General features: G+C 41.7%; 7 protein-coding genes across 14 annotated transcripts in view; 1 reads left to right on the top strand and 6 right to left on the bottom strand.

Annotated features, from left to right (window-relative positions):
- Positions 1-16,269, bottom strand: part of itpr3 (inositol 1,4,5-trisphosphate receptor, type 3) — a 69,470-nt gene extending 53,201 nt beyond the window's left edge. Inside the window, exons 1-2 of the mRNA XM_085444166.1 lie at positions 16,101-16,269; positions 15,681-16,020 (exon numbers count right to left, since the gene is read on the bottom strand). Of these exons, the coding sequence (XP_085300292.1) occupies positions 15,681-15,772 (92 nt within the window). The 5' untranslated portion in view covers positions 15,773-16,020; positions 16,101-16,269. The remainder of the gene's footprint in view (positions 1-15,680; positions 16,021-16,100) is intronic.
- Positions 16,270-22,799: 6,530 nt separating this feature from the next.
- Positions 22,800-55,747, bottom strand: LOC146685208 (ADP-ribosylation factor-like protein 8A). Of its 3 annotated transcripts, none has more exons than XM_085444550.1 (7): positions 55,625-55,747; positions 54,218-54,298; positions 53,386-53,459; positions 52,416-52,509; positions 52,006-52,073; positions 51,610-51,680; positions 22,800-22,984 (listed from the first exon to the last, which is right to left on the bottom strand). In XM_085444550.1, exons 1-7 carry the CDS (start codon positions 55,745-55,747, stop codon positions 22,941-22,943), a joined length of 555 nt encoding a protein of 184 aa, XP_085300676.1. In that variant the 3' UTR covers positions 22,800-22,940. The 3 variants fall into 3 exon arrangements, with proteins under 3 accessions (XP_085300676.1, XP_085300674.1, XP_085300675.1); XM_085444548.1 differs by lacking the exon at positions 22,800-22,984 and adding an exon at positions 27,507-28,361; XM_085444549.1 differs by lacking the exon at positions 22,800-22,984 and adding an exon at positions 45,217-50,098.
- LOC146685209 (G protein-coupled receptor 37-like 1) lies at positions 28,122-36,930 on the top strand. The gene is made up of 4 exons (XM_085444544.1): positions 28,122-29,540; positions 31,721-32,029; positions 32,561-32,929; positions 33,152-36,930. Exons 1-4 carry the CDS (start codon positions 28,836-28,838, stop codon positions 33,323-33,325), a joined length of 1,557 nt encoding a protein of 518 aa, XP_085300670.1. The 5' UTR covers positions 28,122-28,835; the 3' UTR covers positions 33,326-36,930.
- A 2,742-nt stretch (positions 55,748-58,489) lies between the features above and the next one.
- On the bottom strand, positions 58,490-75,864 carry LOC146685207 (tyrosine-protein phosphatase non-receptor type 7-like). Of its 3 annotated transcripts, XM_085444546.1 has the most exons (12): positions 71,491-71,833; positions 69,175-69,450; positions 67,501-67,667; positions 67,137-67,317; positions 66,321-66,405; positions 66,150-66,229; positions 63,632-63,769; positions 62,698-62,898; positions 61,876-62,072; positions 59,908-60,021; positions 59,738-59,822; positions 58,490-58,844 (listed from the first exon to the last, which is right to left on the bottom strand). In XM_085444546.1, the coding sequence occupies exons 3-12, from the start codon at positions 67,605-67,607 to the stop codon at positions 58,737-58,739; spliced, it is 1,296 nt and encodes a 431-aa protein (XP_085300672.1). In that variant the 5' UTR covers positions 67,608-67,667; positions 69,175-69,450; positions 71,491-71,833; the 3' UTR covers positions 58,490-58,736. The 3 variants fall into 3 exon arrangements, with proteins under 3 accessions (XP_085300672.1, XP_085300673.1, XP_085300671.1); XM_085444547.1 differs by lacking the exons at positions 69,175-69,450; positions 71,491-71,833 and adding an exon at positions 75,664-75,864; XM_085444545.1 differs by lacking the exon at positions 69,175-69,450.
- Positions 75,865-90,091: 14,227 nt separating this feature from the next.
- Positions 90,092-91,251, bottom strand: LOC146685206 (uncharacterized). Its single transcript, XM_085442990.1, has 3 exons — positions 90,725-91,251; positions 90,372-90,626; positions 90,092-90,307 (listed from the first exon to the last, which is right to left on the bottom strand). The coding sequence occupies exons 1-3, from the start codon at positions 91,211-91,213 to the stop codon at positions 90,092-90,094; spliced, it is 960 nt and encodes a 319-aa protein (XP_085299116.1). The 5' UTR covers positions 91,214-91,251.
- A 25,068-nt stretch (positions 91,252-116,319) lies between these two features.
- LOC146685205 (uncharacterized) lies at positions 116,320-120,052 on the bottom strand. Of its 3 annotated transcripts, XM_085444554.1 has the most exons (4): positions 119,149-120,050; positions 118,639-119,010; positions 118,492-118,525; positions 116,618-116,731 (listed from the first exon to the last, which is right to left on the bottom strand). In XM_085444554.1, exons 1-4 carry the CDS (start codon positions 119,566-119,568, stop codon positions 116,691-116,693), a joined length of 867 nt encoding a protein of 288 aa, XP_085300680.1. In that variant the 5' UTR covers positions 119,569-120,050; the 3' UTR covers positions 116,618-116,690. The 3 variants fall into 3 exon arrangements, with proteins under 3 accessions (XP_085300678.1, XP_085300680.1, XP_085300679.1); XM_085444552.1 differs by lacking the exon at positions 118,492-118,525 and having other exon boundaries at positions 116,320-116,731; positions 119,149-120,049; XM_085444553.1 differs by having other exon boundaries at positions 116,664-118,525; positions 119,149-120,052.
- Positions 120,053-132,111: 12,059 nt separating this feature from the next.
- LOC146685204 (microfibril-associated glycoprotein 4-like) lies at positions 132,112-136,723 on the bottom strand. 2 transcript variants are annotated; one of them, XM_085444169.1, is made up of 7 exons: positions 136,644-136,723; positions 136,285-136,355; positions 134,891-135,049; positions 134,772-134,810; positions 134,506-134,602; positions 133,130-133,297; positions 132,112-132,878 (listed from the first exon to the last, which is right to left on the bottom strand). In XM_085444169.1, exons 2-7 carry the CDS (start codon positions 136,312-136,314, stop codon positions 132,625-132,627), a joined length of 747 nt encoding a protein of 248 aa, XP_085300295.1. In that variant the 5' UTR covers positions 136,315-136,355; positions 136,644-136,723; the 3' UTR covers positions 132,112-132,624. The 2 variants fall into 2 exon arrangements, with proteins under 2 accessions (XP_085300295.1, XP_085300294.1); XM_085444168.1 differs by having other exon boundaries at positions 136,630-136,712.
- Positions 136,724-143,474: the final 6,751 nt, after the last annotated feature.

The following is a 143,474-nucleotide window of genomic DNA, read 5'->3' as shown; positions in this document are numbered from 1 at the left end:
TAATGAGCATAAACGCACCACAATGTTAACATGCGAAGACCAAAGTGCAGGGCAACAATGTCAGCGCGTGCTGCCCATTAGTCTAGCGACATTTAACACTGTGTCTGTGTGTATTTGCTGCCAAAACAGGCCTGACTTATCGAGGCATCAACTCCACTAGATCCCTAAGGTGTGCTGTGTTACCTGTCACCAACATGTTAGCAACAGATCCTTTGAATCCTGTAAGTTGGGAGGTGGGGCATCCATGGACTGGACTTGTTTGTCCAGCGCATTCCACAGATGCTTATTTGGACTGAAATCTGTAGAATATGGAGGACAAGTCAACACCTGAAATGCAGATTTTTCTTCCTCAAAGCATTCTGGAACCATGTTTGTTTTGTTGCAGTACGCATTGTCCCACTGAAAAACGCCACACCCACCAGGGAAGGCAAAAGGATGTGCGTGGTCTACAATACATTGGTAGAAGCTGTGTGTCAAAGTGACATCCACATGAATGGCAGGACCCAAAGTTTCCCAGCACCCAACACGTGGTAATGCACACACTTGACCATCCACGTGATGAAAAATAAAACATGATTCATCAGACCAGGCCACTTTCTTCCACTGGGCGATCAGGGCGATCGTGGCTCAAAGAGTTGGCAGTTCGTCTTGTAACCGGAAGGTTGCCGGTTCGAGCCCCGGCTCCGACAGTCTCGGTTGTTGTGTCCTTGGGCAAGACACTTCACCTGCCCCCTACTGGTGTTGGCCAGAGGGTGCGATATGGCAGCCTCGCTTCTGTCAGTCTGCCCCAGGGCAGCTGTGGCTACAACTGTAGCTGCCTCCACCAGTGAGTGAGAGTGAATGAACAGTGGAATTGTAAAGTGCCTTGAAAAGTGAGTGAATCGGTTTGGCTGAGATTAAAGTTACAGTTTTTACACAGCTGAATAAATGTTAAAAGTGTGAGATGCTCGAGAATATACTCCGGTGTGCTGTTATATTTTAGATAGCAAGGAGCAGACGGCTGAGTTTATTAAACTCCACTGAAACAATCTGCAAACTTCATTAAAATTTAATAAACTCATCTTGTCTTTAGTTAGCACGTACCTTAAACACTTAAAGCTGTAAGCTAATGATAGTTATATAAGAGCAGATGCTGCTGGTGCAATAAGCTGTACGTTGTACGTCCAATGGATGCATGATCTGATTAGTCGACTAATCGCAAAAATAATCGGTGACTAGTCGACTATCAAAATAATCGTTTGTGGCAGCCCTAGTCAGCACGGGCACCCCGACTGGTCTGTAGCTATACAGCCCCCTGCACAACAGAGTGTGCTGCACTGTGTATTCAGACACCGTTCTATCAGAACCAACATTAACTTCTTGAGTATTTGAGCTACTATAGGCCCACACGGGCCTGTCTTTGCTCCCCATGTGCATCAGTGAGCCTTGGTCATCCGTGACCTTGTCACTGGTTCAACACTATTTCTTCCCACTGCAGACTGGGAACACCCCACAAGGGCTGCAGGTGTGTAGCTGCTCTGACCCAGTTACAAAATATTGACTTACTCCCTAATATATCTCCACCGTTAAGTTTTATAATACATGAAATTACTTTGACTCATTTACTCTGGCAGTGAATTTCAGTAAGAGCAGTACTCACAACCAAATCCAAGATGGATGTCATGGTGTCGTGACATCCATCTTGCATACGTACCAAAACAAAAAACCCTCTGCAACATATTTCAACCTTCCTTGAAGTTTCAGCAGATTACAAAACCTCACTAAGTAAGGTGATGGAGCTCTAACTTTCCATAACCAAATACAGCTTCATCCGTTGGGTCTGTCTTCTCTGTTTTTGGTGATTTTTGTGTTAAATATGACTATTTAAGGATCTGCCGCTGACAGCTGACTATGCAGAGCATGACTCCACGTGTGCGTGTGCTCATTAGAGTAAATCCCTGTTATTATTGCTGCTTAGGAAACACCAGGAGACAGACGTACAAAGACCTCTGGCAGTCTGACACACACACATGCACATGCAAATACACACTTGTATTTCCAAAACTTCATTTCAGCTTATAAAATATAATTATCTTCACCTTCAATTATAAATTCTTAACAATGAAATCTTTGAATTTACTTTATGAAAATTGCTTCATTTAATCTGTGTAAACAGATTTATGTGACTACAAAACACACACACAGACACACACACACATTCATGCACTGAGGCTGTGCACAGCGGGATTACTTTTGCACTTTAACTACTTTCAGCAGGATACCAGTGTGTCACACATCCTATTGTAGGGGCTTGACTCCTTTGTGGAGATTAAAAGCAATTCCCGTTAATGTAATCACTCCATTTAAGAATGAATACCTGGTTTAAGGTTCATTTTAAGTTAAGTCTCCAGGAAATGTCCCCTGCAGTGATGGAAACATGTCTACACGTGTAACACACTGACTCACTGATTCTCCATCTGCTTGTCTTTGATCTGAAGGAAAATCTTGAAAAGGTGATCTCACCTTTATCATGACTGTATAAAATGACACACTCATCATTGTTGTGCATTATTATACTGAGTGTATAAAAGAAGCTTGTTTTGAAGCTCTCTCATAGCGACCATCATTATCTGAATAATATTTTGCATTGTGGTGCAAACTAAACCACAACCTGTAGACAAATCAGGTGTCCGCAAAATGGCTGTGAAAAGCTCCAACGTCCACGTATTTGTGGCTCATCAGTCACAAAGCTGCTTTTATAAGCTCACTTCAAACAAACAATCAAACTGAGGAAGGATGGATGGTGTGCAGAGGCTACTGTCATGTTCGTTCATTCATTTGTTTACTCGGCTGAATGCCAGTGGGTAGGTACACAAATCAGGTTTAGTTCACTCTAGCAAAAGTTTATTCACCCTTACCTGACAAAGCCAGAGGTGAAGCAGAAAGAAACAAAAACTTTTCTTAGTTTTTCTTAGTAAATTCGGTTTTCCTGCTTCTGTCTTTCCTTCCTCTGTTTTATCATTGTCCTCTTCCTTTGCATTTTGCATTTTTCCTTCCTTTCCTTTGTCTTTTCTTTCCACCTCTCTTTCTGCTGGCATTTTCCAATCCTCTCTTCTTGTCTTTCTTTAAAAAAAACTGTCCCTAGTTTTGAAAAAGTCCTCCCTTGCCTCCCTTTTTGTTTTCTTTTCTCCCTTTTTTCCTTCTGCCGCATCTACTTGCTGTGATTTCCAGACATCCTCTTTATGTTTCTTTCTACTCTTGAGGTGGGATTTTCTTCCCCCCCAGTGATACCAGCGTAGCTACAAAAACAGCCAATCAGTCCCTTTGTCTTTTTTTTCTTTTGCCCGCCTGTCCTGTTTGGTTGTTTTGTCATCATAATTGTTGTCTAAAGGCCGAGAAAGATGCCCAGCGGATGTACTTTACCAAGTGCACCATCCCGGCCTTGCCTTACTGGTCCATTTGATTGACCTTTGTTTTTATTGTTTATTTTATTTTATTTTCAGTTGTTACATACGGGACAGACATGACTGGGGGAAGGGAAATGGTGAAAAAGAGGGAGGGAAAGAAAAGCAGCAGGGAAGAGGAACGGTGAGTCCCTTTGTCTGCCTGTCAGGTGTGTGCATGTCTTTCAGGACGTTTGTGCTCTTGATTGCTCCATTCACACAAACTCAGGTGTGTTGACTTAGCCACTGAAATGCTCTGCACCCCTACAAGTGACCACATTTTAAGAATCAACGATTTCAGGACTGACATACAAAGGCCTTCACACAGTCTATCTAAATAAACCCAGCACACATCCTGGTGCTTGAACCACCACAACTGCATCTCTATTCTGAGCTCTTATTAATGACCAAGGCCCTCTGCCAATCTAATGCTGAGTACTGCATTTCTCCTGTTTGTGTCAATCTTATTTCATCAGTCACACTCACAGCCATAGGTCAGAGTAGGAACAGAAATTGAGGGCTTTAATTTCAAGCTCAGCTCCTTTTTTAACCAAAATAAAAGAAAAAAACAGCATCCATATGCCTGTTTTCACCAGCCCATATGTCAAACTCCATCAAAATATGAAACATGAAAAAAGCAAAAAAAACAAAGAAAACAAAACAAAAACTCCACGAAAACAATTCACTGACCTAAATACCGCTCACTATCATAATACTTCATAAAACTGAATTCATTTCAGGCTTCCTTCCATCCCAGAGATTTCCCCTTGACTGGCTTTGGAACACCAGCAGAACTGGAGGCAGCGGCCGGATGGAGCTCTGGGTGGTTCTGCTTCGACTGCACCCAGTCAGGCGTGGAGATGCTTTGATCGATAGATAAAAGTCCTTTTTAACTTTGCTTCTTTGACATGGAGAAAATTTTAATTGCAGTAGTTTTAACAGTATTTATGCCAAGGCAATAGTTGTTTTTTGTTTCGTTTTTCTGTCCCTCCTTCTTCTGCTGCAGGAGGAGAGACATTTAAATATGGATCCAGGTGTTTGAATAAACACAGATGTTTTCCATGTTTCCCTCCCAGAAAACAGCAAATGAACTGGCAGGCCACAGATTTCAATGATGCTGAGTGACAACTCAAATCTCCTTGGTTCAGTTTTTGAACCAAAGAGACCAGATCCTTTTCCAAAGTGACTTTAGTAAACTCAGCTGCAGACAGAAGAGTAAAGTGCAGCAAGTGAACACAAAACACAGTAATTGTCAGGGTTCATGGGTCACTGATCCATGGTTTTCAATTTGTTTATGTGAACTGTTTATTTTCCATATGTTCACATTTCCTTTATACCAGCCTTCACCAAGCTGTGAGTCCTGGGTTTGGGTCCTATCTTCTCCACATCCATCCATCCATCCATCCATCTTCTTCCGTTTATTTGAGGCTGGGTCGCAGGAGCAGCAGCCTAAGCAGAGAAGCCCAGACCTCCCTCTCCCCAGCCACCTCCTCCAGCTTGTCCAGGGGAACACCAAGGCATTCCCAAGCAAGTCGAGAGATATAATCACTCTGTCCCGGGACCTCTTCTCAATGGGACATGCTCAGAAGACCTCACCCAGGAGGCGCCCAGGAGGCATCCTTGTCAAATGCCCGAAACAGCTCAACTGGCTCCTTTCGATGCGGAGGAGCAGCGGCTCGACTCTGGCATCCAGGAGGTGAAACTGCTGAGTAGTCCAAAGTGCTGAATCTCAAGTGGCATCATTTGTGGTGTCATTAGCACCCTGAAAGTCACCTAGCCATCATGGGACTTATTAGAGCAATATAACAGTCAACATGTGGATGAATGCTAAGTGGTCTATGGCAGCCTTTCTCAAAGTGTGGTAGGCGTACCACTAGTGATACTTGGGCTCTCTCTGGTGGTACGCGGGAAATCTCCAATTTTTATTTATTTTTTTTAAGATTAAATAATATACCATTGTGGAGGTATGCAAACACGACGCAAGAGTTCCCGAGGCTCTTCTGGGAGCCAAACAGAAAAGTCTCCCCGAGCGTGAATCCTCTATGAAGAGCAGCCTTTCCTTATCGCCAGTGGTCGTGGCAGCGGGGAGTTGGTGAGGCCAGCTCGCAATGGCAACTGGCGGATGGAGACGTGAGTGAAGAGGAATCCAACAATCAGACAGATTGTTGGGTTTTCTCTCTATTTTCGAAGGGTCTTTAACTTCCAATATAAAGGGCCTTAAGGTGACTGTTGCTGTGATTTGGCGATATGTAAATAAAATGGGATTCAATTCAAAATCATCTTTTATTCCATTTTTTTTTTATTTTTGCTGGAACCCATAACTGAAATTAAAATGTAACTACGATGAAACTGCAGTTTTTGCTTCTGTAAAAGGTAAGAACGGGTATTTTACCAAAAAATGGTCTAAAACACTCAAAAACCGCCTGAAGCATCTCTGCATATGTCCTTCAACTATTCTTGTAGTAGGGAGTGTCCCTGTAATTTTCATTGTTGTTTTGCATACCAGAAAAATTCTAGTTTTTTCATGATGTTTCAGCTCATTGTTCTCATTACTCACCACCTGCTTTGAATTAGTGTGCAGGGAGGAGAGCCGGAGATGTTTCAACATTTACGTAGCGTTCCCCTGTGACCATCACATGATCGCAGGCTGACACGTTGCTCTCACAATGTTTATTTAGTAGATCTTTTTTCTGGGAAGGAGACAACTAACTAATCTCTCTGAGAAAGCGAAGATGGCATGTGTCTGCAGTGTGTTGTTAGTAGTTGTACTTTACTACCTCAGCAGCTCAGTGCTTCTGTTTGAATCCTGTTTGTGTTGATCCAGCTGAATTTGACTGTAGGGAAACCAGTAGGTTCATCCACTCATACTTCACTCACTGTCTCACCTGGCAGGAACTCCCTATTCAAATGTCTCAAAGTAAAGAGTGAACAGAAGCCACACACATGCCAAAACATCAAAATGTGGCCCTTAAGGTATATAAAACAAAGAAATCAACAACTGTGCCACATTTGGCTTATGAGTGGCATGAAAGGAGATTAGATTAGGCCTTTGTGCTCTTCAAGAGTGTGTTGTCATTTTCATGCAAATACTTGCAGAAAACAAAACAGCACCATCCCCATCTCGGTTCATGGGGAAAATAATCCTGCTTTTGATTGATTCCCTTAGTATATGTATATGACAACAGCTTCATAATGGGACCTCAGTAATGAATGGTTGGCACCATGGTGACTACATCCACCTTAGTGGATGGGAACCAGGTGGCCCTTTATTTTATCATAAAGATGGGTATAAAGTTGGTGCTCACTGAAGCCCACTCAAGTTGTTCCACACACTGGAACAAAACAGATTGGTGACATAAAGTTGATATCAGAAATACAGAAACAAATGGAGTGTAGAGAAAAAAACTGCTGCCACAAATTGCTCAGAAACTGGTTCTGTAAAGTGCAACTGTTATTGTAATAAGGGATTTTGTATTACATGCTCATATTTCTCTATTTGGTTATTTTTTGTATTTTGTTTTGTTTTATTGTCCCATGTCTGGTTTTGTTCTGGTCAATTTCTATCATTTTCCTTCTATGCTTTCCAGGCCACGTCTCCCCGGAGAGAGATTTTAATCTTAAAGGAGTTCTTGTTTAAGTGATAGTTCAATAAAATGTGAAAACAACTGTGTGTTAAACCCTCCATCAAACGGATAAATGTTCAACTCTGACCGTGTTTTTGTTCTCTTTCACTGCAAGACTTTGAGGTAGGTCAGGTTCCTTTTGTTTGATTAAAGGGTGGAGGAAGTGCAGAAATATTTACTTTTCTCTTGTCTAAGATGCTAGCATGGGCAAACTACTGAGCAGTTAGCATGTCGACATTAGTGTGTAATGCTTATCCAAACCACAGACGTTTGGGGACTTGACATCATTGATACTGTTTTGATATGAAGGTTACATAGAATGAAAATATGGATAATTGTTGTGGTTACATTTTTACAGATGTATATTTTATAGTGTGGGACTATACTAAAAATGCTTTATTTGGGCCCAGGAGATTTCTTTGTTACAGTACTATAAGTGGACACTAGGATAAGGGGCAATAAAGGGAATTTCACATTATTGTGGAAAATTAGAGTGTCAGTAAAATTCAAACTTTTTGAATTTATACTAGAGTCACCTTCATTGGTGATAAAATAAAGTCCCAACACTCTCATCTTCCACCTGCACAAATCTGAACATTTGTTGACTTTGGTTGTTTTATAATGCAATAAACTAAATATGTTGGGGGTCTTGAATACAGATAGTTGAAGGCATTTTTTCATAAATGTTTTCCATTGTGTATAAGTCTGAATATGGTGACTTGCATGAAATGTCTGGAATTCCTGATGTGGACATTTTAAAATCGGAGTTAATGAAGCCTTCTGGTAAATGGACTGATTCTTATACAGTGGGGCAAAAAAGTATTTAGTCAGCCACCGATTGTGCAAGTTCCCCCACTTAAAATGATGACAGAGGTCAGTAATTTGCACCAGAGGTACACTTCAACTGTGAGAGACAGAATGTGAAAAAAAAATCCATGAATCCACATGGTAGGATTTGTAAAGAATTTATTCGTAAATCAGGGTGGAAAATAAGTATTTGGTCATTAACAAAAATACAACTCAATACTTTGTAACATAACCTTTGTTGGCAATAACAGAGGTCAAACGTTTACTATAGGTCTTTACCAGGTTTGCACACACAGTAGCTGGTATTTTGGCCCATTCCTCCATGCAGATCTTCTCGAGAGCAGTGATGTTTTGGGGCTGTCGCCGAGCAACACGGACTTTCAACTCCCGCCACAGATTTTCTATGGGGTTGAGGTCTGGAGACTGGCTAGGCCACTCCAGGACTTTCAAATGCTTCTTACGGAGCCACTCCTTTGTTGCCCGGGCGGTGTGTTTTGGATCATTGTCATGTTGGAAGACCCAGCCTCGTTTCATCTTCAAAGTTCTCACTGATGGAAGGAGGTTTTGGCTCAAAATCTCACGATACATGGCCCCATTCATTCTGTCCTTAACACGGATCAGTCGTCCTGTCCCCTTGGCAGAAAAACAGCCCCATAGCATGATGTTTCCACCCCCATGCTTCACAGTAGGTATGGTGTTCTTGGGATGCAACTCAGTATTCTTCTTCCTCCAAACACGACGAGTTGAGTTTATACCAAAAAGTTCTACTTTGGTTTCATCTGACCACATGACATTCTCCCAATCCTCTGCTGTATCATCCATGTGCTCTCTGGCAAACTTCAGACGGGCCTGGACATGCACTGGCTTCAGCAGCGGAACACGTCTGGCACTGCGGGATTTGATTCCCTGCCGTTGTAGTGTGTTACTGATGGTGACCTTTGTTACTTTGGTCCCAGCTCTCTGCAGGTCATTCACCAGGTCCCCCCGTGTGGTTCTGGGATCTTTGCTCACCGTTCTCATGATCATTTTGACCCCACGGGATGAGATCTTGCGTGGAGCCCCAGATCGAGGGAGATTATCAGTGGTCTTGTATGTCTTCCATTTTCTGATGATTGCTCCCACAGTTGATTTTTTCACACCAAGCTGCTTGCCTATTGTAGATTCACTCTTCCCAGTCTGGTGCAGGTCTACAATACTTTTCCTGGTGTCCTTCGAAAGCTCTTTGGTCTTGGCCATGGCGGAGTTTGGAGTCTGACTGTTTGAGGCTGTGGACAGGTGTCTTTTATACAGATGATGAGTTCAAACAGGTGCCATTCATACAGGTAACGAGTGGGGGACAGAAAAGCGTCTTACAGAAGACGTTACAGGTCTGTGAGAGCCAGAGATTTTCCTTGTTTGAGGTGACCAAATACTTATTTTCCACCCTGATTTACGAATAAATTCTTTACAAATCCTACCATGTGAATTCATGGATTTTTTTTTCACATTCTGTCTCTCACAGTTGAAGTGTACCTCTGGTGCAAATTACTGACCTCTGTCATCATTTTAAGTGGGGGAACTTGCACAATCGGTGGCTGACTAAATACTTTTTTGCCCCACTGTATAGCGCCTTTCTACTCTCCCGAAGTACGCAAAGCACTCTACACAACATGCCACATTCACCCAGTCACACCAACACTTCCCTCTAAGCTTTTAGCTTCCTAGCTAACATTCATACTGGATGAATCGGAGAGCAACTTAGGGTTTGTATCTTGTCCAAGGATACTTGGCATGCAGACTGGAGGAGCCAGGGATCAAACCACTAACCTTTTGATCAGTAGATGACCTCCTCTTCTAGGGGTGCAACAATACATGTATCAGTATTGAACCGTTCGATACAGTGTTTTTGGTTCGGTACGCATATGTATTGAACAATACAACATTTTCAATTTATTTTATCAACTTTTCTTCTGACGATGCTGTCTGTGTTGAGCGCTCAGTGGATCTGCGCTCGACTACTCCGCATTTGCCGCGTTATGGCATTAGAGTCATTTTAACGAGATTAACGCTGACAGCACTAGTGGGAACACAACGAATATGACTGCACATTTACTCCGACAGCATCCTAGTGCAAAGACAAGTGGAAGCAGACAAAAACAACAAGCACGCATGCTACAAACTTTAACCGAGTCATTTAGACAGCCGTTAGGACAGGATTCTCCTTATGGGGACCTGATATGTTTAATATGCTGCAGAGAATATAGCCCAGAAGAAGCGTATAGTATAGCTTTTACTTTGGAAAGAGACATTTCTCTGTAACAAACTCTCTTTTCCAAAGATGAGTGATTTCTCGATCAGATAGATTTGTTTATTTTTATTATATTGTTGTTTCAGCAACATTAAATTTATAAACTGTACTTTTGAGTTATAATATATATTTATAATTTTAATAAATGACAAATTAAAAAGGCATGAACGTTCTTTTTGTATCGAAAAAATATCGAACTGTGACACCAAAGTATGGAACCGAACCGTGAATGTTGTGTATCGTTGCACCCCTATACTCTACCCCCCTGAGCTACAGCCACCCCCCTGCTAGCTATTAAAATGATAGAATGTGAATTTGGACTTGTATGAAAGGAAAGGTGCAGAGTTTACTAGAGTCCCCGGGTTCATGCTTAGACTATATGGACCATATGTGTTGGTTGGTGAAGTCCCATTCTGAAGTCTCAGTGTTGACTGCTGTTGTGTTGACTATTTCAAGCCAGAAATGACCATATTTGAATGAGAGAATAGACTGCTGCCAGCCCATAATGTTAACACTGAAACTGTAGAGTACTAATAAAATTTAAGAATTTTGCTCACCTAAACTGAATTTGCAGACAAACTGTACTTCACAGCAGGCCATGTTTATTTCCAGAGAACTCTACCTGAATGCTTCAAATGCTTCAAAAGGCACCAGCAACACAAATATGTTATCTGACTCTCTCCTGGAAAGGTAAAGCCATCAGATAATAAGCAGTTACAACTGCCTGTGCTGAAAAACCTGTCAGTTAAAAAAAGCCTGTACAGTTGAGGGATATAGATACAGATAACACCAAAACAGTATGTTGTACCAGGTTATAAACGTTCTTTTTAACACTGTAAAGCTGGACGTTTTCATCTGGGACTATATGGGGATTTTCTTTTTTACACCCTGCCTCAACTACCATTGAAGAAAGTGAAGTTTTTTCTGTTGCACTTCCTACTTGGCTTCCTTTCAGCCCTGAAGATTAGAGGTAGACCCCTTACAATGTTCAAACTACCTGCCTAATTTTGTCTAGCTCCCCTTGCGAATGGGTGGGCAAAACATGACTCTTGCCTGTGACGTCACCATAATTATTAAAGGTTGACCTATAGTTTTTATTGTATTTGTTCAGATCAGTGTGGCAGTCAATGAATAAAGCTGTAAAGGTCAAGACTGAGTCAAATTCAAAGGAGTGCGTGTAAGACCATGGTACAGGAAACACACGCAAACGCTGGTACATATATCTTTGTGAGGACTCTGTGACATAACACATTCTCAAGACCATAACGCAACAGTGAAAGCCTCCCTATTGTTACTGAATACTGATTCTAATCTTAACCTGAAAAACAAATCTGAACCTAAAGAAAGTTTTGACCAGACACAAAGTCCTCATAAAGCGAACATTAACAACAGCAGGGACAAATGCACAAACTGGCAATGGAAATCTCTCTTGGACATGCCGAGTACCACTTCCTTTTCCTGCCAAGCAATCAGACAGCGCTGCCACTACCCTATGCAGCATGTTTGTGTTAAAGGTTGTGCTGGAGATAGTGAAACATCAGCAATTCCAGAAGACTCTGGACAATATTAGGAAAAAGATGATATGTTGCACTTGTTCTAGTTTCTTTACTTCAATCTTCTGTAATTTTTGAATTTTATTGAAATAACACATGTAAGAGAAAGTTAGTAAAAATCAGAAACCACTAAAACATAAAGTAATGTTTTCTCGGTTGCACTCCTCTTCTGATCTCGTCGATAACAAATGTAACATACAAGCAGAAAAGCTGGAAGGTGTGTAATGAGTGCATTAACTCTGAAGCAGCCTTCATGCACGACCATTCGACCTACAAAGGGCTTTAGTGGACTCTAGCTGATTTCTGAAACCCTTTTGGCAAAGACAAGATGCTTGACACACTTCACAGTCAATACTCTGTGATATGCTGCAGAAACATTTTGGTTCATAACAGGAACGCACTGATTGTTGAAATCGCTTATTGAAATATATGGTTAATGTCATTTGGGGGTTTATTTGTTTTTCTGATTAATTTCACTCATTTTCAGTACGGTGAAAAAAGTTTTTGTAGATTCAAGAACTGAGAAGAACTGTTTGACAGTGATTAAAATAGTATTTTTGCACCAACGAGGAAATTCCCACAGAGCTATTAGCTGGAAAGTGGACAGGTGGAGGACCAAAGAAGTGGCAGGACTGAAGATCTATCTATAGCTGATCACACAGGAGGTGAGGGTAGGGATGTCACCGAGCCTGATACTTAGGGTAGCTCTCAACACAATAAAAACACAGTGGTGCGTGTCTGCTTCTGGCCCTAGAGTTGATCCAGTTCTACCTACTGTTTGCCGAAGCCTCTTCAAGTGGTCTCGGGCGAAGGCTGGCTGTCAGGAAGCCATTCTTAAGGAAGCAAACCAAGGCTGAGGTATGCCAGTTACTGTGACAACAACTAAACTGAACATCGGTAACAACACCTTTTAAGGACTCGTGAATCTAAATTTTAATTTTTTCAAATTGTCATCGATATGTATGGAGGACGTCAACAGGAAAGTACAACCACCATCCGCAACCATCTGTAAAACAATGTAGGCTCTGCTATGGTTTGGGGCTACGTGTCAACCAGTGGTGTTGGAGATCTTTTTCAAAACTGATGGAATTATGAACTTACTAAATAGTAGGTTGCTCAAGACTTCTGCAAAATACTATAGCTGCATCTCTTCTTCATAATAGCATGTATTTATTTATTTCAGTCTGTCCAAAAGCCTAAAACCGCCGCCCCTCAAGGGGCCTCACACCAGGACAACTAACTCTTGCAGCTGAATAATGACTTCTAGCAAATGTCTAGTCATCAACTTGCTTGCTAAAGCAACAGAAAGACAGACTTGTCAGGTCAGGCAGAGATACTGAAGGTGGTCCTGCTGGAGTGTCCCACAGGTCCAATGGTGGCTGCTGAATTTTTACGCATTTCTAGAGCATCATTAGGACTTAAATGAGCCAGCATTACTGTTGCATCAAATTTGATCAAGTATGTGAGTTAAAGTTTTAAAACAGGTTTGGCGACATCAGTAACAAATTTACTCTTGTAAGAACATTATTAACCATCTGACTTTTGAGTAGGTGGGATCTCACGGTGCCCTGGTGATAGGGATCTTAACGGGGTCTCTCATCCAGACTGTTTTGTTCATGTGTCGCCTTACAGATGTAAGGTATCACTGAGTGACCGTGGGGATTTCCTTCCCCCTGAAATAAGGTGAAAAAGGGTCCAGTTTGATACATTTAGATTCAGTGATGTGATTATGGCACTTTATAATAAAGTGTACTGTTACTGCTGTAGTGGTGATGCTAACGCTACACAAGTCCCAGAGCAGGAGGGCTGCTTTCATATTAACCTCCATCAAAGCAGACATTAAGGCCACTGATGCTGGCCATTAGAAAGTTTCTAAAAACTTCTAAACTGGCTTCACTATTCAGACCTGAAAGCAATGTCCATCCATAACATACACTCAGTGGGTGCACAATGCACCACTGTTGACCTGCACCACCTGCTTTCAGTGGGTGTCACTCATTCTCACACTGCCCAAATCAATCTAAAACCAAAAGCTTCAAAGCCTTCATTTAAAAAATATGTTCAACAAGTTCTCGCAGCACAGGACAAAGTCTGGTATGTTTTCACAAAAACACACTTTGTTTGCAGGGAAAAGCACACACACAGAAGCTTCTCCACAAAAACAAAAAATGCGCATATGTCACCTTCCTTCTTTCAAAACACTGACGAGCCTGTACACTTCTTCACCTCAGAGTCAATCTATCGTCTCTGGAGTTCTGGATAAAGCAGTTCATTGCACGGACTATTTTTCCATCACCTGTGAAACTTTGCAAATGCAAATATTGTCTTTGCTCTTTTTTCTTTAACTGCAGGCTTTCTGCATTAAAGCAGCTGCTCCTGATGCACGTAGACCTATAATAACTCCTCTGTTTCAGGCTTTTTTAATGTCTCTTTATGGATATTATTCACAATCAGTGGTGGGCAGTATATCATATATATCAGTCATATTTTAACCATAATATGACAAATAGTTCCACTACAGCGAAGAGACAAACAAGAGGTTAAATTCATGATAGTCAGAAGCATTGATGTGGATCTGAAGAGGAAACCGGCGCTGACAGCATACTCACAGTTTAATCACACTATTTAATAATCCACAACTAATTCACTTCAACAGGGCAAATATCAAAAACACAATACTTTGTGAAACATACATGTACTAGCAATGACTGCATATTTACACAATGACATCATAGTGTTGTCTTGATACATGCTCAGTCTTCCAGGTCAGCGTTTCTATATAACAGCCCTTACTGCAAACAGTAAACTGTTATTACTATATTAGACAAGGTTGAACTACACATCCTAAAAGCCAGGTACACACAACTAAGAAACAGTGTATCAGATATCAGTCCAGTCCTCTCTTAAAAAGCTGTAATGGTTATGGTGACAAGTGGCCAACAAGCTATATTATTTAATTCCATTGAATTGTGTTGCATGGTGCTCTGTGTTTTTACATGCATCAGCAGCAGTGCACCTGTTGCTATCAGGAGAGTTAGTTTGGACTTATTTCATGTCTGGTATTGCATCCTTTTTTTAAAAAAAACATAAGTGCCAAATTATGGTCAGGCGAGTGAGCACTGAAATGCTCCACTCACAATACAACCCTCTCTGTTTGGTTTAAAGCTTGTAAGGAGGCTACTGCTGCTGTCAGCTCCGGTTATATTATCAGACTGAACTGAGATGAGACTAGTGCACATAAATCCGCTCAAAAGAAAAGAAAAAGAAAGAAAGAATATTTCTTCATTATTTTAACAATATTCGATCGTGGCTCAAAGAGTTGGGTGTTCGTCTTGTAATCGGAAGGTTGCCGGTTCGAGCCCCGGCTCGGACAATCTCGGTCGTTGTGTCCTTGGGCAAGACACTTCACCTACTGCCCGATGGCGCGATATGGCAGCCTCGCTTCTGTCAACCTGCTCCAGGGCAGCTGTGGCTACAACTGTAGCTGCCTCCACCAGTGTGTGAATTAATAGTGGAATTGTAAAGCGCTTTAAGAGTCTCAAAAAGCGCATATAAATGCAATCCATTGTTATTTATCTTTTTCCTGTTTTGGGTTGTTGTGCCAGTAAATATAAACCCTTTAATTTTATTTTACTTCCATGTGTTTGTTTGTTATGTTTTATTTTACAAAGTTAAGAAAACAAGATTAAAGTGGAGTCTGATGTTGTTTGATGGAAGAATGCTTCCCAGTCTCTTCCTCACAGGGACGGATAGTCAACAACTAATCATTCAACACTGTGTCGACTCAGCGCTGAGCACTGACACCTGAAGCCACGTGTCGATCTACAGAACCCAGTTTAAACTCCTCATCTTCAGGTTTTAATGAAGCTGGGGGCTTCGCTCAGGCTGTTAACGGATGTGTGCACACAGAAGTACAACGGAGGTGTTCACAGTCATTTCCACAGCGCACAAGTGCACACAGAGCACATGACAGTGACGGTACACTCACCCCAGCGTGCTGATGAAGCCGTTCACCGTGCCCTCGGCATACAGGGATACAATGTCCCCGATGTGGAGGAAGCTGGATGCAGAGTCAGACATTCTGCAGCTGATTTATTTCAACAGCGAGAGGAACCCGCAGGTAGAGCCGAGAGAGAGGAACTTTCTCCCCCCTCCTGTCCTCTCCTCTCCGTGTGTGGAAGTTCAGAAGCAGCGAAGAAAGTCAAAGTTTCCTCCTCGCATGCAGCGGCTGGAGTCCTGAGAGTTCAGGAGAACCTCTTTACATTCACCCCGCTTCAGTCCTGCCGCCTTCAAGGACTCACCGGCGGCTGCTGCTGCATGACAGCGAACTGTGGAAGAAAAACACTCTGAAGGAGCTCGCAAACTTTTTACAACAGGAGCGCAACGGGGGCCCACCGCTGATCCGTACCTGAGTCTGCTGAGAGGCCGTGCGGAGCACCGGAGGAAACATCTGTGTGGAGATCTTGCCGCAGGTTAAAGTGTTCACACAGAGGCGCAGACACGCAACGCGACCTGCTCCGTCCCTCCCTCTCAGTGTGTGTGTGTGGTGGTGGGGGTGTGCACGCTCGCGCGCTCACGCCGAAGACTCGGGTACTAAAAACCAGGAAGTGAGTTAAGGCGTTGATAAGACTGACAGACGGCTTCAAGAAAAAAAAAATGCACACACACACACACACACACACACACACACACACACACACACACACACACACACACACACACACACACACACACACACGGGTGTAGTGAACGCAACGCGAGCTCGGAGGCCGGTGTGACGCGTGCACTGGCAGCCCGCAGGACGTGTCCGTGCGCTCCCGAGTTTAGTGACATGTAGCCAGAAACGGTTCAAATCAAAAATCGGTCAGAATATTTGATCATAAATACAGCGAGGAAAAAAGATACAGATAAACTGGACCTCTTGTGTAACTCGGTGCAGCCACTGCATGTAAAAAGGCTGCACAGAGTTCAGATGTTATTTTGCAATCAATAAAATGTTTATATTTAAACTGTAAATGCAAGTAAAATTCAGAATCTTATCTAACATATCTAGTATAGTACAGGCTCACATTTGAACAAATAAGTAAAGCTTTATAATACATTTAGAATTCACCCGCCACTTCATTAGGTACATCAGTTCAACCTTTTATGAACACAAAATTTGCAGAAGAGCACAGTGCATTAGATCTCGACGCAGATGGGCTACAACAGAAGACCACACCATCTGCCACTCCTGTCAGCTAAGAACAGGAAACTGAGGCTACACTTCACAGGGGCCTGAACTGACAAAAGGCCTATACTTTTAGTCTCTTAGCAACAAATGAGCCTCATTTAAATAGCACAGCCTACATGACCATTGTTGACGACTAGGTTGGTCTTGATGGCTGCTTCCAGCAGGATAAAGCACCGTGTCACGAAGCTCAGATCATCTCAAACTGGAGACAGACACTATCTCTACTTTTAAGATTAGGCTTCAAACTTTCCTTTTTGCTAAAGCATATAGTTAGGGCTGGACCAGGTGACCCTGAATCCTCCCTTAGTTATGCTGCAATAAGCATAGGCTGCTGGAGGATTCCCATGATGCACTGGGTGTTTCTTCTTCAGTCACCTTTCTCACTCACTATGTGCTTATACATCTCTCTGCATTTAATCATACTTGTTATTATTCATCTCTGGGTCTCTAACACAGCCTGGTTCTGACGGAGGTTTCTTCCTGTTAAAAGGGAGTTTTTCCTTCCCACTGTCTGTATGTATTATCGTAGGGTTTACCTTACATTATAAAGCGCCTTTAGGGGACTGTTATTGTGATTTGGTGCTGTATAAATCATATAATGTAAAGTAGCATGGGGTGGGTCTTAGATGTGTTTAGCATTAACCGCTTTTCCCAGGCTTGAGCATCAACAGGAAAGAATCTGAGGATACAAAAATGGCACGATTCACATTTTGTTCCACAATATAATTTTTACAAATTCAGTTATGTTTTATGTTTTTTAAAGTGTAAAAGAAGTTACTATATTAAAAAAAATGTTGGCAATAAACAAACGTCATCACCAGCAACCAGAAGTCGGGTTATGATGATGCTCGATGTTCTGGACAATTTTAATCACCTGTTAGAAAAAAGTCTTTGTAAAAGCAACGAAATCCATGAATTTCAGATTTTTCATATATTGTAGAAGAAAATGCGAAAATGTCAACTGCAGGTATAATTTCTGGTATCCAAGCAAGAACATGCATGAAGTGCAAACTTATTTCTGGGTTTCAGAGTTCCTCAAGTGGACATTAGAGACATTGCAGTTTTCAATCCTCAGTCTCCAAATTTTCCTGCTCACTTAATTCTAACCAGCCATGTTTCTCTAGAGCCCACTGCTGTTTTATAGACTTCTAAATATTTACAGGGATCTTTTTAAATTCCTTTCAAATCATCCCTGGAACACTTCTTTCAATCATCCTGAAGTTTTCCAGCATCTGCGAAATTACTAAAATGTTTTTTCTTTTGTCAAACAGAACTTGATTTCACCATCATTGTTATGCGACTGAAATTTAAACCATGACAACTTGTTTCTCTCAAAGATGTGAAATGCAGAAGTTTGTGGTTTGCTATTGTAAACCACAATTTTCCGTCACAAGACAGAAACACCCAGAAGCCGTGTTTTTACCCCACAGATGTGCAGGCTGAGTGTGTCTGTGGAGTCCTGCTGAGCGGAGTTCTTCTTTTAACTGTTAAATGAGCAGGTAAGCTGTCTGATGCACTTCAGCTATGCTCCAGTAAACATCACAGACGTCTTATTCACCGACGGTTCATGAAGCTCTGTGGAACACCTCAAGTATTTACATAAAGAAAACAGACCAAAGTGATATCAAATGACAGCTGTCTGTAGGCTTGACTCAGTCTAGCTCTGTAAAGAAAAGAGGAAACAAGCAGGGCGAAACACAGTCTTGTTCCTGATTGGCTGGAAGGTGTGACACGCTACACTGAGGCGGCACAAATATTGGTTCCAGACCATTGAACTGGTGCCCACATCTGAGTTTCAGGGATTTCAATGATTCTGTTGAGTAATATAGAAGTGCACAGTGTCATACCTGGAAGCGTAAATAACACATGAAAACATGAGTGAAGAACTCTAATGAACAATGCTTTAAAAAAAAAACTTTAATATTAGCCCTTAAAATGCATCCAGGATTAAAATACATGCCTCATGTCTGGTTGTAATTTAAGAAAATCTAATCGCAATGAACTGACTGGTGTTTTTTTTATGTGGACTGTTAGGGTCATTTTTACCTTTTGCCTCCAGTTTATCTTCACTGGACCTGGATAAACGTCACACAGGTGATGATTTAAGATCTGCAAGTTAATTCTGTGTATTTGTGTTAAAACCCAAAGACCTGGATACTGAACTACAACACACACACACACACACACACACACACACACACACACACACACACACACTGACTCGCATCCCGACAGGTTGGTCATTGGGATGCAATACCACAAATGACCACTAGGTCAAAGAGAGCTGTTTTCATGCATTATTGCTCAACAGATTTATATATTTAATCCATGTGAACAAAAAGCTTTAGACTCTGCTACCAAAAACTTTTTATATTTGTTTTTATACAGCCACGTGTTATAGGCACAACACAAACAAGGAGGCACGAGCAGCACTGTGTCCCACCCCTCTACTGGCATCTGGAAGCCGGCCAGTCAGAATAAAATGGACTTTAAGCCAGGCGGCCTTAAAGAGACAGGAGCCCGAATGGCTCATTTCAGAGGATCAGTGGATCAACTGAGGCGTCATGTTTTCAGCTTTTGCCTGTACATCCACGACAACAACTGCTAACAGTTAATTAGGCACATTTTAGGCCTCCAGTATGACTGCTTTGGTCCACTTTAATGGCAGAAATCTAGCATAGACTCCCAAGTGATTATTTGCAAATTGCTGCAGCTGCAAAGGCTCCACTCCCATGCAAAGTTTGCTATATTAAAAATTAAAAAAAAGATGGTGACGCATGTGTGTCCCAAAAAAGTCGAGACAGCTTAAATAAAAAGAGAGAAACCTCATAACTCATATTTTATTCACAATTGAAAACAGAAAATATATCAAATGTTTAAACGAAGACAAATCTCCATTTTAAGAAAAATATTAGCTTCTTTATGTCTCAAAAAAGTTGTGACAGGGCCATGTTCCCCGCTGTGCAGCATCTAATCTTCCTTTAACAGCAGACTGTAAAGGTGCAGGAGCAGAGGAGAGCAGCTGCTGCGTTTTGTTGTCACATTCTGGTCTGATAGAATATTTTAGTTGATCAGCAGTTCTGAGTTTTCTTTGGTGTGTTTTTCATTTCATGATGGACCAAATGTTTGGTGAGAAGTCTGGAATGGAGGCAGGCCAGCTGAGGAACTGGTCCCATCTTTTGTGAAACCATGATGTTGTAATAGATGCAGTTTAGCATCGTTCAGCTCAAATGTGCAGGACTTTCCCTGAAAATGCAGCATTGATGGTTGTCACTTCCATAGGTGTTGTTGCTTTACTCAACATGTTTTGTTCTTTTTGTGTTTTGTTTAAAGGCTTTTTGGATTGATTAATAGTTGTAGGTTCAGAGGCAGTTATCCCTCCATGTGCTGTACGTAAATGCAAGGGAAACCGCAGCTGAACACAATAATAGTAATCAGTAATCCACTCACGCCACCTCTTCCTCTCCATTTACAGATTTATAACAACATGTGAGTTTCCGTGGTCACGTGGTCTCTGTGGTGACTGAAAAAATAAGGCCAACTATGCTTTTCTTTCTTCTCCCATTGGAACACATCTAGACTACGTTTAGGGGCAAACAGCAAGTCCTCGAGAATCTTTTGGTTTCAGGGTAAAATCTTGGTTTCGATTCAAAGTTTGGTTTAAGGTCACATTGTGATGAAAGGAAATCAATGAAGTAAAGAAAACAAAAGATGCCGGGTGTGTTTGTGACACCTGGCAGCGTCTGTCGTCCTTAAATAAAACTAAGGTTCTCTCAGAGAGACAAAATCTCACCTCACAGAGACACAATTCAGTCAAACTGTGGTGTTCGGTCGTTTGAGCAGGTCCTCCCCACTATGTCCAAATGTCTACAATGACTGAATCCTGTTTTTAGCTCCTTTGTTTTCAAATGTCAGCCATCAGGGAGAAGCAAACATCCAAGCCAACAACCTCCCGATTTGTGGATGCCCCCCAAAATGAGCTTTCTCTGTGTGTGTGTGTGTGTGTGTTTGTATGTGTGACATAGTTGTGTTGACAATTTAAAGTGATGTAGGGTGGACAGATTTAGAAAATGGCATCTGTTTAAATAGAGAAAAAAAACTTTCCATCTGAACCTGAAAACACGCCACTCTCCTCTCTGGAGGTTATGAACCCAGACGTGGGTGCTTATCTGGGGCAAAGGGAGGGAGGAGAACTGAAAAACTCCAGAAGAAGATGAAGTAAAAGTTCAGAAAAGCCTCGTTGCAGTTTAGAGCCAGTGTATTTCGGTGCACAAAATTCTCAGTTTTGGGGTCAGAGTCTGAGCCACTTTTGGTAAAGCAAAGGAAAGAAAAGACAAAACAACAATTATGTGTTAAAGTTTGAAAAAAGTAGTAAATAGCAAAAGGTGTTTAATCTTTATTCTCATAAGACTGAAAAGGCAAGCTCGTCAGCACACAAAGACTTCTGTCAGAAACAGTTTCAATCACAGGAAAGGATGAAGTGAAACAGGCGATAATCCCCAGGGCGTAAAAATGAAGCCTGTGCAGAAGCGCTAAAACCCACAATTCTTCTAATGGACACTCCAAACATGAGCGAATCACCACAGACTCACACGTTAAAACACTCAGCTGCGAAACCTTTGGTCTCTATAGCTAATTACCCCCTTCATATTCACTGTATGGGGAGTGAATTAAAAATAGTTCATCCATTTGGATGCTGGTAAGGCTTAAAAGAAAAACTGAGTGAAAAAGATTAGATACCGAGAATACGTGGACAGGAATCACATGACTTCACCCCAAACAGGGAGAAAAAGAGTCAAGAAAAACATGAGCTGGGTGGAGAACTTTCTTTGTGTCCATTAAACCTCTTTGCAGTGGTTTAACGGCGCCAATTAGATTAATAGCTGTTTACATGACGAATAAACTCCGAATATTGTAGTTGATGATATGATTAAGCATGACTTTGAATTGTGTTTCAGTTTTTTGGTTGAAATGTGGCCAGATGTGTCATGTGTGAGGTTTGTTTCATAAAGCACATTAAGGGTAGTTATTCTGGTAAACAGCTGATATTTTTATAGTTCTGCATCACTAACCACTTTACTCTGTTGTAAGAGTGAGTCCATGCAGCACTTTCTTCTGTGCTGTTAAGTACTTTTCAACCATGAACACTGGAGCATGCAGACTGAAGGAGCCGGGGGTCAAACTGAGTTCTCTAGCTGTAATTTAGGGCGTTTCCTACACCTCTAGTTAATTTACTGTGGCTATAATCTGCTGATGAGTTAGTAAACTTGTAGTTTTCCCCCCGTTTGGTTTCTTTTCACAGATAAAGCTCCAAACAAACTCCAGGTGAACCAAAAGATGTTACTGCAAACCATGTGAGAACATTCAGTCCTCATACAAGTCAGGTGTGTTCAGGGGAGGAGCCAGACAGGAAGAAGGTGCTGTGTTTGGACCAGTGCATGATGTTAATAATGTACTCCTCCTGTGGTACTCGGTTGCATCAAAGAATACAAAGTATACCTGGCAGTCGGAAGGAATTTAGCTCTAACTGGCAGTGTTCACGTGGGTGTCGAGTCACCTCCTCCACAGGGTCTTAGCACAGCTGATGGACCAAACAGCAGAGGTGTGAAACAATGGCTCATTTCCAAATAAAGAGATTGTGAATGAAGTAAATCAGACACGACATCAGTACACTCTTTGTCTTCTGTACAAAACATTGAGCTGTAGTTGACAGACCACAGAAATCAAAACCTGAATGATGCACTGAAGCAATGATGAGCTGTGCTTAGTTTATGGAAACAAAGAACAAAGAAACAACAGTAACTGAATATGAATCTTTAAATTTAAGTTTAACTTTAAAATCCCGAAAGCACATTGGGATTTTGAACACAGGTGGAAAAAGTTGGGCTTCCACAGAATCCTGAGGCTGCCAGAGGAGCATGGACTGGGCAGATGGATACGGTATCATTCCCATCAGGACTTGGGGAACAAACATCTGGGCTTTAAGATTCTCCAGAATGTTTCAGTGCGTGACAATCAGCCGGCGTCGTGCATCTTCATGATGAATGTGGTCTCTCCCCCTGAGGATGGACAGAACATATGGCACTGGCGGTGCTGGTGGACAGGGACAGTGTATTAATTAGGACAGATTGTATGTTTTTTTAATATTTGAGGTCAGCTGCAGGATGCTTCACTCCAAGCCAAACATGACTGTCAGCCTGGGAGATTTAAATGGGATTTAAGGGAAAGGAGGAATTTCATGCTCCGTTATTTCACACCAACATTTTCCACCGACTTTCTCTCCCATATAAGGTTTCCATGTGTGTGTGTCCGCTGACCCGTGCTGCCCTCCATGTCTTTCCACTGGAGAGACTGACAGCCTTATATAGAGCTGCAGGAGCAGAGAGGACAAAGTAGGACAGCGAGTCCACATGCAGCTCCTGGACTCACCTGATGGCTGTCTCTGTGAGGACCTACGGCACCTACAGCCTGTCACAGTGCTGACTCCGCCTGTAGCTGGTTGAACTGGAGCAACCAGATGGTCAGTATGAAATGCTTTATTATTACTAATTATTACTATTACTGCCGCGCTCCTTTCAAAAGCAATCAGAGATGGTAGGTGTGTCTTTTCACAATCCATCACACTGAAGATGTTCCTGCATTGCCCTTAATCACATCGTCACAGTTTGAGGGTTCACACTCGGTTTCAGGGTTGTGGTTAGATTTAGGTTAGTGCGGAAGGCCTCAGAAGATCAAATATGTATATCAATAACATAATGAGAACATGTCACTGCACAATCATAATCTAGGACAATATGGCTTAATTCTATTTATTTCCATGGATTACCATTTTATAGAGACAGAGTGAGTCACACTCACACACAAAGAGTTTATTTAGTCCACTAATCAGAAACTTTATATTCTAAATCATAAAGCAAGACAAATTCCTCCTAATACGCACATTAATCTAAAGGGGTTAAATAAATAAAGACCACAAGGCCTCCTGGATGAGAACGAAGACCTTCCAATCTTTGTGTATAACTCGCAGTGCTGGGTTTGACCTATGAACAGACTTCTTTTTTTTTTTTTTTTTTTTTTTTTTTTAAATGACATCAGAAACAGCAGTATGCGACATTACGTGATGGCAGAGCTTCAGTTCATCCTTTGTCATTTTTTTTTTTTTTTTTAATAAATAGGACAGGGGGAATGAATGAGAGAAAGAAAGAAAACCAAAGGGGAGAAGAGACGGTGAGAAGGGGGGGGAAGAGAGAGAAAAAAAAAAAAGAACTCCTGGGTCACCTGTATGGAGAAAAAAAAAAAACAAACAAAAAAAACAAACAGAGGAGACAGCAAACAACAAAGAGCAACATAATAATAGAGAAAACAAAGCACCATCACAATAAACTAGCTAGCCATAGATATCAGTATTTACTAAGTAATAAACGATATTGTGCAGCACGCAAGATAGACAGCGCACAGTGTGCTTTGAGGCAGCAGCCAAGAAAGCTTTAGTCCGCGTCTGTGAATACCCATGTGTGCATACCTGTGTGGATCAGCATGCTTGCATTCCAAAGGTTTCTCCATGTAATGATCTGCTAGGGAGTGTGGGGGGGCCACAGCCCCGTCCTCCAGGGTGTGAAGTGGGTATGGAGGAGATCAAAACTCCAGACATCCAGAGGCCCCCAGAACACAAGAGACCAAGGAAGACCAACAGAGGGGCAGCCGCGCCACTGTTCCAGAAAGAGCTGAGGAGAGTCCCAGATGAGGGCTCGCCCAGCAGCCGCGGAGCAGAAGTCAGGGGGAGTTGCAGTGACGCGCCCGTGAGCTCCGCCGGCCCCCAGCTGTGCCTGAGTGACCGAGCCCCAGGCCGAGAGGCCGGGGGCACCCCACCTCCAAAGGGGCCCGAGCGAGCCCCAGGCCCCAGGCCCCGACAAGCAGCCGCCAAGGAGTGAGCCGGTGTGTACCCGGACGCCCACCCCCAGACTTCTTCAGAGAAACAAGCTTCTGTGGGAGAATCAAGTTTCATTTTTCTTTATCATCATTTGGCATCTAATCAAATTCCCATGTACTCCTAAAACTCGCGGGCAGTGGTGCTCAAACATTTACTGGCACAGTTCATATCAAAAGTTTAAACAATGTAATGCCCCATATCCCCCATATCACTCTGTGCAAATTTAAACCAGTGAAACAAAATCCAAGATGATTTTCAGTGAAATGAATCGGTAGAAAACCAATAGCACAGGAGTAAACTCTTTCAGGCGTCGTCTTTCAACCATCCTTGCTTAATTAATCCAAATTCTTTCCCTGGTTGTTCACACCTGCACTGACTCACAGTCAGAGTTTAAACGGTCGTAAATGTTATTTATCTTCATTAGAGGGAATCAGTGAGAACTGCAGGAGGCTCTATCATAGGTGCAGACTGAATGTTGATCAGCACTCCAAGAACTGGAGGAGGTGTGTGTTAGTTGACTTAGCTAAGACGGAGCAATATCGACCTCTGATAGAAGAAAGCTGAACTGCAGGTTGTGGATAAACAATGAAACATCTCACGATCACAAATAAGATTTCCATACCTAGAATCTGATGCAGTGGACTATTCTGATTCTGCATCGCAATGAAAAAGAAATCTGTTCAAATGAATGCACAGAATCTATGTATCAAACCTCAGCTGAGCAGTTATTACCACAGATCAATACCACATGAGCCCAAAAGCCAGTAACTGATTTCCAACCAACTGGAGGAATCGGTCCGCCAGGACCTCCACTCCTGACCGCTGCCTGACTCACATTGCACCCGACCCCTACGGTGCCTCCTGTGGGTGGTGGGCCTGCAGGAAGATGGGCCCATATCCCTCTTTTGGGCTGTGCCCAGCCGGGCCCCATGAACTAAGGCCCGGCCAGCCGGAAAAGGGTGGAGTGCCCACTCCGGGTCAGGGACGAGATCCTGCGCCAAGTGGAGGAGTTTAATCAAATCAAATCAAATCAAAATTTATTTATATAGCACATATTAAAACAACAGTGTTGACCATAGTGCTTCACAGTCAATAAAAACACAAGACAGTTAAAACAAACAATAAAAGAGGACAACAAACAATAGGTAACAACGCAACAAGCTAAAACAGACAACTAGACAGAATCAAAAGCCAAAGTAAAAAAATAAGTTTTAAGACGTGATTTAAAAGACTGGATAGACTCGGCAGTGCGAATATGAACGGGGAGGTTGTTCCAGAGTCTGGGTGCCACGGATGCAAAGGCCCGGTCGCCTCTCGACTTCATTCGAGTCCTAGGTTGTGCTAGGAGCCTGTGGTTGGACGATCTAAGTGCTCTGTTGGGATTGTATGAATGGAGTAAATCAGAAAGATAACTGGGCGCTAAATTGTTCAAAATATTAAAAGTGAACAAAAGCATTTTAAAATCTATACGATATTTAACAGGGAGCCAATGTAATTTGGCTAAAATTGGAGTTATGTGTTCATGAATTCTCGTACCTGTTAAAAGACGCGCAGCTGCATTTTGAATTAACTGGAGCCGGCAAAGAGAGGAGTGTTGGAGGCCCGAGTAGAGGGAGTTACAGTAGTCCAATCTGGATGTAATAAATGCGTGGATAAGCTTTTCAAGGTCCTTTAAAGGAAGGAACGGCTTTGCTTTGGAAATCTGACGCAACTGGTAAAAGCTGTTTTTTACCACAGTGGACACCTGTTTCTCGAGTTTAAGTATCTCAGGGTCTTGTTCATAAGTGATGGGAGAAGGGAGCGGGAGATCGACAGATGGATTGGTACCGGTCTGTTGTGGTGAAGAGTGTAAAAGCAAAGCTCTCAATTTACCGGTCGATCTACGCCCCTACCATCACCTATCGTCACGAGCTGTGCGTAGTGACCGAAAGAACGAGATTGCGAATACAAGCGGCAGAAATGGGCTTCCTCTGAAGGGTGTCTGGCCTCTCCCTTAGAGATAGGGTGAGAAATTCAGCCATCCGGGAGGGGCTCAGAGTAGAGCAGCTGCTCCTCCACATCAAAAGGAGCCAGCTGAGGTGGTTCGGGCATCTGACAAGGATGCCTCCTGGGAGAGGTTTCCTGGGCATGTCCCACTAGGAAGAGGCCCCGGGGCAGACGCAGGACATGCTGGAGAGATTATATCTCTCGGCTGGCCTGGGAACGCCTTAGTGTTCCCCCGGATAAGCTGGAGGAGGGCTGGGGAGAGAGAGGTCTGGGCTTCTCTGCTTGGGCTGCTGCCCCCGCGACCCGGTCCCGAATAAGCGGAAGAAAATGGATGGATGGATGTCTGTCCTGCTTGCATACATTTATGCTTTCTATTGATTTTTTTTAGATAATGTTTTTTTAAACTGAAAACAAGAACATAGTTTTGCCTACCTACACCTACTGAGTGCTGAAGTTGTAACTTTAGTTTTGGTTTTGTCATTTCTTACAGGACACACAGTTTACTCTTTCAGTGATCAAATCAAATGGGAAAATGCAGGGCTTACAATTAATAAATATATAATAACTGAAAATAAAATAAAGCATCATAAGATATTTAGTCTTATTAGAGAATACCTTTTTCATCCAGTTAAGTTAATATGTGCATGGACGCATGCACTTGTTGTACGTACAATGGCTGTCATTGGGGAGATCACTCACAGCTAAGTCACTGTTTATAGGTGTGCACAGGTGACACGAGAGTATAGCCCTCCATAAAAACATGGCAGAGAAAGAATTTTACATTGAAATCAATGATAGCAGTAGAAGTACAACTTCCAGTAGAAAAAAACGTTTAGAAAACTTAAAAGTCAATTTTTAAAGACGTTTTCTATCAGATGACCAACTTAGACAATGCTGCAGAAGGACTGAACAAACACATATCCTGAAATGTTTTAAAATAGCTACTAGATGATAGCTGCTAGTCTAGATGAAATAATGGATGTATTAACTGGTGTAACTGTAACTGTAACTCTACCAGGTAAAAGAGAGAAGAAGAAAAAAACGCTTTAGCAGGATAGAAAGTGTCATTATAGAATCATACAGTCAGTCTTTGATGATATTGCTAAGTTTAGACAAGTACAAACTCAAAAAGAGAAGCAGTTTCATCAACACTCTTTCTCAGTCAACTCACCTGCTTCCCAAGTACACCCACCACCACCAGGGGGCAGCAGAACTGAGAATTTGTTAAAAATGCGTGTGTGAGAGAAGGTGAGAGACAAAAACAGCAAAAGAAAGTATGCGTGCATGATCGTGCAGACAAATGTGTGTATTTGTGTGTGTGCCAGCCTTGTTTGTATGCTTGTGTGTCCCGACAAAGGCTCCATCCAGCCGTGCTGCAGAGGGCTGCTCGTTCCCAGAGATCCTCAGAGCTCCAGGACGCCCAGTCTCTGCGCTGCCTGCAGCCAAGACACAGCAGCCCAGACACGGACACACACCCTGCTGCTGCCCCCACCATCCCGCTTCTCCTGGAGCCTCAACACCTGTTTGGATTATTAATGGATGGGAAAAACAGAGGGAAGTTTTAAAGTGAGTAAAGTGGGGGTGTTTGCAGTTTGAAGAGAAGAGATAACAGAGGACCCCTCTATCCTGGACCTCAAACTTGTAGAAAAACTGACTGGCTATCTTCAGAAACAGGCTTTTTCTATAACTGGAAATATTTTTAAACTGGGCAGAGTTTTATGAAACAATTTCAAAGTAATCTTAGCATTCCTTTTTAGTTGATTTTTGACCCCCGTCCCCCCACACGCAATTTTATGGATTTCTGGACTTGCTCAATCTAATTGAAATTTATTGGAAACTTTGCCAACATACAAATTGTTGTTTTCAGTGGATTGGAAATTTCTGGGAACATTTCTGGATTTTTACTGAATTATTTACAGATTTCGTAGCAACAGGTAGTCCTGAACTCTTCTGGTTTGAGTTTAAAAGGAAACTGTCATATTAAGTTTTGCATCATGGCTCTGTCAGTCGGTCTGTGGCTGTGTCTGTATCTGCTGCTGCTGCTTACTGATGCAAAGAGTGTTGGGCAACATGACGGGCAGCACAGCAATAATGATAAACCTTCCTCCCCTGTCGAACCAAAGCCCCTTTGGATTGGCAAACCGGTCAAAACCCAGGATGAATCTTACGTCCTTGACAAGAGCCTCCCCCAAACCGAGGTGCTGGACCTGGACCTTGACCGTAACCGCCGCCAAGCCCGTGGTGCGGATGAGGAGGAGCAACAGTCCACCTTTGGTGATTCCTTTGAAAATGAATGGGTTACAGCGCCTCAAGTTACTGAGTTCAGCAATAAAACGACTACAGTGGCAGGAAAGGTTCATGAAGATGATAACCTCCACACAAACAGCTCCAACACTGACCATGATGCTCCAGGACTTTTCAACCCCTTTTACCCCCTGATGGAGGGCTCATATGCAGCCTACGCCATCCTCTTCCTGGCCGGCCTGGTGCTGGCAGTGGGCGTAGTAGGAAACATGGCAGTCATGTGCATTGTCTGGAACAACTATTACATGAGGTCAGCCTGGAACTACCTACTGGCCAGCATGGCATTTTGGGACTTCCTAGTTCTGGTTCTGTGCCTTCCAGTGGTGGTCCTCAACCAGCTATCCCATAGGAGGATCCTGGGTGACATCACCTGTTGCATGGTGCCTTATATGGAGGTGGGTGTGGCTTATGTTAAAAAAGCAGGAAGTCAGTGTAACGACATAATTTGTTTTTCTTTTTTTTGTCCTATGAAGTCTTAAAGGAGTATACATCTGCTGTTGGACAGCTGACTGTACAAATACAAATGTGAAGCAGAAATTTTACCCAAACTGCTGATGTAGAAAACATCAGCAGATCCAAAGATTAAGATTTCCTTTACAACTACTTGTGTAAAATGACAACAAATATAAAAAAAACTTTCCAAAATTACAGGCATGTGCTAGTTCTGTAATAATCAATATAATAGCGGCAACTGACCTCAATTTTATTGTTTTACATTTCTAATCTTAATGAGACTAACAGCTGTAGATAGTATTAAAGAAGAAATGATGATTAATTCAATTCAATTTAATTGATATAGCGCCAAATCACAACAACAGTCACCTCAAGGTGCTTTATATTGTAAGGTAGAGCCTACAATAATGCATACAGAGAAAAAAAAACAACAATCATATGAGCCCCTATGAGCACTTTGGCGACAGTGGGAAGGAAAAACTCCCTTTAAACAGGAAGAAACCTCCACCAGAACCAGACTCAAGAAAACACTCAATGCATCATGGGAATCCCCCGGCAGCCTACGTCTATTGCAGCATAACTAAGGGAGGATTCAGGGTCACCTGGTCCAGCCCTAACTATATGCTTTAGCAAAAAGGAAAGTTTGAAGCCTAATCTTGAAAGTAGAGATAGTGTCTGTCTCCCGAATCCAAACTGGAAGCTGGTTCCACAGAAGAGGGGCCTGAAAACTGAAGGCTCTGCCTCCCATTCTACTTTTAAATACTCTAGGAACAACAAGTAGGCCTGCAGAGCGAGAGCGAAGTGCTCTAATAGGGTGATATGGTACTACAAGGTCATTAAGATAAGATGGGGCCTGATTATTTAAGACCTTGTATGTGATTCATGTTTTTATGTTATTTTGTTACTGATTGTCCAAAATGTAAGTCTGTTACTAGATTAGTTTACTAATAAAGCTGCCAGTAAACTAATTAAAGATGGTGCTGCAGGACAGCCAGACTGAAATGTGCTCGTTGGCTCTTTGAAATACCCAAACAACTGCATATTACATATATTACACTACTAGAGTATCAGTTTTTTGGTCCATCACACAGAAAATGGTTGGAATGGTCATAGGAAACAGTGTGGTTAAGATTTGCTCTACAGCTTCCTGCTGGCAGTTAAAAAAAACAACTTGGAGATGAAAATGTGTTTGTATGATTAAGTGCCTTCCTATGGCCGACACTGCCGGCTCTCTGTCCATCGTCTATAGAATCAAGCAGCTTTGGAGGTACTGATTGCTGTTGTAGGTATACTCATTGTTCAAATCTATGCTACTCACATCACAGAGGCACAGAGATGCCATTGTGTTTCCATCTGACACTCACATTTACATCTATGGGCAGTTTAACATCACCAATTGACCCCAATAACTGCATGTCTTTGGACTGTGGGAGGAAGCCAGAGTACCCGAAGAGAACCACCGCAAACATGGGGAGAACATGCAAACTACACACAGATATATGAACTGTTAATACATTATGATATATTAACAGTATAACATTAACAAAAAGACTATTTTGTATAGAAGCATATGGGAAAACAATCCTCAGCTGTCTTACACTTTGACCTCAGTAAACATTTTCCATATGACTTAATGGGGTCTATTGACAATTCCAGGGTGACTAAATAAAACAGAATACTGATGCTGTTCATTATGATCAGTGTTAGATTTAAAAGAGATGATCTGTTGGTTATGCTCCACGAGAAGTCATTAGCCACTGAGCGTGCATTGTCCTCTGTTTCAACATTAGGCCCAGTTAGCTTGTTTGCAAAGCACCAGGATGGAGACGATCAAAACGCTCAGCTTGAGGCTTCATAGCCTATTGGTGATGTCATAGTAACCATGCCTCTCATCATATATATTTATGATATGGACTTGAACATGTGACATACTGAATCTTTTTCATCAGGTGAGCTACATGAGATAAGGTAATAGACTGATTTCAGAAATAGCAACATGAACTCAATAAAAGAGGATTTAGCAGTTTTACTGTAAACTGTTTAACTTTTTGGCACAGTTACCTTCTCTGATGAGAATGGCCACATTGACTTACTGCTGTTGTTACCCTCCTCTTCCCTGCAGGTTGTGTCTCTGGGCATCACCTCCTTCACTTTGTGTGCTCTGGGTATCGATCGCTTCCACGCCGCCACCTCGTCCTCCCAGCCAAAGGCTCGGCGGGTGGAGCGCTGTCGCTCAGTGCTGATGAAGATGGTGCTGGTGTGGCTCTCAGCTCTGCTGCTGTCCAGCCCTGAAATCTTCCTATGGCAGCTCAGCCAGGCCGTGTCTCCATCCACCGGCCGGCTGGTCGACTCTTGCACCATCACGCCCTCCTCTCCTCTGTCCCTCTACCTGCCTGATTCCCTTCACTCCCTGCTGCTCAGGTATCACCAGGTGAGACCAAAGCAGACGTACGCACTGAACTGACCAACACATAGTATCCGTGTGTTGATTAGGTGACACGGAACATGTAAATCTGGACCTAGAGCGTATATAATGGTGCTTCTCTCTTTAACTGGTGGCCGTCCACATGTTGTGTACACTAGCACTGAAGAAATGGACACCAGTTGGACACCGTCAAAAGAGCACCAGTAGGAGCTCAAATGAAAGTAAAAAAAATGAAGCATTTCTGTTTGTTTTCTGGTTTATTGAATTAATGAGTAAGGATTTAGTAAGGACAGAGATATCACGGGTTTGTCTCAGAGGAGCAGCTTCATCACACAGGTTGGCTCAGAGGTCATAAATGAAACCACATTTAGTTTTCTGTCCAGAACATTTTAGGTAAAAGCAGAAAGATCTGAGTTCCTGAAAGGGCAATTTAGCTGTGGAGAAAAGCTGTTGTGGCTTTTTTTTGCCCAGACAAAAGCAGAATGTTCCCAAAGTTCTCCTCCTTCAGCTCTTACTGTTTTAACCTCTGTGCTTCAGGGTCGTATGTGGTGGTGTTTTGGCTGCTACTTCTGCCTCCCTGTCCTCTTCACCATCCTTTGCCAAATGGCCACCCGGAATGTCAACAGCGACTCCAGCGCCACCCAAAAGCAGCGTAACCTCGACGAACGCTCCAACCAGAAGCGTCAACAACACCAAACCTTGGAGCGACAGCTGAACTGCACTCTACTAGCTCTAGCTGTTGTGTATGGCGTGTGTGCTCTCCCCGAGCATGTCTGCAACATCACGCTGGCCTACACGCACATCACCATCTCCGAAGACACTGCCACCATGCTGGTGCTGTTACATCACTTCCTGTTGTTCTTCAAGTCATCAGTGACGCCGGTGCTGCTGCTGTGCCTGTGTAAGGTAGGTTGCCACCGAGCTACAAGGTGTTTTCTCAAAGACGTCTGTACAACTGAAGCCTTTTTCCAAGCAGAGAATTCACCACCTGCTGTCCACTACCCATTTAGAGAAATGGCAGATGGTTGAAAAGGTTGAATTCCTTGCATATTGGTCCTCTGGAGTATTGTGTTTGATTTTGTGTGTATAGTTGTCACTTACCAAAGCTGTGCATCGTCTGCATTTCAGGCTCTTGGCCAAGCCTTCATGGACTGCTGCTGCTGCTGCTGTCAGGAGTGTCAGCCAACCGGAGCCCAAGGCTCTCCAGGACCTCCCCAGGTCAAACTCAAGGGGGCCAATGAGACGTCCATCTTCTTTGATAAGGCTAAAGACACGTCAGCCATTTTGTCCATCTCTAGCTAGAGCAACAAGTCTGTCTCTGATTGTAGATCATCTCTTCTTCTCTTAGTCTTTCCTCCTTTGCTCCTTTCTACAACATTACCTGTATACCCATCGTCTCCTTCTACACGTTCTTTCCATTTTTCCCTATTTTGAAAATATTTTTCAACTTTCTGTCTGTTCTCTTCTCTTCTACCGGAATATCGTTTGTATCATACTCCCATGTGGACTCAGAGTTACCCCCTTCAGCTTCCTGTCAGTGCAGGAAGTAATGTTTAATCTGTAGCAAGATTAGAAGAAGATGGTGTACTTGCACAACCAGTTGTTATAAATGCAGGAGCCTGTTTCAGGACTCTGAAAGAACTCATCTCTCTGGCCTCCTGCTGCACAATATATGGAAATGTCTTGAAAGTCTTCCTTGGTTACGCTCCTTAGATCGATGCTGTGAGGCTCGAGTTCGTTGTGTTTTTTTGGAACATTAATTTAAACTCATTTATATGCAACATTAGTTTGGTGCAAAGCATAGAAGTTTCCTGCTGTCATAAGAGGTGAACTGGGCTGAGCATAAATTTGAAATTAGTATGACATTTTAATATAAACATTTGATCTGCTTAAATATAAAATGAAAAACTTCTGGAACTGATTGAACTGAAACATTTCATTGACACAGACCAGCCTGAAACAGCTTCACATTAGTTAAACAAATGTTGCTGTTGAGGCAGAAATAATCCTGTGAAATCCTTTCCTGTAAAATGGGATACAAGTTATCCTGGTCACTGCATTTTACTTTTTCTTTAACAACAGTTTCTGGCTATGAACTAGTTTGTGTTTGCATGTTAGTTTCTCCAGTGGAAAAATAATGCTAATGTACAGAGGGTTAACTTTAGCTTCCCAAATTTAATTTAGAGTGCACTCACACCTGCACTTTTTAATGCAGTTAAATCTGATTCTCAATATGAATTATCTGGGTGTGACTACAGTGATGAACAAACACAACAAGGACCTTTACAGGTGGTTTTATCCTGGTCCCAAACAAACTTTGGAACAGTTCGTTTATGGGTGGGATGATGAGCGGCTCATATTCACATAACTTTGCTCTTTGTGTACAGAGTAAGTGTTTAAAAATGCTTTTAGAAATGTTTGAACGTTTCAACCAAAAGTAAATAAGTTTAGACCTTAAAACTATTTTTCTTTGAAAACCAGAAAATTCCAAGAACTTTGATGAAAATCAATGGAAATTCCTAAAAGTTGACAACAAACATTTACCATTTATCTTGAGAGTTTTTGCTTCTACATTTTTGCATCATCTACAATTTAAAGAAAGGGTTCAGGTTAGATTATTTCTGCCTCCAGTGCAGTGCTGCCTTTCAGCAATGTTTGCAGCATCTGTTCAGCAACAACCAGGGAAGAATTTTATTGAACTGTGCAGCTCATATATGCATAATATGCACTTGTGGAAGGAAAATCAGGATGTGTTTAAAGTTATTTCTATGGGTTCTGTTTTGGGAAAGGATGTGGTGCTTCGTGAGGCCACAAACCCATCCTGAAGCAATAAGATGAAGAAAGTGGTGAAACGAGGAGGATATCTGAAGAGTTTTTGAACAGGACTCTCACCCTCTCAATACTGAGGTGCTCTGTTTGTACAGGAGGTTCTGCTGTGTAGTTTTAAGAGATGTAATCTGTATTTAACACAGTGCTTTCACTCAGACCGTCAATCTCAAACAACTAGAACAAAAGAAGAAAGAGAACCATGAATGTAGCTTATTTTTAATGCTAGATGTGTAACTAATTACATATTTGTATGGCAGGAAATGAGTTATTAGTTTTTTGTATGTCACAAGAATGCATTTGTAATATCTGATGTCACCATGATGAATTTCTGACCATTGGCTCAGCAGATGGTGCCTTATTGTTTCCCTGCCCAGAGCCCTGACTGTAAAAGCCCTTTTCCACTAATACCCAGTCGACTCGACTCGGTTTTTGGTTATTTTCCATTACAATTGGGTACTCCCTAGTGTGCGTAGGGTCTGTATAGCAATGCAGTCCCGTGATGACACTTGGATGTGAAACAAACAGGGTGTTGGGGCGATGGTATACCTGCTGCTCAGTTTAAAAGTTGTTGTCAGACTCCGGGACCACGGTGTTGTTTTCTGTGGAGCCGTTTCCCTCCTTGCTGGGTTTCAAAAATGGCTGGGTTTCACTCTCGTGACTCACTGAGTGACGGCATTGACTAGCCAATTGGTGGGGTACAGTCTGTTGACATCACGTTTTTTGGATTGGACTTGGAACGGCAGCCAAGTAGATACTAAAAAATACCTGGTACCTGTTAATACCACACGCCAGGGGAAACCCTAAACACCGAGTGAAACTGAACCGAGCAGATCCATACTAGTGGAAAAGGGCTCTAAGTGCCAGTAAAAACTAGTCATACTAACTTTGCAAAATGTTGACTGCCTTATTTTAAGATTTGCAGAACAGCCTTTAAACAAGTGCTTTTTAGTCACTATTTCAAATCTGCAAATTAAACCTGGAGGGGGAAAAAAGATCTGCTCTGCTACAACTCACAATTGTTGACACCGATGATGTTAATCAAGTTGACTTTGTGGTAACAAGGTCTAATATGTGGTAAAAAGATGTTACTACACATTTGATATGGAAGAAATTACCATGGCCGCACAGATGAGTTGGAGAGTCATTGAAACCTTGTAGGAAGAAGTATAAAGAAGTATACTACACTCTGCTTGGGTCTAAATGACGTAAAGTTGTCTTCAGATACAGAGTGGGAGAAGCTCTACATGCCACTTTTTGTCTGTGATTTCATGGACTCATGTGTCCATGTCTGTAACAGAGTATAACTCCATCTGTGGAGTGCAGCTAGGCAGGTGGTGATAATGTTTTGACTCCTCAGTAGTATGACTGCTATTGGATTGGTACCAAAACTATGTTACAGAGAGTTTCGAACTCAACATTTAAATTGCTAAAAGCTGACAGTTTGTTTCAATACCTCGGTCCAAGCTCTGGAATTTGATATTTGGTGCCATAATTTTGTGTTATCTGTTAGAACAGAAGAGAAATGTGGATGAACATTAGAAACAAAGGTAGAAACTGTTGCACCACATCAAAAATTGAAATGATAAAGTTAGATAAAGTGAAAGATTAAATACCATTTATACTTCTTTTTGGTCTTTTCCGTGTCGTTGTGCTACTGATGAGCAGTTGTTGGAGTCGTGTTGTTTTGATAAATGAAAAAGAAAGTTTTGGATTCACCAAGGGTTGGCTAAGCAACGAGAGGATGATGAAATTCAGCTGCATCCAGGAGTTTAAACGTTACCGTGGTCGTTTCAAGAAATTATTTGAGTTGTACTTTATGTTTGTTAGAGAGAATCTAAATCTACACTTAGTTTGTTCTTGTGATGCCATGAAATGGAGACTGGAATCCTTTCACAATAAGCAACTTTACCAATAGAAACTCACAGGTTTGCTTCCTGCAGCCACCTGCATGTAAATTAGAATTTCTTCTGGAAATTTCTCTGTATCATTGCAGGGTCTTTAACTTACAATATAAAGCTCCTTGAGGTGACTGTTGTCGTGATTTGGTGTTATATAAATAAAACTGAATTGAAAAATTCCTCAAGTCTGTTTCATGAATCTGTAAAATACAACTTTACCAACAGCAGGTGGAACAACAGTTATGCTACAAGAGTTTATCTCTCACAGTTTGTTTGAACTTTTGAATCCGTGCAGCTGGAAAGCAAAGTCTGGTAATTTAGCCAGTGCTTTTTAAATATGTCACACTATAGGAAACAGACTAAAACACCACCTGGTGGGTGCTGCAGGTTTCTTTTTGGAGTGACAGCACCACCACTTGTTCTTTCATAGACTCATTCTTCATGTTGCAAAAATAAATGTGATTTTCCATATTGACTTCTCTTCATTTGACATAATATATCTAACCAAAACCACAAAAACGTAAACTTTAAACTGCTGTAGATTGTGTTTTATATCAGCGGTCCCCAACCTCCGGGCCTCGGACCGGTACCGGTCCGTGAGTCGTTTGGTACCGGGCCGCGAGAGTTGAGGCTCAGGTGTGAAATGTATAGTTTTCAGGGTTTTTATCTGTTTCCAGCGTTATTTTGTTATCGCTTTTATCGTTTACTTGGTTTTCCTGGGTCTTTTCACGTGTGCTATGAATAAATTTTCTTTTTTTCGGTACCGGTACTAGTTTTATTTTGTTGTATTTATCCGCGACACCTTAAAGACCGGTCCGTGAAAATATTGTCGGGCATAAACCGGTCCGTGGCGCAAAAAAGGTTGGGGACCGCTGCTTTATATTATACAAGGTTTGCTGTCCCGTAAACTCAATAAGATGAGGCATAGAGCAATTAAATAAGTGTGAACACACTGGAGAAACTGTAAGATCTGGGAACAAGTGGAAAGACAACATTACTGCTGACAGGGCAACAAAGCTTTTAAAACAGGACTTTACAAAATACAAATGTACTGTTCTTCCCCTGCTGTATGTTGCAGGACCTTCCTGAGAAGGTCCTGAGAACTACAACTATAAGGTCCTGAGAAGATTAAAAAGAGAGAGGTGGTTTCCAGAGCCTCGTCCAGCAGCTGAAAATCCATCTTGTTGTTTCCACAGTTGTCAGAAAGCCTGTTTGAGGTCCTTCTCACTTCCCTTTTTAACCGTGTCCTTTTTGTTGCAACATGCTGTTGGTTCCACAGACCCTGACTGGTCGAGGTGTTTTTTTGTGATGCTAAATTTCAGAAACATCAACTTACATGTAATATTCACAGGTCTGTTGAAGATCACGGCTGTAGAATTCTTAAATTTAGCGTTCAGTCAGTGAACCTGTTTTTCATTCTTGTTGGGATTCAACAGCTGTTTTAAAATTTCAACACTGAAAAAAACTCAAGTCCTTCTAAGTTTAGGATTTTCTTTTAACTAAACATTAAAATTTATACAATGTGAAGCAAATAAAAGCAACAAATCCCATATATGCGCTGGAACAGCCAAATAATCAAGTAAAAAGTGAAATGACTCATCACTTTAGCTCAAATTAGTAATACATTTATGTATGTGTCAAATCATTTATGCATTCTTTGATTGGTTTTCATAGAAAATCTTCATATTTTGGTAAATATAAATGAATGAAACAGGTATGAATTTCACTCTGTGGAGAATTTAAAGGTCCTAATTGTAGCTTCTTGGTTCCTCTCTGAGTTCTTGGTTTGAGGATCTCATTAAAGCTTTTAAAGCATTTGTCCAACATGCTGTTTTAAATGGAGTACAGGGATCCTCTCTCTGAGAAGAGTCTAATAGTGAGGAGGATTTTCCTTCAGCAGAGCCGCTGCTGCTCTGCATGTCAATGACCTCACTACTGTCCTGTCTCCATGGGATACAAGCCCAAATTCTCCCTCACACACACACACACACACACACACACACACACACACACACACACACACACACACACACACACACACACACACACACAGTTCTGTTAATCTCGAAACTCAAACTTTTGTAATCTGTGTGAGCGTCTTTCCTGCCCTGTCTTTGCCTGGTTACTCCGAGCAACCAGTGAAGGTTATTTAAAAATGTAAACGTCCTGTAGACGGACAAACGGACACAAAGACGGAGGATAAAACCCCCCGAAAATAGGCTATATGTAAGGACACACATCATCCATAGTGATCTATTCTAATCAACCCAACTGATGGATTATCACCACCAATTAATAATTTTCATTACAAAAGAAGCTGTAATTTTTAAAATATATTTTGTTTATTCAAAGCTTCTTAAAGTTGGATTAAATATTGGCAGTGAACTCTATTTAATATGTAAAGGGGGAATGCTTCTAAAAAAATAAGAGTTCATCACATGTATGTGTAAATTACAAAACTGTCGATTAGGATCGTAAGCACCCAATCCAGCTTTCTGAGTCAGGACTGGACCAATATCTGATCCAATAAAAAGGAGACTTGAGGTGCTGAACTTTATGTAATTTGGTACGTTTATGTAATTTGAGCGCCTCTAAAATCTGCTTATGAATCGTGGATGAAAGAGTGGAACGAGGTGGAGAAACAGGGAGAGTGAGAGAGAGACTGAGTCAGAGTTGGAGGAACAGAGTGTTTCAGGAGGCTGGAGATGTTGTTCTCATTAGCAGTGATGAGAGCTCGCCCCTGTGATCCAAACTGGTGAACAAACCGCCTCTGTTCACTAATGAACGCACACACAGGGGCGACTAGACCTCCATTGGTCATGCGAAAGTGTCACTGGGACAGACTGGATGGGAACCAACTACTGGCTGCAGTTGCATAACAGGAAGGTCACAGGTTCGAGCCCCACATCGGTAGTCGAGGTTGGTGCGTCTTTACTGCTACATTTCTAAATGCAGTTTATAGCCTCTTTTTCTTTTATATGATTAAACTAAAGTTTGGGATTTCATGACTGTAACCTCATGTTTACAGTTTTAGTTGTAATGTAAAAACTTTTCTATTGTTTTAGCAGCACAATGGTGGACAAGCCGAGACAATAATACTCTTACATGTGTATTATGATTAGCCTGCCATCAGTTTAATAACTGTTAGTATTTTTCAAAGAAAGCACAGAAAAACAAACAAACTTAGATTAGCAGTAAAATGTAAAGATTATGTCATTATAAATAATACATCTTTGGGTTTTGGAAGAATTAACACAAAACATAAGTAAATAAATACGAGTGGAAAAGAATATCTAAGACTTTTACGTTTTTTTTAAACATTTAATGACATTAGCACCCATCCGACCACCAGGGACAAATACCGATTTCTGCACATCTTCATGAGGTAATCTGGTTTTTGATCATAAATTATTATCTTTTTTGCCAATGCTTATTTTCTGTTTGTATTATGTGTCATAATAGTAATGCTAACAATTACTATGATCATTTATTATTTCCAAGGTGGTTGAGAAGGTTGTGGCAGCACAGTTAATTGATTACTTAGAGACTAATCAGCTCATTCATCCAATGCAGTTCGGTTTTAGACCAAAATTTTCCACAGAAATGGCAAATTGCTATTTCGTTGAAAATATTAAGTGTAATCTGGATAATGGTAATGTTGTGGGTGCAGTGTTCCTTGACCTAAAAAAGGCTTTTGACACTGTCAGCCATGACATACTTCTTTCCGAGTTGATAAAATTTGACTTTTCAAAGCAGGCAGTTGATTGGTTTGAGTCTCATCTTCACAAAAGAGAGCAGTGTGTGAGGGTTGATAAAGAAAAGTCGTCCATGTTGGAAAACAGAATGAGTTTTCCCCAAGGATCTGTTCTTGTCCCATTGCTGTTTAGTTTGTTTATAAATGATTTGCCTGCCAGTTGTCCAAAAGCTAACTGCCAAATTTGTGCAGATGATGCAGTTATACACGTACCAGCTAAGTCACCTGGCGAGGCAGCAGACACCTTAACGCAGGGGTAGGCAACTCCAGGCCTCGAGTGCCGGTGTCCTGGAGGTTTTAGATGTGTCCATGATCCATCACAGCTGATTTAAAGGGCTAAATGGCTCCTCAGCATTTCTTGAAGTTCTCCAGAGGCCTGGTAATGAACTAATCATTTGATTCAGGTGTGTTAACCCAGGGTGCGATCTGAAACCTGCAGGACACCGGCCCTCGAGGCCTGGAGTTGCCTACCCCTGCCTTAACGGCACATCTAAATGATGTCTAACAATGGCTGGAACATAATCATCTTGTATTGAATTAAGTTTCTCTGTCATTTTTCATATTGTATGACAGTTTGGACCCAAGCAGCACCATCTACACTTCAGCCTGTGGTGTCCTTATATAACCAATCTTTAAAAATAATGGATAAAATAAAATGTATCTGTTTTGATTGTAAGCCCAACAAAGGACAATTGTTGAAAATTAGCAATAGCTATAAACGTATGTGTGTTACATCAGTTTCATGTTTTGTACTTGGACTATGTTAAACTGCACTGTCCCTTTAAAATAAATAAATTCAAATTCAAACTGCTTTAAACACAGATCCTAAGGATAAAACTCATCGGGAGACCTTGACCCCACAAATCATGTCAACACACCCAACTGTACAGTGTTAAAAAACTATGGCTAGTTTCCTTCTTTATAACAGCTGTGGGAGGTTTCCTGTATCGCACTCATCTGGATGATGGCGTTGGGAATTACTTCTCTTTGGTTGCCAGATGTTGAGATGCAGAGTTTTAGCAGATCAGTGTCTGCTGGGCTCAGCTCCACCAAACTGGACCTCTCAACTGTGCTAGCACTGTTGGGGCCTTTTGCGCACGCACACACACACACACGCGCGCACACACACACACACACACTCACACACACATACACACATACACGCGCGCACACACACACACACGCGCACACACACACGCGCACACACACGCGCACACACACACACACCTGGTACTTTATATCTTAATGTTTAGTCTTCTAATCCAAAAACAAAGGCTCCCATTAGCTTGGCCACATTTACTTTAAATGAATCCAAACCAAAACAACAAAATTCATCAGTCCATTGAAGGCGTCTAATCTTGTGGTGTCAGAAAAGATGCTACTGTGTTTCGTGAGCATAAAATTATTTACAAAGTAAAAAACTAAGCAGATGTTTGACACTAGTAACGCAGGGTTAAAAATGGTCCAAAGCATTTTTAAAACCTGGAAGGATGCAGTGAACCATCACATGCCAGAATCTTCAGTAAACATGATCACTTAAACGTTTGAGGAAAATCAGACGATAACAAATCAACAGTAGAACTCACAGCTCTGTCTCAAAGTGAAAACAAAAGCATTTTCACACATAATGTGACAAAGAATGGCTAATGATAAAAAAAAATGGCTTCGACTTGTCAGAAAGACTGAACTCTGGAGTAATTCAGAAGGGTCACCAGGTCTGATGATTTACTCTCTTCCAGAGTGATGGGCATCCTTGGATAAGAAGAAGAAACACTGATGAAGTGATGCATCTATCACAGCTAGTAAGATATCAGTTTTTTTACACAGTGACTGGCCACCAGTCGACAGAGTAACCGTAACCCTGCTGACAATCTTTGAGACGCGCTGCAGAAGCTTGAAGCAGTGATCTGACCCCTGCTATTATCAATACAAGCTCTCAGTGAAAAATGAAAGAAACACTGGACAGAATTAAATATTGTGACATTGCATGAGCTTATTTAAACAATGCCAACATGAATGCATGCCAATAAAATATCAATGCTTTTTTTTCTGGCCCAGCAGTGTATACGGCTTATGATAAAGCTCTGAGCCCTCACAGTGGACCTTTTAAACAGCATAAACATAAGTGTTTGCAGCAGAATTCAGAAGCTCCACATGATAGGACAAATGTCCTGCAGTTCATTATTGGTCACTAATCACTCTCAGGTATTGAGCTGACTCATAAATTTAGAGTTTTGGAAACAAACATAAAAAATGCTCGATCGGTTTGGTGCATGCAACATAAAAAGGTTTCTCTGTCGTCCTCATTACTTTGCATCTGAAAAGGCAACCTCGCGCTCCCCGTGTGAAATCCACTGATATGGAGAACTTCTCTGGAAAAGTGTGTGTGAATCTTGGCCCTCTTATCGCCAAGATGAGGCCGAGTGAATGAAGAGCAACAAGTGTGTATGTGTGAGGATGTGTGCGTTCATTTGTGTGTCTTCGAGTCCAAGCTCAATGAACACAAACTAATCTGACCTGAATGTCTCATGCATGCATACACACGCACACACACACACACACACACACAAAACCAGGAGCACAATGTTGGTTTTGTTCTGTGGGAAAACTGATGAGGAAAGGAGTTAAGAGGAGGAGGGGAATACCGTTGCCATGGCTACAAGGACGGGGTCCCCGATGGAGAGCTGGGTTGACTCTCACTGGAAACAAATACATGCACACACACACACTGGTGGGACCACCTTGTACTGCAGACAGGAAACTGTGAGGCCTGCTTCTTTGTCGATTGGTATAAAAGTAGTTGCACACACACACACACACACACACACACACACACACACACACTTCACACTATGAAAGAGAAGTTTTGCCCACTTGTCGACAAGTAGCTCAGAGAAAAAAATGGAGGGAGGGTCTGCGGAGAGAGGAATGGATGGATGCAGAGAAGGAGAAATGAGGATAAGGTTAGACTTAGTTGGGAGTTTTTATCAGTGCGATCACGTCACAACCAAATGACCAAATGACCAGCGTTTTCCTTTTTTCCCTTTCAGCTTCTTTTCTTCTGCTTTTTTTGTCCGTCTGCTTTTGAATCGCTGAGAAAACGGAGCTCCACACTGCTTTTTCTCTCCTCTAAACTGTCACTTACCCACCAAAATAAAACCCTGAATGGAAAGAGAGTTGCTGGCGTGATGCAACCATACATTCCTCGGGAGGCCGTGCTGGAGGGATTCGACATGCTTCAAACTAAGAGCTTTGTTGAATGTCCATCCATCATACAATAATTTATAAAATGAACTTCATGTTCAAACTAGAGCTGGAACCCATAATCTCGCAAGGAAAGTGTTTATTTAGGACAATGAGCATAGACGTCTATAAAACTGTCTGCAACCAGGGGAGTCGCCCTCTGCTGGCCATCACAGAGAATGCAGGGTTAAGGATAGAAAGCAAGTTTAAGGCACTTCCTCGTTGGCTTCATTTTTCCAACCCAGATGTTTTATGTTGTCTGCGCTCTTAACACAGGAATTTTCTACATAAGATATTTAGGAATGTATCTGCTCTAATGGGAAAGCTAGCGTTAGCTGTCATTAGTCCACTGAAAGTCAAGTGAGTGACTTTCAGTTAGTTTCGATCATTCAAAACTAAAGTAAAAAAGAGAGAAAAATAAAGATGTTTAACTTCTTAGTTTGCCATTGACAGCAGCTATTTACCAGTAAAATTCCCTTTATTGCCCTCTTATTAAACAGTAAGTGGCGTCACCTAGTGGCAGTAGAGGGTACTACAGCAAACCTACAAAACATCTTCTGGCAGTTACACCATCTCACATTTTTCCTCTGGATTAATCATTAATGTCTTTTTAATCATTAATCACCTTAACTGCTATAAATCTCCGATACCTCCAGTATGTCAGCCCTGTAATGTGTTGGGAATTATAATGAGTGTTGACCACAAGTCATTTATTTTATCGTGGGAACTGTCTCAGTGTACAAATACAGCAGCAGATACATTTCACATCAGTTGTGCCAACATCTGCTGTCTGACTGCTGTTTTCGGTTGTTTCTCTGTGGTCTGCAGCCTCAGAGCAGCTCACAGCCTTCAGTCTCACTGCAATCATGCTTGTCATAGAGCAGCTGAGCTCAGCTGCTCAAGTGACAAATTAGTCTGAATTTGACCCGAAAGCTGACCTAACACACACACACACACACACACACACACACACACACACACACACACACACACACACACACACACACACTCTTCAGACACATTAACTGACATGACACACTGCCCCCTGCTGTCTCATCAGTAATACTGCAGCTCAATTTCACATCGATTTTCCATCAGATATACTGGTTTCTTCCAACATGTCACAGACAATACTGCTCCCTGATTGGCTCAGTCAGTTCTGAATTTGACAGTTTGTTTATAGTCTGAAGCTCTCAGTCAACTGTGTAGTAAAAGTTTTTTAATTTTACAGTTACGCCGTATTTTGTACCTGTTTAGGCTAATAAATAATTACAAAATAAAGAAAAAAGTAATGCTCCCCTTAAAGCTCGATATTTAATTACCTTCGCTCAGACAATGTCTGATTGCACCGTGAGCAAACTCAAGGCAGACCTAGAGGATTACTTACTCTATGGATACTTATTTATAGTTGGATCTATCTATCTACAAACAAATATAATAAAATGTGGTTAAAAAAAAAAAGTAATGTATCACTTTTCGCCATAGTTTTTAATTAGTATCATACACAAGCATGTTTCTATTAAAACACATTATATCAACTTAATTAACCAATAATGTACAAACAGGTTCAAAATGACAGGCTGTCTCACTGTGATCATCCTGCATGTGCAAACTGACACACAAAACAACAGAATCAGCAGCATGAGCACAAAGAATCCAGTCAGCATCAGAGCAGAGACGCTTCGCGTTTTGTTCTTTAGAGTCGGCTTCACTTAAAACCAAAACCTTAGGGCATCGCTGAATTTTAGTTTACTTTGTTTTGGTACGTTTCTCTTTCTTGAAAGTTGCAATGTTAACTCTTAAAGTGGTTGAAGTGGTGTGAAAGCTGTTTCACTTATAATAAATCAATAAGTTGCAAAAAAAAAAAATGTAAAATTATAAACCTGATGAAGAGGATTTGCAGTACTGGGTGCACACGTATCTGCAGTAATTTTTGAAAGATTAACAAAAAGCTTGGTTTGAAAAGTGCAACACTGTTACTATTTACATGTTTTAGGGTGTGGATTTTTCAGGTTTTTGCTGCTGATTTATGCAAAAATCTTGACAGCTTTCTGAACGCAAGCGCACAGGATGACCATGAAACATTTTACAACACATCCTGCACAATTGTTTTGCACATGCAGGATCACTGGTCTTCACTAGATTATCTGCCATATATAAAAAAAACCCAAAAAAGCAAAAATCAGGTCAAACTTTCTATCCCAGTGACCATATTCCAGTGTATTCACCTGTAGGAAAAGCACTGCAAGCTTTGTGTGATTCTCCTCAGTCATAAAAACACAATATTTAAGCACATGTCAATACTTTATTGCACTGTTTTACCTTCATGTCCCCTTGTGCACTTGCATTACTTTTCTGACGGTAATACTCAAGTTGACACACTGGATTAAGGCCATTTTATGGTAAAGTTACACCAGAATATGCATTTACATCATCAGGTCCCACAGATATATAATTCCTGTCCTTAGCATGCAAACAGAAGAGGCCAGAGCCAATCAGAGCAGACCTGCAGGGGGATTTCAAGTTTCACACATTCAGAATAACAAGGACAAAAAAGAACCAACAGCTGTTGTTGAATGGTGCTGATCTGTCTTAATGGACTCTTGGCAGGCTGGTAAACTAGTCAAAGTGGCTGGTGAATGTCAGAGTTTACGAGCCGAGGTGGAACTGAAACTATGAATCTCCACTGTTCAGGTATAGACTGTCCATTTTCCCAAATAAAAAGTAAAAGACGGAGAGACTCTACTGTAAATTCCCCTCTGCAGATAAGTCTGTCTGATGGCTCCAATAACTAAACCGAAAAAAAAGAAGAAAAGACTTTGCTGGCTTGATAGATCTCGAGTGGACAAAGTCAGAAACTGTTGTCTGGTTCAGAAAACACCAGAACCTGAAACCTGGAGCAGCTGGAGAGCAAACAGAGCTTTCTGAGGCTGAGGGAGATTCAGTTTTCTCTTTTCTAGCGCTGGTTGTGCTTACTATTGGTTGGTTATGAAAATGCTGCACCTACTGGGGCTGCCAGCTCACGAACACAGCTCCTTCAGATCGCTGGCTCTGGGCGGTTGTTAAGAAATAAGCAGCTTTTCACTGTCGGGATAAAGAAGGCCAAACTGCAGATTTAGCGATACCACTGATAATAATATCTGTATAACTTTAACCTCACATTCTTCTAAGTTTTGCACGGAGTTGCTCGGATTTCAACTTCAAAGGGCTGCACTGTCTCAAGCCTCCAGTGCGGAGCGCTTAGCTAATTTTCTCAGGGCTTTTGAACAGAGTTGCTAAAAACTAGAGTTCAGTCGTAGTTTTTTGGCGTGGGAGCATGCATCTTGCACCCTCTGACATTCAATCTCGATTTCCTGAGTCGGCATTTTTAAGAGTTCAGTGTCATACGTCTACCAAGCAAACCTCTCAGAAGCATACATGATCCGTGATCTGTGGAGTTCCTTGGAAGCACAATCTTTTATTGTTGGAACTTCCATTCTAGAGATTTTCAGCTGGGCCAACAGCATTCTTAACAATCACCATTTAAGGTGATATTTAAGACTGTAAATTGAATATTTTGAATTAAAACTGATGTTTTCGACGAATCAAGCACTTTTAAGAGAACTACTTGACCTCCTGTGACTGCACTGCTACAAGAGGTGTTGAGATTAGTTTGTGTTGCTGGTTGTTAGCAGGGTATCTAAAAAAAAGGTTTGGCTGGATTTCCAAGAAAATGTTAGCAAAGTGGGCTGTTTGAATCCTGTTTTTTCCCCCCAATTTTAACAATATTTACCGATCTATATGTTTGTGTCACAGGAACACAGGCTTTACCTAAAATCTTAAGGCAGACTAACCTTATTCGTCGCGACAGTGTAAAGCAGTCTGACCACATTTAAGCAAAGCAACCAAATTACAGAACAAACACGTAATGCTTCTTCCTTTTCCTGTCTGATTGGCTGCTGTCAGGACCAGGATGTCATGTGATCCAACAGGAGTTGACCAAAATGAAATCCAAATGAGACAAACGGGTGACGTGGCATGCCTAAACAATGTTAATGTTAAGCGTGTTCCAGTGCTACGTTATGGAAACCATTTTGGGAGAGAGACCTTCAACCACCTTCTGTGACCTGACATAATTATATGATAACTTGTCAACACTGTGCCTCAACACCTAAAGGTTCAACATTAGCCTGCAGGTCAAGTCCAGCTAACTGAGCACCAACTGAACATATAAATATAAATTATACAAATAAGAGTAAAGTGATATCTGTGTAGCATCATTTTGATACCAGCAACACCCAAAAGAAAGTCCTCTTGTTGTTTTCAATATATACACAAACGTTTGCTGTAGAGAGTTTATGTAGACGCTCACGGCTCCCAAGTGTCAAAAGAAACGATGTGTGCATTTATGTGTGCATGATTTGTAGAAAACGCATCCATTTCAAGACTTAATATGCAAAACTATGACCAAAAAGACACAAATATAACTATGCAAGTAAATGTGAAAGACTCATTTCCAAAACGTGTGATCCAAACTGGGAAATAAAGAGTAAACTGAATTTTTAACTTTCTTAACCAGGTCCTGATTTTAGTTCATTTGTATAATGACTTAATTCTAATTATGAACAGGATATTAAAAAAGTGAACAGGAATATTGTTTGGATTTTAAAATAATAAAAACTGGCAATTATGTCCAGTTTCTGGTGAAAACTTTAGTTCTTTCCAATTTCAGTTCAATTCTGTTTATGTTCATTCGATGGAATTTGATCATTTTCAGACCTTTCTGTGCACAAAATGACAAATAATTTTTAATCCATATTTGCAGTCAGATGAACAAATATGGGCGATACTTATGATGCCATCTTGTGGTGATTATAAATAACACGTTGTCAAATCTGATGTGAGGTATTAATAAGGTGAATAAATATGTGTATAAAAACTTGTAAATTGATCAGCTTCAAAATAAAAATCTGATACGTGAGGGTTTCTCCAAGTCAAGCAAACTACACGGTTTCATTTTGGCCAACATGATGTGATAGCTGCATGTAATCACATGACCCCCGCTGTCCAATCAGCAGACATTTCAGAGCAGTAAACACTAGTCTAGTTAGACAACCATATTCGACTTATGAAGTAAAAAAAAAAAAAAAAAACGACAATAAAAAAAAGAAAGAAGCAAAAAAACAAATAGAAAATAAAAAGCTTATTACAGAGATATGAACATAAACACTTCTTCAGTTAAAGTACCATTTCCTTAAGTCTGGACAGATCAGGTTATGTCACAATAAGATTATTAACATTATTCTCATTATTAATATCTTACAAAAAACAAAATTAACAGTGCAATAAAAAGGTATTTAACTCCTCTCTCCGCAAGAGAGAGAGAGGAGACGGCGAGGGGCGGGGCTTGGTGACAAGGAAGGACAGAACGAAGGTAACATCCAAAAGAAAAGAAAGGGAACAGAGAGGGAATACAGTGGAGGAGCAGTTTGCAACAGACGGAGGAGGAAGAAGAGGAGGTTCTCAGGATTATACGAAAGATGGAAGATATGGAGGTAGAACGGGAAAATGGGAGAAAGACGAGAAGAAATAAATGATTTGTGGTGATGGCATTTGGAGGGGGCTGAAAAGGCTCATGGGAAATCTTTAGGAAAGATGCACAAAACAGCCGCTCATTAACCAGCTAATAATGCTTAACATGTGTCTTTGTGGCCATTAATCGAAAATAACAGCTTCTCCTGATCATTAAGACTAAAAATGGCTGAAAAACATTTGATCGTTTAAAATCAGGTAATGATGGCGGCTGTTGTGCGAATCTGTAAAGATGCACAGATACCACTTTTCCTGCTGTCAGTCGTCTTTTACCATGCAATCATGCACAGTACTTACAGGTTTTAATGTGTCTGCCTTCATACATGAACAATACAGGTCGGTTCTCTACATAATGCTTCTTTGAATAATGCTTTGAAGAACCAGAAATGGACCATCTAGATCCTTCTGCAGATGCAGGCAAGCAGCCCAAAGTTTGCTTATTGAAACAAAATGGTTGTTTGTTTGGGCCATTTTGGGCTTGTGCTGATTTTGGCTGCATCAGTGCACACGGGGAAATTCTGTAGCCGTGGCTTTGCTTTGGTTTCTTATGTGTTCAACCTGCTGTGATACTTCATCAAAAAACAAAGAGGTATCAGTGCATCCAAAGGTGTAGAGGGATCAGGTAACTGGGGCTAGGCGGTATTAAGAGGGGTAGATGACAGAGAGGATAGCTGGGGGGTATTGGGGTAGGTGGGCTTGGCCTGTACTGTTGGGAATGTGTCATTTCTCAGGAACTCCTCTTAGTCCTGGAGTGTTGGATCAACCACTGAAGAGTGATGTCTGCAGAGAGAGATGTGATGTCAGCATTGCATAGAGGCGCGTGAACAGAAATCAGAGAAGAAAAGAAAAGTAAAGAGCAACTTTCAGTTTTAGCTCTTGGCTTGAAGCTCGTTTCTTTAACAAGTTTTATATGTGTAAACACTAATTGAAAACCGTGTACCCTTCAGGCTGGCCATGATGTAAGCTCAGACTGTTGATGGCTCAGCTCTTCTAAGCTGACACATCTCATATACAGAGTGAGCTGGTTAAGCTGCTCCAGCCGGCCCACAGCTGCTCATCTGCAAGCCACTTTACATCCCCAGTTCCTCCATTCAGGCCATTGCCAGAAAGGGTGTGGATGTCCCATAAATGAGCCATACTGGTAAAAATAAATGACTGTGGATGGGACCATCAACCTTCTTTTGATTATAATGGTGTTTAATCTGAAGTTAAAGGGGGCAAACTTTGTACTGAATATGGTAATGTGCAAATATATATTATATTTGATTATAATATATTGGAGTCTTTGAACGCCTACAGCCTGAAGTCACCAGTCGCTTTCTTCCTACATGTGTTTTCTTTTGTTGTTCTGACTCCACCTTAGCCTGATAAACAGACTCATCATCAACTACTATATCATTGACAAAACGAGTAAGAAATAATTGGTTTCATGATACTTCTCAGCACTTGATGTTTCGTAGTTAATAACTGAGATGTAAAAACTTGTGTCAGACATATTACAGGGATGCTAATGGGACTGTGAGAAATAAGGTCCCCAATGTGCTTTCATAAGAAGTCAAAGCTTTCTTTTTCTCACATTCACACAGTTGAGATGGGCTCCAGTGGCCCCGCGACCCTGAACTGGATAAACGTGAGAGAAGGGATTGATGGATGGATAAAATAAATATGAAGATCTATAATTAATATATTATATTCATTAATACTGACAGTTTTTCTATTCTTTTTTGGTAATAATTGTCTATACAAACTCTTTCATAGTGCTTTTTTTCAATAGCCCGACAGCACTATGAAAGCAACTGCAACATCCTTTGATGTCCACATAAATTCTTGTTAAATGATGAATGAAATTTACTCGTTCATTTAAAGTGACAAAATCAAACCATTTTTTAACAGCTTACCATCACAACCTATTGTTTCTGTGGTTTACGCATGCATAGCACGTGTCTTAATGGAAACCAAAGTTAAGGATCGGCTATCTGCACTGTGTTCTGAACAAACCTCTTGTCTCTGTGGTCTCATTAATGTTTCTCAGGGATTTCACTGCGTCCAGAGACAAAAGTTATCAGCCAAACACACGTACACATGTTTGTGCAATTTAACAGACACTGAGTGTTTTGCTGGTTGACCTTTAGGTTTTTGCCAGAAACTTCAATTTGGCATGGAAATGTAATGATGTGTTTGCTTTGTTTCCACAAAATAACAAAACTGTTCTGAACATAACTTTAGGGCTAATGCACAAAGAACATACGTTTTTTTAAATTTATGAGCATGTGTGTGTGTTTGTGTTGTACCAATGTTGTCTTTCTCTTTGCAGGAGATGGAGTAGCAGCAGATCTCTCTGTCCTGGATTGCCGACAGGTTCCTGATAAGAAACAAACACACACAAGGTCAAAGAAAAATGTATTCCACTCAGAAGGATTTTGAATTTAACTTCGTTTTTCGAGCTAGAATTCATCAAATATTGATGTATGGAAGTGTACAGAAATAGAAAAAAATATGTGACGTCAAAAGGTTGTTTTGCCTTGAGAAAAAAATGTTTGCTCACTGGATGTTTTTTAGGCATTCAGTGAAAAAGTTAATTTTGGACACTGAGTGTGATGATACTACAGCCAATGCACCAAACGACTCCACAGGGGAACATCAGGTCTGAGTCAGAAGTGAGACTCAGCGTGTTGGCGTGGACTTACATCCTCTCTATGAGCTCCTTCTCATCCAAAGCTCCTGGTAGGTCTCTCTTATTCCCCAGAACCAAAACCTGGAGATGCAGGTGAAACAAAAATCAGCTGAACATATTGCAATATTTAATTTTACTTGTTAAATGGCAGCTGTAAACAGCAGACTACCTGCGTAAATAAGGAAAAGGCTTGATCTAAGTCAAACAGTTAACTCTGGTTATTTCTTAAATGTGCTCTCCCCTCATTTCCTCTAGTGGCTTGATAACTGCTCTTCTGTCTGTTTAGCTTCTGCTAGGTTCAGCTGGTTCCCATTTCATGTTGTGCATCAATGTCATGTGTCGCTATCAGCTTTGTGTTTGTGTAAGTCGGGCTCAGTGGGAAAGCTCGGCTCTGCTTGGGTCAGTTGGGTTTGTTGTTCTTACAGGAATCCCCTGCAGCTGCGGTTTGTCCAGCAGGTTGTGGAGTTCATTCTTGGAGGCTTCAATCTTCTCTGGGTCTGCTGCATCCACCATGTAACTGCAACAGGAAAAAACAAAAAGCAAGAAAAAATTAAGTGGGAAGGTCGAGGGCTGAAAAATAGTCAACACAATAGTGGGAGAAAAATTCTTGTTCCTCTAAGGTCCACTAGAGAAAAATCAAGGTCCAGAAAGAATAATTAGGAGCTTCAACTGATTCCAATGTCTGAAATGAGCCTCTTGACCATGTTTTGTTGTTTGTGCCTATAGCAGCCCTTAATGAAATTATTTGACATATATCATGACTTTATGTGAAGTTAAGAGTCTAAAAATCTGTTCAGCAGTAATTCTATTATTTCAATGATCTGCTAATAATACAGGACAGCGGGCATCTCAGGTATCTTTGTGTTAAATGTGACAGTTTATGTATTGCTTGCATTAGCTGTTAACTAAGAACTCCATCGTCTCATCTAAACACGGTCACTAAAACACTCCAAAATGACAAAGGACTAATTGCTAAGACTGTCCATGGTAATATACAGTATATGGAAAACCTGTGTAAAAAGTCATCAACTTGACAAATAAAATTTGCTTAACTTCACATTTTAAGATATCAAGGTTGATGAAAATGTTTGGGAGCCTTTCAGTATCACTGTTACTGCATCTCAGCTGCATTTGCAAACCAACGTTGGTGCTTCTTGTTACATAAATCTGACCCACATTCACTGCAGCGCTCCTGTCACATCTCAACAACACAACTGGGTTAATATGAGAATCCTGCATTTCTAAAGATCAGTTTCAAGGGTTTTTCTAACATGTGTTCATTAATCTGACCACTCATACCCACAGCAGTTTTACAGCTCAGGGCTTGCACTTTTTATTTTTACATTTAGGTTCTATAGTCAGGAATATCTCAGTTAATGAAACCAGGACTTACACGATAGCGCTGACTCCTCGACAGTAACGCTCCCACATGCTCCTGAACCGAGGCTGACCGCCGATATCCCACAGCTACAAACACAAGGAAGAAGAAACTAAGTGAGAACTACAAATTTAATATAAACTACAAATTAAAAGGCAAAAGAAATAATATTGATAAAAAAGTAAAAATAATACCAATATCATTATTTTTGTTAAAATTGCTGTTTTTAAAGGGTTACTGAAATAGCTGAGACACATATAGTGTATAATGCTAAGTACCAGAATGATTGCTATGATTTATAAATTGAGGACTTCAGTCCAAACTTCAGTCAGGAGAACAACTGAGATCATTCATCCAGGTTAGTTATTAATATACTGCAACAATATGGGAACAGAGCAGCTGCGAGAGAATTCAACATTAATGAATCAATGTTATGGAAGTGGAGGAAGCGCAGTTTTTGGCTTTCCCCATATTTCAAAAGTGCTTCATCTCTTTGCTATGACTGTCGCCCACCATAATTTGCAGATGATAATGGTTGTAGCCGTTGCGATGCTTTCGACCAAAACAGGCGCAGCTTGATGACATCATCAACATGTGCTATCGCAATAGAGCGATATAGTCAAAATCTCTATCGTTGGCCAAATTTGTATTGTTTCTATCGTATATAGTTTCTATCGCCCACCCCTACCCCCCCCCCAACACAAACAACAAAAACCCCCAGCTGTTTTGTATCCCTTATAATGCTAAATACATGTTTTATGGATTATTGTTTCAAATTAATTTGAAAAAAAAAAAAAAAAGAATCCACAAAGCACACATGACAAAGGCAGCAAACGGAGCTATCGACCTTGATGGTGACGTTGCCTTTAGTGATCTTCCTCATGTTGAATCCGACTGTGGGAATCATGTCTTCACTGAACTGACCAGACTGAAAAACACAAAGAAACGTACAGTTATACAAAGACTATATCATAAAAGGTGCAGAGTAACTCTGACATCATCCACTGGCTGGTAAAGTTCATTTGGAAAGTTTAGCTACTCACTTTGTGTGAATCAACCGTTCAGATAACCACAATATAAATAAGACTTTTGGAAAAGACAAAAACAATATTGAGTTCTCACTAAAATAAAACATACAGGAAGTATCCTAAGTGTTACTTTTGTATTTTAACACTTACTTTGAACCTATATATATGAAAAATAAGGATATCCACAGCTCAGAGCCAGCTACAGCAGCATGGCCATTATAAAGTTTAATCATTTTCATTGTTATGAAAACACCATTGAAGCTTGATTTTTGTTTTGATATGTTTTCAGTTATAGTTTCGTAGAAAGAAAATCTGAATCTGCAAAATATCAGCAGGTCACAGAAAAGTCTGAAATCATGAAGGCCAAAAAGTTGGCTTCCAAAAAGTTGAACCCCCCGCCCCCAAACAAACAAGCTTAGCTAACACTAAACCTAAACAAAAACTACAGTGAAACTACATAGAACATCTATAAATTGTAAATATAAACTTAACAGAACATTGTTCTCCTAGTTTTTTAAGGGAAAGACGAGCATTTATGGGAAAAAAGCATATTTTATAAAGCATCTTCAGACTTAAAGATAATAGAAGTGAAAACATGTGCAGATCTAATATCGGTCACACAGAAAACTGATGGTGAATCAATAAAAGAATATGAGCCATAAGAATAATCAATAATGGTGTCAAAATCAATAAAAGACAACCAAGGAAACCTCACTGAGTTAAGGACAATATATGTTAGTGGGTCACTCAATCATTAACTATGTTACTGGGCAGCACAGGAGGCTAATGTATGACAGGGGGGTGACTAGTGTGTGATAGGGTAGGTCAGTGACATGAGCTGGGCAGGGTCGGGTTGGGCTGTTTGGGGGGGGCGCCCATCATCACTAGACATGAAAGTCTCAACAGCGGCCCTGATAACAGGGCTAAGCATGACAGTCCAGTCCCAAAGGGTGGCCTTCACTTCTGTCCAAAGCCCACCGGTGCAAATGTAAAAGCAGTTGTCATAAATTATCGCTCGATCATGGGCTTCATGCGAAGCCTTAGCAGCTTCTATCACCGGGGGGACATGAAGTCGGGCTGCAGCTCTGTGCAGAAACTGATTTAACAACCACCTTATCGACTCCTGTTGGAGACACGCTGACCTCACCGCTGCAGGACAACAATGGATGCAACCAGATGCTAACTGACAGCTGGCACATCTGCTAGCAGTTAAAAATTAGCCTTACCGCTATCACATTAACGAAGGTCGTCTTCCCCGAGTACTGCAGCCCAACTAGGGTCAGTTCCATCTCCTCCTTCCAGAAGAGCGCCTTGAACCAGTCCAGCAGCTTGTTGATAAGGGCTATCATCTTTGTCTTCTGCTCCTAATGCTAATGCTAGCTGCGACTGATGCGGCTACGTCTTGATGGCTATGCTAGCTTGTTAGCTGGCTGGCTAACGCCCCGACAGTTCTGGTGTTTTGGAGGCTGACAGTCACTATGACAACCGCGGACGGCACCGGGAGAACCAAACACACCGGTAGGCTTAGCATGTACCGGGGCACGGGTTTAATCAATCGGTGTTTTCAGCCTCGGACGTCTGCTGTGGTGTTTACTAGCTACGCCTTTTACTCACGGCTATGTCAAATACGAAAGTAACGCAGCTCATCACATCCGGTGTGGCACCCTTCAAAATAAAACAGTACACAAAAAACGTATGTTCAAACCTTATATTAAACAAACGTTTAGCGTGGGCACGTATACATGTATACAAGAAGGTCTCTACAGTAAATAAAATTAAAGCTGTTTTAGTCTACAGTTTTAATTTTCATTAGGTACGTTTAAATTGTTAGTTAACGTGTTGGGGAGGGGGGGGGGGGGGTTAGGGGCTACTTCCTGTTTGGGTGGGGCTGATACATGAAGAAGAAAGCAAAGCAAAGAGGAGTCAGACGTATGTATGAGTGAAACACTGCCCTCCTTCGGCTTTTCACGCTAAAAAAAAATACAAAGTTTTTTTTCCTTTTTTCTGGTTTAAACTTCATAATAATAGAAGTTTATCACGTTAGAAAAACACACATTCTCATTTTTAAAAAGTTTGCTTTGCTATATAATTATTTAACTTGGAGCACTTTCTTTAAATGAATTCATAAAGGACTGACTCGGGAATGGCACCAGGGCCACCACTAGGGGACACCGTGAGGTGCGTCATTCGTGAAACACATTTGGCAGTAAAGGGAAGTAAATATTGTAATATCTTATCAATGACGAATAACGAGTCATTTCAGATCAAATTTTAAGGCACATCTCTAGAAATGACGTTCTGCAAACCAGATATATGTATTTTGACCTTTTACATCCCCTCTATAAAGAAGACTGTCGGCTGCTCTCTGCCCTCCCAGCAGGGCTTGTACACCTTTGCTGCCTCACGAAGGCCAAAAATGTTTAGAAGGACCCCTCGCATCCTCGATTTAACCTGTTTCATCTCTTGCCCTCTGGCAGCTGCTACGGGGCCATCTAATTAAGGACAACAGGTTTCAACAATTTTTTTTAATCTAAGATGTATAACAATGATGGGCCTCAGCAGACATCGATGATCCGTGTCTCTCTCTTCTTCTGACCTACCTCTCTGTCAGCTTCTCTCGTCCATCTCGCTCTCTCATTGCTCTGTGTTAAATCATATAAATATGATTTAATGTGTTTTGTGCAATAACTTTCACACAATGTACAAGTTATTGCACATTATGTGCGAGGACAGTCACCACTATGAAATAAATGTTTTTGTTTCTGGAATAATTAAAGCTAATATGAAGCACTTACTCACTGTGCATGTCTGCATTATTAGCAATTTTCTTTGCAATATTCACGCTATTGATAATTGATTGTGCAATAAATGCATTATTAGTAACACTTTAAACATTCATCTTTTGCACATTTACTGTTGAAATGATTGTATGTTTCCTTTCTTGCATGTGAAATCGTAGGCTCTTAGTTATAATTCCAGTAATATGAAGCCATTCATCTTAGAGTTCAACATGAACCTGGAATGGACCCGTGATTCAAGTCATAATGTAAAAATGAATTAGTCATAATTTTAATAAAGTGTTTCCCATTTACAGGCACTGAAAGTAGATGGGATGGGTCATGTTTTGCCTTGATTATGTCAAGTGCAGGACTTAAGGCTTTTAATTAAAATAATTGGACAAATAGTACACGTGGCAGAATCTGAAACCAGAATCACATTTTGTTAAAAGACCATTTTTTCTATAACAAACTTTGAACATTGGTCACGGCACAGATCATTGTTTCCAGGCAAAGCTGCCCCAGTTTCATGTCCATGACACAGAGGACCAGAAACAAGCACCAGCGCCCTGAATGTTTGATCTGCTTTCTGATGATTCACTTTGAACAGCTGGCAGCTGAAGGAATTTTGAATGCACAGCAACACCAACGAAAAATCATTTCTGATGTCAGGAGGTGCGCTGTTTGAACAGAAGAATGTTACATCTTTTAATATTTTTGCTCGAAGGGCTGAAGAAGCATTTTTCTTCAGCATACCACCCTCATCTCTGGACACAAGGGTCCTTACATGTTTACCTGCTGTCCAGATATTTCCATAGGGTGTACTTACTTATTCACAGGACTTTATTGGAAGCTTAAAACATAGAATTAAAATATTTAAACTTTCTGACAAAAATTTAATGCAGAGCTGGTCGGCTGAATGTGTCCTTTAAAAATTGCTGAGTGAAAAAGTATTTATATTCATAATTTATTGATCTGATTGTTTTATACACATTAGTCTCTAAAGGAGATCAAAAAACAGCAGATTTCAACAAGGCTCAAGAGGTGTTTTTGTTTCATAAATTAACAGAATGGGTCAAATAATAAGAGAGAAACATGGTGATCCAATGATTTGTGATTGTCAAACATGCCACTGCTGATGTGACAAACTGTCCTGGTCGCATTTCATGAAGAGATCTATGTGATTTGTTTTGATACCCTCAAATGTTCTGACTATTAAAACATGTCTTCATACTTAGCAGGCCATATTTAGAGTTAAACAAATGAATGTGTGTGGTAAATAGCTGCTCGAAAAACACCACAGCCAAGCCAATGAATATTCCTGCCTTATTTTATTTAATTAGTCTGATTCAGTCTTAGTCTGTCATGAACATGATGCTTTTGATCTTCTAATTATTCCTATTCTCTGCTTGTTCAGTCAAATTGGAGCCAAACACCAGTTCTTTGGGGCCCCTGTAGGATCCTCCTCGTCCCCCTGCTGGTGCATCAGTTCTGCTGCTGCTGGCGTCTTTCTCCTCGCTTCTCCTGGACTTCTCTGAAGACACTGCTGGTTATCCAGGTTCTATGAGATCTTCCTGTTCTGTTTGCTGTGTAGCTCGAGGTTCTGCAGCTGTATGCTGACCTGGTCCTCTGGGTTCTGCTGGCTCTGAGGCAGTGTGCCAGGCTGGTTCTGTAAATATTCAGAATTGGTACACTGTTTACAACCTCAAACCAAAAATTACAGACGCAGCTGTCCTCTGATGGCTGCTGTGGTTCAGGTGATTAAGGTGCGGCTGATGTTACATGTTTCATTGCTAACACACAAACTGTTGTTTATTTGGATTCAGTTCCAACCACATCATCCTGCCACCACAGACATGCACCACCGCACCAACTGTTGATGAAAACAGTTCCCACCAAGTTCTAACTATTTTGGTGCAAAGCGCTGTGCAGCAATGACTGCATATATTAACACTAGGCAGCAATCTGTGGCTGCAGCGCCAATAATGGCCACTCGAGGCTCTAACAGTCCCCACAGACTGTATGAACAGAGTCAGTGTGGAAGTGCCTTAAAGCTGCATTTCTGGTTGTTTACAAGACTGTGGCTCCCGTTGCACTTACTCAATACAGCTCAGTACAACTTATCATGTCATTTGTGGTAGCAAATACACTTAAAAAACAGGCTAAAGTAGGGTATGCTCACAGGCTTGTGATGGACAAGCCTGTGAGCCTATAGTGTCCCTCAGTATCATGCTTAGATTCAGGCACACTCCCCAGGTCTAGTTTAAAAAACTGTGCCCCAACTAGTGGGTCACACCGCCACGATTGACTCCATCTTTTATATACAGTCTATGAATTGTCGCATAGGGCACATACCCGACAACAACACCAGGACCCCCAAAAACTGTTTTTATAGTTGCTGCCACTCAATGTGCAATAAATCTACAAACACATTTAAAGAAGGAAAATCAGAAAACTAGACTTTTTGAATGATCTGTTTGTTGTTTTTAGACATTTGTATAAACCACTGGGCTCAGAGCTGAAGGCCACAGGCAGCAGTCTCGGCAGGGTGCTGCTGTGTACCTGTTTCTGCTGCAGCTGGGAGCTGTACTGGGCCAGTGTGGAGTACAAGAACTGGTACTGCTCTGAGGTCTGGATCATACCGCCCCTGCAAATGAGCAGACCACAGGTTTTAAACATGCAACTGCATGTTAAAGACGGACTGCAAAGGAAAGAGAGAGGAAAACACCCACCTGTCGAGTCGAAGCTGACAAACTGTCTCCAGGACATCAGCTTGCCCGGTTTCTCTGAGCTGCTGACAGCCGATAGTGCTGGCTATAAAACAGCCTGTCCGCCCGATACCTGCACTGTAGAGGGGAGGACAGGGGAGATGTTAGGAGAACAGCAGTGTAGATTTAGGATGAGTATTGTATTCATCCGACTCATCCATCTGTCTCATCAACACAAAGAACAAAATCTTGATCAATCAAATAATAATCAAAGTTTTTAGAGCTCCACCTTTGGATGCAGTTCTTACTTGAGAACAGGAACAATTACAAAGATTGTCTTGTGACAGTCCTACGATATTCAGCTAAAAAGCGGCTAATGTGGAGGAGATGATAGGGAAGGTTTCTAGAAAAGTTGGTAAGATCCATGACCTTTGTGCTGACTTTTCTTTGAACTCAGTCACAGCAGATTTATTTACTCTTTGCTCAGAATCTCTGGTTTCTGTGTGCTTCAGGCATGCAGCAGCATATTGGTACTCAAAGACGTGTGTCAGGTCACCGCAGCCCCATCGCTTTAAACTTTTATCTGTCCTCTCTGCTGTGGTTGGCTGCTCAGTCAAGGCAGCCACCCCTGCTCTCAGGCAGGAAGCAGCTTTCGACACATCGGCCGCGGCTCTGGTTTGACACATCGCAGTCTGTTCACCCATAACCATCACGCTGCTCTCAGCGGATGTATTTCAAGAGTGGTTTATTGATGCATGTTTTAACTTCTGTTTATGGTCCTCACTCTCCTTTATGTACACAATGTATTTTATATTTTACTGTATTATTGTCTTTTTGGATTATTGCAAAGCACCTTCTTGTGCAAAGAGGTCTATACTTCAGTTTAAAAACATGTTCCTGAATGGTCACACAGCTGCCTTGTCGTCAAGCACAAGTAAACGTAAAGTTATTTTTGTAAAATTAGTTTGTAAATCAGTTATGTTTTGTGACTTTATTTGAAGCAAATTTTTTGCACACAAGCTTTTATTTAGAAAATTCTTTTGCCCTTCCAGGGTGGGACTTGTTGCGTTTATTTCAGTGCAGGAGAAAAATGAAACTGTAGTTGGTTAGCACTTAGTTCTCTTTTACCAACGTTGTTTATAAAAACATGGTGCAATGATCAACTTCTTCATTTTAATGCATAAACAGCATAAACAGCTGTTCTGTTCTCTTGTGACTTTTTCATAATGAGATTTAATTGGCCAGTGGCCTCTTCTGTGGAGCCAGCTCCCAGTTTGGATTCAGGAGACAGACACGATCTCTACTTTAAAGATTAGACTTAAAACTTTCCTTTTTTAAGAAACGTAAAGTTAGGGCTGGATCAGATGACCCTGAATCCTCCCTTAGTTACACTGCAATAGACCTGCTGGGGTTTCCCATGATGCTTTGAGTGATTCTTCTTCACTCACTATGTGTTTATACACCTCTCTGCATTTAATCATAAATTATTATAAATCTCTGTCTCTCTTCCCCAGCCTGTCTTTGTCCTGTCTTCCTCCACTCATTGCTAACCAATCACAGCAGATGGCCCCGCCCCTCCCTGAGCCTGTTTCCGCTGGAAGTTTCTTCCTGTTAAAGGGAGTTTTTCCTCCCACTGTGCTTGCTTGGAGGGGATCATATGATTATTGGGGTTTGCACTCTATCATTAAATAGTCTTTTCTTTACTATGTAAAGCACCTTGAGGGGACTGTTGTTGTGATTTGGTGCTATATACTAAATAAAAATCAAATGAATTGAGTCGTAGCCACTGGAGCTTGACAGCAGATTTTATTTATTTGGCTAACTTGTTTATTTCTCTCAATGCTGTGAGCAAAATGAAGCGAGAGAAGTGACGCTTTAGTTGAGTAAGATATGACACCTGTCTGTGTTTCGTCAGGTAACGTGAACTAACCAGAACCAATTTTATCCATTTTGAGAAATCACAATTTTTTTTGAAGGAAAACCAAAACTGACCTGCAGTGGATGATGATTGGTCCAGGGCTGGAGGCGGGCGCAGAGACTTCCTGAGAGCTAGAGGGCGGCACGAAGGACTTGCTGTACGTCTCCACCTCTTCCACCAGCCTTAGATATGGAGCTATGCATTGTGGGATATGATGGTCAGGCCAAGATGTGAACCAGTAGTGTCTGACGTGTCGACACTCTGAATGGAGCTGAAAGCACACAAACACACAGTTATCAAACAAAACCAGGTGCACAGACTCAGGTGCTTCTGTTGGTTTTATTTTGGAAACGTGCATTTATAATAAAGTACTATTTTATTTCTTCCTAAAATTTAAAAAGGTTTTAAACCTTAAGTAAACTAAACTTATCAGCAAAATGTGAATGAATTGTTTTTTTTATTCGTTACAAAGATGTTTTTGTTAGACTGACAAGGAAACCCACATGGAAAAGAAATAGTAAAAACTTTAAAAGACGTAATTTCATTTTCACTGATCATGATTCTGCTTTAGTTCACTCAGCTACTTCCACTCACTGCTATGAATGTACAAACCTAATAACATCTTCTAGAAGCTTTAAGAAGCTGATAAAAGCCTAAGAAATATTTCATAAGTCTGTAATCAGAGTGGTTTCACCAGAAAAAACCCCAAACACCTCTGCAGATGTCTAATCGGTCCATCTTTGTTTAACCACAAAGCATTTAAGCAGTGCAGCTTTGTAGAGCAGGACTGCAATAACATCAGTCATCCATTTAGACAGTGATCTTCAGAAATGACAAACATTTAACACATGGCTTCATCTGGCTCATGGAGGTGAAATCTGCGAACTCTACTGTACCTGAATCTCCATATCTGTGACCGTGAATCCGTCTTTCTCTCGGCTGTCTTTCACTCTGATAAGGAATCTGCCGATTTGTCTCGTCTCTCCTTCCTCTTCATTTTCCTTCTCCCTCTGCCCGTCCTTCTCCTCCGTGTCTTCGTCCTCCTCCTTTACCCTCTTCGTCTTGTCTCTCGGCTGTGGCCAGTACACCTCACATTTCTTCAAACAGACAAACAGCCAAGTGTTCAGATCCATAATCAGATGGATGTAGCATGAATGCACAGCTCAGTGCACAGTAGAATACAAGAATAAAGTCACATTAAATGGAGTAGAAAATATACAACATAAATATATATAATAAATATAATAAATAATAATAAAAAGCAGCTTTCTTTAATGGACTCTGTACATCATATTTACTGATGAAAGCTGGCCTGCCAATCACCCACGCAGAATTTCTTAATACAGAGGAAGCTGCGTGAGTAAACATGCATGACTAGAACTGTGGTTGTTATTTTGTGCGATATCTGTGTTGTTGTGCAACAGCGAATTCAGCTGCGACTTCTAATTTAACGTTGTCACTTTAATCAATCTGAACCTTGGTGAAAAGGCGCTGCTGTGCTCCATCTTGAATACAACGGCTCCCAGTGTACTGACAGTCCACAACAATTTTGGCTGCTCATCACTCAGGCTACCTGACAGATTTGGCACCCTGTGAGGTCATCCTGTTCCCCCGAAATAAAGTTCAGGTTGAACTTTTGACACAATGGAGGAGATCCAGTGAAATGAGGACAACCAGGGAGTGTCTCAAGAGCGACAGCAGTGCAGAGGAGGGTGTGCCGCTGCATAATGTCACTACTTCAGTTTGTTTTTCCACAAATTTGCGGTGCAGCACAGCTATTACACAAAAGGATGAATTGAACACAGGGAAACAACACTTGTGTCTCCTCACCTCGTTGTTCTCCTTCAGCCTCGTAACCATGACGATGATACTGCTCCTCTCCTGCCACACCATGTCCCAGAAGTCTCCCACGGTGTGCACCATGGGCCCCTGGGTAGCGATGTAGGCCCTGGGAGCCCCTTTGTAGCCCTGCCACATAAAGAGCATCAAATCTCACAACAATCAGTCAGTAAACTTTCTCACAGTATAATGCTTTACTCTGAGGTCAATACCAGGACACTAGAACCACTGGAGGTTCTAGTGTCAAAAATGTAGGTATAGGAAGGAAATATTTAATGATATTTTGGAGGAAACTGAGACTTTAGTTGTCAAATAAAATAAAGAGAAAGTCCACAGAGTTCTGTACTTGTGGTAGAGACATCTAGGGGACACCTTTTCAGCATCGTAGCTGCAGCAGTTGTGTCTTTGAGACAAAGCACAGTTCACCCAGCCCCGACGCCACAGTTTAAAGCATGTTTTACATCCTAATTTCTATTTTAGTGTTCTCTGTTTCCATCTCAGCTCTGATTAGGTGACTGACAAGCGCATTTGCTGACTTGTGGACCGGGCATTTCCAGACCAGGCTTGCACAAATCAACTATGAGGTATTTTCCAGCAGAGCTGGATGCACTCTGACCGTTTTCTTCGTGTTGTTTCATTTCTCAGGTTGGTATAAATGGATGCAAATGCAGATTAAGAAATGTCACTTGTTGTTTTTGTCACACACATTCATCATATCCCCTAGACTTCTAAAACCACCCTGGCCTCACAGGGCAGGAAGTGAATGATTCAGATTCAATAACAACTGTCAAGGGTCCAACCAGCACGCCACCAAATATAACAGGAGTTTACCTGAACGGGCAGATGAATGAATGCTACTTTTTACTTGTTGTTGCACATCAGCAGAGGCAGCAGGTGCTTCATGAAAACTGTCAAAAATTAACAACACAGGCGCACACTCCACAAACACACACAAATTGAGCTGAGGCTGCACAGTGTGAGGGATGCGTGGGCCATAAGGGAAGACAGGGGGAGGGGGAGTCGGGGACATGTCACTTCCTCCCTCACTTCCTGTGGTTTTCCTGGTTGCAAACTCCCACGCTGACAAACCGACGGCTCATAGCTGAGTTTCTGTTTGTTTAGCTGTCCAACACACACACACACACACGCACAAAACACACACAGACACACACAAACGAGAAGACACCCACGCAGAGTGACAACGCTGTCACACACTCTATCAGCTTGTTTCCTTTTTAATAAAACCCTGAAGGAAACATATTTTCTTTTCTGTCACTTGACTCATTTAATCCAGGACTAAGTAATAAAATGAAACGGCTCAAATGAAAGAAAAGACATTGTTACTGAACCTGAGATCTCAACAACAGTATCTATTTTCAAAAAACTTTATCTGCAGTACATTTTTTCAAGTATAGATAATAAATATACACTCATAGAAGATGCAGCAGCCCTGAAGATGACAGCCCAGACTCTGACAGTGCAAGCCTTTAAAAGCTCCTAATCATCCCAGCACAATTTTAGAGTTAGGAGAAATGTCCAGGATTCAGTTTCTCTCTGCTGCGGTACGGCAAGGATCTCTGATAAGGACCTCTGACACGTCTTTTTAAACCACCATGAGCCTGAATTAAAAAGCCTCTTAACCGTCACTTTCTGTCTTTTTTTCTGTTTTTAGGAACAACACTGGAAATAAGCCATGGAAATTTCATAGGGAGCAGCCATCGGAAGATGGAAAGGATGGACATAGTCAGCAACAATATGTTTATGTTTATGTTCTTTATGCCAAATTCTGACCATCCAAATGTTGCAGCAGAAAACATGTCGGCGGTCTCATTAGACCAGGCAACCTTCTGTTTTCCAGAATACTTAATGTGGTCTTCTGCTGCTGTAGCCCACCTGCTTCAGGTTTCCACATGTTGTGCATTAACAGATGTTCTTCTGCGTACCTTTGCTGAAACATGGTTATTTGAGTTACTGTTGCCTTCCTATCAGCTCAAACCAGTCCGGTCATTCACCTTTCACCCTGAGAACTTCCACTCACTGGATGTTTTCTCTTTTTATGACTTTTTTTTTAACTCTGTGTGTGAAAATCCCAGTATTTCTCAGCAGTTCCTGAAATAGCTGCCATATTCAAATTCGCTTAAATGACCTTTCTTCCCTATTCTGATGCTCAGAATGAACTTCACCAGATCATCTTGACCACATGTCCAGATCCTTTGAGCTTCTTTCCTGTGATCCTGTGGCTTAGATGTTTGCTGATGAGTGTATACTATCAATTTTTATTTAAACAAAAAATATATTAGTTCCAGAAAACATATCACACTTTTCATTAAACCATTAAAATTAGCAACTAAAACCACAAGAGCACAACATGCTCATTTGTGCTGAGACAAAAAAGGAGATTACAGAGACCTGATGTGGTCGGTGGGAAAGGCCCACCTGACATAGAGTGTGAGATGACAGAAATCTGTGGGGTTAGTTGACTTGGTAAGAAATAATGTTAGACTCTTACCCTGATGTAGTTGGCGTTGATGTAGCGATCAGGCCCAGGTTCATCGTCCGGGTTCCTCAGGATCACTCGGCTCTCAGGGTCTAAAGACAAACATACAAATAACGCACGGTGATAAATGGGAATAAACACACCAAGAGCTTTTCTACTGAGGTGAGACGGACAGTAACTGACTGGGGAGGATGGTTTTGTATCGGTCTTTCATCATGTGTCCCGGAACATCGAGGTCAGCAGCGTTCACAAAGTTCGGAGGGATCTTCTGTTGGGGAGACGGGAATATTAATGAATGTTAAAACTGTCCTGAAAGTTGGAGAGTTTAACAGTCTCAGAAAGCTATTCCATACCTGCTAGAAAGCACTAATTCTGGAGTAAATGTTCAGGATTTTAAGGTAATTGGTGGATCTGATGTTTTCTAGATATCATAGCTTTGCTTTTGTACTGCAGGTACATACAGTCAGACAAACAGGAAGGAGAGGAGGAAGGTAAAAAATTTCATAGACATTTGTTTTCAACTGTTTTGGGCAAAAGACTCCAATAAAGACTTCACAATATGAGCAATTTGAGGGGTTTTCCATTGTCCATGACAGTACAAAGTGCAACACAAAGTGATTGTGCTTCACTGTGTCAAAACCTGAACTTTTCAGAAGTTTCAGAATGCAACCCCATCATCCTGAGCTGATGAGCCATCTGCGGTGTTTATCTTTTACAGTGAAGACTAATATTCAGCAGTGACAATCATCAACATGAAAGTTGGGCCAGTTTAGACTTTGACACAGTGCTGCTTGTAAGACATGAAGCAAATCACAAATCTACTGAAGGTAGACCTAAAAACACGTTCAATCCAGAATCAGCAGTTACTGCTGGCACGTGTTACATGCACAGCAGGAACAGTTCAAAGTCCTGCAGATATTTAGTTTGTTTCACCTCATATTTCCCTTTTGTCTCTGCTTAATTTTAATGTGTTGAATGTTTGCAATGTTTTGAGTGTACCTGGTACTCTACATTCAGCGTATTTGTGTCAATGGCAGCTTCCTGCAGCAGCGTGTGTGTGAGTGGTCGTGAGGAGGTGTGAAGCAGCTGAAGCCACACCTCCTTTGGGGTGGAGACAGAACAGACAGTCTCCACCCCCAAAGTGTTCACATCCAAAAGAAGAGACAAATTAGAGCCCCGCCTGCAAAATAAGAAAACATTCAAGAGAAAAAGATGATTGATAGCAATTTTAAACTAACTAAAGAAAACATATATTGAGAGTTTTAACAAACACATTTTAGTCACAAAAGTGTAAATTTAAAAAATGACATTTTTAGAGGACTGAGGGTTTTAGAAAGCAAGATTATGCATAGTTAATGCTCACCTCTCCTGGAGCCGGACTGAAGCTTTGCGAGGAGGTGTGGTCAAGGGTGGGGGTGTCACTGGTTCCTCAGCAGGAGGGGAGGCGGAGTGCACTGCTGACATGCTCATGGTGAGTATAGGTGTATTTCAGTGGTTGGGTCCTCCTTATCTGCGCCTCACCACAGCATGCTGCAGTACAGAGAGAGAAGGAGCTTTAATATCCCCACATCATTTAGTTTTTCAGTAACCAGGAAGCAGGATAGGCTGGCAGAGTGATCGTGCGAATCAGAGCTGCTGATAACCAATCAGCAGCCACTATGCTCAAGCGTCACTGCACCCACCAAAGTCTGCTGAACTCTGGGAAAAGAAGTACACACTGTTTCTGAAGTTAATTTTTAGTCTAAACTGTAGATAAATGATTTTGGAGGTTTTTTCTTGTTTTTTCTGTAAATGTGTAAAACTGCTTCACAAAAAATTAAGACGTCACAAAGGTGATGTTCAAGTGTAAAATCAGCCAGTGAGATCTACACAAAAATGTAAAACAGGCTTAAGTGACTTGCCAATACAAGTAAGAAAGATTGAGAAAGATTGCTGACTGGGAATTACGTTTAAAGCAACGCCAAAATGTTTTAACCTCTGTTTTCGACCGTGGCGTGAAAAAAACAGCGTGTTTTGATATGAGACACAGAATATAAACCACGAAGAAGACAGAGGCTCTCTTTACCAGCCTCAGTGAAATAAACATTGCTGGAATTTCAGCTGTTTTTTGGTAAATGGTCTGTATTTGTATAGCGCTTTACTAGTCCCAAAGGACCCCAAAGCGCTTTACACATCCACCCATTCACACACACATTCACACACTGGTGATGGCAGCTACATTGTAGCCACAGCCACCCTGGGGCGCACTGACAGAGGCGAGGCTGCCGGACACTGGCGCCACCGGGCCCTCTGACCACCACCAGTAGGCAACGGGTGAAGTGTCTTGCCCAAGGACACAACAACCGAGACTGTCCATTTTTACATAAATTTGCTTATAAATGACTTTCTGTGAGTTCACATCCACTCTTAGTGCATTATTACTATTAGACTGATGCATCCCGATAACTAATTGAATTTCTGAATAGATGATCATGCATCTGGTGCTGCTTCTGTTGTATGCCTGTTAGTATTCTGCTCCTGTGCATTTTGGATCAGCAGTAGTTCTTCTTGGCTCTAGTCTGGCAAAGATTCAGGTCCATTTTGCCTCTAGCCCAACCTGGTTGAGTGACAACATCAGTCTAGGCACGTCAGGAAGAAATACGAAGACATTAGCAGCTTTTATCATGTAATTATGGTCACAGTAACTCAGAATGCATCATAAGAGAAAAATACTGAATATGACTCATGGGCCTGTAGTACAACAGATATTTCCCACTGCTTTTTATAACAGCTAAAAATACAAGCACTGTGTGAAAAATCAAGCAATAATATCTGAGAACCTGTATTGTCATTGTTATTACAGCAGAATGCAGGCAGCATAAGATGAATGACCGTTACAGCCCCATGCTGAAACATGTGGCTCTGCAACTGCATGACTTAACTGTATACAATTAGAGAAGCTACAGTGCAAAAAAACTGAATAAAGCGGCATTTTGGCATTTCTAAGCCTTTTTGTTGTGGCCAGTTTTCCAAAAACAGAAAGTGTGTTTGCACTCACCATTCTGTTCCTCTGTTGCTTCTCAGCTTCACTTTAACTTAAATTTCTGTTCTGTTTTGCCATTCAGGAGTTTCCAAACAAAATAAGAAGATCACACTCCACGTGTCGCTGCTGACAGCCCTCGTGATCGCAACAGTTCGTTGTTGTCATCTGACATGCTGAACAAATTATTAATGCGATGATGAGGCAGCGCTCTCGTCAGACGGAGCACAGATCTGCCATCAGTACCCGACAGACGAGACCCGATGAGCGCTGGTAGCAAACTCAGCCTGAACCCTGATGAAGTGAAAACAAGTGTGTGTAAATAAGTGTGTCTGTGTTTGTGTGTGTTCAGTGTGTTTCCACATCAGTTCGGACCTGAAACGTTTCAGCGTGTCTCCATCGGAAGAGAGTTTCCTCATAGCAGGAAGTCAGCACGCCCACACTTACTCAACACACTCATACAAACACACGCCTCAGTCAATAGACTCAAACATAAAGGCCAGACTTACATATATTACTATTTTGATTTTTTAGACTCAATTGAACTTCACAAAATGTGTTTCTTTAGAAAGCTGCAGAGAGTTTGTGCTTGATGCTGTTGTTATGCAACTCGATCATGAGTCAAAACTCTACCACGAGCTTAGCAAAGTTTGGATGATTCACAGAGCTGCAATAGACAAATTAATGGGAAACACAGCAGGCTGGAATAAACCAGAATTACAAATCAACACGTACGTTATCTGTGCATTCACAAAACTGGTTTAAGTTCTCAGAAGTGCTGTTTAACAGAGAATCAAGATAGGAGTTAGATGGAAATGGACAATCGAGTTTCACCAGATTTTCATGGATGTCAAACATTCTCGTCTTGCTGTAATGAATTTTTGTTTTCTTTTTGTGCACGGCTCATTTGGGCTTTTACCTAGAAAACAGTAAATGTTATAAGAACCCCAGAGTGCAAACTGACAATAAGAAAAAATGCATATTAACGCTCTCTGGCTGCAGAGGCACCTTATCTCTTTGGTTATGGTTTAAGTAATTCTGGATAATCAGTAATAAATAGCAGATATAAAAAATGGGTTTAATGTTAGGGAGGTCCTGAGGTGAGGAGTTATTTGTTCCTCTGTGCTTTAATCTGGACCTCAGGACAGTTGGGGGCATTTGTTCAGCAGACCTCAGGGATCTTGACATAATGTGTAAACTTAAAAGATCACAGAGGCAAGACGGTGCAAACCCATGCAAACTCTGGCAGTTGGTGGAGGAGCTCCAATATGGGGGACATGAAGTCTCGCTTGCATCTGAAAATTAATAACTGTCCCGCAGCATTTTGGACCAGCTGCAGTGACTGACTGACACCTGAATAAAGACTCTTAAAGTCGAAGTGAAATGAATGCACAGCTAACGCTCTCAAAGTCTCTGAAACAGCAGAAAGATTTCATTTTTGTGAGTAGCTGGAGATGAAAGAAGCTAGCTTTGATGACAGCATTCACGTGTTTGTTCCTCGCAAAGTGCTTTTTATAAATGTTTAAAGAACCGAGGTCACAGAGGTCAGGAAACGTCTGAAACATGTAAGTTTGACGAATATGCAAAAAATCAGGAACAGCGAGGCGACTTCACAGCTCTGCATATTTTCAGGTTCCTGACAAAATGAACTTATTATGCTGAATCATGCAAACATCGGGATTCTTCTGTCACCTAACTAGAAACCTTCAATGTGGCAGCTGGAGGTGATTTTACTACTTCCATATTTCTGGGTACATTTTGAATGCAGCATAACATGCAAGTTGATTTATATTTCAAAATCTGCAGTTTTAAAATAAATGGTATTGAGTGCAAAGCACTTTGTTTATATTTGAAGTATTTGGAGTAAAAGTGCAACGCGCCATAACATAAAGATGCTAAAGTATTACATTACATTCCTCTGCTGGTCCTATCCATTCTGTCATCCAATCATGTGGAGGATTGTAAGTTAACTGTATGTTAGTCCTACAATACACACACACACACACACACACACACACACACACACACACACACACACACACACATGAACACCACACCCCCCCTCCTGGACACACCCCTGGCCATAGCAAACGCTAAATCTTCAGGAGGTTGCTTGTTGTGCACAACATTTTCCTGGAAACACCGCATCCTCTCGAGCTTCTAATTACACTCATGTAACAAATTTAAAACAATTTGTTGCTGTGGGTTATATTTATAGTTAAAAGTACTCATCTTTTTAGGTCCCATGAGATGAAACATGGGACAGTTATTGAAGAGTTATCGACGGTTTTCAGAGATAAGAAGAGAAGAATGTCTGAAATTGATCAAGCTTACCAGATGTTTCTTAGCCATGATGTTCTGTGTAATTCAGGTCTGTAAGATGTAAATCCGTCTCTGATACTGAAGCTCCTGCTCACTTTACTCGCACAACTAATAAACTAATCAGCAGCTCAGCAAATCGCTAACTAGCACTGGAATAAATGGGTGCTCCCCATTTGTTCTCTCTCTTTCCCACCTTCCTCAAATGAAACTAATTACTTACTGACACACCGGGGGCAAGAAGAAACAAGTGAACGGAGAGGGAAAGTGATAGTAAACGAGGGAGAAAAAACAGAACATTAGGTGAAAGAGAGAGAAGAAGCAGCAGGAATAGACTTGTCCTGTTTTTCTGGCTGTTATTACCTTGGTTCAAGGTGTGCAGGTAGAGAGGGAGAGGCAGAGAGACCTGAGGGAAGAGAGAGAAAGAGAGAGAGAACGAGTGAGAGGGAAAATTAGTCAGAAAGAAAAAGAAGAAAAAAGAGATGGAGAGATAATGAAAGAGAGGAAGAGTGAAATGCTCCGGGCGTTGATTATTAACACACCAGCAACAGCTGCTCATGAATCATTCATGTCAAATCACACAGCACATCGCTAACAGCAGCAGTACAGGAACATGCACTAATGTAACACGCATTCATATAAAACAGCAAAATAACAAACAGGAATATTAGCCTGCACCCCCTGACACTGATGGCTATTTACCACAGAGGAAACTTAAAAGTCAACCCTTTTTATGAGAAAACACTGACTCAACCTCACACCTCCACACTGTTTTTCACTCGTCGCTCGACAATGGAAAATTCTGTCCTTTGGACCTTTGAACCCCAAATGTGTGACTTTGTTTAAAGGACTTTCTGCTCCTTTAGAACATTTTTATTTTGTTTTATCGTGAAACTCCACTCGAGCCACCTGCTTTATCTCCCATCTCCCTAAAAGCTCACTTTTGACTGGGCTCTTTCTGGAAGCCTACTGAAGAGCAGCACACTGTACTTATGAGCTGCTCTCATTCGTTTTAATCTCAATATGACTTTAAATTGGAGAAATAAAGTAATACTAGGCATTTTACTCCACCTGTTGAAGTGGAGAGCATGTGGGACTGGATCAGTGCAGAGGGGAATCAGCAGCGACTGTTTGCTTTGTTACAAAAGCAATTTATGTATCTATGCTGCACCACACTTACTGTAGTCAGCACAAAAATGCTGGTTTTCTTTCCGAAATATATCTCTCTACTAATATTCAAGATATTCTTCCTACATCCAAGTAGAAGGGTTGAATCAGGCTTTCTAGAAAATATTGTGAAATGAACAGAGCAAAACAAACCTAGCATTAATCTTGCAGACGCGCCTAAAACCTGCATTCAGGCAGGTTAAATAGTCACTGGAGCCTAAAGACAAGTGGAAGCTAAATTTACTTGAACTTTTACACGCTTGCTAACAAAGACTGAGAAGTTTGCCCGTATTACTTTACATATTCTATATTAGGATTAAAAACAGTAACAGAAACGAAAATCTTACTCAAATCATTTATGGAGCCATAAACTCCACATTTGAGTCACCTGGAAACATGTAAAACTCATCTGGAGACTTTTCAGTAGGTTGCAGATCAAAGAGTTCATTTTAGCTTCCAGCAACTTTTCTCCTTTTGGCTAAAAAACAAATGGCCTGCTTTTATTTTTGTCAGAAATGATGGATGCATTCTTCCATTTAACTAATAGGGGCTGATGCTCATCCTAATTTTGAGAAAAATTGCACAAAACCCCCCAAAATAACACGACGATGGAGCCGCATCTAGGAATTTAATATTGTGCAGCAATAAGAGGGAAGGGACTTGAATTTCACTTTCACTAAGTGGAATTTAAGTGAAGTTAAAGGGGTGAATGCTCGGGGAGTCTGGACTTCATTACCAAATCCTCACAGCCAGTCACCACTGCGCTAATGAAAATATGCAAGACTGTCGTCGCAATTTCAATCATGTTTTGGTAAGAGAAGTTAAACACTATGTATTTTCATACTGTCTTATACCATCCATCCATCTTTGTATGCCATGTTATATTATATTCATATTATACTTACTCAGGAGCACAGGTACAATAACAGAACTGTCTACACAGGCCCTGAGGATTAATAACTGGGCTTTAAGTGGCTCTTAGATGTCTCAAAACTTCATGTTACCAGGAAGCAAAAGGTAAATATTTGCAGCATTTCTTCTGGGTGTTAATGTGCAGATTTTCAAGGCAGTCTATAACCAAATACTGTAACAAAATATACATTTTGCTGCTTCTTCCTTTGAGTTATATAAAAAGGTTTGAATGACATGTTTTGTATTTTAGCAGCACAGCGATGCAGAGATTAGCTGCATGAGGCCCTGTTGCCTCACAGCGATAACATTCTGGCTTTAAATCTATCTTTGTGGTTGCTGTAGGTGGAGATGTGAGATAAATAAAGCTGATTGGTCAGCAAGTCGTTAAAAGTGATAAACTGATGAACATCCATTTGAAATTTCTCTAGTTTTGCATGTTTTTTTAAAGTCAAGTTACATTAACGTACAAATTTCCACCAGCAGTTTCCAGCTGTGCTCTTTTCACAACGACAAATGCTCCGTGTGAAAAGTCTCACAGCAGAAGTTTCTTTACCTCCGATGGTACAAGACATTTTTTGTTTTTTGAAAGCGTGCTATACAACAAACTGAGTCATATGTTACTGGAGAAAATACTGGGCTGAAGTCTGCAGTTCAATAGCAACAAGTAATGTGCAATAAACACAAAGATGAGTGACAATATTAAACAAAACTGTTAATGAGTTTTACTAATGATTCTGTTTCTGGAGCGCTTCCAGAGCAAATGAATGCAACTCATCCAAAAGACTTCCAGGGTTTGAGGTTTGGTTTGAGTTGATATTTAGAAACTGAGAGCCAGCCTAAGAATAAAGGCTGCACAGGGAAAAAAGGACAAACACTTTTCTGTGTTTGTAATGTGTGTCTTAATTATCGTGGTTAGTACTGGTAACCATTAGCAACAGTTTCTTAACCATTACTGATGTGGTTGCTACTTTTTGTCATGCTGGCTGTCAGGTGAGGAGAGATAAAATTAAAGAGAGGGTCGGATTTTCCCTTCGCTACTTATCTGTATTTATTACAGGTGACATAATAAGCCGAGTGGCCAAGAATCACATCACACGGGCAAATACTGAACCCACGGTGCACGTACCCCCCCAAACTGAAACACCCCCCAATATTAAAACACTTTACTCAGTGTGAAAACACTGAAAGATTATTTACAACTATTTAGAACCCAGATTGATCCATAAAGGATTTTGAAAGGTTTCTCGTACATTGATAACATCACTTAATACAGTAATGTTATTGTATGCAGTATATATAATGTTAAAAACAGTCTGTGGGGAATAAACAGCAATGGTGCAGTTATAGTTAGTATAGGTAGTTGACTGTACTTTACTGCAGAAGCTTTTGTAAAGACATTTTGTGATCAACTTCACATTTTACCAATGAAAAACAATATTTGCAACGAGATCACAGTTATGACTTTTAAGATGTTATCTGAAACAGTTAACATCAGCAGAAATATGTATTCACTCGGTCGTGGCCGGGTTCAGTATTTCTGTAAAACAACTTGCTTTTAAAAATGTTGAAATTACTTTAAAGTGGGAGGAGAAGACGCTCCACATCTAAAGCATGTTTGTGAAAGTTTTGTTGGTCACAGTTTTCACAAACAGCTGTTCCAGAAATTGAGGCTCAAATTTGTTCAGGTAAAATAAACTTACATAAATAATAACAATAATTCATGCACTACCTTTTTTTCCCAGTATATCTTGTCAGGTCTTTTAAACATTTAATTTTATTATCCTGATTTTTCCACAATGCGTGTAAGAAATATTTATAAGAATAAACATTTTATTTAAGAATCTTATTTATATCATTTTTTTAATCAACACCTAAAAGTAATATTTAGTCTGAACATATTATTTTCAGTAGATGTATGTATAAACTATTATATTAGTACTTTACATGCACTAAAACAGATTTACCTTGGTTTTTAGCATCCAGCAGTAAAGATTGCATAAACTTTGTATGATAAAAGTTTGTCATTCATATTGTATTCCTGTTATAAGTATGTCCATCACAAGTATCTCACACTCAGGTTGCCAAGTCCTCCCCCCTCCTCCTCCTCACCTCTCAGAGATTCCCCGTATCCTTCGATCCTTCCTTCCCGCCTTTCTGGTCTTCCTCCTCCTCTCTTCTTTCTTCTTCTCTGTTCTCTTCTTCCGTCTCTCTCATCTGTTGCTGTTGCTTTCTGTTGTTCTCTCTTTACTTCTACCTTCGCCGCCACTTCCTTTTCTGCATCCACCCACTCACTCATTACCACACACACACACACACACATTTTTGCGTACATATACGCTTTCTATTCCCCTCGTCCAAGGTTATGGGTCCCCCTTAGACTGCACGCCACAGGCTTTAACTCTGTGTATTTATTTGGTGTGTGTGTTTGAGGCTATCAGCAGTGTTTCACAGTGGGGCTGTACAAACTGATTTTCCACATCTTTTTTCTCTCCAGCTGTCAGATGAGCAGCACCAGGATTAAAACCTATTGGGACACAGCCGGGAAGGCTAACCCCGCTAACTTTATTAGCACTCACCACAGAAATAAAATGAACAGAAACAGACTCTGCTGTTCACGACTCTCATATCAGGAGACGGTTATGTGGCGGTGTGGCTGTAGGTTATTTTTCAGAGCTGAGGTGCCATTTATGTGCAGCTAAAAAGCTAATTTGAAAAGCTGATGGCCGTGTTTGCTGTTAGCTGCTGCGGTCTGCTGTTTACTGTCAATTAAAAAAAGACAAAAACAAAACGACTTCACAATCAAACGATTTTTTGTGGTCATCGTGTGAAGCAAATACAAAATGGAAAGTGAAACAAAGTCACAACAGGAAGGCCTGTACAACATGAAATTATAATAGTGATAATCAGACTTGATGAAATGTGTTGCTGTAGTTTCTCAAACAAATGTTGCATTTAAACTAAATATCTAATCATATTTTAGCTGGTTGTGGCACTTTGCCCGCCAGCATATGCTAGCTATGCAACTACTATGATATCATTCACTGGTTTTGGTTCTGCATTTTTAAGCCTTGGTGTTGGTGTTTAGTCTGGAATCATCTTTGGGAACCAGAAGTAACCATATTTGGGCAAGAGGGCGCAGTGCTGTTATCAGCTAGCAACTCGATTAGGAAGCTGTACGGGTGCCCAGGCCTTCTTCTTCAGCTCCCTTTAGACGTCTCCAAAATGGATAATCTGCCCCCATCTCACCCTGTACACATCATGCCCTCTCTCATATATCCGGTAACCTTTTTTGTCGTCCTCTTTAGCAGCTAAGGTTTCGACACACTTTTCCCAGAATATCCATTATGTTTCTTCTGATGTGGCTAAATCATTCCCAGTCTTGCCTCTTGCACTCCAAACGTTCCAACCTGGGCTGTCCATCTCAGTCACTCCCAAACTTGATCACTTCACAAACCTCCATGTCTGATGAATAGTGCTCTGTGTTGCTGTACCACACAGAGAGGTCCAGTTCAGCGACTCAGATTAGTAGAGGGAAAACCTAGCAGGATTCTGCCCATGTCAGCTGACACACAGCTGACTTCAAGCCTGAATAACATCCACATCATGAGTATCATATCATCAGTTGTAAAGCTGGAGATTTTACCATGGGAGTCTGTGGCACTGACTTGCTTTTGTAGCCTCAAGTGTCTATAAAAGGAACTTTGTTCCGTCCGTCTTTCTATATTCTTATTTTCCTTTTTTAACAGCTTCCTACTTTAAAATAATATGTGTCACTTTCCATGGCTCCACCTTTTTAGACTGAATCTTTGCTGTATTATAGGAAGTAGCCTTAAAAAGTAGTAACCATGATGCCACCCAGTGGTTTTGGACTACTTTATGAATTTTTTACATTAGAGTTCTGACTGCTGCTATGCTTCTTGGAGCCATTAGCAACCTTATATGTATGTGATGCTAATTTATCAGCTAATGTTAGTTAGCTTTATGAGCTGGCTGAATTCATATATTCATGTCAGTTTTATTTTTATAGGGCCAAATCATAACAGCCGCTTCCAGGTGCTTTAAACTGTATGGGTGCTAGGTACGTACACACATATTTATTAGTTAATGCATTGAAATACTAAAATTTTGCTCATCAAACCAGATGCACAAACTTCTTTTGTGGTTTCTATCACCCTGAAAAACCATAAACTATTATTCAGTTCATCAAAAATACTCAAAAATGCTCCAACAGTAGAAAAGGTTTAACAACATGAACTAGTGGATGAGGCCTAACATAAACCGATCAACACTAGCTACCTGCGTCAAACACCGAAAAACAGTTGTGCCCCTAACTCAATTATCCAGATGGACTAATAATTTTTTTTTAAAAATCATATCACTCTGAAATATTACGAAGGAGGAAATAGTCCAAAGATGGAAGAGACATAGAGGGGAAAAACTTTTGTGTACCACGTGGTAAATATGCTTTGTGATGCTGTAAACTTGGATATTTTAACACAGTCGATGGGGACTGGCATGCTTTTGGAGCCAGCCTCATTTGGCACTGTGGAGCTACAGTTTTGAGTTTTCATGTCAACCAATAGTCATGTGTTACATCTGTATTAGTTTATTGACCTGACAATTGTTTTCTAAGGCCACGTTCATCCGTCTGTTCATTGGTTTTCTAGTGGGTCTGTCTGGGTCTTGGCCACAGGGTAGCAGTCTGTGCAGAGATACTGAGCTCCCCAGTCACTGCTTCCATGTTTCCAAGGTGGTCCAGTATAGCTCAATAGTGAAGTAGTGTTTGCCTCACTGGTGTAAAAAAACTTGCATTGTTCTTGGTCCACTGAAGCTCCTGACGAACACTGCTGCATACAGACGGGATTTCCTTTTATTTATAAAAGTAACAAAACATCACATTTTTTGAACACTAATGATTTTGCTACTGTTTATAACAAAAAAGTAATCTGAGTACTCTAACATGTTGCTTTGTATTGTACTACAGTGAAGATTTGTTTTGTACACAACAAGAAAGGTAACAGGTCTGCAGAGGCCACCTTTAATAAGCATTTTTACTCTGAAGTCAGAGTAACGGGTGGTTTTTCAGGTTTTTCCTGTTATGCTGACGTTAAACTAAGCCAGCGTTCATTTGATAAGATGCCAAGAAGAGAAATATTAAACAAACAACTCAAATACGAGTTCATTCCATCCCTTCCTGCAAGAATCTCAGGAGATGCTGGATTTTTGGTTTCCCTTTAGCTCTTTTCACGTTGGTCCTCATCAGTCCTGTCTCCACATCATACGTCTCAGCCTGCATGAGTGCAGGTCAGAGGTCAAGTTTATTTGTATAGCCTAAAAGCTCAGATCAGATTCACCTCAGAGACTTTCCTCTGTAAAGACTGAAAACATGCGTGTTGTTTGGTAAAAGACTTCCGGGCTTGTTTGTCCCGCTGCAATCACTCGCCTTCATTTGTACATGCAATGATGCCGCCTCGCAGGTCTCTCTAACGGCTCTCTGTTTCATCAGTGGCTTCTTATTGCTCTGCTCTCCCCGTCTGCTCTTATCCACCGTCGTTTACCTCGCTGATGTTCTGTATGCTGTGCGATTAGCTGCTGTGCGTTTTCCTCCAAAGCCTGTCTGCAAACCAAATTTCCCTTATGAACAATAAAGGCAAAAATGACTGAATGACTCAGACAGGGGAGTCTGAGTGCACTACAGCGCTCCTGACTTCAGCGGCTCCCTGTGAAGTTGTTTCATTAGTTTCTATGGTAATTCAGCACAGCGCTGGAAAGCAATTCAGCTCACAAGTAAAATACTTTAATTCTTTCCCTTAATGACACAGGGAGCGCTCATACTGTCATCTGTGTTATAATGGGACACGGGGAGAAGATGGAGAGAAGAAACAAAAGAGAGACAGAAAGGATGCAGAAAATAGAAAGAGCAGCTGATTAGACCGGAAGTAATAGGAGAAAAGAAAATTTTGTATTTTTAGAATATTGATTATCTGGTAATGTAAGTATTGTCTCTTATATTCAGGAGTTAAAATGAACCAGTGTTATCTGAAACCAGGGTGGTACTTTCAATTAAAGGTACAATAAGTAAAATATCTTACTTTAGAAGGAGTTGTGATTATTTTGTAGTGACTTCTATCCCTTGTGATCTTTAATCTCTACAGCACATGGATATCATGATATGACTATGACCACTAGATAGCGCTACAGTATAGAAACCATCCAGCAGCTAACATGCATGATGCCTGCTGCACAACCCCAGGTTGTTGGGGCGACACGGCCGTCACCTGATGCAGGAGGTCCAGCGAGAGAATACTGTGAGTGCAGACTGTAGATGGTGTATGAGGATATGTAAGGATGTAAGTGCAGCAGAATGTGGTAGGATGAAAGCGAGCCCTGACCTTTCTGCTCTCCAGTTGTTGGTTGCTTATTCTACGATATGATTGAAAGCAGGTTACTGTTTTTACTGTTGAGGCAGATCGTATTAGACTGCAATAACGTGTATATGATTTAATAATCCCTGCATACTCCAGAACATTATCTGAACCTCATATTGTTATCCTTTAACAGTTTTCTGTTTTTCACAACTCATCTCTTTGATTGCACACATTTTGATCCTATGAATTATTTGAACAGAACTGACAGTAAAGTTGGTTTTGACTGTACACTTCACTGACTCTGTACAGGGTGGGATTATATGGGCAGACCATACTTGGCTATAAATTTTTAGAATCATAATACTTTACTAATTTGAGAGGAAATTATGTAAATTATATAATTTTGTGAAGACTATGTTTAATCAACAACATTACATATTATAGCTTTAAACGATTCTATAATGTTCATTTCCACCTCAATATTTTTATTCTAGCATGATACACAGTTTAAGAAGAATGATCTTTATTAATATTAAATCGGGCCTTGGTGCAGCCCCTCAGTTCATCCTCTGTGTAAAACAAGCTGTTTTAACTCCTCCTTCCTTAAGACCAAGTTTCCTTTAAATTAACTTTCTTCTGATTGCCTACCATTCACAACAACAAGCAGATGGGTGGGGAGTCTGTGCTCACCTGAGATGACCATATTAGGATCTCTTGAGCTTTGACTCACAAGCATTGCTTATATAGTGAGGCTTTAAACTTGAACATGAACATCCACCACTGATACAACAAATATGGTAAAATGTCCTCCAGGAAATCACTGTGAACTTAAGCAAAGGTTATCATCATGTAGATGTAGAAGCAAAAAAGGAAAAGAAAATTAAAAAGAAAGAAAGAAATGCCTGAACAGAACTACTGTAGGAAAATAACTGGAATATCAACCTAACAAGAGGTTACAGAGAAAAAGTGATACAGCAGTGACCTCCAGTGGCCTCTATTTACATTACATATGTTTTTTAGTTGTCTGGGCAATTAGGCTTTAGATAAATAAAATGCATCTTTCCAGCGGATTTTCAACAAAGTATGTAAACTCTTTACACCATAAGGACAATAGGCTGAGGCATAACTGTAGTGAGGCAGAGATCAGGGTTTAAAACAGTTTAACAACATTGAGTGAAACTCTAATACCTTGTGTAACCCTACCAGTGCAGCAGCCTTCCTGCGCTCCAAACTCTGCGTTGTGTTGCTTTGTGTTGGATTGGTGTGTGCAGCACAGAGACCAGTCAGACACAAGCTTTCAGTTTGTGGCTGGGATTGCACCATTGCACCATTTATTTAGACACCAGGGTATACACCACTTCATCTCTGCTGCTGGCCCTTGCAAAGCAATTACAGTAAACACTTTGCTTAAAAATTAAAATATAGTTAAGTGCAACAAAAAAGCAAATTGTTCGAAATATAATCATGTAATTAAGGAACGTTTACAACAATCTCTGGGTCCTGGTGCACGTGTGAGACAAAATGAACATAAAAAGACTGCTAGCAAACCATAGCTGAAGCGCTAATGCTTTGTCTTGTATTACTGTGCATGAATGAGCGCTCTGTTAACACAGGAAACAGCACAAAATCGCAGCAGATCTTTCCAAACAAAACATAAAACTACAAACTCCTCACACTCTCATCAGACAGTACATGAACATCTGAATACACTCAATGTATACATAATTTGACTGGACATTTTACAAAGTATAATACTTATTTTAAACGAAACTCATGGGGGATGCCACTAACAGTACTTACCTTCTTACAAAGCAATCACACTGAGTCAAGATGGCGCCCACGCAAATGAGAAACTACCATGTCCTGTGGGGACAAATGCCCCAAATTGCTCGAATTTACAGTGTATACGCAGGTCAAGAGTGACACCCTGTGATCTGTTCAAGTCACTACATTACACTTGAAACTGCCAGGAAACTGTCAACTTGTGTTTTAAGGGGCATCTGATGAAACAAAAGTGTCTGCTGAACAGCAGACATTATTCATTAGCTGCTACTTACTTCCCACGTCTGTCATGGTCCTGGGTCATCATCATTTTTGAGTTTGTTAAGCTTGTTGTGATTTTTTGCAAAATAATGAGATTCTGATGTTCGCTGCCTCTGAGTTTTGTAACTTAAGTTCTAGTTCCTAGTTATTGTCTAACTTAGTCCTCAGTCTCATGTTTGTTTTCTTTGTTTGTGTCAGCCACTGTTGTTCCCCCCCTCGCTCTCTGTCTCTTGGCTTTGTCTGCTGTATACGCTATTGTCTTCCCATGGCAAGTTGTGTGTCTTAGTCTAATTCTCCATGTGTGTTTCTCGTACTGTGAAGCATAACTGTGGCATCATGGCCCTGAGTAAATGTGGTTATCCCAGCTGGACCTAAAGAAAGCTCCAGCCGACCCAGGAGAGAAGGACAACTGCTGACTAAACAAAACCCTTAGTGATCCCTTATGGGGCAGGAGTATCGGGATAGTTGAGACGCATTTTTTCTAAACACCGCGTCTCGGTGGCTTTTAAACCCCCCAAAAATCTGCGCCATGTATAAGTAACTTCTTCAGTCTCAGCTGACTGCAGGTTTCCCCAATCTTATAAACATTTGCACAATAACTGAAACTAGCACCACTGAATGAACAATGGGCTGTGAGGTCAGCTCCTTGATGATTAATATGCAAATTGTCATGACCATTGATCAATAACCACTGATCAAAGACCATTAATGAAAGATCATTGATCAAGACCATTGATAAATGGCCATGAGTACCATTCACAGAGAGTTGGGGAATGGCTGCAATCAGTTCAGAGATGGTCTTTCCCTTTTCACATAAATGGCCTCCTTGACTCAAACCAGCGTTCCTCCCTGTCCAGGATGTTACATCCTCATCATTGAAAGAGTGTCCACTGGCCTGATGAGGTAGCTCTTCTGTGTTGTGCCATCCGCTTCGCCAGAGGTTATTTGGTTTCCCTGAGGGGACCTAAGGGTACATCTTTCTCTATGTTACAATGCTATGATTGCAGCCATTCAACCAAATTTCTCTGAATGGCACTCATGGCCATTGATCAGGGATCTTTAATCAATGGACAATAAAGGCACAAAGGCATGTGCTGTGATGCTCACACCTCTGATGAAGTCTCACAAGTATCAGCTTTCTTTTTATTGCTATAAATATGGATATGTACTGATAAGCAGTGTTGGTCAAGTTACTTGAAAAAAGTAATCAGTAACTAATTACCGATTACTTCCTCAAAAAAGTAATCCCGTTACTCTACTGATTACTTATTTTCAAAAGTAATTAATTACTTAGTTACTTAGTTACTTTTTAAAAACACGATTTACAACCTGAATAGGTGATAGAGCGATAGATCTTTCAGCCCAATTCTACTTTTTCTGCATAATCCATCATACAAAATGTAATCAAATCCAAAAGTCTCTTTTTAAAACATTTTTATTAGTTTTAACCTTTTAACTTTATGGATCAAGCAAAAATTAAATTATATGCAACATTCTCTGACTGGAAGAAATTTGTTTAACATTTAAAATAGGGGTGGGTTTTTATAATCGATTTATCGATTAAAATCGATTCTGGCTTGGATAACGTAAAATTGATTCATTAAAATCCTGAATCGATTTTTTAATATAAATTTATTTTGCCCGAAATGCCAGAATCTCAGGTGAAAGATCACAAAATTTCAACAACCACCAAACAGTTAAGACAGTAAATGAGAGCAGGAACACGGCTTCTGCACAAAGACTTAAACACACAGCACGGACCCGCGGATCAGAATCAGTGAGATGTTGCCTTTCTCAGCTGACGGTCGGGGCTGAAAGCCGACAGCTCGCTGATTCTGATCCGCGGGTCTGCGCTGTGTGTTTATGCCCTTTTTGCACTGATCATACGACTGTTAGTTTTATCTCTCTCCAAACAATATTGACCGAACCAGCAGCAAAAGAAGATCCAAACTACGCTTCACATAAACATCGTCATGAATTCCCTCTGACTTTTGCTGACTTTTCAGGATAAAAATCACACTTCATGCACAGCTCTCTCTCTCTTTTCTGCATTATTCGCTTGCTTGTTACGCACAAGTCTACCGTTGTTTACAGCGCTGTCGGCCGACGGTTTTTTTCCCTTTTACATTCTTCCGAAAAGTAAACCTAATTTCTGCCGTTCAATACTGAACAAATTTAAACTTTTTAAAATTAAGCAAAATGCAAAACGCTTAGCCGTGTCTCTAATAAAACCGCTGTAACTTCAGAGGTGATGTTCATGTGTTGATTAATGGTTTTCTTTCGTTTTTGATGTACTGCAGATTATTTTTATAAAATCCCAGGCCAGGAAAATCACCTTCATGTTTTTCTGTGTTTTATCTTCAGCTACTTTGACACAAAGGCATCTGCTGTGATGCTCACACCTGTGATAAAGTCTTGCGTGTGTCAGCTTCCTTTTAATAGATACAAAAATATGTAAATGTACTGATCTGAATTATAATATTTCTGACTGTCAAAATTTCCCAGATTCAAATCGAATCGAATCGAATTAAATCGAATCGTGGATCGAATTGATTCGGGACCTTGTGAATCGGAATTGAATCGATTCTAGAAATCAGTGACGATACCCAGCCCTAATTTAAACCTATTGTCTGCACATTCCAGCACATAAATTAAAATATTTTTTGTGTTTACACTCAGTCTTTCAAATAGATGCAAGTAAAACACAGCAGAAAATAAATAAAATCAAAGACTCAGCGGTCCTGTTGCTCTATTTTCACCTGTAAAGCAGGAGTGGGGCAGGCGGAGGTTTACCCTGGTGCAGGTGTGCCGCGGTCAGTGGAAGAATCCGCGAGTTTCTCTGTGAGTTTCCCATTACGTCGTAGCTATTCGGTGCTTGCTTGGAAGTTTAGGGGTTTTTTTCGCTGTAAAAAGAAGTTTTCTTCCCACGCACAACGGACACTAATGTTTTTGTCACTTTTTATGGAATCAAACTCAAAGTAAGGTCAGTACTTCCACGCTTTAAACGCTGCACGCTCATACTCTCTCCCACAATCGATATATGATCCATTGTTGATCTGCACACAGCTGTTGTCACAAACGTTGCCCTCGCTTACGTCACTGTCATGAGACATTTTTGCTAAAAAATCACGGTTTTAGTAACGCAGTAACGCAGCGTTCCTACGGGAAAGTAACGGTAATCTAATTACCGTTTTTGCAATAGTAATCCCTTACTTTACTCGTTACCTGAAAAAAGTAATCAGATTACAGTAACGCGTTACTGCCCATCTCTGCTGATAAGTGATCAGAATTATAATATTTCTGACTGCCTGAGGCAAATTTTCCCGATTCGAATCAAATTGAATAAATAAAAAAATAAAAAAACAGAGACCCAGCCCTAGTATAACTTTTAGAACTTAGATCTTAGAACTTTTGGAACTGTAGTAGTGCTGCTGCCCTCTCCACAACAGTTGGAATTAAAAAAATGGCCACTCCACAGACAGGACCACGAATAAGCTACTATACTGCTTAAATCTAGAAAATGGATAGGAGGACAAACATACGGCCTACCTGTGACTGCCGTGCAGTTTAATCAAAACTGCCTGGTTATCTTGAAGAAAGTACATTAGTGCTCAATACGGCACTCGCAGAAGGCAAATGAGCAACGATTGGGGAAAAAAGCATGTGTGGTCCTATATCTATCAATCAATCAATCAATCAATCAATCAATCAAGGCTTTACTCGCCTCTGTCAGCGCGCCCCAGGGTGGCTGTGGCTACAATGTAGCTTGCCATCACCAGTGTGTGAATGTGTGTGTGAATGTGTGGATGACTGGAGCTACGTCCACACGTACACGGGTATTTTTGAAAACGGAGATTTTCCGTTTTCATTTTAAAAAATAATCCCGTCCACACGTAAAGGCAGAAATGAAGGAAAATGCTGCTATGAACATGCCAAAGCAACAGGTGGTGATATATTCCTAACTGTGCAAAAATGTTGGCCAATCAGAAGTCTAGAAGCCTCGGTGGGAAAAAGTAAACAAAGCTGGGGCATAGAAGCAGAACCGAGTCGTATGTGTGGAGGGACAGTAACTGTGTGTATATGTAAGCATTTAAACACTGCAGAGAGTAGAATTAACAGTAACAGTATTCTAGAAATTCATTTCACCGAAACAATAACGTGGCGCAGTGTGACGTCAAAAAATGCGCACACCTTTGACACTGCGTTTTCCGCGTTTTCTCCATTTTTCTGTCCACACGTAAATGCAAAATCTGAGTTTTTAAAAATATCCACCCTGGCTGGAGTTTTTAAAAATCTCCATTTTCAGTGACCAAAAACGCCGTTTACGTGTGGATGAAAGGTGCAAACGCATAGAAAAATCTGCGTTTTCAAAAATACCCGGTTTGTGTGGACATAGCCTGGATGTGTAAAGCGCTTTGTGGTCTTTAGGGACTAGTAAAGCGGTATACAAATACAGGCCATTTACATGCAGGTTGCCCTGCAGTGAAATGGCCTGTACTTGCCCCCCCCCTCAGTCCAAACATACACAACTTATGTTGTGTTTGAAAATAAAAGTTGGGCTGATTTTAACATCATTACAAAAAGTGTAGTTAATTATTTTTAATCATATTCAGATTACCACAAATTGTTTTTTTTATTTAGTTGAACTTGAAATGTTTGTCAGTAGGTAAACAATTAGTATTGTACAGTTGGAAATATCAAGTTATTCTTAATACTGCAGACTTGCAATGAATAAGTTGTCCTAACAGTCATCTTAAGTAAGCTTTACTTATTTTTTTTGAGGCAACGAGTTTACATAGTTTTGAGTTCTGTGAACTAATTAGATTTTACAGTGTGCCCCGGGTCCAGTGGCGGTGGCGGCGCTGCATCTCCGGCGGCCTGCCCCGGGTCCAGTGGCGGCGCTGCTCCTCCAGCGGCCTGCGGCGTAGCTCCGACGAGCGACCACGAGATGTGGCACCTGATCTACGATGTGCTGGTTGCGGACGTGCCGTTCGTGGACGTGCTGGCCGGGCGGGTCGCAGACGTGCTGGCCCCTCCAGCTCTCCGAGGTCTTGCGCGGGCAGCGCGGACTCCTCCTGCTCGCTGAGCTCCTCTGGTGGCGGTGCAGGCTCCTCCCGCTCGCTGAGCTCCTGCTCCGGCTCGCTGAGCTCCACCTCCGGCGGAGGCTCTGGCCTCGGCTCGCTGAGCTCCAGGCTGAGCAGGTCCGGGTAGCGACGTAGCAGGTGGTGAAGATGATGGCAGAATGGCGGCTGCAGGCAGATGAGAGAACGGTGATACAGCCACGGCAGATGGTGAAGCCGCGAGTGGTGTGGAGACCTCTGACTGAGGTAACGCTGCCTGCGTTAACGGCTGGTTAAAAGCAGCGTTATCATCCACTGCAGACACAGACAAAGATGGTGAGGAAAACGAAAAATTGTCCTTATTACTCACCCCAGCCGGCTCTTGAGATGTCCAGGAATCCGGCTGTGATGAGGAGCGCAGGCGGCGTGTAGACGTCGGGGCCGGCGTGTCAGGCTGTGAATCCACCGGCTGCCCGGGCCAGTGAGCAGCCTGAGTAGGAGAGTGGAAGTGGAGGGTAGAAAGCAGAAAGTCCAGGATGGACTGGCTCGGTGGTGCACTGGCCACCTCTGACCATCACCAGTAGGCAACATGGGGTTAGTATCTTGCCCAAGGATATTTGGCATGCAGCCAGGAGGCACCCTGGGATCGAACCACCTTCTGATTAGTGGCTGACCTGCTCTGACACCTGAGCTACAGCCACCCCTGTAGCTCAGGTGTCAGGGAAAGGAGGACCCAGCCGCGGAGCTCTGAATAAAGACAGATTTATTTAAAGTGAAGTTAACAATAAATGCACCATTCATCCCTGTTGCTCCCCAAGACTCCCGTGAGTGTCTCCCACTCAGACGTCTGTGTTCGTGCTCCCCGCTGTAGAGTTTCTGCACACCCTGTGCGTGCTGCCCTTCCTCTCCACGTTCCTCCTGTAGGAAAACAATAGAGGCGGCCGTTAAACACTGACCCCCGCGGGCACACACACACGGTCTGCACTTCCTAAACACACACACTGACTTGGGAGTCTAACGTAATGATCCCGCGCCGGTGGGAGCTCCAACACTCTCCTAAATAGTTCCCCCACGAGCCCTGAATGACAGCAGGTGTGTGGCAGGAGCTTCGGGTGTGGCCAGTCCGCCAGCAGAGCCACACCCACCAGGCCTGAAGGCGCCTGCAGAAACACATACACACATCCGCAAACAGGGAGAAGAGGGACAGCAACACCAAATATACATGCAATACAAGACAAGTCCATAACTGCTCAGGGTCCAGGGTCACTCAGACCCAGGACCCTGACACATTGATCAGTGCTTCCAGGATCTCGTAATGAAGAAGGCTCAGAGTGCATCTTCCCCGGCCAAATCTGAGATGCCGTCATCCAAAAGATGTCGCCCGGCAGATTCTCCCGGCACAACATCGCCAGCCGGTAAAGATATTGCCGACATACTGGAGTCAATCGACAAACGATTGTCCAGTTTCGATGCAAAGCTGTCCTTGGTGGAGATTCTTCACCGGGAATTTAAATCCTTGCGAGAATCCCTGGAGTACAGCCAGCAGCAGGTGGAAACGCTCGCTGCTGAAAATGCCACGCTAAGGGAGTCAGTGAAATGTGTCACAGACAATGTTACCCAGCTAAATAGAGAAAATAAAAAAAATAAAAGAGACAGTTATTGATCTACAAGCTTGTGGCATGCGTGACAATCTTGTACAGTATTTTCTGGTATTCCAGAAGCCGCTGGAGAAGACGCGAAGACTACAGTGAAAAGCTTAATCAAAACCCACCTGAAGCTGCCATTAACATTGATGACACTTGCTGACTTTTTATCCTCACTCTATAAATGCTGACCATTTAAAAGGCCTTACCTGTAAACGCTGCCTTATCCACCAGAGTCCACCGAGAGTGGATTCTAGAGTCTTTCCATGCTCCTGTTAGTGATCCTCCTCTGTAGAAGGCTCTACTGGTCCATATCTATGGGCCTTATTTCTGCAAATAACGCCCATTGAATGGACTGATAACATCCAAAGCTGGTGGAAGTGACGTACCTTTTGTTGTGAGAATAAAATTGTTTTTATGGCTTTTCTTTTTTTTTTTTCAGAAGTTGGGACACCAACATGAACTCTTTACAAGCATTTGACATTTCAAATATAGGAGATCAAAAGGCTTATGTGTGGTCAAAATAACAAAGATTCTGTTTAGTTCAAATCTGAGTTTTATTATGGAGGCAGCTAAGGGTTAATGGAATAATAAAATGAAAATGAAATAGAAAAAAAAATATAGAAAATAAATAAAATGAGAAAATACCATAAAAATCAAACAAAGAGGATCATCATTGGCTCCATATACTAGACAGGAGCCTAACCAAATTCATGCCATGCTTGGATAAAGAAAATAATGCCATGTTGAAATTTTTGCTTCATTAACTTAAAATTTAAATATCTGCAACATTTAGGATTGGGATTCAACTTTATTTCATTACACATGTATGAATACAGGGTAACGAAATACAGTAAAAGTAAAGTACGGACCAAAAAATACTTTTTTAGAGCAGTGCCACAAGATGGCAGCATACCCCTATGTGGCTGTAAGGTAGATACAAAAATAGGCAGATCCAAAAGTATCAAGAAATACTTTTCCTTTCTTTCTTTCATTTCTTACTCCTTACTTGTAGGATTTGTATATATTTGTATATATGTGTGTATATATTTGTATATATATATATATACAGATAGATAGATGCAGTTGATGTAACTCTGTACAGGAGTGGAAAGAAAAAGTAACTCATTCAAAGGGAAAAGATAGATTTTTGTCAATGAGCTTGAAATTTTTAAGTTTATTTCAGCAAACCATTCATGAACATCCAAATTGTGTTTTTTTTGGATTTTCACTTTTTTCTTTTTTTTCTTTTGCAGCAGACTCATCAGGTCAGAAACAGTCAGTCATCTTCAACTTGCTTGTCCCCCCTCCCCCTGTGCCTGTGGAACCTCCTGTAGGTCATTCCACTGTTTCTTTTGTTGTTTAGAAAGCACTGGTTTTTCTGAGCCTTCAATAATTTCTGCAGCGATATTTCTAAGATCTTTTATCCATTCATCTTTATTTTGCATTGCAGGTTGCGGTGCAGGTTGCATTGCAGGTTGCGCTGCAGGTTGCGCTGCAGGTTGCATTGCAGGTTGCGGTGCAGGTTGCATTGCAGGTTGCGCTGCAGGTTGCGCTGCAGGTTGCATTGCAGGTTGCGCTGCAGGTTGCGCTGCAGGTTGCATTGCAGGTTGCGCTGCAGGTTGCGCTGCAGGTTGCGCTGCAGGTTGCATTGCAGGTTGCGCTGCAGGTTGCGCTGCAGGTTGCGCTGCAGGTTGCATTGCAGGTTGCGCTGCAGGTTGCGCTGCAGGTTGCGCTTCATCTATTTTCTCAAAGATGCGTTTGGTCAACTGTTCTTTTGCAGCTTCTCTGAAAGTCTCTTTCAGTACCTCTTCTTCCTGTTCCAAGATCACTCTGTCATAAACAGCTCTTCTGCTACAACAGCATTTACAGCAATCATAGCATTTACAGCAATCACAACACAGGGACTTCAGGGCCACCAGAAAAACAATACCAAAGAGCACCGAGAATCCAATAAGCTGAAAAGGAATGATCAAAGATCAGTTAGAATAACACAAAACAAAATTAAATGCTGCAGATGAGAGAAAAAACAACAACAACAAAAGGAAAAACTCACCCTTGATGTGTTTTTCAGAGAATTGATCATCACATTTTCCTCAGCTGTGATGTTGGTTTTATCTTTGCAGGCTAACTGTGATTTCTCTGTTTCACTCTCACAGCAAACGTACCAGTCTCCATCAACGAGCACAGAGACGACCCATAGCACACCAACACAAAATGCCTTGAAAATTCGACTCCAGAAAACGCCACATAACTGTGTCCTGACACATTGCTGGTTCTGTTGCTCCTGATTGTTAAATTCACACACACATGTTTCACACACACATGTATACTTGCAGGTCCTCTGTAATGTCTTGTCTGTCCAAAGTATTAAGAAAAATATAATGCAAAATGGCATGAACATGTATGTGCTGCAGTCTAGAGCTACATCTTTGCACGTGCATTGTATATCACGCTCAAGTAAAATATTGTAAGTAAAACTGCCAACGATGGTAACAAAAATGCTGAAAGCCCTAAAGGGAAAATTTGTCAGAAAATCCCTCATCTTTGGCAGAAAGTTTGTATCTGATGAAAGCTGCAGCTTAGAATGTGAACAAGTAACAGTGAGACCACAAGCATTTCCCTTTTGGGGGAAAAAGGTTCTGAAGGGGTGGGACTTTGCGACTGAAGTCCCACCCCTTCAGAACTCCTCCCCCTTTGTGAGTGTGGACTAGTGATGTGTCCTGTGTGTCGAAGCGTCGAATCGTGTGTCGGGTAATCTCGGGGGCGTTTTTGTGAGACTTGCTTTGATTACGTATGCAGTGACGTTCGAGGCCTCGCGGGCAGTCCGTACCACGTGACTGATTCAGGGACTGGTTCACCGGTTCGCGCCAGATTCGAAATAAAATGGGCAGAAAAACAGCTGATTCCCCATCACACTGTGTTGTGGAATTGGATTACCTACGTGCTACATAGTTACTTGTGCATTTCTTCTTCGATGAAAGAGATGTTTTTTTATTTTATTTTGTCTCTCCTAATAAAGTATGCACACAGTAATAAATATCACAAATGATAAACACCATAATATAAATAAACAACACTACACATCCTATAATCTGATTTCTGTCTTTTAGTTTATTAAAAAATGAAGCACCAAACACTAGTTTGTGTCATTATCCAGATGTACATAAGCATGATTACACAGGTACTAGGAGCGGGTTTTGATTATCGATTAAAATCGATTCTAGCTTGGATAACGTGATATCGATTTCATTAAAATCCTGAATCGATTTTTAATATAAATATTACTACATTTCAACCACCACCAAACAGCTAAAACAGTAAATGAGAGGAGGTACACCGATTCTGCACAAAGACGTAAACACAAAGCTCGACCCGCCGACGGATCAGAATCAGTGAGATGTTGCCTTTCTCACCAGACAGCACGGACATGGTCGGGGCTGAAAGCCGACAGTTCACTGATTCTGATCCGTCGGCGGGTCCGTGCTTCGTGTTTACGCCTTTTTTGCGCTGATTCTGAAGCTGCAGGTTTTATTTCTCTTCAAACAATATTGACCGAACCAGCAGAAAAAGGAGATCCAAACTATGCTTCACATAAACATCGTCATGAATTTCCTCTTGCTTTTGCTGTTTTGCTTTCACCAGGATAAAATCACACTTCATGCACAGCGTTCTCTCTCACACACACACACTCTCGCTCTCTCTCTCTCTCTCTCTCTCTCTCGCTCTCTCTCACACACACACACACACACACACACACACACACACACACACACACACACACACACACACACTCAAAAAAATAAGTCATTGGATGAACTCAATTGGACTGATGGCAGGTTTTCCACGTAATACATCTATTTTGGTCCAACCTAATCTACATACATCATGACAATTCAATTAAATTGAGTCAGTAGACTTTGTGACTGATAATGACTGATATTTCTTACTTAGTGTCCTTTGATATGCCAAAAAGATACATAAATAAATCTTTGTATAAAATGATTACCGATTTACTAAGAATTACACATTGATACCTTCACTCACACATTATCAAAAGCAGATGTATTAATATTGAAAAAGGTCAAGTTTTGATCAAAGGGTCAGGTACGAGGAACCCAGCTGTCTAATATTGTGACATTAATGCTGAGTTTCCTAAAGGTGTCATGGTCCAGGAGAGTGCTGGATTTTTCCATAGTGCTGGTGATTCCACCTCTGGGCGGATTAAAGCTTTTGGATTGTGTTCAGCACAATTTTAATTAGCCATTGTTGATTGATTTGTCTCCTATGATGAATTGTAATGGCTTTTGTTAGCCATTTGCATACTATGCATGCTTTCTCGCTCTCTCTCTCCATACACACACACACACACATATATATATTAAAAAAAACAAAACACCCAGCACGCCCCTGCGGGCGGTTTATCCTTCAAGCTCGGGTCCTCTACCAGAGGCCTGGGAGCTTGAGGGTCCTGCGCAGTATCTTAGCTGTTCCCAGGACTGCGCTCTTCTGGACAGAGATCTCCGATGTTATTCCCGGGATCTGCTGGAGCCACTCGCCTAGCTTGGGAGTCACCGCACCTAGTGCTCCGATTACCACGGGGACCACCGTTACCTTCACCCTCCACATCCTCTCGAGCTCTTCTCTGAGCCCTTGGTATTTCTCCAGCTTCTCGTGTTCCTTCTTCCTGATATTGCTGTCATTCGGAACTGCTACATCGATCACTACGGCCGTCTTCTTCTGTTTGTCTACCACCACTATGTCCGGTTGGTTAGCCACCACCATTTTGTACGTCTGTATCTGGAAGTCCCACAGGATCTTAGCTCGGTCATTCTCCACCACCCTTGGGGGCATCTCCCATTTTGACCTCGGGACTTCCAGGTTATACTCGGCACAGATGTTCCTGTACACTATGCCGGCCACTTGGTTATGGCGTTCCATGTATGCCTTGCCTGCTAGCATCTTGCACCCTGCTGTTATGTGCTGGATTGTCTCTGGGGCATCTTTACACAGCCTGCACCCGGGGTCTTGCCTGGTGTGATAGACCTCAGCCTCTATGGATCTTGTACTCAGAGCTTGTTCTTGTGCTGCCATGATTAGTGCCTCTGTGCTGTCTTTCAGTCCAGCTTTGTCCAGCCACTGGTAGGATTTCTGGATATCAGCCACCTCCTCTATCTGCCGGTGGTACATACCGTGCAGGGGCCTGTCCTTCCATGATGGTTCCTCGTGTCCCTCCTCTTTCTTGGGTTTCTGCTGCCTGAGGTATTCACTGAGCACTCGGTCAGTTGGGGCCATCTTCCCAATGTATTCTTGGATGTTCGTTGTTTCATCCTGGACTGTGGTGCTGACACTCACCAGTCCCCGGCCCCCTTCCTTCCGCTTAGCGTACAGCCTCAGGGTGCTGGACTTGGGGTGAAACCCTCCATGCATGGTAAGGAGCTTTCTTGTCTTTATGTCAGTGGCTTCTATCTCCTCCTTTGGCCAGCCTATTACCCCAGCAGGGTACCTGATCACGGGCAGGGCGTACGTGTTGATGGCCCGGATCTTGTTCTTACCATTCAGCTGACTCCTCAGGACTTGCCTGACCCTCTGCAGGTACTTGGTGGTTGCAGCCTTTCTAGCGGCCTCTTCATGGTTCCCATTTGCCTGCGGGATCCCCAGGTACTTGTAACTGTCCTCTATGTCTGCAATGTTGCCTTCTGGTAGTTCGATCTCCTCAGTTCAGGCTACCTTCCCTCTCTTTGTTACCATCCGACTACACTTCTCCAGTCCGAACGACATTCCAATGTCATTGCTGTATAGGCTGGTAGTGTGGATCAGTGAATCGATGTCTCGTTCACTCTTGGCATACAGCTTGATGTCATCCATGTACAGGAGGTGGCTGACAACTGCTCCGTTCCGTAGTCGGTATCCGTAGCCAGTCTTGTTAATGATCTCACTGAGGGGGTTCAGGCCTATGCAGAACAGCAGTGGGGACAGAGCATCTCCTTGGTAGATCCTGCACTTGATGGTGACTTGTGCTATGGGCTTGGAGTTGGCCTCTAGTGTTGTACGCCACATCCCCATTGAGTTCCTGATGAAGGCTCTTAGGGTCCCATTGATCTTGTACAATTCTAGGCATTCCAGTATCCAGCTGTGGGGCATTGAGTCATAGACCTTCTTGTAATCAATCCAGGCAGTGCACAGGTTGGTCAGTCTGGTCTTGCAGTCTCGGCTGACTGTTCTGTCTACCAGTAGCTGGTGTTTTGCGCCTCTGGTATTCTTGCCAATTCCTTTCTGTGTCCCACTCATGTATTGACCCATGTGCCTGTTCATCTTAGCCGATATGATGCCTGACAGGAGCTTCCATGTAGTACTGAGGCAGGTTATTGGTCGGTAGTTGGAGGGGACCGGTCCCTTCTTGGGGTCCTTGGGGATCAGGACCGTCCGACCTTCAGTTAGCCATTCCGGGTGTCTCTCGTTAACTAGCAGCTGGTTCATTTGTGCTGCCAGACGCTCGTGGAGTGCAGTCAGCTTCTTTAGCCAGTAGGCGTGAACCATGTCGGGCCCTGGTGCTGTCCAACTCTTCATACTGGAGACCCTTTCTTGGATATCTGCCACTCTGATGGTTACTGGACCCTGTTCAGGGAGGTCGCTGTGGTCTGCCCTCAGATCCACTAGCCACTGAGCATTGCCGTTATGGGTTGCGTCCTTCTCCCATATGCTCTTCCAGTATTGCTCCGTCTCCAGCCTTGGTGGTGCTGTTCTCTTATTATTGTTCCCTTGCCACTGAGAGTACACCTTTGCTGGTTCTGTGGAGAACAGCTGGTTTATTCTCCTGCCTTCTATCTCTCTGGTGTACCTCCTCAAGCGGCTGGCCAAGGCTGTGAGTCTTTGCTTGGCAGTTTCCAAGGCCTCAGGTATGGACAGCTTGCTGTATTTCTTATGCACCTTCTTTGTTGCACCTTTCTGCAGCTCCGTTAGTTGGCTAACCTCCCTCCGTGCTACTTTGATCTTGCCCTCTAGCCTCCTTCTCCATGGAGGGTACTGCCCCTTGTGGCTGTTCAACTTGTAGCCAAGCATCTCACTGATCACTGCTGCCGTACTGTAGATCAGCTTGTTAGTGTCGGTAATCGTGGTTGTAGGTATTGTCCGTAGTGCTGCATTAACATCATCTAGCAGACCTTCTGAGGGTACTTCATGTAATCTTGGTAACCGGCTACGGGGGATCCAGGTTTCAAGCTTGGCCATTATCCTATTTTTCAGGTCAGTTCCTCTCGCACTCAACGATCCTTCTCCTATCGCACTTGGGGCTATGTACCCAATCTCGGGTGGGGGTGATGATATCTCCCCCCTGACCTGGCGTCCTGACTCCTCCTTGCCGTAGCATTTGTGTTGTACCTCGTCAATCTCTAGCTGTGAGAGCAGTCCCTTCTTTCGAATGTTGGAACACTGAGCTACTAGTTGTTTTGCCGTCATTGTGGATGTTGGGCATCGAAGAATCCATAGGTCCGTCATCCTATTCATGTAGCCCCTTCCGCCGGGGTTACTTGTGTAGTAGCATTCCAACAACGCCCTGTTTTCATCTCTTGCCCACCGATGCCTTCTTGTTCCAGTAGCCCACTTTTCGTCAGGGTGCCCTGGTTCCTCAACACCTGACGCGGACCTTGTTGATCCGGGCGACGTCCGAGCCAGCATGCCTTCATATTTATCTGTCTCGCTCATGTCTGCGGTAGGCTCGCTTAGCATAGGGGGTCTAGCCTTAGGACCCTTACTGGATACAGACGCCCCAGGCAGGAATCGAACTTGCGATCCTGGGTTCCAAAGACACAAAGAAATATGAAGGCATGCCGGCTCGGACATCGCCCGTATCAACAACGTCTGCTTCAGGTGTTGAAGAATTGGGCACCCTGACAAGGCTCTGCTAGATGATGTTAATTCAGCACTACGGACGATACCTGCAGCCACCATTACCGAGACTAATAAGCTGATCTACACCATGGCAGCGGTGATCAGATGCTTGGCTACAAGTTGAACAGCCACAAGGGGCAGTACCCTCCATGGAGAAGGAGGCTAGAGGCTAAGATCAAGGTAGCATGGAGGGAGGTTAGCCAACTATCGGAGTTGCAGAAAGGTGCGATGATGAAGGTGCCTAAGAAGTATAGCAAGCTGTTCACACCTGAGGCCTTGGAAACTGCCAAGCAATGACTCATAGCCTTGGCCAGCCGCTTGAAGATGTATACTAGAGAGATTGAAGGCAGGAGAATAAACATCCAAGCCAAGGTGTAGTCTCAGTGGCAGGGGAATAATATGAGAACAGCAAGGCTAGAGACAGAGCAATACTGGAAGAGCATATGGGAGAAGGATGCAACCCATAACAGCAATGCTCAGTGGCTAGTGGATCTGAGGGCAGACCCTGAACAGGGTTCAGTAACCATCACAGTGGCATTGAAGTAAGGGTCTCCAGTATGAAGAGTTGGACAGCACCAGACGCCGACAGGGTTCACGCCTACTGGCTGAAGAAGCTGACTGCACTCCATGAGTGCCTGGCAGCAGAAATGAACCAGCTGCTAGTTGATGAGAGACAATAACCGAAGGTCGGACAGTCCTGATCCTCAAGGATCCAGATCCCTTCTGGGGATTCTCAAGGATCAGGAGGCTCATGGGTCAATACATGAGTGGGGCACAGAAAGGGATGGGCAAAAATACCAGAGGTGCAAAACACCAGCTGCTGGTACACAGAGCAGTCAGCCGAGACTGCAAGACCAGACTGACCAACCTGTGCACTGCCTGGATTAATTACAAGAAGGCCTATGACTCAATGCCCCACAGCTGGATACTGGAATGCCAAAAACTAAATACAGTGGGGCAAAAAAGTATTTAGTCAGCCACCGATTGTGCAAGTTCCCCCACCTAAAATGATGTTTTGGATCATTGTCATGTTGGAAGACCCAGCCTCGTTTCATCTTCAAAGTTCTCACTGATGGAAGGAGGTTTTGGCTCAAAATCTCACGATACATGGCCCCATTCATTCTGTCCTTAACACGGATCAGTCGTCCTGTCCCCTTGGCAGAAAAACAGCCCCATAGCATGATGTTTCCACCCCCATGCTTCACAGTAGGTATGGTGTTCTTGGGATGCAACTCAGTATTCTTCTTCCTCCAAACACGACGAGTTGAGTTTATACCAAAAAGTTCTACTTTGGTTTCATCTGACCACATGACATTCTCCCAATCCTCTGCTGTATCATCCATGTGCTCTCTGGCAAACTTCAGACGGGCCTGGACATGCACTGGCTTCAGCAGCGGAACACGTCTGGCACTGCGGGATTTGATTCCCTGCCGTTGTAGTATGTTACTGATGGTGACCTTTGTTACTTTGGTCCCAGCTCTCTGCAGGTCATTCACCAGGTCCCCCCGTGTGGTTCTGGGATCTTTGCTCACCGTTCTCATGATCATTTTGACCCCACGGGATGAGATCTTGCGTGGAGCCCCAGATCGAGGGAGATTATCAGTGGTCTTGTATGTCTTCCATTTTCTGATGATTGCTCCCACAGTTGATTTTTTCACACCAAGCTGCTTGCCTATTGTAGATTCACTCTTCCCAGTCTGGTGCAGGTCTACAATACTTTTCCTGGTGTCCTTCGAAAGCTCTTTGGTCTTGGCCATGGCGGAGTTTGGAGTCTGACTGTTTGAGGCTGTGGACAGGTGTCTTTTATACAGATGATGAGTTCAAACAGGTGCCATTCATACAGGTAACGAGTGGGGGACAGAAAAGCTTCTTACAGAAGACGTTACAGGTCTGTGAGAGCCAGAGATTTTCCTTGTTTGAGGTGACCAAATACTTATTTTCCACCCTGATTTACGAATAAATTCTTTACAAATCCTACCATGTGGATTCATGGATTTTTTACGTAGCACTTTTAATTCTTATTCTTATTTTTATTTTCATGTCTATTTAAGCATAATTTATGACAGTATGGATTATGCCACTTCAAATATTTTACACCTCATCACGAACACATGTTAAAAATATTAATGTTAGTTTTTGCCTATAGTAAATGCTAAAACATATAAAGAAAGCTGACCATTGATGGAATTTCCTTGGCTTACCAGCACTACTACTGACTGCAGCAAAAAGCTGTTTTGATGTTTTCCAGTTTGGTCATGTGACGATCATTTGTTACTGTAAGCCAAATCCACCTTATAAAAAGAATGGTGTCAATAGATAGAAAGACTTCATGTACTGAGCAACACATTTGGTGCCACTGACCTGGTTTTGGGGGCTTTTGACCTGGTTTTGGGGGCTTTTGGGAGTCAGCCCTTAAGGGGGCGTTCTGTCATGGTCCTGAGTCTAGTGACTTAGTGTTTGTTTTTTGATGATTAATATTGGTTGTTGCTGTTAGTGTCTGGTTGTATTTTAGTGAATTTTGTATCTTGGATTTTGTTTCTTTGCCTCTCCTGTGTTACACATTTCTTGTCTAGTCTCCCCGGTCTCTATGTTTGTGCATTTCCTGTGTCTTCACAGTCAGCTGTGCCTGCTGGTCAACTCTGCATCTCCATGCCTGTCTTGTGTTTCCTGTTTTACTTTGGTAGTCTCGTGTCCTGTGCTCAGTGTTTTGCTTTAACCCTGTCTCGTTAATTCTGATTAGTCCCGGCTGTGTTTCCACCTGTTGCCCATCCTCTACTTATCCTGCCTGCTTATTTTAGGCCTCAGTTTTCCCCTGTTTGTTGTCGTGTCATACCACTCTATGTGCTGTGTGTTTCCAAGCTACCTCACTCCTAGTTTTCTAGTATTTCTGGTTTCCCTAGTGTTTAAGTTCTTAGTCTCTAGTTTGGTTCATTCTTCGTGAGTTTGTGTTTCGAGTATCAACAGTGCAATAAAGCTGCCTTTTTGAGTTTATCTTCTCTGTGCTTACGAGTCCTGTGTTTGGGTCCTCATCCTGCCAGCCACAGCACCAATCCACGACAAGAACGATCTGTCGAGTCTGAATTCTGGGTCCTTACTTCCCACCGTTTTGACATATTCAAACAGTCTTTATGCTTTGCGGTACATTTAATTTGTTATTTGAGGCATCAGCATGTTGACGGAAGACGGGGAACACACCCACATCGAACCTCTTGTTCACACATTTCTAGAGCATCAAATGTGCATGCACTGAAACTTCAGCATGTTGAAACATGACAGGGTTTTTGTTTTTCATCGAGATACGTGGCCTCGGGTCTTCAGCACTCTTGGGGAGCCGTGGATGGCCACGCATCTGAATCAGAGTCAAAATCAGCATACTTTATTAATCCCTAATGAAATTATGTGGGTTACAGTTGCTCCAGTATCAATACAGCAACAGAAACAGACAAGATCTTTTACAATACAATATGTTACAGATTTAAGAATTGCAAGAAATAGCAAAATATATACAAATGACTCAATAATAAATATCAAGGATTGACAGAGGTGATTATAAATAAATATCAAGAATGTTGACAGGAATATTACAGAGTAATATGAGGTCTTTGCCTGGCTCACTAGGGGCATTATAGTAGTCTCTCACACTCATTTTCAAGTATGTTTCTTGGAAAATGCTCATACAGACACTTGCTCACACACACAGAAAATGCGATGTTTCTTTATGTACCTTCCCTTTCTTGTCGTTCAGGTGTTGAGTAGAGTTTGAGTGTGTTTTGTTACAGATGCAGCATGTCTCTCTGTTTTAGCCTCAATCCACCTCCTGCTTCATTCCCCTCCGTCTTTCTGTCTTTTTTTATATTCCACACAGATAATAATATGAAAACAAGATTAGAAAAGAAGCCTACAGAAAGTGAACAGTGCCACAGTGCTCCTCTTGTGAAAGCAAATGTGTTCAGTCTATGGTTCTGTTTGTTACAACTGATGGACAGAACAGGTTTAATTAAAGGCCATGGAAGCAGCAGAGCTCCATCAGTAGTTGGCCCTTTTACCAAGGCAGGTGAGCAATGCCTCTTTAAGCTTACTCATATAATAATCATTCTTAGTGAGTGTGATCAAATGACTTTATGTTTTGAAAAATGGTCTCTGTGATTGAGAGAGACATTTGTAATCCTGACCACCTCTAAATGTGTTATTCAAGTTTCAATGCAATTTTATTTGTATAATGCCAAATCACAGCAGCAGTTGCCTTAAGGCGCTTAATACTGTAAGGTATTATATAAGAGGGAATCAAGACAGGAAGCAAGTTAGGGCAGAGCAAGAATGAAACTGTCAAAGTTGAAGAAAGAACAATGTTGCGTTGAATTCGGTTAGAACAGGTTCTGGACTGAGGACATGCTGAGACAGGCTCTGTTCGGAAGGGAAGGGGTTACCAGATGACAGGGAAAGTACAGCTGAAGTGGTGATGGAAACTGTCACTGTCAGGATGCTGGGTCATTGGCCCAGCATTTTGAGTTTATTTTGTATTTATCATTCCCCTTTGCTGCTTTTTGGAGACGTTTAAATGTAGTGTAAAGCGCTTTGGGGTCCATAGGGACTAAGTAAAGCGCTATACAAATACAGGCCATTTACCATTTAAGTTCCGTTTTTTACAGTTAGTGTTGAGTTTAGAGAGAAACAATCTTAGAGTGGCATGGAAATCAAATGGGGTGTCAATGTCACGGCTGTGGCAGCAGTCGTGCGGTATCTGAGAGTATGAACCCAAGATGCTTGCAAAGGCTGTGATGCGAGTGAGCTTTATTTACAGGAGTGGCAAAAACAGGAAATGCAGAACGGGGAGCTACCAAAACCTAGACCGGGGAAAACTTATGAAGTCACCTAAAAACCATAAAGACACGGGATGATGAGCAGGGATGGCACAGAGAACGTAGAGCAGAGAGCTGACGATTTTTGTACAACCTTTTAAAACTATGAAAACTAAAATGAGAGACCAATCAGGTGTCACAATATTTATTTGTGCGAGTGCAAAAAATAGTTTGTCCGCACAAAAGAGAGAGAAGAACACCACCTGCAGATAAAACCTGCAGGCCTGACAGGAGGTGTATCACTCATCCTGTTTCCCACCTGGAGACAGTGTTTACATTGCAGTCTGCCTTTGTTGGCTTTTTGGCAGCAGCTGTTACAGTCACTATAGTACCCTCACTGACACACAGAACAAAACAAGGCCCACACAACACACTAACTACACACTCCAAACACTATAAACACCACAAATCTCTCTCCTCTCAAAACTCTCTCTTTCACTGTCATCACTCCCAAAACTTTCTCCTCTTCCTAAACAACCAAATCCCACGTGTTGCCACTTTTTTTATTGGTTGACATGGTACATGTTTACACCAATAGTGAAGGGGTGGCATTTTTTCTTTCTCTTTTTGCGCTCTCCTTAGAAAATGCAGTTTTTACAGTTTTTTCCCACACTAAACGCGAGTTGCTGAGCCTCTATGATTTCACGAGCTGTATCAAAAGCTGCTGATTCTGGTCTGACACGGTAATTGTAGCATTGAACTTGACTTGACTTGACCTAACTTGAAGCAGCACTTCAGCACACAGATCCATGTCTTCTCCGTGGCACATGGCCTTTCAATCACCGTCGGCCACCTGTGGATACAAAATGTCTACTGCAGACAGTTGTGGACCTTATAATTATCAGATTCTCTTGTCTCACATTGCGTATCCATAATTTTCTTAATGCTTTATCCCATGAAAAGTGATACAAATATACAGTGGAGTTGGGGCATAGTCGTACACAGCAGAAACCAACACTTGCATTATGCCACTTCAAATATTTTACACCTCATCACAAACACATGTTAAAAATATTAATGTTAGTTTTTGTCTAGTAAATGCTTAAACACATAAAGAAAGCTGACCATTGATGGAATTTCCTTGGCTTACCAGCACTAGTACTGACTGCAGCAAAAAGCTGTTATGATGTTTTCCAGTTTGGTCATGTGACAATCATTTGTTACTGTAAGCCAAATCCACCTTATAAAAAGAATGGTGTCAATAGATAGAAAGACTTCATGTACTGAGCAACACATTTGGTGCCACTGACCTGGTTTTGGGGGCTTTTGGGAGTCAGCCCTTGAGGGGGCGTTCTGTCATGGTCCTGAGTCTAGTGACTTAGTGTTTGTTTTTTGATGATTAATATTGGTTGTTGCTGTTAGTGTCTGGTTGTATTTTAGTGAATTTTGTATCTTGGATTTTGTTTCTTTGCCTCTCCTGTGTTACACATTTCTTGTCTAGTCTCCCCGGTCTCTATGTTTGTGCATTTCCTGTGTCTTCACAGTCAGCTGTGCCTGCTGATCAACTCTGCATCTCCATGCCTGTCTTGTGTTTCCTGTTTTACTTTGGTAGTCTCATGTCCTGTGCTCAGTGTTTTTCTTTAACCCTGTCTCGTTAATTCTGATTAGTCCCGGCTGTGTTTCCACCTGTTGCCCATCCTCTAGTTATCCTGCCTGCTTATTTTAGGCCTCAGTCTTCCCCTGTTTGTTGTCGTGTCATACCACTCTATGTGCTGTGTGTTTCCAAGCTACCTCACTCCTAGTTTTCTAGTATTTCTGGTTTCCCTAGTGTTTAAGTTCTTAGTCTCTAGTTTGGTTCATTCTTTGTGAGTTTGTGTTTCGAGTATCAACAGTGCAATAAAGCTGCCTGTTTGAGTTTATCTTCTCTGTGCTTACGAGTCCTGTGTTTGGGTCCTCATCCTGCCAGCCACAGCACCAATCCATGACAAGAACGATCTGTCGAGTCTGAATTTCGGGTCCTGACTTCCCACCGTTTTGACATATTCAAACAGTCTTTATGCTTTGCGATGCATTTAATTTGTTGTTTGAGGCATCAGCATGTTGACGGAAGACGGGGAACACACCCACATAGAACCTCTTGTTCACACATTTCTAGAGCATCAAATGTGCATGCACTGAGACTTCAGCATGTTGAAACATGACAGGGTTTTTGTTTTTCATCGAGATACGTGGCCTCGGGTCTTCAGCACTCTTGGGGAGCCGTGGATGGCCACGCATCTGAATCAGAGTCAAAATCAGCATACTTTATTAATCCCTAATGAAATTATGTGGGTTACAGTTGCTCCAGTATCAATACAGTAACAGAAACAGACAAGATCTTTAACAATACAATATGTTACAGATTTAAGAAATGCAAGAAATAGCAAAATATATACAAATGACTCAATAATAAATATCAAGGATTGACAGAGGTGATTATAAATAAATATCAAGAATGTTGACAGGAATATTACAGAGTAATATGAGGTCTTTGCCTGGCTCACTAGGGGCATTATAGTAGTCTCTCACACTCATTTTCAAGTATGTTTCTTGGAAAATGCTCATACAGACACTTGCTCACACACACAGAAAATGCGATGTTTCTTTATGTACCTTCCCTTTCTTGTCGTTCAGGTGTTGAGTAGAGTTTGAGTGTGTTTTGTTACAGATGCAGCATGTCTCTCTGTTTTAGCCTCAATCCACCTCCTGCTTCATTCCCCTCCGTCTTTCTGTCTTTTTTTATATTCCACACAGATAATAATATGAAAACAAGATTAGAAAAGAAGCCTACAGAAAGTGAACAGTGCCACAGTGCTCCTCTTGTGAAAGCAAATGTGTTCAGTCTATGGTTCTGTTTGTTACAACTGATGGACAGAACAGGTTTAATTAAAGGCCATGGAAGCAGGAGAGCTCCATCAGTAGTTGGCCCTTTTACCAAGGCAGGTGAGCAATGCCTCTTTAAGCTTACTCATATAATAATCATTCTTAGTGAGTGTGATCAAATGACTTTATGTTTTGAAAAATGGTCTCTGTGATTGAGAGAGACATTTGTAATCCTGACCACCTCTAAATGTATTAATCAAGTTTCAATGCAATTTTATTTGTATAATGCCAAATCACAGCAGCAGTTGCCTTAAGGCGCTTAATACTGTAAGGTATTATATAAGAGGGAATCAAGACAGGAAGCAAGTTAGGGCAGAGCAAGAATGAAACTGTCAAAGTTGAAGAAAGAACAATGTTGCGTTGAATTCGGTTAGAACAGGTTCTGGACTGAGGACATGCTGAGACAGGCTCTGTTCGGAAGGGAAGGGGTTACCAGATGACAGGGAAAGTACAGCTGAAGTGGTGATGGAAACTGTCACTGTCAGGGTGCTGGGTCATTGGCCCAGCATTTTGAGTTTATTTTGTATTTATCATTCCCCTTTGCTGCTTTTTGGAGACGTTTAAATGTAGTGTAAAGCGCTTTGGGGTCCATAGGGACTAAGTAAAGCGCTATACAAATACAGGCCATTTACCATTTAAGTTCCGTTTTTTACAGTTAGTGTTGAGTTTAGAGAGAAACAATCTTAGAGTGGCATGGAAATCAAATGGGGTGTCAATGTCACGGCTGTGGCAGCAGTCGTGCGGTATCTGAGAGTATGAACCCAAGATGCTTGCAAAGGCTGTGATGCGAGTGAGCTTTATTTACAGGAGTGGCAAAAACAGGAAATGCAGAACGGGGAGCTACCAAAACCTAGACCGGGGAAAACTTATGAAGTCACCTAAAAACCATAAAGACACGGGATGATGAGCAGGGATGGCACAGAGAACGTAGAGCAGAGAGCTGACGATTTTTGTACAACCTTTTAAAACTATGAAAACTAAAATGAGAGACCAATCAGGTGTCACAATATTTATTTGTGCGAGTGCAAAAAATAGTTTGTCCGCACAAAAGAGAGAGAAGAACACCACCTGCAGATAAAACCTGCAGGCCTGACAGGAGGTGTATCACTCATTCACAGTGCGCATGCTCCAACCAGCGTGCAGCCTGTTACAGTCGCTCCTGCTTTTCTCTTAGTTTAGCTCTTTTTTCTTACGTATTCTTTTTTTTTCTGACTTGTATTTTCATCCGTTTATTATCTCTTACTCAATCATGTGGATTGAGAGAGTTTTTGTTCTTCTGGTGGCCGTGGAACTGTTACTTTTATCAAGGAACGGGACCGCGGCACATCTCCTACACGCACGGACTGTTTACTCCGAGATCAGCTGATCACCCTGATGCCGGCCGGCTCACTGGCCAGACCCGCAGAAGTACCAGCTGAAATTTGGAGGAAAACACATCGGGGATGCAGAGGTCAAGGACAGAAGAGAAGAAAAAAGGAGACGGTGAGACAGCGGAGGCTCGAAGCGAGGAGGAGGTATAAACCGTGTCTGCCGTCTATCGTGATGGGAAATGTGCGATCGCAAATAAAATCGACGAGCTCTCAGCACTGGTACGGAGTCAGAGGGAATACCGAGAGTGTAGCCTGATGTGTTTCACCGAATCATGGCTGCACCAGGACATTCCCGATGAGAATGCTTCCGTGGAAGGCTTCCACACTGTTCGGGCGGACAGGGACAGCATCGCTAGCGGTAAGCGGAAAGGAGGTGGGCTTGCTGTTTTAGTTAACAAGCGGTGGTGTAACCCTGCCAACATAACAATCAAAGAAAGGATTTGTTGCCCGGACACTGAACTGTGTGCTGTTGGACTCAGGCCGTATTATTTACCCAGGGAATTCTCTCACGTCATCTTGGTGGCTGTTTATGTTCCTCCCTCTGCTAACCCCACAGCTGCATGTGACACTATCCACTCTGCCATAGCTCGGTTACAGACTCAGCACCCAAGTGCCTTTATTGTGATCTCGAGTGACTTCAACCATGTATCACTGGACAATACACTAACAACATTCAGACAATATGTGGACTGTCCCACCAGGGGAGAGAAAATTTTAGACTTACTGTATGCTAACGTCAAGGATGCATACAGCTCCTCCTCCCTCCCCCCACTTGGTAGGTCAGATCATAACCTGATTCACCTCACCCCCCGCTATGTGCCAATTGTGAGGAGGGAACCTGTGACCACCAGGACTGTTAGGAGGTGGTCAGAGGAGGCAATAGCGGAACTACAAGGGCTGTTTTGAGGTGACCAACTGGGAAACACTCTGTGAGCCTCACGCCGAGGACATCAATCACCCAGCCTCGTTTCATCTTCAAAGTTCTCACTGATGGAAGGAGGTTTTGGCTCAAAATCTCACGATACATGGCCCCATTCATTCTGTCCTTAACACGGATCAGTCGTCCTGTCCCCTTGGCAGAAAAACAGCCCCATAGCATGATGTTTCCACCCCCATGCTTCACAGTAGGTATGGTGTTCTTGGGATGCAACTCAGTATTCTTCTTCCTCCAAACACGACGAGTTGAGTTTATACCAAAAAGTTCTACTTTGGTTTCATCTGACCACATGACATTCTCCCAATCCTCTGCTGTATCATCCATGTGCTCTCTGGCAAACTTCGGACGGGCCTGGACATGCACTGGCTTCAGCAGCGGAACACGTCTGGCACTGCGGGATTTGATTCCCTGCCGTTGTAGTGTGTTACTGATGGTGACCTTTGTTACTTTGGTCCCAGCTCTCTGCAGGTCATTCACCAGGTCCCCCCGTGTGGTTCTGGGATCTTTGCTCACCGTTCTCATGATCATTTTGACCCCACGGGATGAGATCTTGCGTGGAGCCCCAGATCAAGGGAGATTATCAGTGGTCTTGTATGTCTTCCATTTTCTGATGATTGCTCCCACAGTTGATTTTTTTCACTCCAAGCTGCTTGCCTATTGTAGATTCACTCTTCCCAGTCTGGTGCAGGTCTACAATACTTTTCCTGGTGTCCTTCGAAAGCTCTTTGGTCTTGGCCATGGCGGAGTTTGGAGTCTGACTGTTTGAGGCTGTGGACAGGTGTCTTTTATACAGATGATGAGTTCAAACAGGTGCCATTCATACAGGTAACGAGTGGGGGACAGTAAAGCTTCTTACAGAAGACGTTACAGGTCTGTGGGAGCCAGAGATTTTCCTTGTTTGAGGTGACCAAATACTTATTTTCCACCCTGATTTACGAATAAATTCTTTACAAATCCTACCATGTGGATTCATGGATTTTTTTTTCACATTCTGTCTCTCACAGCTGAAGTGTACCTCTGGTGCAAATTACTGACCTCTGTCATCATTTTAAGTGGGGGAACTTGCACAATCGGTGGCTGACTAAATACTTTTTTACCCCACTGTAGTTAGGGCTGGACCAGGTGACCCTGAATCCTCCCTTAGTTATGCTGCAATAGATGTAGGCTGCCGGGGGATTCCCATGATGCATTGAGTTTTTCCTTTCCAGTCACCTTTCTCACTCACTATGTATTAACAGGTTTCTTCCTGTTAAAAGGGAGTTTTTCCTTCCCACTGTTACCAAAGTGCTTGCTCATAGGGGGTCATATGATTGTTGGGTTTTTCTCTGTATCTATGAAGCGCCTTGAGGCGACTTTTGTTGTGATTTGGCGCTATATAAATAAAATTGAATTGAATTGAATTGAATTGTGAGATTCCTGACACCCCTCCCCCACCCATCACCCTCACTCAATACCAGGTTGAGATGCAAATGAGGAGACTTCACTCAGGCAAGTCTGCTGGATCAGACGGAGTGAGTCCCCTCGTCCTCAAGACCTGTTCCCCCCAGCTGTGTGGAGTCTTTCATAAACTGTTTATGCTGAGTCTGAGTCTGCAGAGGGTCCCGGTGATGTGGAAGACATCATGCCTCGTCCCTGTACCAAAGATGCCACGTCCCAGTGGCCCCCAGGATTACAGGCCCGTGGCACTGACCTCCCACATCATGAAGTCCCTGGAAAGGCTCATCCTGGACCAGCTGCGACCCATAGTAAGACCACATCTGGATCCCCTCCAGTTCGCTTATCAGCCTCGTCTCGGAACTGAGGACGCCATCATCTACCTGCTCAATCGTGTCTACACCCATCTGGACCAGCCGGCGAGCACTGTGAGGGTCATGTTTTTTGACTTTTCCAGTGCTTTCAACACCATCAGGCCGACCCTCCTGGGTGATAAGTTAGCAGCGATGCAGGTGGATGCTTCTCTGGTGTCCTGGATTGTTGATTACCTGACAGGAAGACCACAATATGTACGTCTGACAAGGTGATCAGCAACACAGGGGCACCACAGGGGACTGTCCTCTCCCCCTTCCTCTTCACCCTCTACACCACAGACTTCAGCCACTGCACAGAGACCGCCATCTTCAGAAGTTTTCTGATGACTCTGCGGTGGTTGGATGCATCAGCAGGGATGATGAGACAGAGTACCGGGCTGTGGTCGACTCCTTTGTCACGTGGTGTGAGCAGAATCATCTGCAGCTCAACGTGGCAAAGACCAAGGAACTGATCGTGGACTTCAGGAAGACCAGGAAACACTTGACCCCTGTTTCAATCCAGGGGGTCAGTGTTGACATTGTGGAGGACTATAAATACCTTGGAGTTCACATTGACAATAAACTGGACTGGGCTAAAAACACCACAGCACTTTACAGGAAGGGCCAGAGTCGTCTCTATTTTTTGAGGCGACTGAGGTCCTTCAACATCTGCCAGAAAATGCTGAGGATTTTCTACGAGTCTGTTGTGGCCAGTGCGATCCTCTATGCTGTTGCATGCTGGGGGAGCAGGATGAGGGTCGCAGATGCCAACAGACTCAATAAACTAATCCGTAAGGCCAGTAATTATGTGGGGATGGAGCTGGACTCCCTCAAGGTGGTGTCGGAGAGGCGGATGTTGTCCAAAATAAAGACAATGTTGGATAACACCTCCCACCCACTCCATGACATGCTGGTCAGTCACAGGAGCTCGTTCAGTGAGAGACTGAGAGTACCGAAAAGCACCACTGAACGACACAGGAAATCTTTCCTGCCTGTGGCCATCTCCCTGTACAACGCATCCACTTAACACACTGTTTACTGCTACAACTACACATGTTTCTTTTCCAGCTATTTATTTATGAGTGACTTATGTATGTATGTATATATATGTATATATTGTACTATTCTTAGTTAGCGTATTGTCTGTCTTGTCTTAATGTTGGTTTATAATGGAGCACTGTAACAAAAAATTATTTCCCCCAGGGATCAATAAAGTATTCTGATTCTGTTTCCCACCTGGAGACAGTGTTTACATTGCAGTCTGCGTTTGTTGGCTTTTGGCAGCAGCTGTTACATTCACTATAGTACCCTCACTGACACACAGAACAAAACAAGGCCCACACAACACACTAACTACCAGTGTAGGGACTAACGCGTTATTAAGTAACGCGTTACAGTAACTACGTTATTATTGTGGTAACGAGCACTTGCCTAAGGGTTTGGGTTAGGTGGGAGCCGCAGTGAGGTTATGCTTGGGGGTTGTTTGGGATCACGAGAGTTTGTGACTTGGACTTTGATTCTAAATCTCTACTACTACTTACTACTTTGCAAAATACATACGCAAATAAATGTAAATAAAGTTTTGCAAGGCGGTATGCAGCCTGTATGACTCGCCATACTGAACGTTACAAAAGCACATTAGTAAGGTTTAACAGATTTTTCACACGCACACACACACACAAGCATGGGCCAGGACAAAGGCATGGGCACACGGGTGCGCACAGACACGCAAGCACGCTCACAGGCGCTCACGCAAACAGATGGCATTTTTGCCCATAAAAAAAGTAAAAAACAAATTTTTAGTTTAAAATGAGAAAAATGCTATTGATGATAAAAAATGTCTATTTTGCTAAATGTCCTTGGGCAAGAGTTGCTCTCTGATGCATCCATCGGTGTGTCAATGTTTGAATGTTGGTTTGGAAGCACTTAAAAGCATAGAAAAAAAGGATTGTGTAAATGTGGTATGTTGTATAAAGCGCTTTGAGTGCTGCCCGCGAGTAAGAATCAGCCCATTTACCATAAATTTAAACCAAACATCCCCAACTACTTGTTTCTCTTTTGGATCTTTTACTTTTAATGACAAACCTAGATGTTCAAACAGTCTTTATGCTTTGGGATGCATTTCATTTGTTATTTGAGGCATCAGCATGTTGAAGCAAGAAAGGGAACACACCCACACAAATAAAATACCAACCTATTGCTCCCACAGTTTTAGACCATCAGCATGCTACTTTGAAAAACCAGCAACATGTTCAAGCACGACAGGGCGGCATTTTTTTTTCAAGATGTGTGGCCTCAGGTCTTCAGCACTCTTGTGGAGCTGTGGAAGGCCACGCATCTGGGGTCTTTACCTGCCTCACTGGGGGCATTATAGCAGTCTATCACCCTCGTTTTCAAGAACATTCGCTGTCTTACACACACAGAAAACGCAGTGTTTGTTTGTGTATCTTTCTTTTTCTTATCTTTCAGGTGCTGTGTATGGTTTGAGTGTGTTTTGTTAAAGATGCAGCAGTTGGAGATGCAGCATGTCTCTCTGTTTCAGCCTCAACCCACCTCCTGCTTCTTTTCTCTCTTTCTGTCTCTTTTCTTTTCATATTCCACACAGATAATATTATGAAAACAAGATTAAAAGATGAGCCTACAAAGAGTGGATAGTGCCATAGTGCTCCTCTTGTGAAAGAAAATGTGTTTGCATGACAAAGCATTCAGTCTATGATTCGGTTAGTTAGAACAGTTTTTTTTAAAAAGGTCATGGAAGTGTAACATAGTTAAATAGAGTTCAAGTTAAAGCATTGGCACCACCTACTGTTGCAAAAGTCACCCTGCAATATTTACAAAGGGTAAGAAATTCTGGGTAATCCTCAGAGCAGTGGGGGATTCCTGTAGAGGTAAGGAATGTGCAAATGTCGTGGACAAAACAATCATGTTACTGTAACAGTAATATAAGTTGATCCAGTTATTTTTGGTGTCCCAGTGCTCTGAGTATAGTTTTGTATTCAGTTCATGTTAGATTTGTGATTATAGTTCTTGTGTTATTCATATTTAGCTTTTAGTTGAGGTTAAGATCATGTTTAAACTCACAAAGGAGCATTTCATTCCTCCTGTAATGAACCGCTGATCTGTACCATAAGTCATCCTTGCGGGGGTTGTCGGAACTGTATGCGCAGGCGCACTGGGGACGGATGTGCTCAGAGGCATGCCCCATAACGTGTATGGAGCAGTCTGTCGCGGCAGGAATAAGTTGTACAAAGTCCATGTAAGTTACGATAATACTTTGATAAGTATGATAAGTGTGTTTCTAATGTAAGGTATGTTGCTGCGTTTGTATTGTGAGCTATCTGAAAACCTTTTCATTCTGTATTTACGTTACTAACATCCATGTGCTATTTTTTAGCTAGACATGTGTGTCATGCAAGCTAGCAGCACCCCATGAGAAACGGGCCGAAGTGTTTAAGTGTTTACCGGAGTTTTTGCACCCTTGGCAAGCGGACTGAGGTATGTGATGAGAGGTGATCTGTTGTTATATTTTATTTAACTGAACTGTGTAACCCCTTGATGCTGTTTGAAGTAACCCCTTTTGTTTTATTTAATCTGTGACTGTGTATCTCAAAATTACTTGTTTGAACTTGCCTGAATTAACTTAAGCTCATTGTTGTTATTGCTCATTGTTATAGTTAGAGCCCGTTAGAGACTCTTCTGTCGTTCTTGATGCCAAAGGCTGCTACAGTGAAAACTCATCGCTGCCTTGCAGCCATCTACACTCATCTTATTCTTTCGTCGAACTGTGAGTAAAGGAGTGTATCGCATCATCCAGAGACTTATTGCCACAGAAGCAAGTTATAGACAAAGTTGAATGTGGAAAGTAACTCTAGACTCAACGTAGTATGTTATTAGTTTCTTGTTAGAGGCAGTTCCTATGTCACACTGGAATTCAGCCTCAACTTATGATGTTAGTATCTCGAAAACAATGACGAAAACCTGGACACCGATAAATTTAATGTGAAAATACGTGTAACTCAGCGAACAGATTAATTTAGAATTTCCAATATGCACATTTGGTATTTATAATACAACAGGCTGTGCTTACCCTTTTATATTTGGACCGGTCCTCTGCTCGCCTCGCCTCACGCTCTCACCACAGACCAAATCTGCCTTCCTCAGCACACCAAAGATCCGGGTCACAAGGCACCAAATTGTTAAATCCTCCCGATTCTTTCGATCTTTGGGCTAAAGGAAGGACGATACTCGGTGTATAAATGCTCAATCAACAATTCCTTTATTACACACAATTCAACACTTTTGAGCATAAACCATCCGGATGGGGAGACATGCATGCAGAGGGTCACAGCAAATCTCCAACTGGTGGAGGGTGACTCAAACTCTTATAGCCTCTAGTAGTCCCCACCTAGTCGTAAAAACCTAAACATTCACATTCTTTCTCTCTCTGCAGTATGTTCTGTTCTTTTCTAATCAGACAAATAAGGCCATGACTCTCCGAAAACACTATTTCTTATAACTCAGCAGTATAATGCATCATAGACAATATCATTCATTCGCAATAAATCAGAAGTCTACAGCAGATACAAATCAGATTACCAAATGTAATAGTTATCATCTTCTCCTAATTCAGGAGAATAATGCAAACTAAAACTACATAATAATTTCACAATCTTTAATTAGGGGTGTAACTAGAGATGGCACGATACCACTTTTTTATGTCCGATACCGATACCGATATCATAAATTTGGATATCTGCCGATACCGATATGAATCCGATATAGTGTTTTTTAATCAACAAAACTGTTTTTTAAAATATCTTGCTGCATTTTGCAAGTCTGCAAGTTCATACTCAAGTTTAAAACAACAACTACACTAAAGCTATTCTGTTATACCTGTATACAAAAAAAAATTTCATAGTTCAGCAATACTGATCAATCTAATAAACTTAAACCTACACCATCCTCCCTATTCTGGTATTTTAAAGAGTACTTAGCGTAAATATTAAGCAACCTAACTAATAGGGTTCCAACTCCCAGCAACAACAAAAATAAATAAATAAAAAATAGGGAACCACCCCTCACGCTCCACCTCATGATGCTTAATCGACGTAATCAACCTTAATTTGATGCAGTGTGAAAAAAAATGCACAGAAATCAATTATTTTTCCAAGAAATATTAAATAGATTCAACATCTTTCTTCAACAAAATTGCAGACTGCACAGATGGTACCTTCCCAAAGTAAAAAGTACTATAGCTTACTAGGGTATATATTAGACTTAATAGTCACTATGTACAGTAATTGACTTCTATTCATTTTACATCAAATTAAAACTTTGGGTGTCAGATAATTATTTATTAAAAGCTCGACATTTTAAATGAGAATAAGAAAGAAAAGTATGTCTTTGTGCCCCCTTTTCCCTGTTCATGCCCTATCGGCCCCCCTGGCTAAACTTTGCTAGATCCGCCCCTGCACAGTTACCAGCGTCAGCTACGTAGAAAAAGATCCTCGAGTAGAAAGAAATATTAAATAAATTCTAACAACAGCTTATCAAGCTTAAACGTTCTGCTGTTGTTCAGCCGCTGGTTTCCTCTTTCTGGTGCAAAGTGGGCCAAAAACAAACAAGAGACACGGACTCGCGACAGAAAAGCCGATCAGCTGATCATTTAAGCAGTTTCACGATTGAAGTAGCAGCCGGAGAGCGAGAGGCAGTCGCTTGTTAAGCTTAACGTGGGAATGCTTTACAAACATTCAGAGATGGACTTACACACTTGCTTTACTTCTCTCGGGGATAACTTTGTCGGAGATGAAATGCCGGGTTGCTAGCGAAGCTCCACATGCTATCCAGACCACCGACAGGTCCCGCATGCCACAGCCGCTCTATCACGTGATGCATACTGCTCCGACTGCTAACGTTCTGAGGTGAGTTACGGCGTGTTGCAAGTTTTGTGAGGTGCTTTCGTGATATTTAATGGATCGGATTACATTTTTTATTTTTCTCCGATATCCGATCCAGTAATTTAGGTCAGTATCGGACCGATACCGATACGTAATATCGGATCGGTCCATCTCTAGGTGTAACATAGCATAAGATAATATAATAATCCCACAAACCCTTTCCACAATAAGGCACTTGCAAACAAACACATTTCTACTGCACCATTTGTCTTAGATTGGCCTCTTTTAAGGATCAATTGCCATTAAAACGTATTAAATCACTGTGATTAGGCAGGAGAAATAATGAAGAACATGGCTTCCTTTACTAGATTTTAGAACAAACATTTTTAACAAATCAAAGGGCACAGGAAACATTTTGAGAAACATTATGAGACAGGAAACATCTTGAATGAAATCAAAGGGATCATCTTCATCACTTCTGCAAATTCAGTCTTTTTCTTTTTAAACCACAGAACATCTGGTTGGTTTTGTAATGAGCTAACGTATATTCAGATGCAACACTATGTACTATGGTGAGCTTATTGTAAAACATAAAAAGTAACAAAGAGGAACATCAGATACCAACACGAACAGGAAGCAGCTGGTGTGTGGGTAAACTGGTGTCCATGGTGACAGTTACAAGGTAAACAAGCTGTTTGAAGTTAGTGCTGAAACTGAATGTGATTGGATAATGCTTGGTCAGAACAATGCATTGTTGTCAGACAACAGCCAATGGGCTGCAAGGTGGCTGTTAATGCAAATGGAACAGTTTAATTGTTTAAAACATCAAAAGCACCTCCAAATGACCTTCCATCTTTCTTAGAAAAAAAAGAAATTTGTTCTGCTGCTCATATAATTGTGACCTGTGTATTTGCTGTTACCAACACCAACCACTAATATTGCCTATATTATATGTAGCCTCACCGGATACAAGTACTGGAGTTCTTAATGTGCAGTCTTTTATTATCAGTGGAGACAGAAATGTCCCCATTTTGTCCAAAAACGTGTGTGTGTGTGTGTGTATGTGTGTGTGTGTGTGTGTGTGTGTGTGTGTGTGTGTGTGTGTGTGTGTGGATATCTATCTATATCGCTATATATTTTAAAAAAAAATCAAATCAAATAATAAGAAAACTACAAAAACAAAACAAACAAATAAACCAAGTGAAAGCTAAAGTACTTCATTACTCTGGTACAGTTTTTGTATGCATGCTAAACCCAGTCAGTTTGTGTTCTGGTGCTTGGATTGGTGGGTTGACTGCTTGAGTTTTCCAAGCTCTCAGTGATGACTTCACGGCAGACACATACAGGTTCACATTATGTAGCAGTCCACTGCTGGATGTACAGTTTTAATTTCTCTAGACTTTCATATTTTATTCAAAAAACTGAGGTAGCAGACTTATTTCTTCCTGTGCAGTCATGAAAAAAAAGTCTAAAAAGCACAATTTTAACATTATTGCATATTAAATAACTTAGAGAAATAGGTAAGAGATGGATTGGAGATCTAGGTTCACCAATTCTATGTAATACTGTAATTTTCTGCTGCTCATTCCTGTGCAATATCCCATCTGCCCTCCCGTCATATTTCTTTTCAAGATTTTCTTATTTAATCACTAGTGTACATATATTTATATTTATAGATACATATATATATATATATTTAGTCATCTTTTCTCTTTTACCATGTCTCTCTAATATTTTGCTCCTTACTATTTTTCTATTTTCTTTATTATTTTATTTTATTATATTTTCTCCTACTGTATCATGCTGCTGAGTGACTGCTGCTCGTCAAACACATTTCATTGCAATGTTGACCCTGTGCTAACTTGCATATGACAAATAAAACTGAAAACTGAAAACTATGTGCCCCCCAAAAATCATGTAGCAGTCCAATTTTGCCATCTTTGCGTAAAATGACACCACATTAGCTATCAAAACAATGTCACGGGAACAATGTGCTATTATCAGAGCTTAAGGTGGACCAACAAAATATCAAATGGTATGACTTTTTTTTGCAGAAGAATTTATTTTGATGAATATTTTGTATTTACAGCACTCAGTTTGCATATTTATTAATGTGAAAGCTGAATTGTCAATAGGCAACAGACACAATAAAGCATAATAAAAAAAATTCTTTAGATTTATCATTACAAACAGCAACAACACAGAATGGACGCTTTACATAGTCTGACAAAGACTGTATAAAGAGAGACTGGGCCTCTGGTGCAGGAAGCTGCAAAGGAAAAGGAGGTCTGGGTGTCTCTGCTTAGACTGCTGCACCCAACACCTGAACCCAGGTAAGCTTCAGAAACTGGACTGCTGGATGGGCATGATTTCTTGTGGTCACTTGCATTGATTCTTTAGCTGCCTCTCTTAATCCTCTTTCAAGAGGTTTCATTAAATAATGGTTCGCTGTCTCTGATCTCTATCGGACAGAAAAAACATTTTTGTCAGAAAACAAATTGTGTCTATAAAGAACAAAGTTATTACAGTAAGAACTAGACTGAAAACTAAACTTCGGTCTTAACAGAATCAAATTAAACCGGACTTGAAAAATTAAAACAATTAAAATAAAACACAATACACACACAACCCGAGGAATCGTTAGTGTTTACTGGGACAAAATTGTACTTATAGCCTGTTCTTACTTCTGGGCCCTATTCCAGGCAGTGTGTGCAACAAACAGAGTTCTGACTTTGTTCACTGAGGAATTGAACAGATGGTGATGTTTAATTGAAAAAAACAGCAATAGGAGATTAAAAGCTTTATTTAACAGGCACTGTGAGCAGATCTAAAATCTGATCTGGATGGGAAAAGACCAGAATGACCAGAATCAGAACTGCATCTGAGCCTGATTTAGTCTGAATTAATGATTGTTATTCATGTTCTTGCTATGCAATTGGCCTATGAGTGACCATTTAGGGGATTTTCAGTGAAAGATATTGAGGTACAGCCCAAATTTTTAAAAACTGCAGCATTAAAATTGTTGTTTAAAATAATTTAAATGACTGAATGTCTTTCTGTGAACAAGTTCCTACTTGAAATGTTCAGGACACAGACAGTCTGCATTTAAAAATCCCCTTTAGACTACATCTAATCCCATTTTAGATTTTTAAAGTAATTTAGGGCTCGTTTTCACTCAGATATTCACATCGTCACGTATCCATCCAACACATGACTCATCAGTTTGTTATGTGTCTAAAGCTTCATACACAGAAGTTTAACCCATATATACTATTCAGGTTGAATTTGACCCATTTTGACATTTAACAGCAGCAAACACCCTAAATTTCATTTTTTTTAACTTGAAATTTGATTACTTGAAGTGACCCAAAATACATAAACAATAAATTATTTAAAACTTTTATACTTTTATTTGTTTTTCCAAATACTACATTTTTTTTTACATTGAGGCTGTGGCAGTCAAATTTTACCTGTAGCTACTGAGATACTGAGTTTGGGTCAAATAAAGGAAAATACATTTTACTAATTTTACGGAATCATGAAACTGTGAAACTCTACATCCACAAAGTTCAAGGGGACAGGGAGCAGAAGGTGCCTTGACATGGACTGGAGATCTGAGACAGGCTGGCAGGGCGTCGCAGTAGTTAGCACTGTCACCTCACAGGAGCAAGATTCAAACGTGGCTGCGGCCTTTCTGTGTGGAGTTTGTCTGTTTGGACAACTCCAGAATACCTCGGTTCTCTGACTTCTTTCCACAATACAAAAACACTATAAAGTGGTTAAATTGAACTCTAATTATTAAAAAGTGTAACGTTAAAATGAGTTCATCCTTCATTAATTCAAATAGGATGATAAATACGCTGGTTCACCACTTATTGCTTTTATTGAATAAACTATAAATTTCTAATAACAGATCAGTTTGAAAGTTCATGTCTAAGCTGAATCACAGCTTTTGACTCAGTTTAGAAATTTACTGTCTGTTGTGTCATTATGATAGTTTTGTAAATGTAAAACCAGCAAAAAATAAGCACTTGATATGCAACAGTTTTAGTGAAGACAGGTACAGCAGAGACCTCGGGGGGCAAATGTGCAGATCACCGTCTTCACATCACTGAAGAAACATAATGAAGTGTCTGGTTTTTTTGAATTATCACAGTAAAAGGGAAGTTAAGTGATGTCAAGAAAGCTGTAAGGTGAAATGAGGATTGTGGGTGTATTTACCTCGTGACAGTGCTTGAAGTTCATACTTTTGTGCCTGCAAAATAATGTTATGAATGAATAAAAAAAATGTGCTCTTTCAGTGATTGAGTCTGACGCCCCTGACTGAGTCTGGCAGCTGTAACATCTGTATATAACAGAGCCTTTTACCTGCTGATGTGGTGCTGCTTGATGATGCTGTCCCCCTCTGCTGGAGCTCCCCTCACTGATCCAGTTGATCTGCTGGTTGGTTGCTTCTGGTTTTTGATGTTTTGCTTTACTGATCATTTGTTGAGCAACATTTAAACAGCCGTCCCAGTCTTTCCTTTTTATGTTGCTCGTGATTTCTTTAGTCAGAGTTTCATTTGCTTCTTTCCTCAAAAGCTCCTCCAGAACCTTTTTCTCTTCTTCCAAAATCAGTTTGTAGTAAAAAGTTTTCTTGTTGCACCAACTGTATTTTTCTTCAAACCATTTTCTCCACCCACTCCAAGTCATGAAGAAAGCAACAACAGTCATGCTGAGGAGCAGAGAGTAAGCAGCAAGCTGAAAAAGAAGCAACAAACATACAAAACATAACAGCATTAATGTGTGTGTGTATTTATTATACTTTCATAAATTAAAAAGAAAACGTAACAGTACAATAACATTACATATTCACTGAGTACATGTGCACATCCTCACCTTTGACTTCATTTGCAGCTCAGTTATTTGAGCTGTTTCATCAGCCGTGAGACCCTCAGGTTCGCAGAACAGCTTCCTCTTTTTTTCATCAGTGGTACAGCAACTATACCAGTCTGTGAAAAGCAACACAGCTACAATCCACAGCAGACTGATTAGAAACGCTCTGATAACGCGCTTGAGTACAAGGCATAAAAACGTGGATGGATGCTCCGCTGTGCTCCGAAATGTCTGGTCTATCAGGAGCACCAGGAAAAATACTAAAAAAACAGGCACGACCACCATTTCATTGCAATCAAAAGTGTGGCCTGAGCAAGCGCACATCTTGGCTTGCAGATACATAAATGCGAAGAAAATCCCAAAGCCTGTGCCAGTGGTGCCGATTTTTCCACTACGGACATATTGCAGGAGTTTATTCAACATCTTGAGCAGTTCGGTGCCTGCTGAGGCTGCAGCTTCTGACCTGTAAAATTACAGACACAAGACAAAAAGAAATATTTCCTGCTTTTCACACCAAGTATCACAGTCTCTTTGAAATTCAGCTTAATATCTCAGTCCTATAGCAGCTGTGAAGTGAGCAAGTCCTCCAGTCAAAGTGAAGATATGAGCTCTCTGCTCCCACCCTCACATAAGAACCACGAGTGCTGCTCCTACAGGTGGCAGGATGCAAACGCAACGTGACGTCATGAGAAGGAGTTTAAACAGCACTCTGTTCAAAACCGTTTCCAAAGTCGTGTCAACAAATTTCATGTTTCCCAAACACTTTATACTATGATGAGGTTGTGTGGCACGACAGGTTTTTTGATGAATGACTTGGAATGATGAATTCTATCAGCACAACAAATACTGAGTATTAGGTACTATTAGGTACTAACACTCATTTAAATACAGTAATTTGGTCTTAGATTCCGTTAGTTATCATAATCCAGGCTTCATAACCTTTCTGTTTTTTTATCAGTTTATTTTTTCAACTGCATTATGACTAACAACGAAAAATCTCCACAGTTTGAAACGTAGAGTGTTACAGATACAAAGTGAATTTATGTTATTTATGTCATGAGATGTTAAAACGTGTGGTTAACACAATTTAGTCACCACAGCCTGTGGAGTCTACTGTAAAGAGATGGCAACTCAAACCAACTTTTTTATTCAGTGTTGAAACAAAAAATGTCAAGCAAACATGAACAAGAGAGGTGAAGAAGAAAAAGAATGCAAGCAGGGTGGAGTGGGTGGAGATGACTGCCAGGGGTGATTTGTGGCAGAACAAGTAAGATAAGATAAGATAAGATAGAACTTTATTAATCCCTCGGGTGGGTTCCTCTGGGAAATTCGACTTCCAAAAAGCACAGCAACGACCGAAGTTACAGTTACAGAATTGTTATATATATATATACACACACACACACACACACACACACACACACACACACACACACACACACACACACATATATAAATACAGAGACAAATATAAATAAAATATACAAAGGGGATAAATAGAATAAATAGGAATAAAAAATAAAAATACAAGTGAATTGCACATTTCAAGTATTGAGTCTATTGCACTGTTGACTATTTACAAAAAGTATTGCACAAGGTATTGTACAGTGAGGTGAAGAGGCACTACAGCTTAGTTGTTCCCCCCTCCTTTGTCCTCCTGTTTCCCCTCCCTCTCCCCTCCAGAGAGGAGTTAAACAGTTTGATGGCGTGTGGGACAAAGGAGTTTTTAAGTCTGTTAGTTCTTGTCTTGGGGAGAAGCAACCTGTCACTGAACAGACTCTTCTGATTGTTTATGGCCGTGTGCAGAGGATGCCCAGCATTGTTCATAATGTCCATCAGTTTCTTTAATGTCCTTTTCTCTGCCACTGTCACCAGAGTGTCCAGCTTCATGCCGACCACAGAGCTAGCCCTCCTGATCAGTTTCTCCAGCCTGGATGAGTCCCTCTTTGCTGTGCTGCTCCCCCAGCACACCACAGCATAGAAAAGTACTCCAGCAACCACCGACTGGTAAAACATCCTCAGGAGCTTCCTGCAGATGTTAAAAGACCTCAGCCTCCTGAGGAAGTACAGTCGGCTTTGGGCTTTTTTATACAGGTGCTCTGTGTTGCATGACCAGTCCAGTTTATTGTCCACCCACAGCCCGAGGTACTTGTACTTGTTGACCACCTCCACCTCCTCCCCCTCTATCTGAACCGGCAGTGGACCTTCTCTGGACCTCCCGAAGTCCACAACCAGTTCCTTAGTCTTTGAGGTGTTGAGTTGCAGGTGGTTTGTGTGACTCCATGCGACAAAGTTCCTCACCAGACTTCTGTACTCCTCTTCCTGATCATCCCAGATACACCCCATGATGGCCGTGTCGTCTGCAAACTTCTGAATATGGCATAATTCAGAGTTGTAGCAGAAGTCAGAGGTGTACAGGGTGAAGAGAAGAGGGGAAGTGAAAGTTTACAAGATGGCAGTGAGACCAGCTGTGATGTATGGTTTGGAGATGGTGTTACCGAGAAAAAGGGGCAACCACAACAGCACAAGAAGACAAATGTTTCCTGTATTTCATGCAAATTAGTAGTGTCCATGTTTTTTGTTACAGCAAATGTTTCTAGGTCTGGTGGACCCACTGTGGCTTTCGTTTTTAAATCAAAGAAGCCTAAAAATGCATGTAAAAATATAGTAACTGAGAAAAAGATATTAGATTAGATTAGATTAGACTAGATTAGACTAGATTAGATTAGATTAGATTAGATTAGATAGGACTTTATTAATCCTTCAGGTGGGTTTCTTTAGGAAATTCTGACTGTCAGTGTTTTGTGACCTTCTAAAATCATACTTCAGACTTTCGCTTGTGGTTTAATGTCCTTGAGACTTTGTCACTTCTGAAAAAAAGATATGAAAATGGAAGCACATGTTGTCCTAAAATCTATTCGTATATACGTTAGAGCACTGATGGTTACAGAGATACAACATGTGCAAAATGAATGTCAGATCTGCCAGTTTCATAGGCACTCACAAACTCTGACACAATCAGAGATGCAGGATTTTGTAACTGAGCACTGATGATAAACTGGATGGTCTCTCTACTCGTTAGTTCAGAGCACATGGTATACATGTTTTCCAAAATGAAATTCACATTATAATTCATTCTTCCACAAAGTTTTCAACTTTGCATCAATTCACTTCCTGCCATTTTTTCTTTACTCTCATATCATTTTTGACTGCTTACTCTAATTACCAGTCCATTTCTTACCATGTTCACACCATCCATCCATCCATCCATCCATCCATCCATCTTCTTCAGCTTATCCGCGGCCGGGTTGCAGGGGCAGCAGCCTAAGCAGAGAAGCCCAGACCTCCCTCTCCTCAGCCACCTCCTCCAGCTTGTCCGGGGGAACACCAAGGCGTTCCCATGCCAGCCGAGAGATATAATCTCTCCAGCGTGTCACCGGGCCTCCTCCCAGTGGGACATACCTGGAACACCTCACCCAGGAGGCACCCAGGAGACATCCTTGTCAGATGCCCAAACCATCTCAACTGACTCCTTTTGACTCTCCCTTCTCTAAGGGAGAGTCCAGGCACCCTTCAGGGTAAGCCCATTTCCACCACTTGTATGCGTGATCTCGCTCTTTCGGTCACTACTCACAGCTCATAATCGCTCAGCTCTCTCTTCACCATGACGGACCGGTAAAGCGTCTGCATCACTGCAGTTGCAGCACCAATCCATCTGTCGATCTCCGGCTCCCTTCTCCCATCACTTGTGAACAAGACCCCAAGATACTTAAACTCCTTTATTTGGGGCAGGAACTCGTCTCTGAGCCGGAAAAGGTTCTCAAGGTTCTCTTTCCGGCTGAGAATCATGGCCTCTGATTTGGAGGTGCTGATCCTCATTCACACTCAGCTGCGAGCTGGAAGGCATCAACCGATGATGCCCACAGAACCACATCATCTGCAAAAAGCAGAAATGACATTCTCAGACCACCCAAGTGAAAGCCTTTCAACACTTGGCTGCGCTTAGAAATTCTGTCCATAAAGATTATGAACAGCATCAGTGACAAAGGGCAGCCCTGGCGGAGCCCATCACGCACCGGGAATGAGTCCAAGTTATTGCCAGCTATGCGGACCAAGCTCTTGCAACTGTTAGCCTGTAGCAATTGGCCAAACACCCCATACTCCCACAGCACCTCCCACAAGACACCCTGAGGGACACAGTCGACAACACACAAAGACATGTAGACTGGTTGGACAAACTCCCATGCCCCTTCAAGTATCCTTGAGAGGATAAAGACCTGATCCAGTGTGCCACGACCAGGAGGAAAACCATATGTTCCTCCAGTCCAGGTTTGACTAACGGACGAACTTTCCCAGGGAGGCTGAGGAGTGTGATCCCCCTGTAGTTGGAACACACCCTCCGGTCCCCCTTCTTGAAAGGGACCACCACCCCGGTCTGCCAGTCCAGAGGTACTACCCCTGATCTCCACGCAACATTGTAGATGCGTGTCAACCAGGACGGTCCTATAACATCCAGAGCCTTCAGGAACTCAGGACAGACCTCATCCAACCCAGGGGCTCTGCCACCAAGAAGTTGTTTAACTGCCTCAGTGACCTCACTCCCAGAGACTGGTAGGTCATTTCCTTTGTCCCCAGACTCTGCTTCCTCAGTGGGATTTAGGAAGTCCTGGAAGTATTCCTTTCATGGAATACCTGCATGGCATCCGCAATCATGCCCTGCCTACTTAAATACTGTAGTGGGTCCTGCGTGTGGTTGTTGCGGTTGGTACGTTGAGCTGGCAGCGGGAGAGCTGCAGCTCTGTGTATTGTGGACAGCAACCGTTAAGTATTAATAAAGAATGATTAAAATGCCACTGGGTCTGCCGTGGTTGTTTACACACAACTTTATTATTTTCTTTTCTTTCTTTCTTTCTTTCTTTCTTTCTTTCTTTCTTTCTTTCTTTCTTTCTTTCTTTCTTTTTGCTCTGACTTGTATTATGAGTATGAGTCTGTGGTCTGGGAGAGAGTCCTGTAACTCTGTCTGCAAAATACAGTAAATAATGACCAATGTTGGGCAATTAATTATATAGTTACTTCTTCAAAAAAGTAACTGAGTTTTGCAAACAAAAAAGTTTTTTGCAGCCCTTTACCTAAAAATCCAGCCAAGGCACTTTTAAAATAAACATTTCAAACTATTTACAGAACAATCAGCTGCTCTGCATCAAATCTGATGCCACACAAATTATTTGTGCCACTCCAAAAAACACAACTTCTGTCGACTATTAGATAAAGCAGAACTACAGCCAGATACCTGCAGGCCTGACAACAGGAGATGTATCACTCCTGTAACACCTGTAACTAGGGATGGGTACCGGTGTCCGGTGCCATGATGGCACCGGTTCTGACATAAACGGTAGTAACCAGACCGAAAAGCAGCGCACATTTCGGTGCTTTATTTCGGTGCTTTTTTTTCCTGAGCTGTGATACACTTCTAGCCAATCATTTTAGTTTCCGAGGATAGTAGGCGGTCCAGGTACGTACGTTCTTTTAGAGCAGAGCTACAGATTAAAAATGCCCAAGGCGAAGCGGTCAAAAGTCTGGCTGTACTTCACAGCAAAAGATGCAAACTCAGCAGCCTGCAACAAGTGCTTTAAGCTGATACTGTGATACTGTCAAAGGAGGTAACACCTGAAATCCGATGAAACACCTGGCGACGCATAGCGTTTTTTTTAAAAGCCCAGAAATGCGCCGTATGATAGCTTGCTCACACCGAGCGCATCTACTGTGCGTGGGTTGCCTGTTATCGGACCCGGAGTTAGCAACATCCCCCAAAAACCCCGAAGAGGAGAGTCCTGGCCCCTAGCCCTGCCAGTGTAGCAGAAATGATGAGGATGATGATGCAGCAGCCGTTCTTCTCTGCGTGAGTAGCTTAATGTTGTTCGTGTGTAATTTACGTTGAGTAGGCTAACCACGTTATTACATTAATGCATGTAAGGTGAACTAGCAAACATCATCATAGCTACATGCGGCTGTCTTCTTGTTTGATGGCAGATACTCCCTTCACCCTGGCCAAAAAGGCTAAAATGACCAAAGAAAAAGTGGAAAACAGTTAAACACGAGAGGTTTTGGACAAAGTTTGTGTTTTTTCCATTGTTTAAGCACTGCTTCCAGCCAAGAGTGATACCATATATGCCCCATAGCTGCAGAAAAGGCTAACATTGTTATCTATTTACAAAAAACCAGCTGAACATGAGAGGTTTTTGGACCAATTTTGTGTTCTCCATTCTTTAAGCACCGGTTTGAGCACCGTTTAAGCACCGGCACCGTTTCAAAAGTACCGATTTGGCACCGGTATCGGATAAAACCTAAACGATACCCATCCCTACCTGTAACATTCAGCAGTCGCCTCATTGTTCTGACACACACAACAAAACTATTGACTACACTACACACTAACTACACAAGATTTGTGCTAAATGTCGCAAATCTCTCACATCTCAAAACACCGCCGTCACTCCTAAAACTTCCCCCTCCCTAAACAACTAAATGCCATGTTGCCATGTCATTTTTTGATTGGTCGACATGGTACATTTTTCCACCAATAGGAAAGGGCGGGGGATGTTTTGGTTTTGTTTTTGCTAACAGGCGGAGAGTTCATTCGAGCGTTTTCCTTATAAAACGCAGTTTTTACCGTTTCTTCCCGCAGTAAATATAAACAACGACAGTACAGGAAGTGCTGAATTATTAGGCAAATGAGTATTTTGTCCACTTCATCCTCTTCATGCATGTTGTCTTACTCCAAGCTGTATAGGCTCGAAAGCCTACTACCAATTAAGCATATTAGGTGATGTGCATCTCTGTAATGAGAAGGGGTGTGGTCTAATGACATCAACACCCTATATCAGGTGTGCATAATTATTAGGCAACGTCCTTTCCTTTGGCAAAATGGGTCAAAAGAAGGACTTGACAGGCTCAGAAATGTCAAGAATAGTGAGCTATCTTGCAGAGGGATGCAGCAGTCTCAAAATTGCAAAGCTTCTGAAGCGTGATCATCAAACAATCAAGCGTTTCATTCAAAATAGTCAACAGGGTCGCAAGAAGCGTGTGGAAAAACCAAGGTGCAAAATAACTGCCCATGAACTGAGAAAAGTCAAGCGTGCAGCTGCCAAGATGCCACTTGCCACCAGTTTGGCCATATTTCAGAGCTGCAACATCACTGGAGTGCCCAAAAGCACAAGGTGTGCAATACTCAGAGACATGGCCAAGGTAAGAAAGGCTGAAAGACGACCACCACTGAACAAGACACACAAGCTGAAACGTCAAGACTGGGCCAAGAAATATCTCAAGACTGGGCTTTCTAAGGTTTTATGGACTGATGAAATGAGAGTGAGTCTTGATGGGCCAGATGGATGGGCCCGTGGCTGGATTGGTAAAGGGCAGAGAGCTCCAGTCCGACTCAGACGCCAGCAAGGTGGAGGTGGAGTACTGGTTTGGGCTGGTATCATCATAGATGAGCTTGTGGGGCCTTTTCGGGTTGAGGATGGAGTCAAGCTCAACTCCCAGTCCTACTGCCAGTTTCTGGAAGACACCTTCTTCAAGCAGTGGTACAGGAAGAAGTCTGCATCCTTCAAGAAAAACATGGTTTTCATGCAGGACAATGCTCCATCACACGCGTCCAAGTACTCCACAGCGTGGCTGGCAAGAAAGGGTATAAAAGAAGAAAAACTAATGACATGGCCTCCTTGTTCACCTGATCTGAACCCCATTGAGAACCTGTGGTCCATCATCAAATGTGAGATTTACAAGGAGGGAAAACAGTACACCTCTCTGAACAGTGTCTGGGAGGCTGTGGTTGCTGCTGCACGCAATGTTGATGGTGAACAGATCAAAACACTGACAGAATCCATGGATGGCAGGCTTTTGAGTGTCCTTGCAAAGAAAGGTGGCTATATTGGTCGCTGATTTGTTTTTGTTTTGTTTTTGAATGTCAGAAATGTATATTTGTGAATGTGGAGATGTTATATTGGTTTCACTGGTAAAAATAAATAATTGAAATGGGTATATATTTGTTTTTTGTTAAGTTGCCTAATAATTATGCACAGTAATAGTCACCTGCACACACAGATATCCCCCTAAAATAGCTAAAACTAAAAACAAACTAAAAACTACTTCCAAACACATTCAGCTTTGATATTAATGAGTTTTTTGGGTTCATTGAGAACATGGTTGTTGTTCAATAATAAAATAATTCCTCAGAAATACAACTTGCCTAATAATTCTGCACTCCCTGTATTCAGGAAGAAAACCAAACATTGCAGATATTTTTATCATAACTCTGGTTTTACGTGGTCTATCAACACAATTTAAAAACTGGCATAAAGTCCACACTTTTTCCGTCAATTGTTCCGTCTGTCCTGCTCACATCTCCAATGGTTGTACACGTTGTCATTAACGTGGCTTCACTTTACTTTTTGCTATAGCCACTTTACTAGCTAAAACACCGGTGTCGGCACATAAGGACGCTGTCATAGCCTGTCAACAACGTTCATTAGCTGCGTATATACGAATGTGAATCGCATTATTGGCTGGACTATGGGATGAGGTGGCATCGTTTTAATCCCATACGGGAGCAGCCAATCACTGACTGACTAACACTGCAAAACAGAATTGTTAAAGTTTTAATCTTAATTTAAATTCTGGTTAGATTTTCTTTTTTTGTACGCAACACAGCGTGCAGCTTAGAGCGAACATTGCTCATAAGGGTCTTCTGAATCGCTCTTTGTCTGGTCCCTCACCCTGGACCAATTTGCCATGGGAGACACTACCAGGGGGCAGAAGCTCCCGGAAAACATAGCCCCTGGGATCCCTCGGACACACAAACCCCTCCACCACGATAAGGTAGCGATTCGCTGAGGAAGCTCTGGTGGAGGCCCGTAATAGTCCATGTTCACACCATGTTACTTTATCTAGTTTGGTGGTAACTAACTAACATCTGAGCTCATGCATAACCATTTCTATCTGCATTCCTGAGTGTTTGGGCTGTTAGACCGTTCTACTTCTGTTTTTCCACACCATCAAAATTCTGTTTTCAGAAAACTGGCCCAGTAACAGTCTTGCCTTACGTCTATGAGCCAATCATCTTCCATGCATTTTAAATCTCAGTGCTCTTTTGTCAATCTGCCTTTCAGACTGTGTTTCATGTGCCTTCATCTCTGTCACTGCATATGTCTAGACCACTTCCTTTCTTCACTTTGTTTAGTAGTTTCATTGTGTAGCTTCAGAGTGCAATCTGCAAATAATTTATTACTTAATACATCAAATAAAGTTCAGTTATGTTCAGGTCTTTCAGATAATTTTTTATTGAACTAGTATTCATATGACTCCTTGACTGGAAAACCCTTAGCTGACTTATTAATTTAATAAACCAGCTGTCATGTGACAGCTTAACATGAATATCAGTAATGGGGTAATGGCCCTGCGACAGACTGGCGACCTGTCCAGGGTGTACCCTGCCTCTCGCCCTATGACAGCTGGGATAGGCTCCAGCGCCCCCCCCCCCCCCCCCCCCCCCCCGCGACCCTGAAAAGGAGAAGCGGAAGCGAATGGATGGATGGGTACGTTTTACGAACTTGCTTCATAGTGCAGGCCTGAGTTGGGCCTGGCTGAGGTCAAACGTGTCCTTAATAGTTATTAATAACTATTTAAGTTGCCACTCCTTTTGTCAAATGGTAATAGAAGCTGATTTTAAAAGCCAAGTAACATAACATAACTGTACTGAGAATAATGGTATGCTACTCTGAAACTTTCACCACTTTTATTATGTAAAATCTACCAGGGGGAGGACCTCTATCTCCCACAGCCCGGATCATGTAGCACTGACTTTCACTACATAAATTATAGTAAACAGGTTTTAGTGACTGAACTTATTTCTAGCTAGATAATCAAAATTATTTTTTTTCAACAATAAAGTCAGAGAAAATATGTCATCAATAAAACAGTCTTTTCTGAAAATAAAACTTTTTCAATATAAAAAATACTTTTGTTGCTGGTTTGGTTAAATTTCATTTCAAACGTTGGCACACAGTAGCTGGCTTAAAACAGATTTCACAGATACCATCTTGAGCCAACCACAACACACAGGAAGAGGGTTATGTTTCCTGTTTTTGTACCATGTGTGACACACACTATTAGCCCTTGTGTTGTGTTCATGGCTTTTGTTACTGAGGCATTGCATTTTTGGTTTTTAAACCAATCCAGCCATGAAAATATATGCAAAATTACACAAAAATAACTGATACAACTGATGCAGATGAACAGCCAATCACAAGAAGGACACCAAAGATTAAATCGGTGATTGTAGCCAGGTGCGGTGAATGCTTCCTGCTATTGTCCTGCACTGTGCTTAATTTCTTCTATGTTCTGTTTTTCTAGGGCTAATTTACACTTTTACCTGATGAGCTGCTGTGATGTATTTTATTGTGTTTTACTGGTGTATTTTCATTTAGTAATATGTAGGTGTCATAATTTTTATTATAGGCAGAAAATGAATATTTATGTGTTAGAGAATTTTGTTTGTTTTCAGACGCAGCACTGACTGCTGTTTATTCTAGGACTTTCATTTGCAGTATTGTTTGTTGAGCTATTTAAAATAATTGAGATTCACTTAGTAGCAGTTTTTCATTTCATAGTTTTTAGTGCTGTGGTGGCTGCCTCTGGCTTAATCGGTAAACTGGGAGTTCACTCACTTTTTGCTGTAACATAATCTGTTTGTATGTTTCTTTAATTTTGTGTTTAGGGTTGTTTTTATAGTTTGATCACTAATACAACACGCCAGTGTCCCAGCAGTGGTTACCTGGCTCCCAGCAGCAGAACTACAGCTGTCTTCTTATCCTCCTTTCTTTGGTTAATAGCCAGCCAGTGGTACATAACACACGCTGACTGTTGTGGCCTCTTAAGTGAAGCCTTTGCAATATCATAGAGACAGTCAGTGCTTTCTGAACTTCTTAAATTGTAATGCTACTGAGTTTTTAATAGAACTGTGAGTGCTCAAAACAGGGCACTTAAGGCCAGATACAGTTTGTATCACACAAAGCCCACGTCGGCCATTAAAAACTACTCTCAGGATTTAGTAAATACACACAGTTCAATTTTGCAACTTAAAGACTCGAACACTTCTGTAGGTTTTTGATACGGGCGACACAGGCGGTTGCCAGGGGGGCATCGTGGTGGGGGGCGGCATCACGGTAAAAAAAAAGAAAGAAAGAAAATTGCTCGTACTCATGCTGCCCCGACGTCATGCCAGCGCATACTGGGAATGGCATAGGCACCGATCGGTTTTCTATCGCCCATTTGCTGGGAGTAAGGGCGCATACATTTTTCTTCCAATACCGTAAACTTTCTGAACACCACTTATTTTGCATGGCTTGATGCATGCATACCCCAGTTGTCTTAACTGGACTATAAATATAACTATATACACAATGAACAGTCATTTGTAAAAACACTTTTAAAATGTAAAATCTTTAAGAAGCCCCGGTGCCAGGAACAATCCCCTTTAAGAACACTTACAATAACAACTTCATCCCAAAAGCCCACAGGTTTTAACCACAGCTTCCCAGCATCAGTTCATGTATGCAACTACACCTTTCCAAATCCCAGGGATCCTTTTAATGCATCGTTCATAAGATTTTTAAATTGATCTTCATCTGCAACACCTCTTGGGAGATACAGGGATAAGCTACACGTTGATGCGTATGGGATGTGCCGCATCCCTGACTCCTGATCGTAAAAGTCTATGTTGCAGGACAGTGGGAACCCCAGTGGTGGAAGTAAGTCAGCCCCAGTTATAAAGACCAGCAGCTCTTCAAACGTGTGGTCCACCTCTTGCTCTGTTAAAATACATACAACTGTTAAATAAGGTGCAATGTGTAGATTTATAATCAATTTAAGTGAAATTAAAGCTAATTATAGCTTAATGGCAAGAACGCGAAAGTGGAAAGTGCTAAAAAAAAAGAGAATTATCCTTTTAAGTGAATCTAAATATTTCCCTTCTTCTGTCTAAAAAAAGCATCATCTCCTCTCTCTGTTTATACCAACTCTATTGTCTGACTGGCTTTTGGAGACTCAGATTTGAAGTTTGCCAAACAGAAAAATCGATATTGTTCACTGAATGTTTTCTAACAGTAAATATTTTTCAAACATTTGTTCCCAGTTTCTGTCTTTCCATGTGTTGTCCCTTAATCTGAACTGGAACCCAATGAAGCAGAGTGTAATGACCTCCTACGAGCCATCCTGTCACAGCGAGTGGAAGCTACAGTATCATATACTGGCTCATTGTGATTTACAATGTGAGCTATTCATGGTGGCCTAAAACAAACTGTGTGCATGCTCTTGTTGTTAAAGGGAATCACCCTGCGAAGCCACAAGTCAGCGTCACTAAACCTATATAACATATAACACATAAAAACATAAAATTACCACATTCTAATTGATAATTATGGAAGTGATTATGCTGTTATTGGTAAATGTATCTCATCACATTAGTACAGCAGTTAAATAATCTGTGTATACAGTATATCCATATATTCTTACAATGGCAGTCATACACACAGCAGCATTAATAACAGGAACTATTTCAATAATAGTGAATTCCACAATAATACAAATACTACTAATAATTATATTGTTAATCATTTATCTGTGAAATTGTACATTTATTGTTCTGGAATGTGTGCATTAGAGGAGCACTTAATTTTGCTTTATTTTGCTGGATTGTGTTTTTGTTCCTGTCTTTTGCATGTTTTTTCTATATGTGTTGCTGTGTGCATAAGCTGTTTGATGAAAGGCATCCTCAGTCTGAATATCTATATTTTCGTTTCTGAAGAAGGACGTTTGTGACTGAGACCAGTAGAGGGCAGCATTTCATGATCAGCCAGAGAATTCAGACAAAGATACAGAGACAAAGAGAGCACATCAGACAAAAACAAGTCTTTGCTTTGCTTCTTATTTATTGTCAGCATGTGAGCAGATAATGATTCACATGAGGTATTAGACCTCTGTCTACAGTTAAAGATGGTGGGCTTTATTTTCCTGATGCAGCTCAGGCAGTCTCAATGCAGCTGAACTCCTTCCTGGTGTTTCTACAACTAATAAAGTCCAACTTGAGTGAGATGGCCTCGACCAAAGCAGCCATATGTGTGTTGTTGTGTATGTGTAACCACAGGAGCTCTGCATTTCATTCATTACTGCTGTTTGATTTCACACACGTCTGTCATTGCAACATATTTATGGTGATGTATGAAAAACTGCTGCTGGTTTATTTTATTTGACTGCTTCGTTCAAAAACATGAGTCAGCTGTACTGCACTGGTGGATTTTCCTTTAGCCCAGCTTTAAGAAAAAACAGCTCAAAGAAAGGTTACATGATTAATGAGAGAAAAGAAAAGAAATTAATCATCAGAAAGCAGTTGCTAAAATTTTGCTGAATGTTTGTCCTGCAGATTTACTGCACGAGACGAAACCTCATGCTCATGGCCTTCATGGAGTAGCCCCAACCCTTCCATGGGTACCACTCCATTCCAGTTGCACCATAAGTGCTCATAGGTCCCCAGCGATAAATACCATTAGGGTTTACATGGTGACAGTTGTTGTACCAAAATGCCCCCAGGAATGTTTGGGCACAGCTACCGGAAGACCCATCCTGATCTTTGTCAAAGGTGGAGAACTTCATTCCATTGTGGTAAGTCAGACCATCCCCTGCAGAAACACAACAAAAACAGAGAGTTTTTTAAATAAACTTGCTTCACACAGGCATCGTGTACAGCATGGCAAAACAAGGAACAACCGGAGGACTGGTGCTATTTATACACAGTCACAGGAAACAGATGAGACAAGAATATTTGAGAACAATGAGGGAATAAGTGAGGACTGGGACAAGAAGTAAAACTGACATGCATTAATCATTTGTCTTTTACATAGATTCTTTACCTCCATATCACCTCACTTACCTGCCCCTCCATTACTGAATCCAGCAATAGTCAGTTTGTATCCGTCACATTCAGCATCAACCTTGAATGAAGAGTAACGAGCAAACACTTCCTTTCCCAGAAAATCCCTCATGTCGACCCGCAGCTCAGATTTTTGCTGGGATGTCAGGGCACTGACGATGTCAAGACCTGAAAACACACAAACACACACTGATAATGAAGAAGTATAAAAGCTGACAGAGCTGGAAATCATTCAGTAAAATACCTAGTGATCTGCGATTATAGAGTTTGCTGGAACAAACTGCCTTTAAAGAAATTGTACAATACAGAGATTGGCTGGCAAAACCCCATCACCACCTCCTTGCGGTGCCAGCTGACAACCACGACCGTTGGGAAGTGGGCCAACGGCGAGGGTCGTTGATGTCAGGGGGAGCGACGCGCCGGTCAACGCATTCTTTGGTTGCACCGAATGCAATGCCGACCCAAAATTTAGACACGAATATTAGGACATCCCCCAGAGACGACCTGTGTCATCCTCGCCCAAATGACGTGAGAAGAGGACGAGGGCTAGCTGCCAGTGGACGAGGGAGGCCAAAGAAGGTAGTCCAATTACAACGCCTCAGTAGAGGCTCAGCTAGAGTCTCTCTGGTAGTTCCACAGCAGTACAAGAGCAGCATCTACTGGCATAATGAAATATAACCATGGTCTGGCAACACATAACAATGTCAAAATAAGTCACAATAATAAACAAAAAATAAGGGGGTAATTGGTTTTCTTACAAAAATAACCATGTAGCTTTTTCCAACCTGCTACACAGGCACTCCTTTTGGCTGCAGTGGTTATTATTATATTTACATGCTTCCAGCTCCCGTTTCTACTCGGTGACAACTCGTACTTTTCAACTCTCCTTTTTCTCTCGAGGCTACATTCTTTAGGGTTTTGCCTGTAACACTCTGCTTATATTGCCTTCATATTAAATTATTTTTTGAATAATAATTTTTGAAAATATTGCTTCATGTCATTATGCAGCAAGTAGGGGTGACATGGGCCGCGAGACTGAGACACAGGCATTAGAGCCTCTTAAAGCATGTTTTGTTTGGAAGCGTGGAATTAGCATGGAATTTCCAAAAATAGAGAGGGCATAGTCTCACATATGAAACAGGAAAAGACCTTGTGTAATCCATTTATTTCAACAAAGTAACTGTATTCTGAGTACCACCTTTTTAAACCGAAACTGTAACAGAATACACTTACTCATATTTAGTATTTTAAATATGTGACGGCGGTATATGTACTCCGTTACTTTACAACACTGTGAAGGACTGAAGGTTTGAACAGTTTGAGAATGGTCAGATTTTAATTTAAATGATTTTGTCATAGACAAAATAAAGTCTCACCAAGCCAGTAATCTCCATTGGGGTTTCCGAAGCCCATCTTGTAGTGATTCCAGGGTCTGTAGAAGTTCAAGGAGCCATCCACCCTCTTGTGGAACACCTGGAAGAGGGGACAGTGTGGCCAGTTAATAAACATGAAAAATGTCAGGAAGTGAAATTTTCAGACAGCAGAGCTATGATTTTATAATTTCCTCCAGAAGGAAGTGTTCATACTGAAAAGTTACTTGACTGGAACTTTAACTGAAAAAAAAAAGAGAAAGAAAACTCACTGTCCAGCCTCCTCCCTCTAAGTCCATGTCACAGTACACCTGCAAACAAACATGTGTCACCTTTTAGCTTCTTGTAGCCTCAAACATTAGCTTTGTCTCCTACAGAGGCTGGACTGTACCTCGACAGCAGACTTTTCTCCAAAAGGGTAGATAGTGTACACGCCGCTGGGTCGGCTGCTGTCTTGTTGGTGGATGTCGTTGCAGTCCAGTGGCTGAATGATCTCTTTGGAACTTGTCAGCAGAGGAGCCAGGTGGAGGATGGCAAACACTGACAGCAGCTGGAACAAAGAGGAAGTTGTTGGTTTGATTGAAGGTGTCAGGAGTTGTTGTGTGGATGTGGAAAAGAGGGGACCCAAACGCTGAACTCGTGGTGAGGATTAAGGGTGTTTATTGGAGGATGAATGGATGAACAGAACAGGGAAGAAAGCAGGCTAAATGACTGAACTGAATGACTGACTGATCTGAACTGAAAGGCAAACGCGGAATAGACAGCAGTGACAACATCAATGACGCGACAACCCATATGGAAAAGATATATATATATAAATCTTATAAAGTTTGTATCTGTCTTGTGTGAAACTTGTATGAAAAGCAAACAAGAGTGAAAACAGATATAAGATCCCTTGAAAAATTATATAATGAAACTTGTATGTTTTGGATACTTACTAAAACAATGTATGAAGGTAATGAGAAAGTGGCCACTTTCATGAGTAATCACATATAAGTTTTTACTATTTCTTTTCCATATGGGAATGAACTGGTGAAATTGAGGAACTTAAATACACAGGCTGAATGATGACAATTGGAAACAGGTGAGTACACGGCTGAACTAACTAATGATGCATGGAATGAACTAGAACATAATACACTGGTGGACAGGCTGGCACAGAAAACTGGAAGTGAAAACATGGATGTGGAAAATAAACCAAACATGACAAAACTGAAAACGCTGGGTCAACGACCCAGGAAACTTGACAGAAGGAAGCTTTGAATTTCAGAGGAAAGATCAGCAGGCTCTTCGCTTCTTAACAAGCTCAGCAGAACCTGTGTTTCCCTCAGTGTTGCTTCTCAGGCTGCACTTAGCACTGTGTATTCATTATCAATATGTATTCATCTGCAAGCAGTCCAAGCTGTTGTGCATCTGTAGGCAACTTTGGAACATCACAGCTCCTCCTGTTGATGCTATTTTTGAATAAATCCCAGATTGCCCCAAAGACGAGCTCTAAATCATCTCTTCTTATCATTATTGCATAGGAAGTAACCCAGACAGTAAAGGTGACCTGTTGTCAGGTAATTACAGCCATGTGAAATATGAAGCCTGAAACAGTGAAGCTGGTCCTCTGCAGGACACTGTGTCAGTGTCACATTTTGTTTCACAGAGCTTTTAATACAAACCTGAACTTCATCCACTAATTTACATGGCTCAAGTCTAAAAGTCTAAAGACCATCAGTCCCACACAGGACACAAACTCTATTCTCCTGAGGTGAAAGGAGTTTTATCTTGCTCACGTACCTGTCCAGCCCATTTCCACTTGACATACATTGTCAGATTTCTGCTGTATTTAATGATCTGCTGATGTGGATCTGAAAGAAATAGACTGAGTTAAAGCAGAACATGCAGAGAAATCAGTTACCTACCTACAGAATTAAAGACAAACAAATCATTCAACAAATCAGTTATTAACAAATCATTTTTTAAAGTGTGCAAGCCGTTGTCGGAATTATAGTGATTGCAGTTAGTGTTCTATTATTTACTGTGGAATAGTTTCAAATGTAATGCTATTTACCTTTAGGGTAACAAAGAGGCTAGGCAAACATAGCAGAGCTTTTGCAACTCTGTGAGATGTCAGAAACTCACCTGTGTGAACTCACCTGTGAGTCTAACCGAATGCTCTTTGTTTCTTCAACTTCAGTGTGTCCGAGTGCCCCAGGTACACTGCTTATATCTGCAGGAGGGCTGAGATGTCACAGCAGGTGATTATTTACATTTCTCCTAAAAAAATGCATCAGCAGGGAGTGGCCAGCTTAAAAGAAATGTAGATATTGAGGTGTCATATTCTATTTACTGTTCCATACCATCATTCAATATGTTGATCTTTTGGTTCAACAGCTCCTATTCTTGCTGGTGTTATGCAAGTTACTTATTTCTTCAATGATGGAACAATACAGGTGTGTTTTAAATTGACCAATATTCTAGCACCAGGAAGAACCATCATCAGACTTTGTCATTTACAAAAAATATATAAAAAGACAAACAAAACAAAAGTGACCTGGTTATTAATAGAAGAAATTTTTGAAGAACAAAATCTCATAACGTTTAAAAAAAATAAACTGTACGGAACTAAACAGAAGAAAGAAGAAGAGAAATAACAAGTTAACATAAACCAGTGGCACACTCCACTTAAATGTGGCGATCGTGGCTCAAGAGTTGTAATCGGAAGGTTGCCGGTTCGAGCCCCGGCTTGGACAGTCTCGGTCGTTGTGTCCTTGGGCAAAACATTTCACCCGTTGCCTACTGGTGGTGGTCAGAGGGCCCGGTGGCGCCAGTGTCCGGCAGCCTCGCCTCTGTCAGTGCGCCCCAGGGTGGCTGTGGCTACAATGTAGCTTACCATCACCAGTGTGTGAATGTGTGCGTGAATGGGTGGATGACTGGATATGTAAAGCGCTTTGGGGTCCTTAGGGACTAGAAAAGCGCTATATAAATACAGGCCATTTACTGACGATGTGTCCCAAACTGGTAAAGTGTCTGGGCTGCCTTTCCTCATAACAGCCATCCCTCAAGATTTTCTCCATTTAAAGCAATGCATTATCAGAGACTGTAACATATAGTCCTTTTTACTGAATCAGAACTCTGGAGTGATCCAGTGACCGCTGCGAAAGGGCAGCTGACAATCAGGGAAAGACCAGATGACAGCCTGGAAAGACCGCTAACAGGAGGGAATAGACCCTAACGGGGCTGGTGGGGGTTAACACCTCATACCAGCAGGATGCAGCGCTTTTTAGCGTACCTGGGTACACCCATTATTACTACGGAAATCTCAAAGGAGAAGATACCCTTAGGGTCCGCTAGAGCAGGGGCGGAAGAAGACGTTTTCCAGACGGATTTAATAGCAACGAACCACGGAACGGTACCAACGACGAATAGATCAACCAGTATTGCTAATAATGGACCATCAATGACGGTAGGAAAGAAGCTGCAGAACTGCATTTGTGGCTGGTCAAAACTAACAACTGACATGGGCCTTAAAATCCACCAAGGCAGGAAGAAGTGCCTCAGCGAGCTGAGAAAGGGGCCTCGCATTGACACATACTTTTTAAGAAGTAAGTCAAATCAGTCGACTGAAATCCAGAGGCTGGAGAATCCCCACAGTCCTCAGGGCATCAACACCCCGTTCAAAGTTCATTGTTGTACAGACTCCCCATAGTCCTCCCCCAGATTGGAACTCAGTCAAATCCAGCCAGTAGCAGTTCCCAGTCTAGATTTTAGCCAGCCACACCCAATATTAGATCCAAACTCAGGGCCCAGCCATTTATTATCGGTCCCTAGCTTGGAGTTTAGCCACCAACAGCTAGCAACACACTTGTGTATATATGTAAGCAGCCACAAGCAACACTACGTTCCAGCCCAGAGCTCATCCAGAAACAGCCAACAGAAACTTCCAACACTGAGTCTAGCCAACCACTACCAGCAAGGGGAAAGAAGATGGAAGGTAGGAAAAGATCAGATTCTGTGGCCCAGATCCAGTGAGAAAAGAGAGTGGGAAACCATTAACTCAGAACTGGCTCTTATACTAGATCAACAAAAGGGTCCAGTTGAAAGGAAGCTGGAGAACCCGGGAACCATCATCTACAGCTATGGGGCCGAGCGATTTGGGGTAAAGAATAAGACTCAGAGACAGCAGAAAGGCCATTTAAACCAGTTAAAGTCCAGGAGACAGCGGGAAATTGATAGATTAGTGAAAGAGAGAAGACAACTGAGGAAACACTGGAGGAGGGCCTATGAGACAGAAAGGGAGAGACTCACTGCACTGTAGGAGGAAATAAAGCAACAACTTACTAAGCATCGAAGAGCAGAACACCTCAGGCGACAACATAAGAAGAAAGAACGTACAAGGACCCTCTTCTACAGTAACCCATAAAACTTTGTTAAGGGCCTTTTTGTTGAAGAGAAGAGCAGGTTCCTCAAAATGCCCATAAAAGACCTGGGAGATCATCTCAGGAAAACTTACTCTGATGATCAGAGGCATGAGCCAGTTACCATTCCGACTGATATGCCGCCTATCCAGGTACCTGAACACCACATGGACATAAGACCACCAACATGGAGTGAAGTAGAGAAGGTAGTGAGGCAGGCAAGTGTAGCATCAGCCCCAGGACCTAATGGCATCTCATATAGGCTCTATAAAAATACCCCACAAGTCCTCAAATACCTGTGGAAGCTGATGATGGTAGCCTGGCAGAAAGGAGTGATTCCAAAGGCTTGGCGAAGAGCAGGAGGTATTCTGATCCCTAAGGAGAAGAACTCCTCATCCATCAGCCAGATCAGCCTGCTGAACGTAGAGGGAAAGATCTTCTTCAGTGTCTTGGCCCAAAGGCTATCTACTTTCCTGCAAAGAAACAATTATATTGACACATCAGTGCAGAAGGCCAGCATCTTGGGATGTCTGGAGCATGCCAGCGTCATCTGGCACCAGATTCAAACTGCCAAGAAAGAACGAAGAGACCTTCATGTGGTCTTTTTAGACCTTGCCAACGCCTTTGGGTCAGTGCCTCACGAGATCTTCTGGATGGCCTTCAACTATTTCAGCATACCAAACCACAAACCACACCTACTTTCGGGATTTACAGTTTTGTGTGACAGCTGAGAACACCACCACAGCCTGGCAGCACCTGGAAATTGGAGTTATTGGAGTTAATAGTTGGAGCTATGCCCACCAACTATTAATAGAATTGAATCATCTGTTTTTTACCTGTTGGAGTTCAGGGTCTGGTTGCTGGGCTATGATCAGCATTCACTCAGGTTTCACTATTGTTTATTGGCTAACTTAGCATTAGCATTCCGTCTGGCTAGCTTATTGTTAGCATGCTGTCTGAGCAGGTGCTTGCAGAAAGCCAAAGTTGTGTTAGACACATAATGCGGTTGTTTCTGTCCTGGATGCAGTTTCCATTTTACCATCATGCTGTACTCTTTTGTTCAGTAATATTGGTTGCAAATCCTTTACTGGCAATTACAGTCTAAAGTCTTGAACTCATGGACATCACCAGATGCTGGGTTTCCTCATTTACTGAAGGGCTTTCAGTGGCTATTTTTTGTGGGCCTTTCTGTCTGAAGTTTGGTCTTAAACAAGTGAAATAGATGCTCAATTGGGTTAAGATCAGACTTTAGATCAGACTTTAGATCTTAACCCATACAAATACAGGGAGTGCAGAATTATTAGGCAAATGAGTATTTTGTCCACATCATCCTCTTCATGCATGTTGTCTTACTCCAAGCTGTATAGGCTTGAAAGCCTACTACCAATTAAGCATATTAGGTGATGTGCATCTCTGTAATGAGAAGATAAGATAGAACTTTATTAATCCCTCGGGTGGGTTCCTCTGGGAAATTCGACTTCCAAAAAAAGCACAGCAACGACCGAAGTTACAGTTACAGAATTGTTATATATATATATATATATATACATACACACACACACACACACACACACACACACACATATAAATACAGAGACAAATATAAATAAAATATACAAAGGGGATAAATAGAATAAATAGGAATAAAAAATAAAAATACAAGTGAATTGCACATTTCAAGTATTGAGTCTATTGCACTGTTGACTATTTACAAAAAGTATTGCACAAGGTATTGTACAGTGAGGTGAAGAGGCACTACAGCTTAGTTGTTCCCCCCTCCTTTGTCCTCCTGTTTCCCCTCCCTCTCCCCTCCAGGGAGGAGTTAAACAGTCTGATGGCGTGTGGGACAAAGGAGTTTTTAAGTCTGTTAGTTCTTGTCTTGGGGAGAAGCAACCTGTCACTGAACAGACTCTTCTGATTGTTTATGGCCGTGTGCAGAGGATGCCCAGCATTGTCCATAATGTCCAGCAGTTTCTTTAATGTCCTTTTCTCTGCCACTGTCACCAGAGTGTCCAGCTTCATGCCGACCATAGAGCTAGCCTTCCTGATCAGTTTCTCCAGCCTGGATGAGTCCCTGGATGGTGTGGTCTAATGACATCAACACCCTATATCAGGTGTGCATAATTATTAGGCAACGTCCTTTCCTTTGGCAAAATGGGTCAAAAGAAGGACTTGACAGGCTCAGAAAAGTCAAAAATAGTGAGATATCTTGCAGAGGGATGCAGCAGTCTCAAAATTGCAAAGCTTCTGAAGCGTGATCATCGAACAATCAAGCGTTTCATTCAAAATATTCAACAGGGTCGCAAGAAGCGTGTCGAAAAACCAAGGCGCAAAATAACTGCCCATGAACTGAGAAAAGTCAAGCGTGCAGCTGCCAAGATGCCACTTGCCACCAGTTTGGCCATATTTCAGAGCTGCAACATCACTGGAGTGCCCAAAAGCACAAGGTGTGCAATACTCAGAGACATGGCCAAGGTAAGAAAGGCTGAAAGACGACCACCACTGAACAAGACACACAAGCTGAAACGTCAAGACTGGGCCAAGAAATATCTCAAGACTGGTTTTTCTAAGGTTTTATGGACTGATGAAATGAGAGTGAGTCTTGATGGGCCAGATGGATGGGCCCGTGGCTGGATTGGTAAAGGGCAGAGAGCTCCAGTCCGACTCAGACGCCAGCAAGGTGGAGGTGGAGTACTGGTTTGGGCTGGTATCATCATAGATGAGCTTGTGGGGCCTTTTCGGGTTGAGGATGGAGTCAAGCTCAACTCCCAGTCCTACTGCCAGTTTCTGGAAGACACCTTCTTCAAGCAGTGGTACAGGAAGAAGTCTGCATCCTTCAAGAAAAACATGATGTTCATGCAGGACAATGCTCCATCACACGCGTCCAAGTACTCCACAGCGTGGCTGGCAAGAAAGGGTATAAAAGAAGAAAAACTAATGACATGGCCTCCTTGTTCACCTGATCTGAACCCCATTGAGAACCTGTGGTCCATCATCAAATGTGAGATTTACAAGGAGGGACAACAGTACACCTCTCTGAACAGTGTCTGGGAGGCTGTGGTTGCTGCTGCACGCAATGTTGATGGTGAACAGATCAAAACACTGACAGAATCCATGGATGGCAGGCTTTTGAGTGTCCTTGCAAAGAAAGGTGGCTATATTGGTCGCTGATTTGTTTTTGTTTTGTTTTTGAATGTCAGAAATGTATATTTGTGAATGTGGAGATGTTATATTGGTGTCACTGGTAAAAATCAATAATTGAAATGGGTATATATTTGTTTTTTGTTAAGTTGCCTAATAATTATGCACAGTAATAGTCACCTGCACACACAGATATCCCCCTAAAATAGCTCAAACTAAAAACAAACTAAAAACTACTTCCAAAAACATTCAGCTATGATATTAATGAGTTTTTTTGGGTTCATTGAGAACATGGTTGTTGTTCAATAATAAAATTATTCCTCAAAAATACAACTTGCCTAATAATTCTGCACTCCCTGTAGTATCTAGTGTATCATATGGTACCCCAATTGGAAGGCTCTCATTTTCTACTTTCTGAAACCTTTTTAATTTACACCAACAATTTAGCTGTAACAGAATTGAGAAACTGACATTACCCATGTGTGACCATAGACTATAAATACTTGTGATACCTGCTGTTAAATCTCATCTGTGGTTGTACTTCAGAAGTCCTGTGGGTACCGTAAAGACTCATGTATGCACACAAACCTCAATTTTTTTGCTCTCTGATCCTCTTTCTCTTGGCTGTTTCCTTCAGGTTTCCACAGTGAATGATCCACCTCCATCTAACCCTATTCTCTACATCCTCTTAACTCACACCAACTAAATTCCTGTTTTTTATTTCACTTTTGCAAGTTTTTTTTTAAATCTTTTATCCTGGATGTCTTAAACAGTTTAGGAGTTGGCTATGATGGTGATGTCAATAGGAGTGCTCTGAAAAATCCTCTCGGTGGTGAGAGGTCTTAGGGGTTTTAACTTGACCCATTTATTTTTTTATCTTATGAGCAACAAAGTTTGTTCATCACATTTTTAATTTACACTTGTTTGGCACATGCTTTAAACAATCTGAGGATAACTAAAAACTAATAGCTAAATAAAAAGTTTTAGGTTAATTCACAATTGATAATCTGATTACACTCAATCTCACTCTATTAATTATTGAGATGATTAATCAATCATTTCAATAATTAAACTCACTATAAAATAGTTTGGGCCCTATATGTAGCCCAAACTTACTTAAATAATCAAATATTTTTGTATTTATACGAAAAATCAAAAATTAATTTTATTCATGTTTCTACACTTTAAGTCACTTATGTTTTTCATACACAACTTGTATTTTAAGTGCTGCTCAAATAAATACTCTGTATGATACACAGGTCAAGCATTTAACGACACAATAACTATAAATGCCAGCCTCTTTATACCTATATGTGGACTCGTCTTAATCCAAGTGGCCCAGATTAATTAATGTATAACATAAGGAATTACTGAAAAGAACACTCAGCAAAAAAAGCATGCCTTTACCTCATTAATCTGGAAAAGTTC

This window comes from Copadichromis virginalis, linkage group LG20 (genome assembly GCF_057382275.1).
Source record: "Copadichromis virginalis isolate Kocher_CV1m ecotype Utaka linkage group LG20, C_Virginalis_male_GT1.1, whole genome shotgun sequence".
Taxonomy (NCBI): Eukaryota; Metazoa; Chordata; class Actinopteri; order Cichliformes; family Cichlidae; genus Copadichromis; species Copadichromis virginalis.
The sequence above is the reverse complement of the archived record's forward strand: the minus strand, read 5'-3'. Positions and strand labels throughout refer to the sequence as shown.

What these genes read in the sequence shown, in the direction of transcription:
- LOC146685207 (XM_085444547.1), bottom strand. Translation starts at nt 67,607, where the DNA reads ATGAGCATGTCAGCAGTGCACTCCGCCTCCCCTCCTGCTGAGGAACCA. An exon ending in TCAACGCCAACTACATCAGG is followed by an intron (nt 63,770 to 66,149) that starts GTAAGAGTCTAA and finishes TTTATGTGGCAG; the next exon opens with GGCTACAAAGGGGCTCCCAG. An exon ending in TGTCAGCTTCGACTCGACAG is followed by an intron (nt 59,823 to 59,907) that starts GTGGGTGTTTTC and finishes GCTCATTTGCAG; the next exon opens with GGGCGGTATGATCCAGACCT.
- LOC146685206 (XM_085442990.1), bottom strand. Translation starts at nt 91,213, where the DNA reads ATGAGGGATTTTCTGACAAATTTTCCCTTTAGGGCTTTCAGCATTTTT. An exon ending in CTCTGAAAAACACATCAAGG is followed by an intron (nt 90,627 to 90,724) that starts GTGAGTTTTTCC and finishes ATTCCTTTTCAG; the next exon opens with CTTATTGGATTCTCGGTGCT. An exon ending in CGCAACCTGCAGCGCAACCT is followed by an intron (nt 90,308 to 90,371) that starts GCAATGCAACCT and finishes TGCAACCTGCAG; the next exon opens with CGCAACCTGCAGCGCAACCT.
- LOC146685209 (XM_085444544.1), top strand. Translation starts at nt 28,836, where the DNA reads ATGGCTCTGTCAGTCGGTCTGTGGCTGTGTCTGTATCTGCTGCTGCTG. An exon ending in GCATGGTGCCTTATATGGAG is followed by an intron (nt 29,541 to 31,720) that starts GTGGGTGTGGCT and finishes TCTTCCCTGCAG; the next exon opens with GTTGTGTCTCTGGGCATCAC. An exon ending in TGCTGCTGTGCCTGTGTAAG is followed by an intron (nt 32,930 to 33,151) that starts GTAGGTTGCCAC and finishes TCTGCATTTCAG; the next exon opens with GCTCTTGGCCAAGCCTTCAT.
- LOC146685208 (XM_085444548.1), bottom strand. Translation starts at nt 55,747, where the DNA reads ATGATAGCCCTTATCAACAAGCTGCTGGACTGGTTCAAGGCGCTCTTC. An exon ending in AAGGAGCTCATAGAGAGGAT is followed by an intron (nt 51,681 to 52,005) that starts GTAAGTCCACGC and finishes GTTTCTTATCAG; the next exon opens with GAACCTGTCGGCAATCCAGG. An exon ending in CAAAGAGAAAGACAACATTG is followed by an intron (nt 28,362 to 51,609) that starts GTACAACACAAA and finishes TAATCCAAACAG; the next exon opens with GTGTTGAGGCTCCAGGAGAA.
- LOC146685204 (XM_085444169.1), bottom strand. Translation starts at nt 136,314, where the DNA reads ATGTATGTCAAGTGGAAATGGGCTGGACAG. An exon ending in AGTGGAAATGGGCTGGACAG is followed by an intron (nt 135,050 to 136,284) that starts GTACGTGAGCAA and finishes TCTTTGTTCCAG; the next exon opens with CTGCTGTCAGTGTTTGCCAT. An exon ending in ATTCAGTAATGGAGGGGCAG is followed by an intron (nt 132,879 to 133,129) that starts GTAAGTGAGGTG and finishes GTGTTTCTGCAG; the next exon opens with GGGATGGTCTGACTTACCAC.
- LOC146685205 (XM_085444552.1), bottom strand. Translation starts at nt 119,568, where the DNA reads ATGTTGAATAAACTCCTGCAATATGTCCGTAGTGGAAAAATCGGCACC. An exon ending in AGCTGCAAATGAAGTCAAAG is followed by an intron (nt 119,011 to 119,148) that starts GTGAGGATGTGC and finishes CTTCTTTTTCAG; the next exon opens with CTTGCTGCTTACTCTCTGCT. An exon ending in AAGCAGCACCACATCAGCAG is followed by an intron (nt 116,732 to 118,638) that starts GTAAAAGGCTCT and finishes TCTGTCCGATAG; the next exon opens with AGATCAGAGACAGCGAACCA.